Below are 144,179 nucleotides of genomic sequence, written 5' to 3'. Positions count from 1 at the left end.
TTCTGAATGTTGAGCTTTAAGCCAACTTTTTCACTCTCCTCTTTCACTTTCATCAAATCTCTTTAATTCCTCTTCACTTTTTGCTATAAGGGTAGTGTCATCTGCACATCTGTGGTTATTGATATTTCTCCCAGAAATCTTGATTCCAGCTTTTACTTCATCCAGCCTGGCATTTCACATGATGTACTCTGCATACAAGTTAAATAAAAAAGATAACAATATTCAGCCTTGACGTACTCCTTTCCTGATTTGGAACTATTCTGTTGTTCCATGTCCAGTTCTAACTTGCTTCTTGACCTGCACACAGGTTTCTCAGGAGGCAGGTAAGATGGTCTGGTATTCCCATCTCTTTAAGAATTTTCCAGTTGATTGTGATTGACACAGCCAAAGAGTTTAGCATAGTCAATGAAGCAGAAGTAGATGTTTTAAAGGAACTGTCTTGCTTTTTCTATGATCCAATTTATGTTGGCAATTTGATCTCTGGTTCCTCTGTCTTTTCTAAATCCAGCTTGAACATCTGGAAGTTCATGGTTCACATACTGTTGAAGCCTGGCTTGGAGATTTTGAGCATTACTTTGCAGGTGTGTGAGATGAGTTCAATTGTGCAGTAGTCTGAACATTCTTTGGCACTGCCTTTCTTTGGGATTGGGATGAAAATTGACATTTTCCAGTCCTGTGGGCTCTGCTGAGTTTTCCAAATTTGCTGGCATATTGAGTGAAGCATTTTCACAGCATCATCTTTTAGGATTTGAAACACTTCAGCTGGAATCCCATCACCTCCACTGGGTTTGTTTGGAATGATGCTTCCTAAATCCCAGTTGACTTCACTTTCCAGGATGTCTGGCTCTAGATGAGTGATCACCATCATGATTATCCAGGTAATTAAAATATTTTCTGTATAGTTCTGTGTACTCTTGCCACCCCTTCTTAATATCTTATGCTTCTATTAGGTCCATGCCATTTCTGTCTTTTACTGTGCCCATCTTTGCATGAAACATTCCCTTGGTATCTCTAATTTTCATGAAGATATCTCTAGTCTTTCCCATCCTATTGTTTTCCTATATTTCTTTTCATTGATCACTTAGGAAGGCTTTCTTATCTCTCCTTGCTATTCTTTGGATCTCTGCATTCAAATGGGTATATCTTTTCTTTTCTCCTTTGCCTTTAGCTTCTCTTCTCAGCTATTTGTAAGGCATCCTCAGACAACCATTTTGCCTTTTTGCATTTCTTTTTCTTGGGGATGTTCATAATCACTGCCTCCTGTACAATGTTACAAACCTCCATCTATAGTTCTTCAGGCACTCTATCAGATCTAATGCCTTGAATCTATTTTTCACTTCCACTGTATAATCGTAAGGGATCTGGTTTAGGTCATACCTGAATGGTCTAGTGGTTTTCCCTACTTTCTTCAATTTAAGCCTGAATTTGGCAATAAGGAGTTCATGATCTGAGCCACAGTCAGCGCCCCATCTCGTTTTTCTAACTGTGTAGAGCTTCTCCATCTTTGGCTGCAAAGAATATAATCAACCTGATTTCAGTATTGACCATCTGGTGATGTCTGTGTGTAGAGTCATCTCTTTTGTTGTTGGAAGAGAGTGTTTGCTATGACCAGTTCTCTTGACAAAATTCTGTTAGCTTTTGCCTTGCTTCATTTTGTACTACAAGGCCAAACTTGCCTGTTACTCCAGGTATCTCTAGACTTCCTACTTTTGCATTCCAGTCCCCTAAGATGAAAAGGACATCCTTTTTGCATGTTAGTTCTAGAAGGTCTTGTAGGTCTTCATAGAGCTGTTCAAATTCAGCTCTTTGGTATTAGTGGTTGTGGCATAGACTTGGATTACTGTGATACTGAATGGTTTACTTTAGAACAGAGATCATTCTGTCATTTTTGAGATTGCACCCAAATATTCCCTTAGAAGTTCTATAATATTAGAACTGTACCTCACAGCTAGTACCACGAAGAATCTTGATCTCATAGTTTTGGATTCAGGGAACATAAAGGGATGGAATGTCTAGAGCAGTTTTGTCCACTAGAATTGTTTGTGAAGATGAACATTTTTAAATGCTATGCTGTGGAATATAGTAGTCACTGGTCATGTATGACTTCTAAGTACTTGAAATATGACTAGTTTGCCTGAAAATTGCAATTTTATTTAATTTTATGTATTCTAAATTTAAAGAGCACATATTGGACAACACAGCTCTAGACAAACTACGTGGGGTCACATCTCTGTGGTTCACAATCATATTCTTAGGCAGTAAAGTTTCTGGAGAGAGCCAAGAACCTAACATCTTTTGTTGTTGCTGACATGTATTCAGTACCTCATATAAGCCAGGCACTCTGCTAAGCTTCTTTAAGAACTTTATACAAATATCTTTTCAAAGATTCCTCACATCTAACTTAATAATACAGGAAATATCTTAGAAGTCCAGAATGTTGTGGTAGACAGTGAAAGACTCCAGCCCATAATAATGTATGACTTGAATAGGTTCAATTCAACAGTATAATCTGCTAACAGCATATACATGTATATCATCATCACTTTGTTTTTTATAAACTTTATGGAGGTATGACTGGTTGCATCTTTCTATCTGTAAACTGGGGTGAACAGCTGTGCTCACCACATAGTATTATGAGGATCAAACTCAATATGTATAATATACTGAGAACAGCTTCCAGGAGATAGTGTTTAATAAATATTCAACATTATAATAATTATTAATGTTATCAACATGGCCGCTATAGAATGTTTCTCCACCTAGTTATATCTAGGACATTTCATGATGTGACAGAAACCGTATGCTCCAATTAACTCTGGAGTACACTCAAGCACCACTGGATCCCTCAAACTCCAGAGCAGAAGACTATAAGGTCTACCTGCCACTATCTTGTTAGTATTCTCTCATCAACTCTCCAGATTTGAGAATTCCTATTTGTTAATTCCTCAGATTAACTTTTCTTGGGCTCCAAAGTCACTGTGGACAGTGAACGCAGCCACAAAATTAATAACACACTTGCTCCTTGGAAGAAAACTATGACAAACCTAGAAAGCATATTAAAAAGCAGAGACATCACTTTGCTGACAAAGATCTGTATGGTCAAGTTATGGTTTTTCTAGCAGTCATGTACAGATGTGACATTTGGACCATAAAGAAGGCTGAGCACCAAAGAACTGATGCTTTTGAACTACAGAGCTGGAAAAGACTCTTGAGAGTGCCTTGGACAACAAAGAGATAAAATCAGTCAATCCTAAAGGAAATCAACTCTGAATATTCATTGGAAGGACTGATGCTGAAGCAAAAACTTCAAATAATTTGGCCACCTGATGTGAAGAGCCAACTCAATGGAAAAGACCCTGATGCTGGGAAAGTTGAGGGCAGGAGAAGGGGCAACAGAGGATGAGGTGGTTGGATGTCATCACCAACTCAATGGACATGAGTTGGAACAAACTCTAGGAGACAGGGAAGGAGAGGGTAGCCTGGCATTCTGCAGTTCATGGGGTTGCAAAGAGTCGGACATGACTTAGTGACTGAACAGCAGAGATTATCTTTAATAATAATAGTCTTTCAAGAGTGACTATATCTCCCATTTTCTAAGAAAGTTCATATTCCATGACTTCCATTAGAAAATCATATCAAGATATTCAAAAACTCTGATAATTAGAAACATAAAACCCAATTCAGAAGATTTCTGAAAAAGTTTTTAAATTTTACGAAGTAGCTATACGTTCACTGCTCCTTTAATCTGATCTTCACAACAGCTTGTAATAGAAGTATCAGCAAACATATTACAAAATTAAAAATACTAAAAATCAAAGACACAGAAAAATAGAGATGAGAGTGGCATCATGACTAGGAAAAGGGGGTTCCATTCTTGAACCCAGGTCTTAGAAGTCCAAATCCAGAGATATTTTTCTTTTGTTTCTAAACTTCAGACATTCTAAAATGAGTTTTAAGTGGTCAGGGTACTTTGTGGATAAAACAAGACATGAGAGGGAGAAGTGCTTAGTTTACATCTCTTTAATCAGGAAAGGGGTACGTCCAGGCTGTATCCTGTACCCTGCTTATTTAACCTATATGCAGAGTACGTCATGAGAAATGCCGGGCTTGATGAAGCACAAGCTGGAATCAAGATTGCCGGGAGAAATATCAATAACCTCAGATATGCAGATGACACCACCCTTATGGCAGAAAATGAAGAAGGACTAAAGCCTCTTGATGAAAGTGAATGACGAGAGTGAAAAAGTTGGCTTAAAGCTCAAAATTCAGAAAACTAAGATCATGGCATCCAGTCCCATCGCTTCATGGAAAATAGACAGGGAAACAATGGAAAAAGTGACAGACTTTATACCGGGGGGCTCCAAAATCATTGCAGATGGTGATTGCAGCCATGACATTAAAAGACACCTGCTCCTTGGAAGAAAAGCTATGATCAATCTAGACAGAATATTAAAAAGCAGAGACATTACTTTGCCAACAAAGGTCCATCTGGTCAAAGCTATGGTTTTTCCAGTAGTCATGTATGGATGTGAGTTAGACTATAAAGAAAGCTGAGCGCCGAAGAATTCATGCTTTTGTTCTGTGGTGTTGGAGAAGACTTTTGAGAGTCCCTTGGACTGCAAGGAGATCCAACCAGTCCATTCTAAAGGAAATTAGTCCTGAATATTCATTGGAAAGACTAATGCTGAAGCTGAAATTTCAATACTTTGGTCATCTGATGCAAAGAACTGACTCATTGGAAAAGACCCTGATGCTGGGCAAGATTGAAGGCGTAAGTAGAAGGGGATGACAGAGGATGAGATGGTTGGATGTCATCACTGACACGATGGACATGAGTTTGAGTAGGCTCTGGGAGTTGGTGATGGATAGGGAAGCCTGGCGTGCTGCAGTCCTTGGGATCACAGTCAGACATGACTGAGCAACTGAACAGAACTGTAGGATTCAAGGTTGTTTATTTTTTTTTTTTTTTAAAGAATCGAACTGTATATTTGGCTGTTGTTCTTGAGTCACTAAGGTGTGTCCAACTCTGCAACCCCAGAGACTGTAGCCCACCAGGCTCCTTTGCCCATGGCATTTACCAGGCAAGAATACTCAAGTAGGTTGCCATTTCCTTCTCCAGGGCATCCTCTCAACCCTGGTACTGAAGCTGTGTCTCCTGCATTGGCAGGTGGATTCTTTACCACTGAGCCACCTGAGAAGCCATTGGATTATTTTGCTGTATCTCAAAAAATAAACTTCATAAACTTTTCAGAAAGAAAAAAATAACAAGGAGGTCACTGTTCTACTAAAAACAGGCAGTTTTAACTTCAGTCTACTTTACATAAAGACAGTAAGGGAAAATGATCATTAATTATATTTTACTTTTTACTCAAATATCTGGGTTCTACACTATACTGCAAGGGGTCACAGAAGAGTCAGACATGTCTTAGCAACTAAACAACAACTTGTTTATGCTACATGTCTGCTGCCTAAATAGATACAGTGTTGCTATTGAAACAGATGTTTATGTGCTTACTTCTGTATCAAATATTGTTTTCTCTCTGGGAATAATTAATTCTCATCATTGTTCTTTCATATATATATTGTTTTCTCAGTTTCTTCTTCAATCTCAAAACTTTTACTTTAAAGAGGAAAATAAAAGGCACAAAGAGGTTTGATGTCAAAGCAAAGTACCTGACTGAAAAATGTTCGAGTGCATTCTATATCTGTTATCTTAAAATAAAAACTTCAAAGAAAATGATGAAAGATTTTCAAGCTCCTGACTCTGTATATATATAAAAAAAATTAAATGATGAAAAGCCATGAAGATGAATAGGTCTTTCTAATTGCACATGTGGATGCCTACTGGACTCATTCTAGCTTTTCATTTATTTCTGGCTTTTCTTTTGGTGGAAGGAGATTATCCTTCTCTAATAGAGGAGCACTCTGAATGATTTTAGTACAACAGTTAAATATACTACATAAAAGGGTTTATTTAATCGAGGGCTACGATTTCTTGATACCATTTCTGACCCACAGTATAAGAACTGGCTTTTAATGCATAAAGATATCTGGTTATCATGACTATAATTACCATAATTTTACACCTATTAATTTTGTCTGTAGAATTAATTTCCATAACTTATGACTTGAAACAAAAACATCAGCCTTGTTCCATAGTTTCCAAGAGCAGAATTATGATAAACCTCATAAATGCCAAATGGTATTATTATTTTTTCATTTTTGTTCTCTCTGAATCCTCCAAACTGGTTCCCTCTTATTAAAATTCAAACAGCTGTGAAATGGCCAGGCGATTTGAAGATGAAAGTAAATGTGAAGTGACCTTCATCCATGCTGAACAAATAGAATATTATAAACATACTTTCCAGTTGAAGTTACACAAAGCAAATTAAGAAATACCTAGGGCCATAATTTACTATAAAAATGTTTCTTAAATTTCTGACAGTTTCATTTAACTGACTAATTAAATTTGCTTGTAGGCATTTTAGAGATGGAGGCTAATAACCACACTGTCATTTGGGAAGAAAATGAAAATTACTTTTTTGTGTGTGAGATACATTTGTAATGGTCCAGGTCTCATACTAAACATTTGACAAATATCTGTAAGTACTTATGCCTAGCTGTATTAGATAATAATGCCAATTCTATTAAAAGATGATTAAAAGAAAATCTCACATATAATAGCTTGGAACTGTAAATTTGTATTTTCTAAAGGTGCTGCCAAGGAAAGAAGTTAAAACATATTTCTATAATAAGAACAATATACACTTATTGTATATTTAGTTTACTCACTTCATGAGAAATTAGCATGAGAGGATAACCCATTTTATTATTCCCCGCGTTTGACAGGGTGCTACTTCTTCCCCTCAATGATCTGGATAAATCCCATCCCCATGAGATTGCATTTCTAGATGCCAGCCAGACACTGTTGTGGAGGACTTGGAATTCAGTTTCCAAGTATATAAGCTTATATGTTCAGAAAGCTAATAGATTTTTTATTTTCTTCTAAAGAAAACCCAAAATACAAACTCTTTTTTGAGGCATTGTGTAAGGCTGTAAGGGAAAACATTCAAATAGAGTTTTGCAACCAGTGTCTTCTGGTGAATCTTAGAATAAAATACCCTACAATCTTCTATAATTATACCCTCAAATTGTGGATAACGGTCAAAACACTAATTTTCTCTTTAGAAACAATCCAGGATCTTGGCATGTAAAATACAAAACACCTGATGACGTTTAATAATTATCTCCTTTCATTATGTGTAATTGTGTTATTCATTTCATGAAAATGGCATTTAAGAGAAAAAAGTGAAAGCTACAATTATATAATTATTTTGCCAAAGCTCTGTGAAAATCAGACTATCTCAGGGTTTAAAATTTCATTGAATTTATGTGCAAAATTATTCACATTTATTTTAGTTCCTCTCTTACCTCCTATTAACCTGTGAACTCTCTGAAGCTGTAAAGTGGTATCTGCTCTTGGTGGAATATCCTTCAGCCACTTCCCTGGTGGTTCATACAGTAAAGAATCTGCCTGCAATGCGGGAGATCCAGGTTCAGTTCCTGGGTTGGGAAGATTCCTTGAAGAAGGAAATGGCTACCCATTCCAGTATTCTTGCCTGGAGAATGCCATGGACAAAGGAGCTTGGCAGGCTACAGTCCACGGGGTTCCAAAGAGTCAAACATGACTGAGCAACTAACCCTTTCAACACTAGTATAGTACCAGACATACAGAAGTCATTCAGTATGCATTTGCTGAATTGAACTGATTGAAATGTTTAAAATTAAAATAAATTAATAGGGTATGGCATTCAGGGAAGGGGAAAGTTAGAAAGATTAAATCTCTATGGCCTTTATTATTCTTGCCCCTCTAGAGATTTCATGATTTTTTTCCCCCTAATTAAAAAAAAAAAAAAAAGAATCAATGCTCAAATTTGTAGCAAAGGTGAGAAAATACTTCCATTATGGCAAACTTGATACTAATTTTGGTATTAATTAGAGAAACCTAGGAGGATTTCTACACTTCAAATTTCTCTTGCTGCATAGAAAATTTAACTCAACACCGCTGGAGTTCCTCCTATTAATACCATCCCAACTTCATTTTTAATAAGGAACCAAATCATAACCTTAGCTTATAATTTCAGACTACACTCTAAATTAAACTTTACACAAACAATTTAGATGGTTCATTTTTGTCATAATCCCAATAACAAAGTCAACTGATCAAAGACAACTAGAAACCTGGAATCATACAGTTTAGGTTTATTTAGCCTTCTGCAGTGACTGAGCGCATGTACCAGAGGAACCATAGGAATCTCAGCACCAGGGAGTTTGAAGGGGTATATTACAGTGTTTGTCCTTATTCTGGCTAATTTTAAGGCAAATGTAGGGAACGTGAAGTCGCTCTGTCGTGTCCGACTCTTTGTGACCCCATGGACCGTAACCTACCACGCTCCTCTGTCCATGGGATTTTCCAGGCAAGAGCACTGGAGTGGGTTGCCATTTCCTTCTCCAGGAGATCCTCCCAACCCAGTGATCAAACCTGGGTCTCCTGCATTGCAGGCAGACGCTTTACCGTTTGAGGCACTAGGGAAACCTAATGTAGGGAAGCAGGTGTCAACTTAGATTGAGAGCCATTAGGAAGTAAAGACAGTGTGCATCCTGGTTATCTCAGTAATTTTTTGTCTAAGAAGCCTGAAAATTAAAGGAGAAGTATAGTTGCCAAGGGTAGAGAAATAATAACCACTGAAATTTAGCCTGAAGAAGGAGGCTTACTAGTGCTATTACTATTCAAGTTCTGGTTGCTTAGGGTACGTGTCCCTGTCTTGTTCCATCATGGTTACAGAGTGACTTTTTTGAGTGTCGTTTATACTCCATAAATATCAGTTAGAAACACAACATCCTTTTTGAGAACTCCTACCTGCCAGTTTCTAAGGTCAATCAGTCAGTTCAGTCGTTCAGTCATTGTCTGATTCTTTGAGGCCCCATGGACTGCAACATGCCAGGCTTCCCTGCCATCACCAACTCATGAAGCTTGCTCAAACTCATATCCATCGAATCAGTGATGCCATCCAACCACCTCATCCTCTCCTGTCCACTTCTCCTCCTGCCTTCAATCTTGCCCAGTATCAGGGTCTTTTCCAATGAATCAGTTCTTCGCATCAGGTAGCCAAAATATAGGAGTTTCAGCTTCAACATCAGTCCTCCCAGTGAATATTCAGAACTGATTTCCTTTAGGATTGACTGGTTGGATCTCCTTGTAGTCCAAAGGACTCTCAAGAGTCTTCTCCAACACCACAGTTCAAAAGCATCAATTCTTCAGTGCTCAGCTTTATTTATACTTCTAAGGTAATTTTCCCCTTTCTTATGAAACATTCTAATTATTTATAACTATTATTTTTTTTAAATCCTGTGATAAAACTTTTTTTTTTTACAGCTCCATTTTTATTCATAAGATAGCAGGAGAATCCAAGACTCGAAGATAAGAGAGTGGAGGAGTGCGTGGAGAGGGAGAAAGAGAGAGAGAGAGAGAGAGAAACAGAGAGAGAGAGATAGAGAGAGAGCACGCGCGCACATACACACGGGAGAGTCCGAGAGAAAGCGCTTTGGCTCCTCCTTTTATATGTTTTTCCTCCACCTGGGCCTGCCCTAAAGGCAATCACTTTTTATGGAAGAATGGGGTTTTGGAAATCCCTGCTCCATCTTTCTGCTTCTTACCCACTACATCATTTTCAGAATTTCCTTTATATTAAAATAACTGCAATTGTTACAGGTGTAGAAACAATCTATGATAAACCTATTTTTCTTCATGTCAAATATTATTTGCTTCATGATTTGAAAATAATTAAGACAAAATAAAGTGATTTACCTATATTCAATAGGAGGCATAAAAGGAAAGTAAATAGGAAAAACTGCATGAATAACTTTAAAATCTTTTTTGCCAAAACAGCAACAACAACAACTAGACCAGTCATGAGGAGTTTGTGACTGCTTCATCTAACAAACCTACTCATTATGAAGGCAAGCTTATTCTTTCTAACTCAGATCTTTCAGTTCAGTTGGTCAGGACAACCCCTAGAGACAGGAAAAAAAAAAAAAAAAAAGATCTAAGATCCTGTTTCTCTGGCATAAGCAAAAGCAGAATGCTTGGTAACAGAAGTCTAGGGTTCAAATTGAAAATCTCCTATTCATCTTGGGAATTACTCTTTCAGGTAGGATTTCTTAAATACTTATGATACTACAGTTCAATCTAGATGTAATAATTACTCATGTAATGCACTGTATAACTCTTAGTACAATAAATCCCTTATCTTATGTAAAAGTAGGCTGAGGTAGTTGTTTTTATTTTCTAGAACTCAAAATATAGGAAATTAACTGGTACCAATCAGGAAAAAGAAGGATTGCTCATATCAAACTTGCCTCATTGAGAACAGGCACTGGGATTCAACAGCCAGTGCTAAAAAATGGTGAACCAAGCATGACTTAAATACCTGAGGATGTGAAAAGGAACTAGGCACTTTTGACCAAAGGATCCTGAATTGCATTTGTAGTGTGTTGTGTGTTCCTTTATGGCACACAAAGTGTGCCCTAAAAGGAAGTAGAGATGGGGATGTGATGGAGAATATGTGTGGGTCCAATATTACTGGAAGTAACTGGAAAAATAAATGATATTTTTCCATGAATATCAACTTCTCTGATTCAAGACATACTTACACACTGATTTAAATCCCACAAAAAATATAAAAATTTCTAAGAGAAATAGAGAGCTTCAACAATATTGAGTAGGAAACTAATTATTTAGGGCACTTTTCTATCTTAGACAGTGGTGTTCACCTGGCATTTTGCTTGTATTTCTCATCATTCCACTAAAGTAGAATATAAAACTTTTTGATCCTTGATTTTGATCAAGAATTTTATTTTACCAGAAAGCAAGTTCAAGAATGAGCTATGGAAACTAACATTCAAGGTCAGTCCTACCAATGAATATTCAGGGTTGATTTTCTTTAGGATTGAGTGATTTGATCTCCTTGCTGTCCAATGGACTCCTAAGAGTCTTCTCCAACACCACAGTTCAAAAGACTCAATTCTTTAGCACTCAGCTTTATTTATGGTTCAACTCTCACATCCATACACGACTGTGGAAAAACCATAGCTTTGACTAGATGGACCTTTGCTGGCAAAGCAGTTTCTCTGCTTTTGAATATGCTGTCTAGGTTTGTCATAGCTTTTCTTCCAAGGAGCAAGCATCTTTTAATTTCATGGCTGCAGTCACCTTCTGAAGTGATTTTTGGAGCCCAAGAAAATTAAGTCTGCCACTGTTTCCGTTGTTTTGCCATCTATTTGCCATGAAGTGATGGGACCGTATGCCATGATCTTCATTTTTTGAATGTTGAGTTTTAAGTCAATTTTTTTCACTATCCTCTTTTAATATACAATTAAGATTTTAGAAAGCCCTGGACCTAACAATCATAATTGTGGATATATTAATTAAGACTTGTTTTAGTGATGAGTTATAGAAACTCGCACTAAGAAGGGGAAGCAAAAAGGAATGTAGTACTTCACGTGACTAGGACATTTGGAGATTAATCTTGAAGAACAGCTGGGTCTAAGGACTCAAATAATATTCCACCTTGGTTTCTCTGTGTATCTCCTTTATCCACTTTTTTCTGCTTCTAATTTTCTCTGTTTCATCCTTAACCTTGGTTAGGTTCACTACACACTGAAGTCCTATAGTCACCAGTTACCCAAGAGTCTCTTCCTTCCAGTTTACCAATGTATTGGATGCTTTTGGTGCTCTGCCAATTGTCCCTTGGCACTTGTAGTTCCTATGCATGCTAGTGGCTTCTTATCCCAAGCATCTGCAATCTCTCTACCTGGGGGCCTTCTGTGGCTGCTGGAGCAAGGGCAACCTGGAAGTGTGGAGCAGTTAACAGCCCTGGAGCAACCTTAACTTCAAGGTTTGTTCTATACTGTTGCCAAGAAGTTCTCAATGGGATTGAGCTTCCATTTCCCAAAGCAATCACCTGCTCATTCGCACACCCTCAAATGATTCTTTTTCCTTTCATGATCATTCCCTGTGCCCCACCAGTGTTTCTGTGGATAGCCTCTCAAATAAATTAATTTCTTTTAAATCTATGCGTCAGGGTCTGTTCTTGTAGAAACCCAACACAAGCAGGCTCAAAAGACAAATTTTCTTCTGTTATATATACCAGAGAAAGATGTTAAGTCTGGGGTCCTTTGAGGGCTGGGTCTAAGTCACACGACCACCCTTTTGCTAAGGAAATAACCAATGTGTGTGTATGTTTGTTACATAAATGAATGTGTCTCTTATCCAAGAAATAATACATACAGGACAAGGAAAATACAGTCTTTTCACAAGTGTTTGGCACACCTCATGAGTGAAAAACAATTGTATGAAGCAGAGGATAAGAAATATCTATTTCTGGCCTACAGGAGACATCAACCAAATTATTAATTAACTACGCACAATCTCCACAACTGTTTAGAATAACATTCTAAAGTAAAATAGCCCAGTATTAATTATAACCTATTTTAGTTATTAATTTGATACATGAATCCTGATATTCAATTACATTCCTATTGTAACATGAATATTAAAAATAATCATGTGTAATACTATAAATTCCTATAGGCTATGGGAAATATATTTTTATTATTATTTTTGTTTTAAAAATATGTGAGATTCTGATGAAAATCAGAAATAAGGGAAAGAATACTGGTAATAGGATGTACAGATTCTGATAGATTTGTAGAAAAGCTACACTGAACTAACTTTTTTAACATCAACTCTAGTGGAAAGCACTACCAGTCTGCTACCTGTATTGTTGCCCTTGATGGAAATACAAAAACACTAGAATTTTCTTTCTTGTTTTCTTTGGTTTTTTTTTTTTTTTTTTTTTTTTTTTTTTGCTTTTGAAGTCTAGTCAAACAGTACACTCTGAAACTTGTCTCCATTGAAAAGGCACTAAATCCTGGTGTGTGATCCACCTGTGGGGTTCATTCTGGAGTCAGACACAGGAGTAGAAGGATATAATTACGAAAGTCACTTCTCACTGAAAATTTTACTTTGTATTGGAGGGGACAGAGAGTCAGATAAGTACTCTAAGATGTGTATGTATCGAAATGAATCCACCACAGGTATACATGTGTTCCCATATTTGGCAAAACTAATACAATATTTTAAAGTTTAAAAATAAAATAAAATTAAAAAATAATAATAAAAGAAAAAAAAAAAAAAAGATGTGTATGTATCAGAAAGAAGCTACTCAGTATTGAAATCAAAACCTACAAAAGAAAATAGCCATAAGTGAATAACGATGATTATTGGGGACTTTCCTGATGATGCAGTGGATAGGAATCCATCTGCCAATACAAGGGACATGGGTTCGATCCCTGGTCCAGAAATCCTACATGCCACAGAGAAACTAAGCCCATGTGCCACAAGTACTGAGCCCGTGCTCTGGAGCCCAGGAACCGCAACCACTGAAGCCCTCATGTCTAGAGTCCATGCAGTGAGAAGCCCAGGAGCCACTAGAAAGTAGCCCACTCTCCACCACTGAAGAAAGTGCATGCACAGCAACAAAGACCCAGCACAGCCAAATAATAATAATGACTATCATTCAAAGCCAAAAATTTATCCTTACTATCAATACATTTGCTAGCTAATAAAGCAATGGGAAGCCACAGTCATTGGATATCACTTGGAGAAGCTCAGTATATTCAAGTTCATCTCTGAAAGCTTGAGAGCTATTTTGTTAAAGAATCCTTGTGATGATACAGTCAGTGCAATTCATACTCAGCACTAGGATAATGAATTCGCTCCTCTGATACTAATTGTCCTATCTGGAAAGAATCCCAGCTCCCAAGGGTAGACATATGAAGAATTTCTGGAACAAAATTTTGCACCATGTGCTTCTCATCTACAATGTCATGGCATCCCAGGCACAGGTTACTGAACAGAGTACAGATTTAACAGAGTAGAAGAACTATCATTATTTCACTTCTAAGACAAAACAAACAACATAAACAAAAAAACTCCAAGTTTTGGAAGAAACAGTATAATCCTTTTGGATACCACAGGGTGAGTAACTCTTTTCTGAGTACCATTAAAGGGGAAGTGAATGATCATCTTATACATATGAAAAGAAAGTGGAAATTATGCAAAAGGTAATCAGATTTACCTTTCCTACTTGAATTTCTTTCAGTTTATAGCTATTGTTTTCACAGCCCTCAGTAGGGAAGGGAAGATCCCTTAGGAAGATTCCTTAGAGAAGGAAATGGCAACCCACTCCACTATTCTTGCCTGGAAAATTCCACAGGCGAAGGAGTCTGACGGGCTACAGCCTATGGGATCACAGAGTCAGACACAACTGAAGTGACTTAGCATGAACAGTACACACTTGCTATTTCAGTTTCTGTAACATTCTATGTCTTACTGTCACTTAGGGGTAAGAGACGCTGTTTATGATCAGCTTGACAGTTGAGGGACAGTGAAGATATCAAAAGTTGGGAATATATTACGCTTGAAGAAGGATTAACAACACTGCATTTGTTAAATTAAAACAAAACAAATGTTTTTAATCTGAGAGATAAGCCATTATTTCCCCACAGACCTTCAGGAAGAGGATCAGATGGGCTCCCAGGACAGATGTGATCAAGAGGTAATTTTGAGGAATTTCAAGTTCTTTGGTGACTTTCCAAATATTCTCTAGATTACTAATTGAGGAGATATTTATATAAAGACTAATAGAGAAAATGAGAGGAACAAGCCAAAGAATGAGAGGAAAAAAAGAATGACAGCTGCATGGAGAAGCACACTCCTCTTTACTCCTCTGAAAGGCTGAGAAGAGCGAAGACATAATGCTCTGTATGACTGAAAGTGCTCTAAAATAAATACCCAAGGTGTGAGCTTTAACAAGTAATATCACCAGACCGATCCAATGTATGAATCTGAGAGTTCAATAAGGAGGTCTTCAATGTTCCTTTCAGCCTTAATCTCTGTTAATTCCTTTTCTTTTGTAGGCTACAAGGAATTTAAAATAAAATGAACATATTTCATGAAGCTGCTGAGTCAAATAAGCCATTTTGGAAAAAATGTTCTTGATGCTTTATACCTTCTAAAGAAATGAAGAGTATCTTCACTTTGCTTTAGCATAGTTTTACAGGGAGTTGATGTAGATATGCAGCCAAAGACGCATACTCCTTGGAAGGAAAGTTATGACCAACCTAGATAGCATATTCAAAAGCAGAGACATTACTTTGCCAACAAAGGTCCATCTAGTCAAGGCTATGGTTTTTCCAGTAGTCATATATGGATGTGAGAGTTGAACTATAAAGAAAGTTGATCACCAAAGAATTGATGCTTTTGAATTGTGGTGTTGGAGAAGACTCTTGAGAGTCCCTTGGACTGCAAGGAGATCCAACCAGTTCATCTTAAAGGAGATCAGTCCTGAGTGTTCATTAGTAGGACTGATGTTGAAGCTGAAACTCCAATACTTGGGCCACCTGATGCAAAGAGCTGACTCATTTGAAAAGACCCTGATGCCGGGAAAGATTGAGGGCAGGAGGAGAAGGGGAAGACAGAGGATGAGATGGTTGGATGGCATCAATGACTCAATGGACATGGGTTTGGGTAAACTCTGGGAGTTGGTGATGAACAGGGAGGCCTGGCGTGCTGTGGTCCATAGGATTGTAAAGAGTTGGACGCGACAGCGATTGAACTGAACTGAACTGAGGCAGATATGATTAAACATCACATCACCATGCAGTGTGCCTTCTAGCCTCCCTTCCAACAATGCTGAACTTCAGAAATAGCTAGAAAAAGAAAGCATTTTCCTTGTGTTCAAGGTAATAATACTGAAACTCAGAATGTCAGGATCTTTTTTGAGGTTTGTCATTGATTTGAAATGTAGCATAAAATAAATTAGTCATCGGTTTATGTCAGTGATTTACTCACATGCAAACTTCGAAGTTAGTCCTTATCTGCTTCTGTTTTTGGCAGACCTACGAAGGAGATTGGAAAGACAGTCTGTGAAAGGCCTTGAGCTGCAGCAAGGCAGAGGTACACAAACATAAGGCCGTTTGTAATCATTGTTATGCTGCTGTTTATTTTTGCTAAGTGACTCCATTTGACTCATAAACTCAACATTCCAGCAGTAAAAGCAAATGTGCTTTCTCCTTGGAAATTCACTTCATGTGTTTTTAGGGAAGGCAAGATTGCCCTCTGGACAAAATTTCAGAAGGTGCAATTTCACATGAGTTCTCATGGTTTTTAGCTGAAGAAGCTATTTAAAGTTTTGTTTTCTAATTTTTTTTTTTATTTATGACATTCAAATCTTATTTCAATTAAATCTTAAAACAGTATCAAGCATACTTTTATCTGCAGGTTTCAGATGTGAAAGATAAAAGGGAGAAAGAAAAATAATGATCAGCAGAAAATTGTGTATCATCAACAGAGAATGAAAAAAAAATGTTTCTAAATTGCATCATAAAATACTTATGAATAAACTTGACCAAGGAAGTGAAAGACTTATATACTGAGAACTATGAATCATTAATAAAGAAAATTGAAAATTATTCAAAGAAATGGAACAATAACCCATGCTCTTAAACTGGGAATAATATAAAAGGGCCACACTACCCAAAACAATCTACAGTTTTATTGAGATCCCTCAGTCAAATTACCTGTTTCACAGAACTAGAACAAATAATCCTCAAATTTATATGCAACCATAAAAGAACCAGAATTGGCAAAGCAATCCTGAGGAAAAGGAACAAAACTGAAAGCATAATCTTCCCAGACTTCAGAAAATACTGCAAAGCGACAGTAAACAAAACAGCATGGTACTGGCCCAAAAACAGACATATGGATCAATGGAAGAGAATACAGAGTCTAGAAATAGGCCCACACACCTAGAGTCAATTAATCTTTGACAAAAGAGGAAAGAATATATAATGGACATAAAGACAGTCTCTTCAGCAAATGATGTTGGGAGAGTTAGACAGCAGTATGTGAATCAAAAAAGTTAGAACATACTCTCACACCATACTCAAAAATAAATTCAAAACAGCTTAAAGACTTAAGCAGAAAATTATACTGTAAAACTCCAAGAAGAGGATACAGGCAAAACATTCTGACGTAAATTGTACCAGTGTTTTCTTAGGTCAATCTCCCAAGGCAATAGAAATAAAAGAAAAATAAATAAACAAATAGGGCCTTACTAAATAAAAGCTTTTGCAAAGCTAAAGAAATCATAAACAAAATGAAAAAGAAAACCCACAGAATGGGAGAAAATATTTGCCAATGATGTGACCAACAAGGGACTAATCTCCAAAATATATTTACAGCTCATGCAGCTCAACAGCAACAATAAAAAAACAACCCAATCGAAAAATGGATAGAAGACATAAGTAGACATTTCTTCAAAGAAGACATACAGATGGCTAAGAGGCACATGAAAAGATGGTCAACATTGCTAATTATTAGATAAATGCAAAACAAAAATACTATGAGGTATCACATCATACCAGTCAGAATGGCCACCATCAAAAAAAAAAAAATCTATGAACAAAAATGCTGGACAGGGTGTGGAGAAAACAGAACCCTCTTACACTGTTGGTGAGAATGTAAACTGATGTAGCCACTACAGAAAACAGTATGGAGGTTTCTCAAAATACTAGAAATACCTTTAGACTGTGACATTTTTTCACTTTGTTTTATGTCCGTGGATATGTTCCAGTGTCTCCAAATTTATAATCCATGGAAAGTTGAATCGAATTTGTACTCTACTGTTGTGTGAAAATTATATAAATCTTAATTATGTTGTAACAGTGTTTTTCAGGTCTACTATATTCTTCTACTTCTCTGTATATTCATTCTATTAATTTGTGCAAGTTTGATATTGAAACTCCAAATAAAAAATCTTATTTTATCTACTTAAAAAATTGCAATATATAATGGAACTATATGTAACCTGATTCTGTTTTCCAAGTCTCCTATAAATGTGTTATCATACTTTCATAATTAAAAAAAATTATTTTTTGCCCACTCCCGGACAAAATTCTTATTCAGATACATACTCTCCTATGGTCACAGCAGCACTATTCACAGTAGCCAAGACACAGACAAAACTTAAATGAACTTTGACAGATGAATGGATAAAGATGATGTGGCACATATACACAGTGGAATACAACTCAGTCATAAAAATGAATGAAATAATGCCATTTGAAGCAACATGGATGGACCTAGAGATTATCATACAGAGTGAAATAGTCAGAGAGACAAATACCATATAACACTTACATGTGGAATCTAAAATATGACACAAATGAACTTATCTATGAAACAGACTCACAAAAACAGAGAATAGACTTGTGGTTATGAGGGGTTGAGGGGAGGAGAGGGGTATATTGGGAGTTTGGGATTGCAAAGTACTATATATAAATGCAAAGTACTATATATAGAATGGATAAATGATGATGTCCTACTATATAGCACAGGGAACTCTATTGAATATTCTGTGATAAACCATAATGGAAAATAATACGAGCTCTACTGTCAGCTTCCAATGGGCAGGATGTCTCACAGGAAGTTCTCTGCTCCCAGGCACAGGTCCCTGGGCTTCCTGCCTCAGAAGCATAGCAGCCAGCACTGTGGCAAGGTGAGGAGCTTCCCCAAGGATGGTTCTTCCAAGCCCCTGCACCTCATCGCCTTCCTCGCTACAAGGCTGGCATGACCCACATTGAGAGGGAGGTCGATAGGCCAGGGTCCAAGGTGAACAAGAAGGAAGTTGTGGAGCCTGTGACTATGGTGGAGACTACACCATGTTGACTGGGGCATCGTGGGCTATGTGGAAACACCCCGAGGCCTCTGGACCCATAAGACCATCTTTGCTGAGCATATCAGCAATGAGTGCAAAAGGAGCTTCTATGAGAATTGGCATAAATCTAAGAAGAAGGCCTTCACCAAGTACTGCAAGAAGTGGCAGGACGTAGATGGCAAGAAGCAACTTGAAAGGGACTTCAGTAGCATGAAGTACTGCCAGGTCATCCATGTCATCGCCTTCACCCAGATGCTCCTGCTTCCTCTGCACCAGAAGAAGGCCCACCTCATGGAGATTCAGGTGAATGGAGGCACTGTGGCTGAAAAACTGGATTGAGCCCATGAAAAGCTAGAGTAGCAGGTCCCTGTGAACCAAGTGTTTGGCCAGGATGAAATGACTGAGGTCATTGGGGCGACCAAGGGCAAAGACTACAAAGGGGTCACCAGCCATTGGCACACTACGAAGCTGCCCCATAAGACCCACCGAGGGTTGTGCAAGGGTGCCTGTACTGGGGCATGGCATACTACCTGGGTGGCCTTCTCTGAGGCTTGGGCTGGTCAGAAAGGATACTACCACTGCACTGAGATCAACAAGAAGATCTACAAGATTGGCCAGGGCTACCTCATCAAGGATGGCAAACTGATCAAGAAAAATGCCTCTACTGATTATGATCTGTCTGACAAGAGCATCAACCCTCTAGGTGGCATCGCCCACTATGATGAAGTGACCAATGACTTTGTCATGCGCAAAAGCTGTGTGGTGGGAACCAAGAAGCAAATGCTCACTCTGAGCAAGTCCTGTAGATAGAACTCAAGTTTATTGACACCACCTCCAAATTTGGCGATGGCTGCTTCCAGACTGTGGAGGAAAAGAAAGCCTTCATGGGACCACTTGAGAAGGACTGAATTGCAAAGGAAGAAGGGGTCTAATAAAACAGATTGTACAGCTGGTGGAATCTCAATAAAATAATTTTCCAGTGGGGGAAAAAAAGAAAATAATATGAAAAATATACATGTCAGTCAGTCAGTTCAGTCGCTCAGTTGTGTCCTACTCTTTGTGACCCCATGAACCGCGGCACGCAAGTCCTCCCTGTCTATCACCAACTCCTGGAGTTTACTCAAATCCATGTCCATTGAGTCAGTGATGCCATCCAGCCATCTCATCCTCTGTCGTCCCCTTCTCCTCTTGTCCCCAATCTTTCCCAGTATCAGGAACTTTTCAAATGAGTCAGCTCTTCACATCAGGTGGCCAAAGTATTGGAGTTTCAGCTTCAACATCAGTTGTACCAATGAAAACCCAGGACTAATCTCCTTTAGGATGGACTGGTTGCATCTCCTTGCAGTCCAAGGGACTCTCAAGAGTCTTCTCCAACACCACAGTTCAAAAGCATCAAATCTTTGGCGCGTGTGTGTGTGTGTGTGTGTGTGTGTGTATATCAGATCAGTCGCTCAGTCATGTCTGACTCTTTGCGACCCCATGAATCACAGCACGCCAGGCCTCCCTGGCCATCACCAACTCCCGGAGTTCACTCAGACTCATGTCCATCAAGTCAATGATGCCATCCAGCCATCTCATCCTCTGTCGTCCCCTTCTCCTCCTGCCCCCAATCCCTCCCAGCATCAGAGTCTTTTCCAATGAGTCAAGTCTTCGCATGAGGTGGCCAAAGTACTGGAGTTTCAGCTTTAGCATCAGTCCTTCCAAAGAAATCCCAGGGCTGATCTCCTTCAGAAGGGACTGGTTGGATCTCCTTGCAGTCCAAGGGACTCTCAAGAGTCTTCTCCAGCACCACAGTTCAAAAGCATCAATTCTTCGACACTCAGCCTTCTTCACAGTCCAACTCTCACATCCATACATGACCACAGGAAAAACCATAGCCTTGACTAGACGGACCTTTGTTGGCAAAGTAATGTCTCTGCTTTTGAATATGCTATCTAGGTTGGTCATAACTTTCCTTCCAAGGAATAAGCATCTTTTAATTTCATGGCTGCAGTCACTATATATATATATATACATATATATATAACTAAATCACTTGTCTATGTAACAGAAATCGCTCAGTCATGTCCACCTCTGTGACCCTATGGACTGTAGCCCATCAGGCTCCTCTGTCCCTGGGATATCCAGGCAAGAATACTGGAGTGGGTAGACATTTCCTTCTCCAGAATACCTCCTGACACAGGGATCAAACCCAGCTCTCCTGCATTGCAGGCAGATTCTTTACCATCTGAGCCACCAGAGAAGCCCATAGCAAAAATTAACACATTGTAAATCAACTATACTTCAAAAAAGAAACTTTAAAAGATTGCACAGCATGTTCGAATATCAATTCTTAACACAGAGTCAGTTAATATAATATACGACTAAGGTTATTCCTCCTTTAGTATTAAATCTTGCAACTCAATATTTTGCCTCACAGAAAATTTTGAAAAACAAAAACATTTTAAATTCTATTTTATATCTATAATGTTTGATCAAAGCTTTAATTTTGTCACTGTGTATGTGAAACTGGATGGCTATAACAACAACAGTAGCTGTTTATTTGTCGGACACCATTTTAATAGAGACACTTCCCTGGTGGCTCAGACGGTAAAGCATCTGTCTACAATCTGGGAGACCTGGGTTCGATCCCTGGGTCAGGATGATCCCCTGGAGAAGGAAATGGCAATCTACTCCAGTACTATTGCCTGGAAAATCCCATGGACAGAGGAGCCTGGTAGGCTACAGTCCATGGAGTCGATAAGAGTTGGACACGACTGAGCGACTTCACTTCACTTCTATTATTATTTGCCAGGCAGTTGCCTGAAATCTTTATGTAAAACTCTTGAATCAGTGCTATTATTATTTCATTTTAAATTTTAGGAAACTAAACCACAGGAAGATTGAGGAATAAACTATTGAAGTCTTATAGTGACTGAAGGCACAACTGAGATTTGAATGTAGGCAGGCTGGCTCCAGAGTCCCATACATTTATTACAATTCTACAAACAGTCCCTCTTTCAAGGGACTCTACTGATTTTGGGGGGACCTGGTCCTGTACATAAATAGTGATTGTATCACCATCATTTACTGTATGTTCACATGAAGTATCAGTTAACTCTGAATTAGGGTGGGGAGCTGGAATATGACACTTGGAGGACAGCTAGAAGACAAAATTTTAGTTCTGGCACTTGTCTTGACTTACTGTTTGATCTAGAAGTAGTCATTAAACCTCCCTGGGCTAAAATTTCTCAAGGGTAAATTAATTAAATTGTTGGGACATGAGATTGATAAAGCTTTTTTCCAAATGATTACATGGAGATTTTATAATAATAAAGAGTTTATTTAAAAATAATTGATGTGACCTTATCCAATTTAGTAATGAAACCAATTCTACTGTTATAAGTAAGAAATGTGGAAGAAAATGTACATGGACTTGATTTGAATTTTTAATAAAAGGCCAGGCTGGTTCATGAGAAAAAAACAAAACATCAGGATTTCCATCATAAGAGAGCATATAAGTAATAACAAAAAAGCAATTGTTCACATTTATATTTTGGGTTAGTGTATTTTTTTCATTAAAAAAATACCTCTACAGGAAAAATAAAAAATGCTACAATGATATAATAAATGAATTCTCATAAAATTATAACTTAAGACAGGGAAGGGGCTTTTTCCTTGATTTGTTAAAGCTATAATCACTTGGAAGAAACTTATAAGTATTATGCTGATTTAATCAATAGGATTGACTACGTAGTATGATTCAGTCTCAAAACACTAGGTGTGGCCAGAGCAGAGGTTGAAAATTACTAAATGCTCTGATACTCTGGCCCATCACTGTTGGGCGAATAAGCACCAACTAACAAAAGTAATGTAACTAGGAACCATTGGATGTTAGATGCATTATCAATATCCAGATTTTATATGTTTCTGTACTATTTTTAGTACTGGTAATATGTGTAGGTGAACTAGAAGACAAAAGAAAACATGTGATCGTGATCAACAGGGATAAAGGAGCACTGTCTTGGGATTCTCTGTACTCTGGCATATCTTCTTCTGTGATCAATTTAAGTAATATTATCTCATATATAGCAAAAAAAAAAAAAAAAAAGAGGTTATTGGAGTCCCCAGGCATGTACAAGGAATTCATTTTTAGTTTATATCAACAACAACAAATTTTATCAAAGCTTTCAAGCTTTCCAGTGACACCATCATACCTATAGGACAAAGTCCTGGAATATACAATATTTTTAAAAAGGGGCCTGATTATCATTATGTTCTTTGAGGCATAACCAGCAAATGACATTTAGAAAAGAATCATGCCTTCCTAAAACCCCCACAAATCGCAAAATGCTTTCATAGACTTTATGGACTAGGAAACAACCAAGCGAAACAGATAACAGTATCCTGGGTTTTTCGAAGGCGAAACAAAGGTTCAAATACACTGTAAATTGTACATTATTTAACTTTACAGTAGAGCTTTCAACCAAAGTATTTTGTTTCTAAATTAAAATATGTAAATATTTTCTTCAATTTTCACTATAAAAGTAAAAATCTGTGACTCCTACAAAACTTTCTGATGATACTAAAATATCTGAGGAATAGGCCCAGTAAATTCATTTATTTGTTAGGAAATTTATTAGGGATTTATTTGGAAAACAAATAGCTTCAGATGTGATAATAAAACAATTATCTAGAATATACAAAATTTTCCCTTAAAGTATAAAAATATCTAGCTCACAAATCTAATGCAAGATAGACATCTTAAAGACCAAACGTCTGTGTCTATCATCGAAGTCTTTAACTTTGCAAGGAGATGTGATCTACTATAATTGTATCTCTCTCTGTACAACTGTACACTACAAATACATTGTTGCTTTGGTTGAAAGATAAAGATTCAGTTGCTAGAAAAAACTTCCAGACTTGTTAAAAATGGTTCATTTTAATTGATGATATTTCTTCTTTGCTGTAGGCCATATGTTACAACAGAAAGAATTTTTATTTGAGACAAAAAGATCTGGAATTGACTTTCTACTCATGCATCTACCATCTGTATGATATTAATCAAGCCACTGTGATGGACTTCTCTATGGTCAATCAGCAATGTCATAGACCTCCTTCATCGCTGCCCTTTGCCAGATTCCTCTGAGCTCTGCCTGCCTGCCAAGATCTCTCATCTTCTTTGCTTGATCCATCACCAATTTTCTCCTCTGAACATGTGCTTGTGTATAATCCTGAGTTATGGACATTCCCAACCAGACTGATACCAATTAATTTTCAAGTGACCTTGCTGCAGGGGTAGAAAATCTAGACCCTGGTCATCAGTCTGAGTACCTTGACCATTATTCTGCCAATTATTTCTGCCTGACTTGAACATTATTCCTCTTCTAGGTCCTCATTATGACTCTTCTTCTCCCCTCTTTCCCTCAGTGAAGATGGAGTACAGACAGACTCAAGTTTCATCAGGGCTCTTGGCTCTCGGTCTTGGCATCTCCTGTGCTGTTCTGTTACATCATAATCAGGCAATGGCTCAAAAATCACACTTCAGAACCCTTATCTATTTTTGATAAGGAGATCTTCTACAGATTCAATCCTTTCTCTTTGAAATTTTCAAATTTCTGTTCAAAGGAAATAACTTTACAGCCTTCTCATTGAACAAAATATAGATTTCAAGAATATATAAATGAGTTTGCTTTAATATCTACACTATTAATCTCTCTCACACAAATGTTCTGAATATTCTGTTTGGACTCTTAGGTATATTTTCCACAATCCTCCACCTTATGCCTTGCCCCAGAAGACTGAATTCATCATCAGGCTACCTGGCTCTCTAGCTTTCATTTTGGCTTGAGCAAAGGAAGGCTATACTGGCAGGAAACCAGTGTGAGATGGTAGAGAGAGGCTGAGCTATTTGTGCCCCAATCCCCACAATGCAGAGGGTAGACAGAGGCTGCGTCCTCTAGTTGGGAAGCCCCTTTCTTACAACAGCAGCTCTAAGTAGGTCATGTAAACCTCTCTGTCTCCTTTCCCCTCCTCACTGTTACCAGCCCGTTCCCCTCTTCCTTAGTTCTACCTACACACACACATTAATAAATAGCATAATCATAAAATCCTTCTTACTCCTTTTGTATGTCACCTGCTTTTAATAGAATCTTGACTGATACGGTTTCCCCCCACCAAGTTTAACAGAGTTGTATCTGCTGCAAGTGCTTAGCTCCCTTTTTAGAAATAATTGGTCCCTGAACGTAAAGGGAAGAAGGAACTGGCAGAAATAGTTTACAACCCTTCCATCAGGATTTTAAAATGTAATTTCTCAGTCATACTCTATAGATATTGAAAAGCAGTCAAATTTAATAGAACATTTTATATTCTTTAATAATGTTTAAGGTTTAATTCTATAAAGGAATATTTGAGGTGGAAAAAAGAAATTAGTGATATTTATCCTTTCTTATTCAGTTTATTTCATACTCAGATTTTTAAAAATCTTTTTTAAGTCTGGAAAATTCCCTGCTTAAAAATCAGGTCTATAATTATGATCTTGAGAGTCTAATGATTTTAGTTTTCCCTTTCCCTCTAGCCCCTTTTGAAGCTGCATCATTTAATGATCATTTGCACATTTTTTTTTTTCTTATACAACTGATGAATAGTACACGGAAATTCTGAATAATCAGTCAAGCAGTCATGTTAGGTTTTCAGAAAAGATATTCTGGCTTTTGCTTAGGTAATTGCAAAAGAAGACAATCCCCCCCCCCCCACACCCCGGATACTTCAGTGATCATCTAGTGAATTGTTCCTACTATCCAGTCCCACATTTCAGCTTCAGATGTGTTTCTGTTCCGCTTTATCATATAACTTGTAAGATCAGTAGCATTTGCTTTAGTAATTATATATCAGCAAACATTTTGAGCTTTCTCAAAAGGTATTCTGATAGACTTCCAAGCCATGATAATTCAAGATACTGCTGCATGACTGTTGTATCAGAGGCAATGGCATTTCTCTACCACTAGCTTTCTCTTCTGAGTGCATCACTAGCCCACATTTTTCAGGTTCTTATGCTCAGTTCAGTTCTGTCGCTCAGTTGTGTCCGACTCTTTGCGACCCCATGAATCGCAGCAAGCCAGGCCTCCCTGTCCATCACCAACTCCCGGAGTTTCTCAGACTCACGTCCATCGAGTCAATGATGCCATCCAGCCATCTCATCCTCTGTCATCCCCTTCTCCTCCTGCCCCCAATCCCTCCCAGCATCAGAGTCTTTTCCAATGAGTCAACTCGTCGCATGAGGTGGCCAAAGTACTGGAGTTTCAGCTTTAGCATCATTCCTTCCAAAGAAATCCCAGGGCTGATCTCCTTCAGAATGGACTGGTTGGATCTCCTTGCAGTCCAAGGGACTCTCAGGAGTCTTCTCCAACACCACAGTTCAAAAGCATCAATTCTTCAGCACTCAGCCTTCTTCACAGTTGAACTCTCACATCCATACATGACCACTGGAAAAACCATAGCCTTGACTAGACGGACCTTTGTTGGCAAAGTAATGTCTCTGCTTTTGAATATGCTATCTAGGTTGGTCATAACTTTCCTTCCAAGGAGTAAGCATCTTTTAATTTCATGGCTGCAGTCACCATCTGCAGTGATTTTGGAACCCAGAAAAATAAAGTCTGACACTGTTTCCACTGTTTCCCCATCTATTTCCCATGAAGTGATGGGACCGGATGCCATGATCTTCGTTTTCTGAATGTTGAGCTTGAAGCCAACTTTTTCACTCTCCACTTTCACTTTCATCAAGAGGCTTTTGAGTTCCTCTTCACTTTCTGCCATAAGGGTGGTATCATCTGCATATCTGAGCTCAGTTACAGTAATTTGACAAGATTCTAGCTCACACTGAGAAAAAAAATGATGGGTGCCATTCTTAAACCTGCTCTAAGAAAAACTCAAACCATAAAGTCATTACATTTTTTCCTTCTTTTGGCTGAATAATATGGAGATAACAAACAAGAGTGACCATGAAAATCATGTGTCATAGAAAATAGACACATATCAGTACAGGTTGCTGAACTGTGTGGAACAGCATCCTTGCCTGCCTGTCTTTTAGAATTTACCTTTTATTGTAACTGAGCAAGAAATACACTTCTCTTTTGTTTGAGCCAATATACATTTTAGGTGTAATTTTTTTTACAAAGAATGACTTACCCAACACTAACAATGTGACCAAATAATTCTTTCTCAGGATGATTGAAAATAGTTTTACTTGTCTAGTGAATTTTTTGGATACTACATTTTCCTCTAGATGCTACCAGTGTCTTTCCTTTTACATGGAAACTTTCAAAAAATGTTTCAAAAAACACATTTAAAAACCACTTGAGAGCACAATTAGATTCATCCATTCTAGTTGATTCTTAGCCTGAACAAAAACAGATATATTCTGTCACTCAGATCTTGTAAAGTGGATTGATATTAATCAAATAATTGCAGGAAAAAAATATTTACAAATATAACTATTTTGAAGGAAAGAGTAATATGAAACACCTGGCTTGGTATGGTAGCAGGACAATCTTTGATAAAGTAAATGAAATCAGTACAAGGAGTAGGATTACACCAGGTAAACAAAAGCAGAGATTGCATCCCAAACAGTAGAAATAGTATGTACACAGAATATGTGGATGGAGGGAGGAAACAGCACAATGTCTTGGTAAAAAGCCACTGTTCCTGGAGCACACAGCCAGCTATGGGGTTTGAGATAAGCCCAGAGAAATTGATGACAGCCAGAGTATGCAAGACTTCATTGGTCATATTCTTCTTTCCCATTCACTTTGTAAGTCACTGCAACCTGGCTTCCACATATTTGGAAAAATGACTTTGTCACTGTACCTATCAGTTATCACTACTGATTTTCAGTATTACCAAACACTCCCTCTATTATTGAACACTGCTTCCTCTTCTGTTGGAAACATCAGTGCCCCACTCTCTTTATTCATCTCTGAAATTATGGTAGATTGTAATTTCCAGACCTTGCCTCTACAATAATTCCAGTCCATGCTGTTTTAGAACCCTGCCACTACCATACCAAGCAATGAGCCTATTTCTTCTTTACTTGAAATGAGGTGAGCTGTTTGGCTACCTCAACATGCAAAATGTAGAAAAGGAATGCTACTTCACTTCCAAGGTTAGTTCATAGAAAGCAGACAATTTCCATCTGGTTCTCTCTCTTGAGATGATCACCTTGCATCCAGCCATTATGTTGTTAGGAAGCCAAGTTCACATGAAGAAACCACATTTAGGTATTCCAGCTAAAACTGAAGCTACAATTTCAGCCAGCAGTCATCACCAGCCACCAGATATGAGTGAGCAAGCCTATAGATGATTCCAGCCGTTAGATTTCATGTTGCTGTAGTTGATGAGTGAAACAAAGACAAGCTGTCCTTGCTGAGCCCTGTCCAAATTTCCAATTTATGAGCTAAAGAAATGTAGTCATTGTTTTATTTTTACAATCTTTGGAGAAGTTTGCCACACAACAATAGGTAATCAGAGCAAATATTTTGATTCCTTCCATTTTTCTTTATTAAGTCCTTTTCTTTAGTGTAATAGTTTAGTAAACCATGTTCTGCAAATTAGCCTTCCTTGGTCCAAATCATCACTCTATCACATTCTACCTATGCAAGAGTACAAATTACTATACCTCATTTTAGTCATCTGCAAAGTTGGTAAAACCATGGCAAATATCCCATGGTGTTATAGCAGAAATTAAATAATATAATTCATGTAGAGCATTTATTATAGTACCTGGCACATAATAAGTGCTCAATTAAAGTGTTATTTTTACTTCAACTCTGAAACTTTGCAGTTTCCCAGCATTTTAGCCTTAATTCTACTATCTTATTTGATGTGTTCTTCCCAAATTCTTAACCATTCCCACTGCTTCCATTATCAAAGTGACATTTTCCTTTTTTGGACTTAAGTAGGTTTTCAGGGCACATTAAAACCAATTGCATTTTATAATTTTTCAAAGTTGTCTAATATGCTACAATATTTACTCTCCTTCTTCAGTATATGTTATTAATATAGAATTAAGAAAAAGAACCAGATGTGCTGAGAATTTAAAATAAAAAGTATGAGTCACCTTACAGCTAGATGGCTTCTTAGAACCCAAGAAACCTGGAAGTAAGGGAGAATAACACTGTTTGCTTAGGGAAAAAAATCTTGTTTCAAGCAAAGCAAATCTTGGAGAAGTATAAAGACAAAAATATAATTACCTCTATTTGGAATGGTTAAAAAAGTCTTTTTTTTTTAAATTTTATTTTATTTTTAAACTTTACAATATTGTATTAGTTTTGCCAAATATCAAAATAAATTTGCCACAGGTATACATGTGTTCCCCATCCTGAACCCTCCTCTCTCCTCCCTCCCCATACCATCCCTCTGGGTCGTCCCAGTGCACCAGCCCCAAGCATCCAGTATCGTGCATCGAACCTGGACTGGCAACTCGTTTCATACATGATATTATACATGTTTCAATGCCATTCTCCCAAATATTCCCACCCTCTCCCTCTCCCACAGAGTCCATAAAATTGTTCTATACATCAGTGTCTATTTTGCTGTCTCGTATACAGGGTTATTGTTACCATCTTTCTAAATTCCATATATATGCGTTAGTATATTGTATTGGTGTTTTTCTTTCTGGCTTACTTCACTCTGTATAATAGGCTCCAGTTTCATTTTAAGTTCTGCTTGTTTTTAAATTTTCATTGATTGTGGTATTTGCTTCTGGTTTTACCCACTAAACACCTTGTATATTTGTCTGAAAATAAACATTTCTCATTAATAATTTGAAATTATGTTTTAAAACCAACACAATTGTAAATCAATTATTCTCCAATTAAAAATAAGTTAATAAAAAATAAAAGTAAATGTTTTTTTTTGTTTGTTTTTTCTTAAATGCATCCTTTAAATCAGTGTTCTTAGCAGAAGTAACATACTAGTGACCATCAGTGACCTGACAGGGTTGGCATGCCGAAAGTGATTATTAACAGCAAAGTGAATGTTCCAGAAGAGTAATCCAATAAGAATTATTTCTAACATTTCCCATACTTCACCTTGTCAAATGTGTTTTGTGCATATCTTTCTGGTTCAAGGCTAATGATGGGTAGCATATAACACTCACTACGTGTCAGAAAGTGTTCTAAGCTATATAGCAGATTTAACTGCCATGAATTTCAAAACAACACATTGGTACCATTATCATCTCCATTTTTTAGATAAATCAGGAAGGTTTAAGCCTACCTAAATTCTTGGCAGCTACCTAAGTAAGTACTTGTTGGGGTGGGGCTTTGAACAACCACTGTCTACCTCCAGAACCCTACTGGAAGTCACTGTACAATTTAATGAATTGTACACTGAGGCCTATAGTATACAGTCCAATCTCTACAGCACAGCCATCAAAATCTTCCCTGATCTGTTCCCAGTTCTTGCCCACCTATCCCTCCCCCCACTTATCTGTATACCAACTAGCTCCAACTAAACTAGAAGAATGACCATTACTCAAGAACACTTTGCATTTTTCTATCCCATTGTCTCTTTAAAAACTCCTACATTTGGTATGCTTTTCTTCTTCCTGTGTCAAATTCCTGACAATTATCATCAGTTCAGTTAAGTCTCCTCCATGGAGACTGACCTGAGGTAGCCTTATTTGTGACACAGAAACAAGTCCTATCTTTTTCTTTCCTCAGGAAATATTCTTGTTACCTCTCATGTATTCATTTAACATGTTATATCCTACACACGCTAGTAAAGTAATGCTCAAAATTCTCCAAGCCAGGCTTCAGCAATATGTGAACCATGAACTTCCTGATGTTCAAGCTGGCTTTAGAAAAGGCAGAGGAACCAGAGATCAAATTGCCAACATCCGCTGGATCATGGAAAAAGCAAGAGAGTTCCAGAAAAACATCTATTTCTGCTTTATTGACTATGCCAAAGCCTTTGACTGTGTGGATCACAGTAAACTGTGGAAAATTCTGAAAGAGATGGGAATACCAGACTACCTGATCTGCCTCTTGAGAAATCTGTATGCAGGTCAGGAAGCAACAGTTAGAACTGGACATGGAACAACAGACTGGTTCCAAATAGGAAAAGGAGTTCATCAAGGCTGTATATTGTCACCCTGTTTATTTAACTTATATGCAGAGTACATCATGAGAAACGCTGGGCTGGAAGAAACACAAGCTGGAATCAAGATTGCTGGGAGAAATATCAATCACCTCAGATATGCAGATGACACCACCCTTATGGCAGAAAGTGAAGAGGAACTCAAAAGCCTCTTGATGAAAGTGAAAGTGGAAAGTGAAAAAGTTGGCTTCAAGCTCAACATTCAGAAAACGAACATCATGGCATCCGGTCCCATCACTTCATGGGAAATAGATGGGGAAACAGTGGAAACAGTGTCAGACTTTATTTTTCTGGGCTCCAAAATCACCTCAGTAGTGACTGCAGCCATGAAATTAAAAGACGCTTACTCCTTGGAAGGAAAGTTATGACCAACCTAGATAGCATATTCAAAAGCAGAGACATTACTTTCCCACAAAGATTCGTCTAGTCAAGGCTATGGTTTTTCCTGTGGTCATGTATGGATGTAAGAGTTCGACTGTGAAGAAGGCTGAGCGCTGAAGAATTGGTACTTTTGAACTGTGGTTTTGGAGAAGACTCTTGAGAGTCCCTTGGACTGCAAGGAGATCCAACCAGTGCATTCTGAAGGAGATCACCCCTGGGATTTCTTTGCAAGGACTGATGTTAAAGCTGAAACTCCAGTACTTTGGCCACCTCATGCGAAGACTTGACTCATTGGAAAAGACTCTGATGCTGGGAGGGATTGGGGGCAGGAGGAGAAGGGGACGACAGAGGATGAGATGGCTGGATGGCATCACTGACTCGATGGACATGAATCTGAGTGAACTCCAGGAGTTGGTGATGGATAGGGAGGCCTGGCGTGCTGAGATTCATGGGGTCGCAAAGAGTCAGACACGACTGAGCGACTGATCTGATCTGATCTGATCCTAAACATTCTGAGAGTAGAAACTTTTGTGCCTTCTTTGTTCCCCCAAAATTACTGGCATAAAGCCTTGAATAAAATCAGTTTTCCAAAACTGTTTGATTTGATTTAGGTTCATCATTCCATGTCACTCTACAACATAGCTAGCATTCTAAGAAATTGTGAAGAATCACTGTTCATAAAAACCTGATGAATAATCTTTTCTGTTAACATGGTTTGGTATTCTGGCATCTAGTATATATGTAAGATATGTGAAATACCCAGACTCTACAATTATTTTTATTTTATGATTAAATATGAATGACAAAACGTTTCCAGTTATTCAAATATATCATCAAAGATGACTCAAAGGTCAAGTTGACATATTCAAGAAGCTGAAGATTACTATGTTATTTGATTAATTTAAAGCACTCTTGACATTCAGCCATGGTAATCCAATCAAAACAAGATTATGTGCTTTGTACCTTGGGATTATTCAGTTATTTTTCTCCATTCTTCATAATTAACAACATGCAAGCAAGTGTATTTTTTTTTCAAAATAGAGATGTCACAATATGTTTCAAAAAATAACACAATATATGTTCATCTTCTTCATGATATATTTGTATTTTATGTACTCTATACTGCAGACTAATTCATCTCTGTATTAAATGTTTCAAAACAACAATGATATTTTCCTACCTTCATATCTGAATTCTCCTAACAACATTTATTCTATAGAGGTACAAAATTTCCCTTAGTGGTCATAAGTCTTATATATATTTTTTTTCTTTTTTGGTGTGTAGGGAATTTAACCAGATCATCCTGTTTAATCTTTCCAATGTATTCAGTTCTCTCTCTCTTCTGCTATCTCAAAATTAATAAACTTTCACAACTTAAATGTTCATCCATAACATAAACGTTCATCCATCTTAACTATTTTTTTTTAGTTTGTTTAATACATAGTAGGCAAGAAAGTGCCTAATCAAAAGGTACCAAAAACGTCTCCTGCTGTATTGATACAAAGCCACTGGAGTAACACAGAAACCAATTGCTGTGGTTGGTTGTAAAGCAACCAGAGAAACATTCCCAAGGGCAAAATAATATTGTGGCTCAACCCTCTACGAGTGGGAGTGTTTGATTATGTACACTCTCAGGGAGTTTATAAACCAGGTAGAACAATCAGGGAGTGCTTAAACTTAAGCACCACTACAAGGAGGATATTGACTAAATGAATTTTCTCTACTATAGAATTACCCTGCTGTGTATAACCACAGATTTCAATCACTTTGATGTATTAGCCAATCAGTTCAAGCAAGTTTAGTTTTCTTAATGGAGCTTAATCAGACTTTTACAGAAAATATTTTTATGTAAAATAATTCACCAACATAATGATTTATTTTTCTCTTTCCTGGCATGTGTTAGAAATCTGGTCTCTTTAGCCAGACTTCTGTACACTGAGACACTAAGATTTAATACCTTTGGCTTTGTAAGATGCATGAAGGGAAGCCTGTCAGAACACAATTGTGTAACTGCCAAAAGAGAGTCAGCACATACATTTCACAGAGCAGAATATCCCCAGCAAGGCTCAAGACTTGTAACCTTTTCTTAAAACCCCATTTTCTTTTTAAAGCTTCTTCCCACTTTGGTTCTCATCTAAGCCATCCATTGTGACTCTTATCCTGTTTTACCATAACTTTGTTCTTATCTGGATAACTGCATCTGACTGTGCTTTTTCTCCCAAAGCTGCCCTTGACATTTTAAGGGGCTATATACTTCTCCTGAGTTCTTACCTCTTTTGACTGCAGACCCAATTGCTGCTGTTTTGGTATCAAATTACCTCTAAAATCTTTGTTTAAATAAGGATGAAGCTCATAGTCAAGCTCATAGTCAAGTTCAACTTACAATGTTTTGATTTATCTTCCTGGAAAGATGTTTAAGGCAATTATAATAGCTGATGGAAATATGTCATTTGCCTGAAAGTTAAGCAACAGACTCAGGCTTGCATTAACCAATCAAGGTAAAAGGATGACCACTTTGGTCTGGATGTGTAATTCCTATGATGTACATGTGTACACAGGCACACACACTGAAGTTAACAGTGAAGACTGTACATCCATAAATTAACTAGATTTCTTTCTTTACAGATTATCAACAAAATGATGTTGGGCTCTATCAGGGGATCAGTTTAGGACAAACATTAAAATAAGCAGTACTTCGAAAACATACCTTAAGTGCGGTTTAGAGGCATCCATGTGAATTCCTGGCATCTGGTCCCATCACTTTATGGCAAATAGATGGGGAAACAATGGAAACAGTGGCAGACTTTATTTTCTTGGGCTCCAAAATTACTGCAGATGGTGGCTGCAGCTATGAAATTAAAAGATGCTTGCTCCTTGGAAGAAAAGCTATGACCAATCTAGAAAGCATATTAAAAAACAGAGACATTACTTTGCCATCAAAGGTCCATCTAGTCAAAGCTATAGTTTTTCCAGTAGTCATGTATGGATGTGAGAGTTGGACTATAAAGAAAGCTGAACACTGAAGAATTGATGCATTTGAACTGTGGTGTTAGAGAAGACTCTTGAGAGTCCCTTGGATTGCAAGGAGATCCAACCAGTCCATTCTGAAGGAAATCAGTCCTGAATGTTGTTTGGAAGGACTGATGCTGAAACTGAAACTCCAATACTCTGGCAACCTGATGCAAAGAACTGACTCATTGGAAAAGACCCTGATGCTGGGAAAGATCAAAGGCAGGAGGAGAAGGGGACGACAGAGGATGATATGATTGGATGGCATCACTGACTTGATGGACATGAGTTTTAGCAAGCTCCAGGAGTTGGTGATGGACAGGGAAGACTGGTGTGCTCTAGTCTATGGGGTCACAAAGAGTTGGACATGACTGAGCAACTGAACTGAACTAATGTGACTTCCTGATTAACTTAAGTGCTGCTCCTATTCAATATAAATATGCTTGTGGCTATGTACATTTCATACATCATTTGCACTATTCAATAACATCTGAAGAATATTAATCAGGCTAAAATAAGAGATGGGAAGCTAAAGAAATTCAATATAAACATGTAGCAGGGTGAACTTTCTGACCTCTCTTTGTAGAACAGAGTTAAATCTATTACATAGAATTAGGCAACAAATACACAGAAAGGATTTGCCACAGGGTTATCAGATTTCATAATAATCAGCAACAGTGATGCGACCTTCCTGTGAATTTGAGAACTATGGAGTTTAAATTAAAATGAAATGCCCTAGATTAGGCATTAGATAAAGTTACCCATTATATTATTAATTTTAATTAGATTCTTTGCAGCTTATGTTCTTTGATCTGAGCTAAGCAATTAAGCCTATTTTACTTTCTAATTGGATTATAGTGTATGTCTTGCTAAATCCAAAGATAAGTGAATGTATAGGCCCTATATACGCATACTGCTTTGGGGTGAGTATCCTGTTTATGGAAATGTGCATGCATGTAGGAACACATTCAAAATTTTATTTGACAATAGCAGTCATGGTGATATTTCCAGAGATATTGTAAACCATAATTTTTTACATTTATGAAATGTGTCCTGTTGAGTTCCTAGTATTTAAAGCAGAGGATTTTGAAATACAGAAGGAAGACATTTCCTAGTGGGAAGAATCTGAAGGATGCCAGTATATAAGGAGGGATCCAGGAGTCCAGAAGAAAAAATATAGACCACTCAAAAAGGGAGATGTCTCTATGTCTTTAAGCCAGACATATGATTTGATGGTGTAGCTTTATCTTGAACCAACTTTCAGGCTGTTGAAAACTTTCAATTATGTTAAAGATGACTTTTGAAGTTAAAAATAATGATAACTGCAACATGTGACTGAGCAGTTACTATATTCCAGACATGGTAATAAGCACTTTACATAAATCATCTCATTTAACCTAGCATCGACCCACTGAAGTAAATTTTTTGTTAAGTCCACTTTCCAGAAAACATGAAGGAAACTGAAAATGTCAAGACTAGAGGCTCAATTTGACTTGACCCTACTGCTTTGTGTCAGAAGAGTGCCTTGAACCCATGTCTGTATGACTCCAAAGCTTACACATGTTTCAACCACTGCCTTTCTCTATAGCAATTCTCATTCAATCAAGAGTTTTAAGAACCTCTCTCAGACTCCATTTTCCACTTGTAAAGTGGAGCCTGAAAAGCCTACAACTCTTAGTAATATTGTATAAACTAAATCATTCCTATTTTTAAACATAATTAGTGTGATATCATCAGGGAACACAATAGACTAGTCAATACATTTCTTCTTTTCTAGATTTTGTTTTTTTCTGGCCCTGCCACATGGCATGGAAGATATTAGTTCCCCAGCCAGTGATGGAATCTGTACCCCCTGCATTGAGAATTGTGGAGTTTTAACCACTAGACCACCAGGGAAGTCCCTATTTCTTTTTTGAAACCCCAGCTACCAGCTACATGTAGGAATCATCTAGTGCTTGAATACAACAGCATTTATTTAACACACTCACTTCTGAACTGGTCTTCTTGCTTCCCCTCCAATTCTCTCTCCTACGGCTTATTTCCACCGATTAGAACGATCCAAATAAAATGTAAGTCATGCAGCACTTTGTCAACTGACAATGGTTTCCCATTTCACACAAAAGCTTTTTTCATAATTCACAAGGTCACCATGATCTGACTGCACAACTGTGTGACTTGGTCTCATGTCTGTCACCTGCTCACTGCACTAATTCCACCAGATAGACGCCTGCTATTTCCTCATATACTGGCAAACACTCAGCCCAGGGCCTTTGTGCTTATTATCCTTCCTTCTACCTGCATACATAAGTTTTGCTCCTTTTTTAAACATAAGTCTCAGCTCAAATGTGGCCTTCTCTGAGATGCACCCCAACTGCTTGACCAAAGCATTATGAAATAGCACAAATACTCCACCAACATTACTCTCTTCACTGTTTACCCCTTAGTCTCGGTTTTTTTTCATAACATGTATTGTACTACTCTCTATTTACTTATGTATCTATAATTTTTATAATTATCTTACTGAAACATAGATTCCATGAGAGAAAAGGAAAAGAATGGCTTTTTTTTTTCCACTGTAGCTTCTCCAGAGCAGAAAAGTGCCTGACACATTACATTAATTCAATTTGAAAAATGATGAGTGAATGAATGAGCAGATATATATTGATGCTCATTACCTTAAAGGTACTATTTTAGGTATTATGAAATTAACATGGTATTATACACTTCATTTCCAAGGATCTTTTTCAATCTTCTCATATGACACAAACTCTTATATAACACTGAGCTATTACACTTGAGAAGAAGGACATGTTCCTATTGGGGAGGCTCCAAGAACAGAAATGCTGGAGTAAATTATCTGATTATGTCTAATACCTGCACGTCTCTAAATGTGCCTAGAGCCAGGCACATTTAGAAATCTACTCTAGGTTAATCCCATTTTATATTTTAAGGGTAACCCTCTTTGTATATAATGTGACTTACACTAGTAAATTTAAAGCTGACTCATATCTTGCCTGATTTTCCAGAGTCTGAATAACGTACAGGAACAGAGTTCAACTTCTCCCCTACACTACCTTTTGGTATTTCTACTCCTCTCTCTCGCTCTCTCTCTCTCTCTGCTAACTGCTCCTATTGCCTGCTGGATATATTCTAGTCTTTGCTGTTGGAACTTCTACCCTTTGCTTAACCATATGATGTAGTATCTAATCTCCCCTCTAACCTCTCATTCCACTGTTTTCATTATGATATCACTTTAAGGTCACAATTTTGAAGAATGTTTTAATTTAACAAACACAAATCATCGTGACTAAATCTACTGATCAAAGAAATAAATCACTATATTTAAAGTCAACAGCTACACATACTATCACTTAATATCTACTGGTACTTATTTTCATTACTCATTAGGTGTGCATATCCTCCCAAAATGTATATGGACTATTTCATCATTTTTACATTATTACAATATGCTGTGGTAAGTTACCTGTATATAAGAAATGGGGTTTCAATGAAGCTATAAATAGAATAACAGACTCTGTGTTGGAATAAGACATTCTTGTTCTAACAAGAATGCAACAAGACATTCTACCGTGGCTCACTGTAAGAGTTTTCTATTAATTTTTAATGAGACAATAGTATATAAAAAGCACTTTGAAAATTTTCAAGTGATTTAATATATAAACTACAATTTATAGAACTGTATAGGATATAATTCAAAGTATACATGATTTTTCAGATTTAAAATATTCTTATCACTTTGCCACATGACTCATTAAGTATGTGTTATAAATGAAAAGAATATTTTTCATCTGATACATAATAAAGATTTTACAAAGATGAATATGAAAATAACATATATGACATACTGAGAAAACTGGATGAGTTTGAACTATATTTTTAAATAATAAATTCTATTTAAATTAAAAATAAGAGGTTTGCTATATTATGAAGTAAAAATAATTTGTACTTTACAGAACACCTGTGTGTTTACTTTATAATTTTTTAAAATGTTAATGTAAATAATATTTCTTTTGAGCCAGACAAGAACATTAAAAATTAATTAAAATGATATTCCCAGGAAAAATATTTAATGTGCTTAACATTTAACATATTATTGAAGGTGTTAATTATTAACATATTCTATCATATCTAAATGAATATCTGTGAGGGTCAAGTCAGGATGCCTATACCTTCAGACCAAAAAAATCATTAGAGCATCTTGAGTTTGGTTAGCTATTCAAACTTCTCTGCCTATTCAGCACTCTCATTTTCTATTACGAACATTCATTGTCTCAGGTTGGCTGTTTTTGAAATATTTTTCTAAGGCCTATGGCCTTAGAGTTTATATTTATTTATTTATTGTTGTTTGCTGCTGCTGTTTAGTTGCTAAGTTGTGTCTTACTCTTTTGAGACTCCATGGACTGTAGCCTGCCAGACTCCTCTGTCCATGGGATTTCACAGGCAAGAATACCGGAGTGGGTTGCCATTTTCTTCTTCAAGGAATCTTCACCACCAAGGGATTAAACCTGCATCTTCTTCACTGCAGGGGGATTCTTGACCGCTGAGCCACTGGGGAAGCCCCATCTGTTTAGTAGCAGAAATGTTTTATTATGTAAGACTTAGGGAGTGTGGGAAAAAAAACTCTCCTTGCAAAGTATACTACCCTGGGCAACTTACATGAGTTTCACTTTCAATAACCCACCTTATAACTGTGAGGATGACATCATAAAAATGAATAAAGCACATGATACATATTTAATAGTCAATTTTTACTTCCTTTTCTCTTAATTTCCTATTATGAGTAAAAGCCAACATTGCTCAATCCTTAACTAGTATAGCCATTACCTTTTCAAACTTGATTCTTACTAATTTACATGTCCTACTTTTATATTCAATGTATCCTTTAATCAAACTTAATGTCTTAAACATGCTCCTCCTAATACATGATCATTTCTTCTATTCATACAGTTTCCTATAATAAAATAATCTCCCATAAACTTTAACTAATCTATCACAATTTTACCCAAATCTCACCATTCAAGCAACATGTACCACTGAAAGAATCTTCTATTTCCATATCAGTATGAGCCCTTTTTCTATGCTTTAATAAAACTGGATTTTTATTTCTTTGCACATTTTTTTTTTCATGGCAGGAGAAGTAGTTTATCTTGAAATCTTTCACAGTAGATACCTCAGTAATATTAAAAAAAAAAAAAGGTGTTTTGGGCAACTGTCTGTGAAATAAAACTACAAAACTGTTCTGCATTCCATCTAAAATTTGTAATACAAACAGATTCTCATAAAGCTCTAGAGTGTGAAGAATTTGAAAGCCAATATTCTTTTCTACTTAAATAAGAAAATACGGTGTTTGGGGGCTATTTTGTCATTTGTTAGAAAAATTCCAGTATAAAAATTCTAAGAACAAGCTTTTGCTAAACTCATTTTTTCAACTTCCTTATTTGATTGCTTTTTAAATTGAAAGAATTTCTTTCTACCTTCTCTATCCTGTTTTGAAAAATTCACACACACACACACAAATGTACTTGCATGTCCTTGAAGCTGCTCATAACTTGACTGATAAAAGTTTTACTGTTGTCATTTTTGACAATTGAATTTAATTAAAATTATCATATTGTATTGTCTTCTTTAATTGCTATTCAAATTTTAGGTGCTACATGGAGAATAACTAAAAACTTGGGTTTTTTCAATGCAATCTTTTTCTAAGTCACTTCTCAAAAGTATATGTCAATAGGTTCTGTTTCTTTTTGCAATGAAAATGATTTCATATCTGAATTTCTCATTATAGTCACACATTTCTTACTACCATTTCTGTTGTTAACATGTTCGCTCTGACTTTGCTAGCAGGACTGATCTTGTTGATTTTCTATTGAACTGGGTAGACAATTAGCCCTGTATTATCTCCATAGATAGTTGGGCCTTCCTAAGTCATTTATCAAATCTTATTACCATGAATGTGGGAGTAATTGAAATTCTGTGTTACAGTCACCTGCCATTGAATGTGACTTGAATTCTCTGTGATACCTTCCTGGCTCTTCTCATTATACAACTTCTGGTAATTTATGCACTCCATGAACATTCCAATTCAGTTGTGTGAGAAATGAGATGTACAGATGTTCTGCAATACTGCCACAAAATATTTCATAGAAAATAAAGGAAGTTTAATGTATGACAACCATATAATAATGTACTAGATGTGCTCTAATGTGGAATATGTGGGATTACAGAGAAATTACAGAGAGAAGCTTCATGTTTATCTTTTCTTTAATAATAGAAAAATGCCTCTAGCTAAACTTATTAAAATATGTCCCCATATGGTATTGCATTTTCTTCCACATGATAGGTAATTTAGGACTGCCAAAGCCTTATGACTCAGTGAGAAATCAAAAACAGAAGTGTGTAACCCTAGCTCAGAAGAAATCTCCTCTAAATGGTAGATTCTTAAATTCATTTGAGATTGTTAAAATTTTTTAATTCATGGAATTAAATTACTGTAGTTTATGTAAACCTCCATGAAAAACAGGAGAAAGTTGCATCTATTCATTGATAACTTTCAGCTCAAGAGTGTCCTTTGCACTACTTGTCTGTTGATTTAGCATCTGAGTGAATGCAAAGTTAAACCGCATGCGATCCACTGTTTACCCCAAGTTGCGTGTAAACTATAAGCATAGCCTATCCTATTTTTTCAGTCAGGAAAAAATTTTATTCCAAAATAAGTCTTTTTCTTGAGTTTACTTATTAAACTCTGTGACTAAATATTTCTAGAATCTCCCTTTTCTTTTCCAAATATTAACAATGACTTAGTCCAAGTACTTTCTCTCCTAGATGATTACTAACAATCCTTTTTTTCATTTGACACTGCTCCAGATAGATTTTTTGTTAAAGGAAATTCCAGTACTTTGATTTTCACATTTAATGTCCTGAAATGATTTCCCATTAACCACAAAAAAAGTATATGTACCATACATACCAGACCCTTCTTAATCAAAATAATCTTTCCTGTTCCCTTTCTTAATATTACTCACTTGGAAAGTAACTATAGTTCCCAACACTCAAGATGCTCACTCATATCTTTGCTTTTTTTTAATACCTGAAATCTTCTTAAACTCTCCTCCCCATCAACATATGGTCAACTTTCTACTTAGAAATCAGATCCTGATAGAGTTACCTAATTACCCTGCAATTCCACTTCTGGGCAGATATTCAGAGAAAATTCTAATTTGAAAAGATAGATGCACCCCAATATTCATTGTAGCAGTATTTACAGTAGCCAAGACACAGACACAACTTAAATGTCCATCAACAGAAGAATGGATTAAAAAGATGTGGAATACAGATATGATGTTTTATATACACACACATACATAATGGAGCATTATTTAGCCATAAAAAGTAAAAAAATGCCATTTGCAGCAATATGGATAGATCTAGAGAGTATCATATTAAGAGAAAGACAAATATATGATATTACTTACATGTGGAATCTATATTATACAAATGAATTTATTTACAAAACAAAAACAGACATGGAAAACAAACTGTGGTTACCTAAAGGAAGAGAGGGAGGAGGAAGTATAAATTAGAAGTTTGGGATTAGCAGATATGAATGACTATATACTAAATAGATATAAACTATAAGGTCCTACTGTGTAGCCCAGGAAACTATATTTAATATTCTGTAACAAACCATACTGGAAAAGAATATATATATATATATATTTATATACATATAACTTTGCTGTACACTAGAAATAAATACATTGTAAATCAACTATACTTCAATTAAAACAGGTCCTGTGATTCTGCAATGCCTTAGATAGCTCAATTAATTCTCACTATACTAAAATTATTCATCCTATTATTACTGTACTGTTTATTGTTTAATGTTTTAAACATGCTTTTTAAAAACAGGTGATCTAAGCCATCTTTGCATCTCAAGTCTTGCAAAATATCGTACTCATGACATTGGCGTTGCATTTTTATTGGAACTTAACTTGATTTAATTTAGCATATTTTTTATCATTCATTTCCTGTTGAATATTTTTTTCTATGACTATATGATATATATAAAAGGGTATAGTACTTCTATACAAAGTGGATTAGAAATTCAACTATGTATACAAATGGTGACATATAATTTGCACAAATGTATTCATTTCTCCTTCTTTATTGAAAAACCCACAGTTCTAAGAGTTGCTCTTACTCAGAAAATGTTGCTTACGCCCTAGAATCTTTACCAGCAAAATTTCTCCAAATCTCATCTCATTTTTACCCTTCACAGCTATTCTTCTGCATCCCTTGTTGAAACTTTTTTTGTCAAAGATCCTTGCAATTTCCTACTACTGAACTCCTGCTTTTATACTTTGCTATTGCTAGACATTTAATTAGGAAAAATAATCTCTAAATGTATTGTTACATTCCTGGAAAAAGATCATTTTGAGTTCTAAATAAGTGACTTACATACAGACTGGTAATATAAAAGAATGTGTTTTTTAATTAAAACAGTGAGGATCAAAAACTTTAATGCAAATAGAAATACACTCATAAAACATGAGATGCTGAAGATTTCCTAAAGACCATATGTTTCCACCTATTAAGTTTTAAAATGAGGAAAAAACAACTAAGACAGAGGTTAGTTAAAATGCTTGTCTCAAATCACATGTACAGGTAGCAAAGTATCCAGAAGGAAAGCTCTACTTTCACAGAATCCCATCTTAAGGCAACACCCAGTATTGCAAAGCCTTTCTAAGAAAAAAAAAAAAAAAAAAAAAAAAAAACGGCTACCAGGATGCCTGGTCACAGATCTGATCTGCACTACAGCTACAAGAGAACGGAATATCTAGACATTTTTGGCTCCTACCTGAAATACGGAAAAAGTGTCTTTGTCCCAATTTCTTACATCTGGAGTATGCCTTGGAAGTTGAGGTCAAGTTTGCTTTTGGTTGTTCTGAGAAAGTGTCTATTCATATCTGTGCTTGTACAGCCCTCGAATATTGAGGAAACTAGATATTATCTTTCTGAGAATAAGTGTAGCTTGAAAAATGCAAAGCATGGTATTGACTTACCCTGATGCAAACTTGCTTCATGTGAATTGTGCAACTGCTCCTGGCAACTATCTGCGGCTGAATTTATATGCTCTGTTAAACATCCAATCAACAAGTCAGCTACTGGTACCCCTGCCATCAGAAAACTATCTTTCCCTCTCCTTGCATTTAGTAAGTGCTTTAAATCCTGACATTTATTCAAGCTTACTCAGGCCAAGTTTTTTATTTCCTCTTAGTGCTGTGCTGATTATTCACCCATGTAACTACACTGGGAATTAGCATCAAAATGGAGATATGAGGACCAACTATAAAAAAGATGTTATGAATTCTCAAATCTTCAGATCTGAAAGTTTCTGCTTTAAGAGTCTAGAGCATAAATGTCAGAGAAAAACACTAATATTTGGATTTATGAAGACAACTCTGATGCCATCCAGTGGACAGTTAAGGAAATATCTCAAGTTTTCCTTTTACTGCTGCTGCTAAGTCACGTCAGTCGTGTCCGACTCTATGCGACCCCATAGAAGGGAGCCCACCAGGCTCCCGTCCCTAGGATTCTCCAGGCAAGAACACTGGAGTGGGTTGCCATTTCCTTCTCCAATGCATGAAAGTGAAAAGTGAAAGTGAAGTCGCTCAGTCGTGTCTGACTCTTCGCAACCCCATGGACTGCAGCCTACCAGACTCCTGCACCCATGGGATTTTCCAGGCAAGAGTACTGGAGTGGGGTTGCCAGTGCCTTCTCGTAGACCAGCTGTATTTAATGGCATGGAGAGCAAAAAGACAGGCTTCCCTGTCCATCACCAGCTCCTGGAGCTTGCTCAAACTCATATCCATCAGTTTAGTAATGCAATCCAATCACCTTATCCTCTGTGTCCCCTTCTCCTCCTGCCTTCAGTCTTTCCCAGCATCAGGGTCTTTTCCAATGAATCAGTTCTTCACATCAGATGGCTAGAGTACTGGAGTTTCAGCTTCAGCATCATTCCTTCCAATGAACAATCAGGACTGACTTCCTTTAGGATCGACTGGTTTGACCTTGCAGTCTAAGGGACTCTCGAGGGTTTTCTCCCACACCACACTTCAAAAGCATCAATTCTTTAGTGCTCAGCTTTCTTTATAGTCCAACTCTCATATCCATACATGACTACTGGAAAAACCATAACTTTGACTAGATGGACATTTGTTGGCAAAGTAATGTCTCTGCTTTTTAATATGCTGTCTAGGTTGGTCATAGATTTCTTTCAAGGAGCAAGTGTCTTTTAATTTCATGGCTGTAGTCACCATCTGCAGTGATTTTGGAGATCCGGGCTTCCCTGATAGCTCAGTTGGTAAAGAATCTGCCTGCAGTGTAGCAGACCCCAGTTTGATTCCTGGGTCGGGAAGAACCTCTGGAGAAGGGATAGGCTACCTACTTCAGTGTTCTTGGGCTTCCCTTGTGGCTCAGCTGGTAAAGAATCCGCCTGAAATGTATGACTCTTGAGTTCGATCCCTGAGTTGGGAAGATCCCCTGGAGAAGGGAATGGCTACCCACTCCAGTATTCTGGCCTGGAGAATTCCATGGACTGGATAGTCCATGGAGTTGCAAAGAGTCGGACACGACTTAGCAAATTTCTCTTTCACTTTCAGATCAAAAAGAGGATGGCATATAAAAAATTTTAAGTGCATCTTCTCTGACACAACATGTAGTCAAAATAATATATATTTCATATAATAATCATTATTATGGTAACACACACACACACACACACAGTACATAGATAAAAGAATAAAGCCCAAATGGTAACAGTGATTATAGAATAATGTTAATGATTTATTTTTTGTAATTGAGGGAAAAATCATTTCTAATTTGCACAAAAGTTTTAACACAAGAAGCAATTCAAAAACACAATATATTTTATTTTTTATATTTTGAGATAGAAGACAAATTCAGTGTGTAATATTTCACAGACTTCTCTAGTTAAGTAACACATATTCAGAAAGAAAGATTTCCTATAGAATATGAGCACAAGAGACTGGACAGATACTTCTGTGCTATAAATTGTTAAAGGAGTTATTGTCATCTTATTTAATTATCTGGCAAACCTTTACTAGGATCCAACAACATGCTCAGTACTAGCAACCAGGCAATGGAAGATGCTCCCTGCCTTTCAGAGCATCACCATGTAGTGAACAGATATGCAGGGTAATGGTAAGTGACTCTGTGGAGCTCTGTACTGGATGCTGAGGCACTACAGGTAGGACATCCAACTCATAAAATGGAGGAGCCAAGGTAGCAATTCAAGTGGTCCAAAAAATGTAATTCCTCATCTAAGCTGAATGTTCAAGATGTAACTATAGATTTAGCCATTAAGAGAGACAGGGGAAAAGGTCAGAGTTTCTTTAGGCAGAGAAAATAGATACTTCGTCTCTGAAAGCCTCCAACATAGGAAGTACAGGCTCAGTCATCCTCACAAGATAATAAACTTATAGCAAAAATAAGAAACTTTCTAAAAATTGACTCTGAATTACAGGATAATTTTAAAGATAACAAAGCAGTTTGAATCACAAAACCTTAAAACCTTTTTAAAGTTCCTGGTGTCATGACTCCTGAAATGAGTTTGGGGATGGTCATGTACGTCCTGGATAAACATTGAGATAAGCTTGTGATAAAAAGCTTCCTTCATATTACAGTCCCCTTTCAGTTTCAACAGTCTGAACCCCAAACCATACTTCAAATGTGACAGGAGCTGGATTTTGAAATCAGCCTCCCTAGTGATCTAGCACTTCATTCAGAATTTTTCTCCCAATTTTGTTGAGATGTAATTAATATACAGCACTGTATAAGTTTAAACTGTATAGCATAATAATTTGAGTAACCTACATCATGAAGTGGTTATCACCATATGTTTAGTGGACATCCATCATCTCTTAAAGATATAAAAGAAAATGTTTACCTTGTGATCAGAACTCGAGATTTACTCTTAACTTTCATATATAACAACATGTAAATAATTAGTGTAACTGGAAGTTTGTACCTTGTAACCATTTTCATCCAATTCCTCTTCCTTATAGCTCCCATCTCTGGTAGCCAAATATCTGATCTAATTTTTTCTATGAGTTTCTTTATTTCCATGTCTGTTTGTTGAAGTAAAATTGACCTACACATTGTGTTAGTTTCTGGAACACAACACAGTAATCCTATATTTCTGTATATTACAAAATGATCACCAGGATAAGTCTAGTTACCATCTGTCACCACATAAAGATATTTCATTACCATGAAAATTTTCCACATTATACATTTCATCCCAATGACTCATTTATTTGGTAACTGGAAGTGTGTACCTCAGTCTCTCTCACCTATTTTGCTCATACTCCCAAGCTTTCCTCTCTGGCAGCCACATGATTGTTCTATTTAAATAAAGATCTTTGCATGCATGCTAAGATGCTTCAGTCATGTCCAACTCTTTGTGACCCTATGGAAGTAGCCCACCAGGCTCCTCTGTCCATGAGACTCTCCAGGCAAGAATACTGGAGTGGGTTGCCATTCCCTCCTCCAGGGATCTTTCCCACCCAGGAATCGAATCCGCAATCTCTCATATCTCCTTCATTGGCAGACAGGGTCTTTACCACTAGCTTCATCTGGGAAGCCCAACTCCAGGGGTGGGGTGAACTAATAACTAATTAAATCACCTAGGTCATTACACACACACACACAATTAGGAATATATTTTTTTATTTTCACCAAAGAAAATACAGATTCTTGATTTAAATAGTAGACAAAAATGGTATGAAAATTCTTGAACTTTTCAGGCTAGCAGTATGAATTAGTCAAAAAATTTTACCCAAGGGACACATAAGAGGAAATTTTGATTGATTGACTCTTTTAATTCAACCAAGATAAATAGCTCACTTGGTAAAAAGCAGACATGCAGGTCAACCTTAGAGACTCAGGGAATGAGCATCTTCAGTGTTGTTAGGACCCTCCACATCTCTCCACTCTTTGTTTTTTTATTCATTGCAAACCTGATTTTTCATACAAAGTGAGAAACAATGAACACCAGTGTGCTCATGAGCCTCATAAAGAAAGAAACAACCAATTGACAAGGACTGACTTTCTCACTTTTAATTTTGAAAACCACAGGCATATATAATGTACCCAGCCTTGGTCCACTGGTGGTTAGATTTTTTTAAACTTAGGACTTTGGATTAGAGTAGATGTTTTCAAACCCTGATGGCAATATGAGAGTTATCTTAGCTGATTTACTTAATTGTTCTCGTCTCTGATTCCTCATCTATTAAGCAGAAACCTCTGCTTTATATACTGATAGCAAAAGATTATGAAGATCTTATGAAGATTAAAAAGCACTATGGAAATGGATAGCATTGTTACCAGTGTTAAACATGAAAGAGACAAGAATTAGTAAAGTCTTAGCCATCATCCTTCCTTGAGTTTCAAGGGAGTCATCTAGAAAATCTGTCCTGGCCCAAAGTTGTGGAAATTTTAGACAATAAGAAATCTTGGCCTTTTAGTACTTTTATTTGTCTAGAGGAAATTTCTTATATCCCTGTCCGAAAACCTGTCTTGGATATGGTTTGTGAAGCAAAGTTTATACACCTCACTCATACAGAAGCCAAATTATTTAGAATATTGGACTTTTAACTGAAAAAAAGTCTAAAAGTCAAAGTGAAGACATGTTATGAACCTCTTAGGTAACATTTATATTCAGGTATTACTTAATCAACTGATTCTTAAAGCTATTTTCAACAATAGCAATTTAGTAATTCTTTAAAAGCATCTTTGGAAATATGAAAATAATCAAGAATCAAAAATGATATGCCTCAGCAAAGGAAATAATAAATAAAATGAAACAACAATCCACAGATTGGGAAAAAATATTTATAAATAATGTGACTGACAAAGGATTAGTCTCCAAAATTTACAAATAGCTCATGCATCAAAACAAGCAACCCAATCAACAAATGGGCAGAAGACCTAAATAGACATTTCTTCAAACAAGACATACAGATAGCCAACAGGCACATGAAAAGATGTTCAACATCACTAATTATTAGATAAATGCAAATCAAAACTGTAATAGGATATCAACTCACACGAGTCAAAATGGTTATCATCAAAAAATCCACAAACAGTAAATGCTGGAGAGGGTGTGGAAAGAAGTGAATCCTCCTACACTGTTGGTGGGAATGTAAATTGGTACAGCCACTGTGGAGAACAGTATGGAGATTCCTTAAAAAACTAAAGCTATATGCTAACATATAACCCTGCAATCCCATTCCTGGGCATGTATGCAGTGAGAAATGTGATCCAAAAGGATACATGCACCCCAATGTTCATTGCAACACTACTTTCAATAGCCAAGACATGGAAGCAACCTAAATGTCCATCAGCGGAGGAATGGATAAAGAAGATGTGGTACATATATATGTAATGGAATATATACTCAGCCACTAAAAAGAATGAAATAAAGCCATTTACAGCAGCATGGATAGACTTAGAGAGTACCATTATGAGTGAAGCAAGTCAGACAGAGTAAGAGAAATATCATATGACCACCCTTATATGTGGAATCTAAAAAGAAACTATATGAATGAAATTACAAAACAGAAAGAGACTCACAGACTTTGAGAACAAGCTTATGGTTGCCAGGGAGAAGTATGGGGGAAAGGGACAGTTAGAGAATTTGGAATTGACACGTACACACTGCGATATCTAAAATGGATAACCATCAAGGACCTACTGTATAGCATGTGGAACTCTGCTCAGTGTTATGAGGCAGCCTCGCAGCAGGAGAGTTAGGGGGATAATGGATACATCTCTATGTATGGCTGAATTCTTTCACTGTCTACCTGAAACAATCAAAAAATTGTTTGTTAACCAGCTATACCCCAATACAAAATGAAAAGTTTAAAAACAAATGATATGTCCAGAGTGTCATTGGGTTTCATTCTATTTGTGAATATGTATACATATAATGTAGACACTAAAATCAGATTTAAAAATCACTGTAAATTAGATAAAGAATCTGTCAAGGAAACTTATGGGTCTGTTGTGCATTCAGTCATAAACCAGTCATGGATTACATGTAGACAGAAAAGAAGATGACCTACAAGGCCACTGAGCCAAAATCCAGAGCCCACCATGGAACCAGATGACTAGCACTGAATAATTGGCCGGGGTTGTCCCAAGGACAGTTTGTACCCACCATCATAATCTCAATGGCCAGGAATAGGACAACATAAGCATCAACATGAGAGTGAGGATAAATTAAAATGTTCCAGTATCTTGAAGCTGTACTCCATTTAACTTCTGGAGTACTAAGTGATTTTAATTGGTACATCTGGAGATTCTTATTTATCTATTTCTATTTTAATATGTCACTGTGCATATGACTAATCTTACTTTTCAAAATCATTGTTTATAATTAGAGAGTATCTATTAAGCTAACATGAGATATTAATATTGTGGGGAACAAAACTTAAGAGTTGCTACCTACCATACTTGGATGAAGATAAGGTTACACATTTGTAATACTTTTCTCATGTCTGAATTTTTGAGATACAATGGGATAAGTGGGATAAAAGGAAAGATAAGTGCAGGGCAAATGGTAGCTGCAATAGTCATAATAAACTAAGGAAACTGAGGCAGGAGAAATGAAAAAGTTAACTGGCTACTTGACAGTTTTTCTAACCAGAAATAATATAATAATTTCAAGTATTTGAAATGGGATTTTTGAATTATTGGCAAAGAAATAGAGGAAAACAATAAAATGGGAAAGACTAGAGAGCTCTTCAAGAAAATTAGAGATACCAAGGGAATATTTCATGCAAAGATGGGCTTAATAAAGGACAGAGAAGGTATGGACCTAACAGAAGCAGAAGATATTAAGAAGAGGTAGAAAGAATACACAGAAGAACTGAACAAAAAAGATCAAGACCCAGATAATCATGATGGTATGATCACTCATACTCACAGAGCCAGACATTCTGGAATGTGAAGTCAAGTGATGCTTAGAAAGCATCACTATGAACAAAGCTAGTGGAGGTGATGAAATTCCAGTTGACCTATTTCAAATCCTGAAAGATGATGCTGTGAAAGTGCTGCACTCAATATGCCAGCAAATTTGGAAAACTCAGCAGTGGCCACAGGACTGGAAAAGGTCAGTTTTCATTCAAATCCCAAAGAAAGGTAATGCCAAAGAATGCTCAAACTACCGCACAATTGCACTCATCTCACATGCTAGTAAAGTAATGCTCAAAATTCTCCAACCAAGCCAGGCTTCAGCAATATGTGAACCGTGAACTTCCAGATGTTCAAGCTGGTTTTAGAAAAGGCAGAGGAACAAGAGATCAAATTGCCAACATCTGCTGGATCATGGAAAAAGCAAGAGAGTTCCAGAAAAACATCTCTTTCTGCTTTATTGACTATGCCAAAGCCTTTGACTGTGGATCACAATAAACTGTGGAAAATTCTGAAAGAGATGGGAATACCAGACCACTTGACTTGCCTCTTGAGAAACCTGTATGCAGGTCAGGAAGCAACAGTTAGAACTGGACATAGCACAACAGACTGGTTCCAAATAGGAAAAGGAGTATGGCAAGGCTATAGAATGTCACCCTGCTTATTGAATTTATATGCAGAGTATATCATGAGACATGCTGCTCTGGAGGAAGCACAAGCTGGAATCAAGATTGCTGGGAGAAATAACAATAACCTCAGATATGCAGATGACACCACCCTTATGGCAAAAAGTGAAGAGGAACTAAACAGCCTCTTGAAGAAAGTGAAAGAGGAGAGTGAAAAAGTTGGCTTAAAGCTCAACATTCAGAAGACGAAGATCATGGCATCTGGTCCCACCACTTCATGGCAAATAGATGGAGAGACAGTGGGAACGGTGGCTGACTTTATTTTTCTAGGCTCCAAAATCACTGCAGATCGTGATTCCAGCCATGAAATTAAAAGACGTTTAATCCTTGGAAGGAAAGTTATCACCAACCTAGACAGCATATTAAAAGCAGAGACATTACTTTGCCAATAAAGGTCCGTCTAGTCAAGGCTATGGTTTTTCCAGTAGTCATGTATGGATGTGAGAGTTGGACTATAAAGAAAGTTGAGCACCGAAGAATTGATGCTTTTGAACTGTGGTGTTGGAGAAGACTCTGAGAGTCCCTTGGACTGCAAGGATATCTAATCACTCCATCCTAAAGGAGATCAGTCCTGAATATTCATTGGAAGGACTGATGTTGAAGCTGAAACTCCAATACTTTGGCCACCTGATGCAAAGAGCTGAGTAATCTAAAAAGACCGTGATGCTGGGAAAGATTGAAGGCAGCAGGAGAAGGGGACGACAGAGGATGAGATGGTTGGATGGCATCACCGACTCAATGGACATGGGTTTGGGTGGACTCTGGGATGGTGATGGACAGGGAGGCCTGGCATGCTGCGGTTCATGGGATAGCGAAGAGTCGGACACTAATGAGCGACTGAACTGGAACTGGAACTGGATTGGCAATCATTTGAAGGAGACTATGAGCAACTGAGAAGAACAAAGGTGTTGGGTATCTAATGGATGCATATAAAGGTGGAGCAGAATAGAACAAGGAACATCTGAACTGTTAAGTGGGATTCATTTGAAGTTTTGTTTAACAATATTCCTAGTGGTAAGATGCCCTAGTCTGCCCTTGGAGAGGGGCGGGGTGCTGTGCAGAATGACCTGTTTGCTTTAGCTCACATTGTTTGACTGTCAATGGATAATAACAATCATGCTCTGCAAAGACACAGATGGAGCACTGTTTACACTCCATAAAACTTCACAGATGATTTGATAACTAAAAACCATGAATACTTTATAGCAAGGTCCTCCACATTGGAAATGAATTAAATTTCAGCTTCTCACAAGCTTTACTAACATCCAGACTACCTGTCACTCCTTTCCAGTGAGTTTTCTATAAATAAACATAATTTATATTAAAAATATATATATAACTTAATTATATATTTTATAAAAATAACATAATTATCTCTATATGCATGTGTGTATGTGCAAGCATGTTAGGCTGGGTCAATAGGTGAATGAAGCTTAGTCACTGGAATATCAATAGGCACTTCCAAATGTAAATTGGCCGACTGATTCTCAAGCTATAAGGTCCAATGGATGAGGGTAAACTGATATCAGAAAGATGCTCTCTTTCTCTCTTTTTCTCCCTTTCTATCACCAGTATCCCTCAATACATTCTCCTTGTCTGTAAATGTCTGAACCCAACCACTGTCACAAAGGTCCAATTCTTTTGGGGGTTTTTGTTGTTGCCAGAAATGACCATGTTAGGTGATACTTTTATTAAAATAGGACCCTGAAAGTTCAATGTGTTATTCTGATTTGTCTTTAAACATGTGATTAATAATTTTCTTACCCTTTTTGCCCTTTTATTCTGAAAATTTTCAAACTTACAGAAAAGTTGCAGGAATCATTCATTCTGAATGAACATCTGAAAAATGTTTACTTATGTGTGACAATTGTTTAAGCCTTTTCTAGCCACTGGTTAAATCAATGGATTTATAGAGATCAATTATTATGTTATACACCATAACACTATAAAATGCTATGTTTATTCTATCTGAATAAAAGTGAGGGGAAAACAAACAAAAAATGGATTCAAACAGATACTTGGAACAGAGGAATCATCCACCCATTAGCATCAGGTTGACTGTGCTCCTCTTCTAGTCCCCAAACCCTGTAGCTCTCTGTTAATACAACCATACATATGTCTCTATGTAATTAGTTATCTAGGTAAAGTGAAAGCTGGACAGCATCCTATAAGTTCCAGGTGTCTTTTCCTGATCCAATTTCTCTCTCCCAAAGAGAGCTAACTGTTACTTTCCTTTGCAGTTATACAACCTAGGTATGTATTTTTTGTTTGCTTGTTCATTTTTTAATTAATTTATTTAAATTGGAGACTAATTATTTTACAATATTGTGGTGGTTTTGCCATACATTGACATGAATCAGCCATGGGTGTACATGTGTCCCCCCATCCCAAACCACCCCCCCTCCCTACCCCATCCCTCTGGGTTGTCCCAGTGCACCAGCTTTGAGTGTCCTGTTTCATGCATCAAACTTGGACTGGTCATCTATTTGACATATACATATTTGAATGCTATTCTCTCAAATTATCCTACCTTTGCCTTCTCCCACAGAGTCCAAAAGTCTGTTCTTTATATTTTTTAAGTATTACATTTTTTTTCATGTGAACCTAATAAAAATTGGTGTCTTTGTTATTTTTGGTTTTTGTCTTGGTATTTTTTTCCCATATTTTGTTTTTGTGATCCAACCATGTTAGTACACGCATAAAAATTAGGAAGACTAATTAGTTAATATATGTCATTTCTTGGTAGAATAACTTTGTAAATAAAAGCTAAGTATAGAAAAAAGACTGGTTGCCCCAGGCAACTGGATGAGAAGATGTGTGTGTTGGTCTTTTTTCACTTTACATTAATCTTTCAAACCACAATATAGTCGACTTCCACTTATTAGCTGGCTTGCACAAATGTCTTTTTGCTATCTTTGAGAATAAGGACCCATATTCAAGGGCTTATACTATCAGCTGGGCTTTGGTACAACTCTCTGGCAAGAGTGAAGATCATGGAACATAGCCTAGAAACAGACAATAAAGCAGGTCTACTTATCTGAAGGGCAAATATCAAAGCTGGTTTGGTAAGGAACTGCCAAAATACAATATTTCACTAAAGTTCCCACATAAATGTGAGTTTCTATTCTACTTGATGTTGAATAACTTCTGACTTGGCCTGAGAGAACATAAGAAATGTTGCAATAAACATTATCAGTATAAAACTACTTTAACGTTTGTAAAAAGTAAAAGCAGGTTTCATATTTTCTCCCTCATAATAAGGCTCTAGAGGTTTTCATTGAAGTTTTGATACAATAAGCAGATGGTCTTTGAGTTCAGTAAACTAAAATGTTTTATACTATTAAGAAATATATACTATTAATATTTCTGGACCAATAACACACATATAAGATATATTGTGAGATATAAGATTAGATACAAGATATATTGTGAGATCATCAACTTGATTTAAGATATATTCTGAGATTGTCTCACTATAGTAAGATATTGTCTCACTATTCTGAGATAGTCAACTTGATTTACTTTGCAAATAAATATGTACATTAGGTATGTGTAAGTAGGTATAAAAATTAGGGAGATAAGCCAATCTTCCATTTGCCCTAAATTATTGTTTTTCTGACTTCTAAATTGTTTTCTTTTCTGTCTCTATATTTCTCATTTCAAAAGGAGCAATTGTTAAAAGTAATCTTGTTCTCCACAGACATATAGTAAGTCTTTTGTCATTTTTGGCTAATTTTTGGCTAATTTTGGCTAATTTGCCATGACTAAATAAAATAGGAAAAAGAGCTAATCTACTGAGGGATTGAGTAAAACAGGCAAATGATTAAAATAACATCACTGAGAAATATATATATTTTGAATTTGTAGTCTTAAGGAGAAACACATTATTAACCTTGAAATTATAATTTAGGTCAAGATGACTTTAGGTCAAGATGGCAGAGTAGAAAACATGTACTCATCTTCTCCTGTGAGAACTCCAAAATTATAATTCACTGCTAAACAGCCATCAACAGGAGAATGTTGGAGCCAACCAGAAAAAGATACCACACATCCAAGGGCAAAGGAGAAGATCCAGCAAGGCAGTAGGAGGGGCAAAATCACCTTTAAAACCAAACCTCATGCCTGCCAGAGACACTTGGAGGGCTCAAACAAGCCTTGTGCATACCAGGACCCAGACACGCCACAAAGCCTGAGCTAGAATTGTGTTTGACTATCTCCTGCGGAGGTATGGGTCAGCAGCGGACTGCAGCAGCAGTTCTGGGTAGACTTGGGTATGGCATAAGCCCTCTTGAAGGAGGTTGCCATTAACCCCACCATAGAGCCACCAGAACTTACAAAGGACTGGGGAAACAGACTCTTGAAGGGGACAAACAAAATCTTGTGCACACCAAGACCAAGGAGAAAGGAGCAGTGACCCCACAAGAGACTGACTCAGACTCGCCTGAGTGTTCAGGAGTCTCTGACAGAGGTGTGGGTCACTGGTGGCCTGCTGCAGGGTTGGGGGTACTGAGTGCAAGAGTGTGTGCATGGAACCTTTTGAAGCAGGTCGCCACGATCTTCATTACCTCTACCATAGTTTGGTTTCTGGTCAAACAACAGGGAGGAAACACAGCCCCACCCATCAACAGAAAATTGGATTCAAGATTTGCTAAGTATGGCCCAGCCCATCAGAAAAAGACCCAGTTTCCCCCTCAGTCTCTCCGATCAATAAGCTTCCATAAGCCTCTTATCCTTCTCCATCAGACAGCAGACAGAAAGAAAACCACAGTCACAGAAAACTAACCAATCAGATCACATGGATCATAGCCTTGTCGAACTCAAGGAAACTATGAGCCATGCCTTGTAGGGCCACCCAAGACAGATGGGTCATGGTGGAGATTTCTGACAAAACATGGTCCAACAGAGAAGGGAATGGCAAACACTTAAGTATTCTTGGCTTGAGAACCCCATAAACAGTATGAACAGGCAAAAAGATATGAAAGATGAACTCCCCAGGTTGGTAGGTGCCCAATATGCTACTGGAGATCAGTGAAGAAATAACTCCAGAAAGAATGACGAGACAGAGCCAAAGCAAAAGCAACACCCAGTTGTGGATTTGACTGGTGATGGAAGTAAAGTCCAATGATATAAAGAGTAATATTGTATAAGGAAGCTGGAATGTTAGGTCCATGAATCAAGGAAAATTGGAAGTGGTCGAACAGGAGATGGCAAGAATGAACATCAACATTTTAGGAATCAGTAAACTAAAATGGACCGGAATGGGTGAATTTAACTCAGATGATCATCATATTTACTACTGTGGGCAAGAATCCCTTGAAGAAATGGAGTAGCCATCATACTCAACAAAGAAGTCTGAAATTCAGTACTTGGATGCATTCTCAAAAATGACAGAATGATCTCTGTTGGTTTCCAAGGAAAACCATTCAAAATCACAGTAACCCAAGTCTATGCCCTGACCAGAAGCTGAACGGTTCTATGAATACCTAAAAGACCTTCTAGAACTAACACCCAAAAAAGATGTGCTTTACATTATAGGGGACTGGATTGCAAAAGGAGGAAGTCAAGAGATAGCTGGAGTAATAGGCAAATCTGACCTTGGAGTACACATTGAAGTAGGTCAAAGAATAACAGAGTTTTGCCAAAAGAATGCACTGGTCATAGCAAACACCCACTTCCAACAACACAAGAGAAGACTCTACACATGGACATCACCAGATGGTCAATACCAAAATCAGATTGATTATATTCTTTGCAACCAAAGATGGAGAAGCTCTATAGAGTCAACAAAAACAAAACCAGAAGCTGACTGTGGCTCAGATCATGAACTCCTTATTGCCAAATTCAGACTTAAATTGAAGAAAGTAGGGAAAACCACTAGACCATTCAGCTATGACCTAAATCAAATCCCTTAGGATTATACAGTGGAAGTGACAAATAGATTTAAGGGATTAGAACTGACAGAGTGCTTGAAGAACTATGGATGGAGGTTTGTGATACAGAACAGGAGGCAGTGATCAAGGCCATCCCCAAGAAAAAGAAATGCAAAAAGGCAAAATGTTGATCTGAGGAGGCCTTACACATAGCTGTGGAAAAAAAAAAAAAAAGGACTTGAAAGGCAAAGGAGAAAAGGAAAGATACCCGTTTGAATGCAGATTTCCAAAAAATAGCAAGGAGAGATAAGAAAGCCTTTCTCAATGATCAATGGAAAGAAATAGAGGAAAATAATAGAATGGGAAAGACTAGAGAGCTCTTCAGGTAAATTAGAGATACCAAGGGAACGTTTCATGCAAAAATGGGTACCATAAAGGACAGAAATTCTATGGACCTAATAGAAGCAGAAGATATTAAGAACAGGTAGCAGGATTACAAAAAAGAACTAAACAAATAAGATCTTAATGATGATGTGATAACATGAATAATCATGATGGTATGATCACTCACCTAGAGTAAGACATGCTGGAATGTGAAGTCAAGTGGGCCTTAGGAAAGATCACTACGAAAAAAGCTAGTGGAGGTGATGGAATTCCAGTTGAACTGTTTCAAATCCTAAAAGATAATGCTGTGAAAGTGCTGCACTCAATATGCCAGTAAATTTGGAAAACTCAGTAATGGCCACAGCACTGGAGAAGGTTAGTTTTCATTCCAATCCCAAAGAAAGGCAATACCAAAGAATGCTCAAACTACCACACAATTGCACTCATCTCACACACTATTAAAATAATGCTTAAAATTCTCTAAGCCAGGCTTCAGCAATACGTGAACTATGAAATTCCAGATGTTCAAGCTGGTTTTAGAAAAGGCAGAGGAACCAGAGATCAAATTGCCAAAATCTTCTGGATCATCAAAAAAGAAAGAGTTCCAGCAAAACATCTTTGTCTGCTTTATTGACTATGCCATAGCCTTTGACTGTGTGGATCATAACAGAAATATAGATCAATGGAATAAAATAGAAAGCCCAGAGATAAATCCACACACATATGGACACCTTCTCTTTGACAAAGGAGGCAAGAATATACAAGGGATTAAAGACAATCTCTTTAACAAGTGGTGCTGGGAAAACTGGTCAACCACTTGTAAAGAATGAAACTAGAGCACTTTCTAACACCATACACAAAAATAAACTCAAAATGGATTAAAGATCTAAACGTAAGACCAGAAACTATAAAACTCCTAGAGGAGAACATAGGCAAAACACTCTCTGACATACATCAGAGCAGGATCCTCTATGACTCACCTCCCAGAATATTAGAAATAAAAGCAAAAATAAACAAATGGGATCTAATTAAACTAAAAAATTCTGCACAACAAAGGAAACTATAAGCAAGGTGAAAAGACAGCCTTCAGAATGGGAGAAAATAATAGCAAATGAAGCAACTGACAACTAATCTCAAAAATATACAAGCAACTCCTACAGCTCAATTCCAGAAAAATAAATGACCCAATCAAAAAATGGGCCAAAGAACTAAATAGACATTTCTCCAAAGAAGACATACAGATGGCTAACAAACACATGAAAAGATGCTCATCATCACTTATTATCAGAGAAATGCAAATCAAAACCACTATGAGGTACCATTTCACGCCAGTCAGAATGGCTGTGATCCAAAAGTCTACAAGCAATAAATGTTGGAGAGGGTGTGGAGAAATGGGAACTCTCTTACACTGTTGGTGGGAATGCAAACTAGTACAGCCACTATGGAGAACAGTGTGGAGATTCCTTAAAAAACTGGAAATAGAACTGCCTTATGATCCAGCAATCCCACTGCTGGGCATACACACTGAGGAAACCAGAAGGGAAAGAGACACGTGTACCCCAATGTTCATCACAGCACTGTTTATAATAGCCAGGACATGGAAGCAACCTAGATGTCCATCAGCAGATGAATGGATAAGAAAGCGGTGGTACATATACACAATGGAGTATTACTCAGCCATTAAAAATAATACATTTGAATCAGTTCTAATGAGGTGGATGAAACTGGAGCCTATTATACAGAGTGAAGTAAGCCAGAACGAAAAACACCAATACAGTATACTAACGCATATATATGGAATTTAGAAAGATGGTAACAATAAACCCTGTATACGAGACAGCAAAAGAGACACTGATGTATAGAACAGTCTTTTGGACTCTGTGGGAGAGGGAGAGGGTGGGATGATTTGGGAGAATGACATTGAAATATATATAAAATCATATATGAAATGAGCCGCCAGTCCAGGTTCGATGCACGATACTGGATGCTTGGGGCTAGTGCAATGGGACGACCCAGAGGGATGGTATGGGGAGGGGAAAGGGAGGAGGGTTCGGGATGGGGAATTCATGTATGCCTGTGGCGGATTCATTTCAATATATGGCAAAACCAATACAATATTGTAAAGTTAAAAAATAAAATAAAATAAAAAACTGTGGAAAATTCTGAAAGGGATGGGAATACCAACCACCTGATTCGCCTCTTGAGAAATCTGTATGAAGGTCAGGAGCAACAGTTAGAACTGGACATGGAACAACAGACTGGTTCCAAATAGGAAAAGGAGAACGTCAAGGTTGTATATTGTCACCCTGCTTATTGAACTTATATGCAGAGTACATCATGAGAAATGCTGGGCTGGAAGAAGCACAAGCTGGAATCAAGATTGCTGGGAGAAATATCAATAACCTCAGATATGCAGATGACACCACCCTTATGGCAGAAAGCGAAGATGAACTAAAAAGCCTCTTGATGAAAGTGAAAAGAGGAGAGTGAAAAAGTTGGCTTAAAACTCAACATTCAGAAAACTAAGATCATGGTATGTGGTCCATCACTCCATGGCAAATAGATGGGGAAACAGTGGAAACAGTGGCTGACTTTATTTTGGGGGGCTTCAAAATCACTGCAGATGGTGATTGCAGCCATGAAACTAAACGATGCTTACTCCTTGGAAGGAACGTTATGACCAACCTAGATAGCATATCTGAGATGACCCAGAGGGATGGTACGGGGAGGGAGGAAGGAGGGGGGTTCAGGATGGGGAACATGTGTATACCTGTGGCAGATTCATGTTAATGTATGGCAAAACCAATACAATATTGTAAAGTAATTAACCTCCAATTAAAATTAATAAATTTATATTTTAAAAAAAGGAAAAAAATAAATAAAAATTAACAATCATTCCTCAATATAAAAAGCAGAGACATTACTTTGCCAACAAAGGTTCGTCTAGTCAAGGCTATGGTTTTTCCAGTGGTCATGTATGGATATGAGAGTTGGACTATAAAGAAAGCTGAGCACTGAAGAATTGATGCTTTTGAACTGTGGTGTTGGAGAAGACTCTTGAGAGTCTCTTGGACTGCAAGGAGATCCAACCAGTCCATCCTAAAGAGTTCAGCCCTGGGTGTTCATTGGAAGGACTGATGTTGAAGCTGAAACTACAATACTTTGGCCACCTGATGCAAAGAGCTGCTCATTTGAAAAGACCCTGATGCTTGGAAAGATTGAGGGCAAGAGGAGAAGGGGAGCACAGAGGATGAGATGGTTGGATGGCATCACCGACTCAATGGACATGGGTTTGGGTGGGCTCCGGGAGTTGGTGATGGACAGGGAGGCCTGTTGTGCTGTGGTCCATGGGGTTGCAAAGAGTCGGACACGACAGACTGAAGTGAATTATGCAGAACTGACTCATTTGAAAAGACCCTGGTGCTGGGAAAGTTTGAAGGCAGGAGGAGAAGGGGATGCCAGAGGATGATATGGTTGGATGGCATCACCAACTCGATGGAGATAAGTTTGAGGAGCCTGCAGAATTTGGTGATGGACAGGGATCCCTGGTGTGCTGCAGACTATGGGCTTGCAAAGAGTTGGACATGACTATGTAACTAACTGAACTGAAATTATAATATACTTCTAAACCTTGAAATATATCCTTTCACTTTTACATTCGGGTTTTACATAAATTTCTACTGTATTTCCTTGAAACATCAACACTACTTAGTCTTCTGTCCCTACCCATGTACATAATAAGGTTATCAAGCTATCATTTATTTACTGTTTAGAAAGCTTCCCTATACATATTGCTTTTGATCTCCCAGACAACAAACACTCTTAGACAGATTTAGTTAACAAATATTTACTGGATATCATCCAGCTGTACATTTCACACTGTAGCAAAGAAAAGGTATAGTATATGAGCAAATATAATATCATACTCTCAAAAAGTCTGTCCTTTGGTGGTGAAACCCAAGGACAAATTACTTCAATTAATTATAAATGCCTGGATAATTATTAGTATCAAATGTTGTGAAGGAGAAGCAAAGACTGCTATCATGGTGAAAGAAGCAAAAAGAACTTTTACCAAGTATTGAAAGAATCTTGTCTGTTTTCTTCCTTCCTGTTTTCATCCTCTTTCTTGCTATTTTTAGGTACATACTATACTTTCTCTTCTCTCAAAAGATTTATCGCCGTTTTCCAAGACAATTTTATAGTTTTTCTAGGAACAAGTGAGCTTTTTTCACTTGATATAGACTGTTCACATATAACTGAAACCTGCAGAAGCCAACAGAATATTGTGAAACAAATATACCCCAATTAAAAATAAATTTAAAAAAAGAAAAATAATTGAAACCTTCCAAGAGACTGGCATATGGTTTTCTCAGATGTGTCTTCAATGTCTATATGATGATATCACTTTGTTTGTGTTATCAGTGATGTCATCATCGTTGTTCTTGCTATCTCCCCCATCCTCTGCCAATAGGGAAAGAAACATTCCTAGTAATTCTAGTCTCTTGAGGGGGATTTAGAAAGTAATCTTACTTATTTATCTCCTGTGGCATTTATCCCACAGATTTAGTTACCTTTTATTTTAAGCAGAATAAACTTGTAAATAAAGGCTTCTCCAATTTTAAGGAAAAAGAGGAACAAGTTTCTGCATAAAAACTAGCAATTACTAACCAAGCCTAATAGCCTGAGTTGAACCTTCTCTTGAGGAAATATCCTCAGAAGAGAAAACTGAAACTTGAGTACATCTTACAGGGTTAATAGAAAGTTACAAGAATAACAATTTTCACATAAAATATTATCTGATCATCATCTAGATTTTATATGAAAAAATTATGATTCACACCCTGCAATGAATGATTATCTGAGGCTCTATTTATGTGGTTTGTTCAGGGACAGTGAAAAAAATAATAATTCAAAGAGGCATACAAGCAAAGCAAAAGATATTTGGAGCATTTTAGATTTCAAGATTATCTTCCTACCAAATGCAAAACCAAACATCAAGACAGCAAGGAATCTCATACTGAAATATACAGATACCCTTGATGTTTTAACTCGATCAAGAAAATTCCCTTTATGAACTTTGAAACAGGAAAAAAGGAAACTCACTTTTATATTCATGCCTTACTTCCTTGAGGTAGCAAAGCTTCTTGGTTGATCCAGTTGATGGAAAATGTTGTCAGGATCTCCAGGAATCTTCAGAGCAGCACTACTTCTTAAGAGAAAAATCTGCAACAGTACAGAAAAGATAGTGTGGCCTGTTGGCATAAAAAGGTCACAGCATACCATCATCCATCCCATAGATACAAATGCCAGGAAAGGGAGACCTCTTAGGACTAAATCTATGGCTGTGGTTTGGAACAATAAAGTAGAGATCTGAGAGGTCAAAATCATAAGAGAAAATATCTTTATATTACAGAAGTGAAGAATTCCATTTATATCCACGATAGCTAATACTATCTAGAGACTTCTCAGGCAAGCAAAGAAGAAAAACAAAAAAAAATCGAGCTGGCCCCAGAAGTCCAGAATATGCACCTTCATTTATTGTGCAGTCACACAAGAGAAATGACCTCTCCAGAGGGTGCACTATGAATGATTTAAGCTCCCTTTAACACTCCAAACTACTTCCAAAGCTCAGTGGGAACTCTGTGTTGCATTACTGGAAGGAAAAAAATGAGTAAATATAAATACTCCACTTTTCCTCTTTAGATCTCATCTTTGACTTCTTCCTAAATACTCTTTCCAATATAGGAATCACTATTTCTTTCTTCTCCTAAACATTATAGATGTCATAGCTACATACTTTAGAAGAATGAATGCTTGGATATAATCATATAAAAGAATTTCCCTTATTCTAAATATAGCATGTGTGAGTTTTCTTATCTTAAATGGTTAAAATGCTTTATTTGTTACATTAGATATATCTTCGGCTAAATGAATCCAACTAGCTTTTCCTGTATTGGCACCCATACTAAATTTAAGAACTGCTCACAATGATGAACTTTAAAGAATATATATGAGAGCTGGAGAGTTAGTCTGTTTTCTATGAAATGAATAATCAGAAAAAGATTTCAACCAGGTAACTGAAAGTAAATGAATAACATGGGAACTGACTGAAAGTTTTCAGAAGAGAAGTAAACCCTATATTGGGGATTACATATATCAGGAAATAAAATAATGATATCTGGAAGTAAGGACAAGGAATTTAAAACATAAAAAAAATTGGAGCATCTATAAATATAAAGACACACTATACCAAGCATAGAGTTTTTCTCAATTAAAGCAAGGGCCTTTATCAAAATGTTTTTTGCATATTAATTCCTAATCAAAGTAGACACTCAAATAATTGTGGAAAGGAAGGAGGAGAATAGGGGGAAAGAGAGTGAGAAAGACAAAATGAAGCAAAAGCCAATGGTGAGCATACCAGAATTTTCCTATGCCCTCTCGACACAGAATCACCCCTCCTGACACAGAATCACATCCTTATCTGTCATTTCTCCTCATCTTTTCCTGCCTCACATGAGAGAGAACCAATTTTGCATTCTATCTGCATCTTCTTTCACATATATCTCACTGTCTTGTTGTAAAGCACACTAAGTTGGAAAATTCACTCAAGAATCCATTCTTGTCTGCCTCTGACCAGATCCAAGGCAGAAGCCATTGATAGACTTTACCACCCTCCCGCTCCACAAAGAAAGAGATAAAAGCTGTATTTCTAGGTAATTTAACCAGATTTTATAATGCGTAGAGGCAGTGTCCTTTGTCAATGGAAGAAATGAACTAAGACCACAAGAACTGATTTCCAAAGATGTTTGCTATTGTTGTTCTTTGGTTGTTTTTTTTTAGTCATCAAATTGTAACTCCTAATCAATAAACAGCCAGACTCCTTTATGTGGGTAAAATTCCAGAAACAAATCCAATTGCATATTCCACTGCAGTCAATGAATCAAGTGAGACAGAAGTATAAGAAACCATGTTGGTGTCCTTTTCATAGAGTAAATATTTTTCCCCACCCCCCAGGAAAGAGCTTACATGCTAAAATTTGCTTTCATGAGGATGAACAGATTATCATGATTTAGAAATATTAGCCACTCAGTAAGAGCCATAATTACTTTGCCAACAAAGGTCCATCTAGTCAAGGCTATGGTTTTTCCAGTGGTCAGTATGGATGTGAGAGTTGGACTGTGAAGAAGGCTGAGCGCCAAAGAATTGATGCTTTTGAACTGTGGTGTTGGAGAAGACTCTTGAGAGTCCCTTGGGCTGCAAGGAGATCCAACCAGTCCATCCTGAAGGAGATCAATTCTGGGTGTTCTTTGGAAGAAATGATGCTAAAGCTGAAACGCCAGTACTTTGGCCACCTCATGCGAAGAGTTGACTAATTAGAAAAGACTGATGCTGGGAGGGATTGGGGGCAGGAGGAGAAGGGGACGACAGAGGATGAGATGGCTGGATGGCATCACCGACTCGATGGATGTGAGTTTGGGTGAACTCCGGGAGTTGGTGATGGACAGGGAGGCCTGGCGTGCTGCAATTCATGGGGTCGCAAAGAGTCGGACATGACTGAGCGACTGAACTGAACTGAACTGAACTGAAGAGCCATAATGCTCACAGGAACCACATATAGGATTAAGCATGGAAGTCTTACAGTTTTATGATCCAGTGTGTGATTTATACATAATTCAGGTTCCAGAACTGGTAGTTATATCCTAACCAGTTGCATTTGTAATAGTTTCACTTTCCATACTCTGTGGCTCAAATGGTAAAGAATCTGCCTGCAATGCAGGAGACCCAGGTTCAATCCCTGGGTTGGGAAGATTTCTTGGAGAAGGGAATGGCTACCCACTCCATTATTCTTGCCTGGAGAATTCCATGGACAGAGGAGCCTGGCAGACCACAGTCCATGGAGTCACAGTCAGACATGACTGAATGATTAACACACACACACACACGCTTCTATATTCCAGCTAAGCAATGGTTGAGGATGGTAACTAATGTTCTCTAAGATAGCACCTTAAGAAAAAGTGACCTGAGTACATTAGCTAGCCACAGCTTAGCTTGCATTTAGGCATCATTTAAAGAAAACAGAACTTGCTATGTGCCTACTGACTTCCCCATCTTTTTATGGCCACAGACAGAAACCATGTGCCGCTGATCTATATTACCCCTTGTCTCCTTTGTCATCATGGAGCTCACTTTTTTTTTTTATGTAATATAAGTATATTTGTGTATTGCCTACAAATATTGAAGAAGTGTTTTAGAAATGGAAGTCTAAAGAGTGAAAAATAAACAGTAAAGTTTAGATGAAGCACAAAAAACCAGAAATTTCACAACATATAGTGATTATCCATATGATTGGTGCTAAGCTGTAGTCACAAAACTCCAAGAAAAAAGAAGAGGAAAATATGTTACTTATTTTTTAGGTCAATGCAAATTTTCCTTAGTTTCAGCAGTTTGAAGATTCATGTTTTGCTTTGTAAAAAGTAACGTGAATGTCTCTAGCTTCACCCATTTTGGGGTACAAACAATACCGACATTCAAACCTCATTAGTTTGTTAGCATGGTTCTATAGAATATCTAAACTCAACCTCCATCTCGTACTGTATCCTCAGTAATTTCTGGGATTTCAGAAAGGTTTTCTCATGTACATACATGTATTTGTATTTTCTAGTTAAAACAACCGTCTTCACTATGTAGAGAGAAACTCGCAGGAGTTCAATACTGATATCTTTCAGTGTGCTGTGTTGCTTCATTCATGTCTGCTTCATTCTTCAATATTTGTCTGACTCTTTGAAACCCTATGAACCATAGCCCAACAGGTTCTACTGTCCATGGGATTCTCCAGGCAAGAATACTGGAGTGGGCTGCTGTGTCCTCCTCCAGGGGAAATTCCCAAGCCAGGGATCAAACCTACATCTCTTATACCTTCTGCATTGGCAGGCAGGTTCTTACCACTAGCACCACCTAGGAAGCCCAATCTCTTTAGAGGCAATGACAAATGTCATACTAGTCTCTATTTTAATGTATCCTTTCTTCATTTTGAGCATCTGCATACATATGTTCTCCATCCTCCACAAAATTGGTTTCCCTAATCCTTTCCCACTTAAAACAAATTATCAAAACCCTTACATATATCAACTCACCAATGAATGACTGGAAGCAAGCTTTATCACCCAATAATACTCTCAATCTCCCAAATGGAATCTAACTTTCCATAAGATTGAGACAGTTGCTGAATTTGTCTAGGCAACATGTTTTTCATTTTTAAAATGGTAGATTTTTAAATATCTGTGGCTTTTTTTCATTAAATATAACTTTTAAGATTGCAAAATGTTATGGGTTTTTTTGGAAGTAAATAATCACGTATTTTACAGGATCTTTTTTTAGTTTTGAAAATCTTTTTAAGATGTCAGAATGTATTTATACCTATAATTTCTCTATACAATTCTTCCAGAGTGTTTCACATGGACATTTAATGTGTAGGCTTAGGTATTTGGGTTAATAGTATCCTATTATGAGATGTCCTTTTAGAATAATGTGGGTAGAAGCAACATTCTGAAAAATAAAGCATATGTATATCAAGTCTATAAATTTAAAGAAAGCAAATTCCTCTTCACACAATTATGGGTTCCTCTTTCTCCCAAAGAAAGATTGCTAGTACTTGTTCATAGTAAGAAAATAACTAGAATATTTGCTTAAAAATTAATCTGGTACTGATACAAATGGAACTGTGAGTGCTGGGAATGAAAGAGTATTTATATAAATAAAACATAAAGTGAACAAAAAACACAAAGAACTACTAATCCTCCTCACACTTAAATCACACACATGATACAAGTATAAATATTGGCCTATAAAAATAATTACGGAAGTTCTGAGTGACTTTTAAAGTTTTACTTAAGGACGAATTCTGTAACCTGATTGAAAGGAAACACTGCAGTCATGTGTCTCCTTATATGTGTATAACCCTAGATTACAGTAACTGCACAAAAAAGTCATCAGAAATACCGGGAAGCATTCTTTGATACAAGTCAGGTTTCACAAAATTAAACGAGATTAACTGTTCAGTTTGTCCTAGATTACTTATTTCTAAGAAGCTACAGCCATTTTTGTGGTTTCATGCAAAGTTTCTCACTCATGGATCCTTAGAAATACAAAGCAGAAATCTACTTCTCTCTACTATGCAATAGACTTAACCATGTTATTCTTAGATCAAATCTCATAACACATCTATATTTTATTGAAACTTTAAAGCAGTAAGAAAGGGTAAAAAACACAAATGGAACTAGAATCATTTAATTCAGTCATGGTTATAATTTATGACTTCCAGTCATTATTTAAACAAACAAAAAAGCCTATATTTTTTTAAGTTTAGTTTTTATTTTATCCATTTACTCTTATCAGTTTAATAAAACTCCAGTGGAATGGTAAGCTATAAACAAACACAATTTCAGGTTTTTCCCTCCTTCAATACTGTATTGTTTTATTGCTGTTTTAATAAAAGGAGGCACAATATATTTAACATTTTTACTCTAAGTTACAAATAATTTTCAAGCTAAATTTAGGAAAATTATAGTTAATTTACTATTATGAAAGTGAAAAAGTGTTACAGATAGCAAAATGCCTTATCTTTGTAAATATTCACACAAAGAAATCAGATGCAACTGAATGAAATATAATAGGTCATATTACTGTCTAGAGCTTTAAGAAATGACATGTTTTCTTCTTCTACCTTTGCCATTACTTCTTATTACCAATAGGAAATCAGTTTATCCATGTGTATCATGGAGAGACGTGAAATGAGGAATAAAAAAGATGATAGCATCTATGCTTATTTGAAGAGTCAATGCACATGAAATACTCTTAGGGGCTCTTATACAACATAACACCATAACATAATATGGTCATTATTATTACCAAGTCGTTATTCTGTGTATGAGTATCTGGCTGTCAGAGCCAACTTTAGAGTGAGACTCAGTTAAATGGAGCAGCTTTTGCAGAAAGAAATACCCCAGGAGTATACTGTCACACCTCATACCAACACTCCACTGGTTTATCCTCACTCTACGACTAGAGACATGCCCAAAACCTACTAGAGAAAAGAATGACCCAGAATTGTTACAGAACTTTTCAAATTATCTTTTCCTATAAATATGTTGGTCATAGAAAGTGAAAGCGTCAGTAGCTCAGTTGTGTCCGACTCTTTGCGACCCTATGGACTGTAGCCCGCCAGGCTCCTCTGTCCATGGAATTATTCAGGCAAGGATATTGGATTGGGTTGCAAATTCCTACTCCAGGGGATCTTCCCAACCCAGGGATCGAACCCAGATCTCCCTCATTGCAGGCAGATTCTTTACCCTCTGAGCCACCAGGGAAGCCTGGTCAAATGCCCTATTAAAAAAAAAAAAAGCAGCTCCCAATTTTTGATACAATTTATGTATTTCTTATTATTTTTTTGCTCTACCACTTGCAAGAATATGGATGACAACTTTAACTGATGAAGATACAGGAAAAGTAATTAGCATTTGTGTTGTGTTGTAAATATTAAGTACTATATATGGAAACATTATGTGATATAGTACAAAGTGTTTAGAGATGACTAATTAAACTAACTAAAAGTTAGTTTAACTTTTGTTTTAGTGAAATTAAATAATTTGTATTCAAATTTCAAAATGAGATTTGCTGATCTACTGTATTGTCAACATGATTTTCTTAATAGTTTATCTGATAGTTAAACATGACTTTTCTCTTTAAATATATTAAATAATAAACTAAATGAAAATATTTTTTAATTTTGCATTACCCTTGCATTTCCAAAATAATATCCATTCATTTAAAACTTTATCATTATTTTAATCTCCTTCTGCATACTGATATATTATCTAACATCTTCATTTTAATATTCATAAGTAAAATATAGTCCTAATTTTCGTGAAAACATCATGTTTGCCTTGATTTTTATCCTCACATAATAGAATTAGGAATTTTACTTCTTTTTTGAAAGAAAAAAAGTTTCAAAATTGTAGGAAGTATCTGCTCCTTAAATGTTGGTCAGTTCAGTTCAGTCACTCAGTTGTGTCCGACCCTTTGCGACCCCATGAATTGCAGCACGCCAGGCCTCGACCCTTTGCGACCCCATGAATTGCAGCACGCCAGGCCTCCATGTCCATCACCAACTTCCGGAGTTCACCCAGACTCACGTCCATCAAGTCAGTGATGCCATCCTGCCATCTCATCCTCTGTCGTCCCCTTCTCCTCCTGCCCCCAATCCCTCCCAGCATCAGAGTCTTTTCCAATGAGTCAACTCTTCGCATGAGGTGGCCAAAGTACTAGAGTTTCAGCTTTAGCATCATTCCTTCCAAAGAATCGGAATGGACTGGTTGGATCTCCTTGCAGTCCAAGGTACTCTCAAGAGTCTTCTCCAACACCACACTTCAAAAGCATCAATTTGGCAAATCTAATACAGTTATGTAAAGTTTAAAAATAAAATAAAATTAAAAAAAAAAAAAAAAAAAAAAGCATCAATTCTTCGGTGCTCAGCCTTCTTCACAGTCCAACTCTCACATCCATACATGACCACAGGAAAAACCATAGCCTTGACTAGACGAACCTTTGTTGGCAAAGTAATGTCTCTGCTTTTGAAAATGCTATCTAGGTTGGTCATAACTTTCCTTCCAAGGAGTAAGCGTCTTTTAATTTCATGGCTGCAGTACCATCTGCAGTGATTTTGGAGCCCAAAAAAATAAAGTCTGACACTGTTTCCACTGTTTCCCCATCTATTTCCCATGAAGTGATGGGACCGGATGCCATGATCTTCGTTTTCTGAATGTTGAGCTTTAAGCCAACTTTTTCACTCTCCACTTTGACTTTCATCAAGAGGCTTTTTAGTTCCTCTTCACTTTCTGCCATAAGGGTGGTGTCATCTGCATATCTGAGGTTATTGTTGGTACAATGTCTCTATTTACACTTTCAGTATGTTCTGCTTTTGTGAGACAAAGATACAGTTCTAAAACTTTCTTTTTTGAAATTGTTCAATTTGAATGTTTCTTTTCATCTAGTATCAGTTTTGGAGAAGGCAATGGCGACCCGCTCCAGTACTCTTTCCTGGAAAATCCCATGGACGGAGGAGCCTGGTAGGCTGCAGTCGATGGGGTCGCGAAGAGTCGGACACAACTGAACGACTTTACTTTCACTTTTTACTTTCATGCATTGGAGAAGGAAATGGCAACCCACTCCAGTGTTCTTGCCTGGAGAATCCCAGGGCCAGGGGAGCCTGGTGGGCTGCCATCTATGGGGTCGCACAGAGTCGGACACGACTGAAGTGACTTAGCAGCAGCAGCAGCAGTATCAGTTTATTAAACGTATTAATGTATATTCCTAAGAAAGTATCTTTTTTGCTTCTTTGTTTTGTTTTGTTTTCATGGCCACATTGTGCAGCATGAAGGATCCTATTGAACCTGTGTCCCCTGCAATGGAAGCGCTGAGTCTTAATCCTTGGACCAGGGAAGTTCTAGGAACTATCCTTGTTCAAGAATTTTCAGATTTATTTACCTAGAGATGATTAAGAAAAGCCCCATTATTTTCCTAACTTGCTAGCCTATGTCTTAGTTTTTACTATGCTGGATCAATTTGCCTGTTTTGTTTTGTTTTTGAAAAAATGTAGCTTCAAATCTTCTGGTTCAGAAAAGTTGCACTGAATCCTATTACTTTATTTTTGCTTTATAAGACTATTATGGGGTTTTCCTTTGAGATTAATTATGCTTGTATTTAACTTTGTGTTTGCTGTAGTGTGCTATCCTCAGGAGGGTCTGTGGTTGATAAATGTCAGCAGTCAGGCCTCTGGGAACTTGCTCAGCTGAAGAGATCTCCTTTACTTAAGATTCATCCCAGTGTTGCCTACCTCCAATTACTAGCACTTGCAGGTACCTATGACTTGACCTTTGGCTCAAATTGTTGATAACTTTGATGGCTATCCTAGTTCCAGCATTCTCTACTGGTTCCTGTGAAGTTTTCTTATGATTGTACCTCAGGAAAAACTTTCTTTTTGTCACCCTTTTTTTTTCTCCTTCTCTCCACAAGTAGATATTCTGACTGTTGTTATTCAGCCACTAGGTTGCATCCAACTCTGTGACCCCAAAGACTGTAGCACGCCAGGCTTCCCTGTCCTTCACTGTCTCCCAGGGTTTGCTCAAACTCATGTCCATTGAGTTGATCATGCCATCCAATCATCTTATCCTCTTTCACCCCCTTCTCCTCCTGCCTTCAATCTTTCCCAGCATTAGGGTCTTTTCCAGTGAGTTGGCTCTTTGCATCCGGTGGCCAAAGTACTGGAGCTACAGCTTCAGCATCAGTTCTTCCAATGAATATTCAGGGATGATTTCCTTCAGAATCAAATGATTTGATATCTTTGCTGTCTGAGGGATTCTCAAGAGTCTTCTCTACCACTACAGTTCAAAAGCATCAATTCTTCAGCACTTAGCCTTCTTTATGGTCCAACTCTCACATCCAAACATGACTACTGGAAAAACCATAGCTTTGAAATATGAACCTTAGTCAGCAAAGTGATGTCTCTGATATCCTGATAGCTCTCTTAAATAAACTTCCTGCATTCTCACTTCCATAAAAGGCTTGGTTTAGGAGTAACCAAAATATAGCAGACACTAAAATTGTACTATGGTGATGGGTGACTGTATTAGTTATCAATTGCTGGGTAACAGCTACTCAAAATTTGCCAGTTTGTAACATTTATCATTTCAACCAAATTCTGAGTGTTAGGCATCCAGAATCACCTCAGCAATGTGGTTCTGCATTAGGGTCTCCCAGGAGGTGGCAATCAAGCTGTCAGGCAGGACTTCATTCATCTCAGGCTCCACTGAGGCTGAAGGGTCTGCTTCCAAGCTTTCTCAAGCAGCTGTCAGCAAACCTCAATTCCTCATTGGCCACTGGGTGAAGATTCCAGCCTCTTACCACATAGGCCTTTCCAAGGGGATGCCTCAATACATGGCATCTGGCTTACCACAAAACAAATATCCAAGGGAGACAGTGAGAGCTCAAGACCAAAGCCACATTTTTTTATGAGTCTCATCTCAAAAGTGACATACTTAACATGTCTGCTGTATATTATGGTCTTGGAGAGCAATCCTGGTATAGTGTAGGACAGAGCTACACAGAGTATGAATAAAAGAATGCAGGAATCATCTGGGGCCATCTTGTAGGCTGCCTACAATTCCTCATGAAAAGGCTGATGTATTAGTTACTTGTTGCTGTGCAACTGAATCTCTTGAGAGTCCCTTGGACAGCAAGGAGATCAAGCCAGCCAATCCTAAAGGAAATAAACCCTGAGTATTTGTTGGAAAGACTATTGCTGAAGATGAAGCTCTGATACTTTGGCCACCTGATGTGAAGAGTCAATTCATTGGAAAAGACCTTGATTCTGTGAACAACTGAAGGCAGGAGGAGAAGGGGATGACAGAGGATGAGATGGTTGGATGGATCACCAACTTAATGGACATGAATTTGAGCAGGCTCTGAGAGCTGGTGATGAACAGGGAAGCCTGGTGTGCTGCAGTCCATGGGGTTGCAGAGTCAGACATGACTTAGCAAATGAACAACAACAAGTGCAACTAATTACCCCCAAATTTAGTGCCTTAAACAACATTTATCACTTCACCAAGATAAGATGCGTCAAGAGGTTGGACAAAGGTTAGCCAGATCTTCAGTTTCTGAGCCTCGTACAAGTCTGAAGTCATCTCAAAGCTTGACTGGAAAGGATTTTCTTTCTAGTTCACTCACATGGTTGTTGGCAGGAGTCATTCCTCATGGACTACTGAAGTAAGATCTCATTTCCTCATAAATTGTTGGCTGGAATCCTTTATCAGTTCTGTGCCATGGTGAACCACTCCATAGAATAACTCATGACACACAGTGGAATCAGACCAAAGAAGAAAAAAGATAGGAGAGGAGTGAAAGTGAAAAGTCAGCAAGTGAAAAGTCATAGTTCTCTGTAACCAAATCATGGATGGGACATCCCATCATCCTGTCATATTCTGTTTGCTAGAAACAATCAGTAGGTTTATCTAACATGCAAGAGGAGAGGGTTATACAAGTGTGAAGATCTTTGCGAGTCACACTACAGCTGGAAACGTGTACCCTATCAGAGTTTGTAGGTAAAGTTAGCTGCAGACACTAGGTGGCTATGTAATTAAATATAAAAGTTACATAGCTGATGAACTAGAAGTTATACTTGTAGGAGGAACTATACTAGAAATCTACAAATCTACAAAATTTGAAAAATATGGAAGACATAGTAATAATAACCATAATGGAAAAGAATGATTGTCATTGGATACAACTGATGTTTTAGAGAGAGACAATGTAGGGCTGAAAATGATTAACTATCAATTAAAGGCTAAATATGGGAGCCAGTGGGCCTGCCCGGCTACATATAAATCATATTTCTTGCAGTTGGATGGCAAAGAAAACTGAGGAACAGGCTCATTACTTAGAGCAGTGACAGTGCTCCAAAGATGATCAAATTCTCAACCTAGACATGCTTATTATGCCAATAAACATGGGATAGGAATACCTGTGTTAAAGAATATTTAGTGATGACTGTTTAAGCAAGAGATGTTCAAAGCATGGGTGTAATTCAAGGGATTTCTGAGCAGTGTCACCTACAGAGCAGCAATCCCATGGCCGGCCATTCCAACAGTGAGTCTTTAATACTATCAGTAACACGTTGTCTTTCCAAGTGCAGTGGTGTGCCATCTTAAGTCCTCATAAGCAAGCATCAAATACTAAAAACTTAGGAGTGATTGACATGTCCCCCGCTGAAAACAAGACAATATTATCAAGAAGGAAAATGGAGCAGAAATTCAAGAAGGAGGAAAATGATGTCACACTAAAGGCAAACCATGTCAACCTACTTCCCAATCTTGTCAGCCATTACTGACGACTGAGGGCTGAGCAGCATCCAATGCCGATTTCAAAAATCAGCCCAAAATGTCACCACTGCCAAATAACTGTATTTTTCTGGATTTGGCAACCTTGTCAATGAATCAGAATAATATTATTTTCACCATGAATATTCTACAGAGGTTTAGAAAGCCATTTATTTAGTACTAAAGTTATAGTCTTAGTATAGAAACAAAGAAACTATTTCTCAAATGTTCACTCACAGCAACGGGAGGCATGTGTCAGAGAAAAAGCTCAGTATCTGAAACAAGTTTTGCAGACTGTTAAAACAAAAGCAAGCCAAGGTTACAGAAAACTGAAAATAGGAATACTCTGAAGACCATCAGTGTTAACCTTTACCCCCTGCTCACTCAGAGGATGTGTTCATGTTTAAGAAACTTATTTGTGCTGCCTTCCTACTCTGCTATAAAAGACTGAAAACATGCAGAGAAATGTAAGCTCCAAATAATCACTAGCTGCCAACCCCTAGAAGCAGGCCCCGAAGCAATGCTCCAGCCCTATCCGTTGATCTGGGCAATGAGTCCCCATGACACTCATCTGTTTACTCTCGCCCGGTCAGAAAGTCTTTACCTCACCAGAGAGCCTTGCCCCCAGGCCTCTCCTCAAGTTTCCTGGTCCAGGCATCTAAGACGTTAAACCTCAGGTCACCCTGCGTCTGCTCTTCCCTATCTCACCGGACTGCACAGTTATTACCCAACTTGTTTTCCTCTCTAAGTTATATGCTGTTAACTGTTTCCTTCAAAGTCAATCTAGTTGCAAAAAAACACATTTGACTGTAGAAGGTAGTGAAGTACTGAAGTGAAAGTCACTCAGTCATGTCCGACTCTTTGCAACCCCATAAGACTGTACAGTCCATGGAATTCTCCAGGCCAGAATACTGGAGTGCATCATGTTTCCCTTCTCCAGGGGATCTTCCCAACACAGGGATTGAACCCAGGTCTCCCATATTGCAGGCGGATCCTTTACCAACTGAGCTATTTAACTGTAGAGCAACAGTTTAAAAAGAAAATGTAGTAGCTGGATATAAATCATTCAGAACTGTATTAACTATTTTCATCCTAACTATTAATTATGATTAAGTAGATTCTTTCAGCACTGATTCTAAGCTTAGAAAACCACAACTGTGGCCTCCCTAGACTGTCCCCTAGGCAGCACATCTTTAACTCCATTATCTGGAGGACAAGCAAACATCTCTTTTCACAGCTTCTATGGAAAAGAAAAGACATGTTTTTCCAAGATGCCCAAGACATTGTCTCCTCACGTCTCATTGGCTCAAATATGATCATGTTCCTGTCTATCAATGGGATGGCCTAGCTGTTTTTAAGTATTCTGATCTAAACCATATAACTAAAAACAGAGACCATATTTTCCAAATAACATATCTCAGAACAGAAGAGAGGCTTTCAAAATAAAGCTGACATCAGTATGGGTAAATTTGGATACTAGGTATGCAAACTTTAAAACCATCAATTTATAGTAAGTATCACTGTCCTCATTTAATAAATGAAGAAAATCAAATGCAGAGAGATTAAGCTATACTTATATCAAGATACCATAACTAGAAAGTGACAAAACATTAGAAAAACCAGTTTGGGCACTACGACAGATCTTCAATACAAAATCATATTCCTACAGAGAGGTTTAGAAGATTGAAGTTACTTTGCCAGGTAGTGTGATCTTAGATCAATAACAATTCATCTGTTTTCATTTTTTAAAAAATCACTTGTAAGACAAAGCATCTACTTACATATATTCTAAAGCTATTGAACAATTAATTCTTGATTATTATAGGGTAGTAACAGTGCCCAAAATATTTATTGCCAGACTATTCAGAAGCATTGCAATCAGACACCATCAGCCACATATCCATTTCTGGCTGTATGCAATGTGTTACTGGTAACCAAGAATTTTAATAACATAATAATGCAGTTCCACATAGGTTAAAATCCTTAAAAAATGGCCATTATTGAAATCTAGGTGCATCTTTGGAAAACACAATTGTGCTAAGAGAATATATACATTTAATGCAATGGCATCTTCTGTTCATTTCATTAACATTACTACCCTTACAAGTTCTAAGTCATCCAGTTCCATCCAAATTATTCTACTAAAAGTTTCTACTGTAAGCACTACCTCATCTCTTCAGAACTTACAACATGAAAATGCCACATTGCCTCTGGAAACCTTCTGAAACTCCAGGAGACTGAGAGGAGAGATTCTTAGAAATGCAGATGAGAAGTTTACCTTGTGTCAAATTTTTAAACTGGTAAAGTGACATGAAATGGAAAGCACATTTTTTTAAGATATCAATTAATTACAATCTGTCTCCCCTTCGTGTTCAGAAGCAACTGAGCAAGTGACATAGGAAGTACATGGAAGGGAAAATAACTTTGTGATTAATAATAGAAGAATATAGCTTAAAACCAAGATTATGATGGGGCCTCCTCTGACCAACATCCTTCTTAATAATCAAATTACAGATTAAAATCAAGTGAAAAGGAGCATGATGCTAAGATTCTTGCCCCTCATGTCCTCAGGCTGCCTTTTGTCTGTGAAAAAACTTTAGCCAAAGAGTAAGCTTATTCAGAGAAGTGAGAAAATGCAAAAACAAAGGAAAACAATCCAACAAGAGTAATTAATAATAGTTTAATCATTAAGCATGGCCAAGGGCCTTTAGTTACTCTTCAAGGGATAGAGATAATATTCTGACACATGTCCTGTGCACTGTCTTATAGAGGCTAAACCCCTATTTAGATGGAAGAAGTTAACTACATGAGAACCAACTGGACTGTAACCATGACATTAAGCTGCCATAATTCAGAAGGCTGGCCTCAAAGAAACAGGAAAAAATTGATCCTGGAACTAAAGATGAACTGTAGTTTAAACAATCAAGATGACACTGATCAGACCATTGCATAACCAATTTTAAGATGACTGTCACAGCTGACTGTACTGTTTCTGTAAATAGGCCCCCTCCCTCCATCTGTAAAAGTTCTTGCCCACTGGTTGCCAGTCAGGGGGAGTTGACCTTTGGATAGAAGTCCACCCGCCCCCACTGGTTGCTGACCTCCAAAATAAACCAAACTTTCCTTTCCACAAGCCTTGCCTCATTATTGGCTTTAAAGCAGCAGTCAGACTCCACTTGGGAAACACAGCCAGTTGCAGAAAAGCTTGAAGATTCCTATCCAGGAGAAGTAAGCCATAACTCATTTTCATAAAACATGGAGGAAATCTCCAAGAGGAACCTCTTGGTTCTTTTCATCTCCACATATCAGGAAAAAGAGCAGAGGACAAATAAATATTGACTTGCACCCAGATCTTATGAATCAACAAGAGAGAAAAAGCTTTCTTTTAACAGATTGGCTTTGAGGAGTGGAGGAAGAAAAAATACCTTCCTCTTTAAAAATGATGTGACCTCCCAATCTGGTACTGTATCAGATCAATGAGATTTAATCTTCTTGTAAAAGTTTTTCTACGCAGCATGCTCCTTCTCTCTTTTTCCCCCTTGGAGGTAATAGAGTGTGGTGCTGAGAGACCAGATATAGAGTCAAACGGCTCAGGTCTGTGTCTTGTCTGTCAGTTCTCAGCTGCCCCACATTGAGGAAGAAATCTGTCTAATCCTCAGTTCTCTCACTTGCAAAAAAATGCATAATCGCAATACCTAACTTATAGGCTTGTTGGAGCATTAAATGATGTAGTTCATGTAAGGTACATAGGACATCACCTATTACAGAGTAAGCTCTCCAGAAATGTTAGCTGTTTTGTTAATTAATTACTTCTATGGGCTCTATCAAAGAAAAACAAGTCAGGACTTAATAAGTAGAGACTTTTATTCAGAATGATTATCGCAAGGGAGAGAAAGGGACTACTGCAACAGGAAAAATACCGTGACTATTAATGTCTGCAAGTGTCTCAAATAAAAGAGAAAACTTTTTTTATTTAATAGCATTTTAATAGAAACAAAAAAGACCTCAAGTAGCCAAAGAAATGTTGAGAAAGAAAAAAGGAGTTGGAGGAATCAGACTATACTATAAAGCTATAAAGTAATCAAGACAATATAGTTTTGATTACTGTAAAGACAGAAATATAGATAAATGGCACAGAATAGAAAGCCCAGAAATAAACCCATGCAGCTACGATCAATTAATCTACAACAAAGGAGGCAAGAATATGCAATGGAAAAAAGATAGTCTCTTCAATAAGTGCTGCTAAGGAAACCGGACAGCTACATGTTAAAAGAATGAAATTAGAATATTCTTTAACACCGCACGCAAAAATTAATTCACAATGGGTTAAATACCTAAACAAAAAACTGGATACAATAAAACTTTTAGAGGAAAATATAGGCAGAACACTGACATAAATCACAGTAATATCTTTTAGATCCATCTTCTAGAGTAATGGGAAACAAAAACAAACAAATGGGACCTAATTAAACTTAAAATCTTTTGCACAGCAAAGGAAATCATAAATACGACAAGAAGGCAACCCAAAGAATGGGAGAAAATATTTGTAAATGATGCCACTGACAAGGTATTAAAGTCCAAAATATAAAAACAGCTCATGCAGCTTAAAATCAAAAAAACAACCCAATCAAAAAAATGGTGTCTCCTTTGCTGTCTTGCATACAGGGTTATTGTCATCATCTTGAGGGATGGTATGGGGAGGGAGCTGGGAGGGGGGATCAGGATTGGGAATACGTGTACACCCGTGGCGGATTCATATTGATGTAAGGCAAAACCAATACAATATTGTAAAGTAAGTAGCCTCTAATTAAAATAAATAAATTTAAATTAAAAATAAATAAATAAAATATACTTTCAAAAAAAATGGTGGAATATCTAAATAGACATTTCTCCAAAGAAATACTGATGGTCAAAAACCATATGAAAAGATGCTCAACATCACTAATTATTAGAGAAATGCAAATCAAAACTACAATGGGGTATCACCTTGCAGCAGTCAGAATGGCCATTATTAGAAAGTTTACAAACAGTAAATGCTGAGAAGAGTGTACAGAAAAGGGAACCTTGCTACACTGTTGGTGATAATGTAAATTAGTACGCCACTACAGAGAACAGTATGGAGATTCCTTAACAAACTAAAAAAAAAAAAAAAGCTATCAAAGGACCCCACTCCTGGTCATATATCTGGAGAAAAACATGATTCAAAGGATGCATGCATCCCAATGTTCATTGCAGCAATATTTACAATAGCCAAGACATGAAAGCAACATAAATGTGTATCAATGGATGAATAAGTAAAGAATATATGGTGTGCACACACACACACACACACACACTAGAATATTACTCAGTCATAAAAAAATGAAATAATGCTATTTGAAGCAACATGGATAGACTTAGAGATTTTCATGCTTAGTAAAGTAAGTCAGACAAAGACAAATCATGATAACACATATGTGAAATCAAAGAAATAATACAAATGAACTTGTTTATAAAGCAGAAATAGACTCATGGATTTATAAAACAAAGTTATGGTTATCAAAGGGGAAAAGTGAGGGTGGGAGGTATAAATTGGGAGGTTGGGATTAACATATACACACTGCTGCTGCTGCTGCTGCTAAGTCGCTTCAGTTGTGTCCGACTCTGTGCGACCCCATAGACGGCAAGCCCACCAGGCTCCCCTGTCCCTGGGATTCTCCAGGCAAGAATTCTGGAGTGGGTTGCCATTTCCTTCTCCAATGCATGAAAGTGAAAAGTGAAAGGGAAGTTGCTCAGTCATGTCCGACTTGTAGCGACTCCATGGACTGCAGCCCACCAGGTTCCTCTGTCCATGGGATTTTCCAGGCAAGAGTACTGGAGTGGGGTGCCATTGCCTTCTCCGAACATATACACACTGCTCTTCATGTTGTTTCTTTAGATTGCAAAGCAGAGACTGAGAGTCCTGTGTCTTCTTATAAGGGCACGAATCCCATTCACCAGGATTTCTTCCTTGTGAACTAATTATTTCTCAAAGGCCTCACCTCCTGAGATCACCACATTTGGGTCTAGGATTTCAGTATATGAATTGGGTGGGAGAGGGAAGAGATACAAATATTCAGTCCATAACAGGTGCCTCCCTCTTTTTTTGTGTGTGTGCCTGCTCAAGCCTAAAGGTAAGTAGGGTTCAAAGGGGGACTGTAGGAAATAGAAGCCTGACTGAAGTTTGGTCAAGATAAAGCAGCAAGTAAGAAGTCAGTCATTGTAAACACTTTAGTTCCAAGTGACTGTCTTGTGGCTTTTATATTGTTCAGTCTGGGTTGCTTGTTGTTTAGTCTATCTTTGTTATATTGCAGATGCTTTGTGCTTATGTCTGGGAGTGAGTGCTGGGAACGATTATCCAGTGGTTTCTGGCAGCCAGACCTGTTGAAAACCCTCTCTACCAGATTTCCCACTGGACTGGGAAGAATCCCACTCACATATGCCCTGCAAGTCATTATCTGTCTTTACCATCCCACTGAAACTGTATTCCTATACTTGTTTGAAAGTTATGATATTCCCTAAAAGTCTTCCTATTTCATTTCTTGCTTGAAAAGTGAAGAAGTAACCCTGACCTTTCATACTCCAATTCAGCATTGCAATAGTCTGGATTCTCCTTAATTTTATCCAAGTAGATCCTCAATGTTACATTGTTGCTGCATCTCATCTGGGATCCTCTAGCATTTTCTATAGGACAAGTGGAAGAAAAGGAATACACCTATATAATACACACTTTCTCTTTTCCAGATTCAATGCTGGAATCTCCTACATTCAGTAATATCAGTGTTCTTGTGAAACACTGAATATACAGACAATGGGCAGGCCATAAAGTACTAGAGAAGGCTGACCCACAGTCTCTGTAGCAAATAGTCCAGAAAGCCAGTTGACACTTCTTTAGCAATAGGCAAAAGGTAAGAGTTTGGTCAATGACTGTCATCTTCTCTAGTTTTTGTTCCTGCTTCCAACTCAAGACCAAATATTATAGAAAAACCCAAATATACTCTCCAATCAGTCACATAGACTACTAGTTTCTAGTTAGACTGCTTCCAACTTCCTCATTCTGTCAAAGAAAATTACAGCAGAATTTTCTGGTGTAAAAATTATTCAAAACTATTTCTATAGAGGTCAAGACCATTGAAAGAAGACAGAGAAACTGAATTAAACTCTCTAAAACCAAACGCAGAAGGATTTTTAAATGCTGGGAAGAATTAATATAAAAACTTTGGTGGATGTTGACTGGGAGGTATGTCAATGTGGTTTAGCCCCCTGTGTTTACTAGTTGTTCTTATCAAAGTTAAACTCCTAACCCCCCAGAGACTGGGAGAGAGGGGCTCTTTCTTTTTGATGAATGCCCCTGGCTTCCCTTGTGGCTCAGCTGGTAAAGAATCTGCCTGCAATGAGGGGGATCTGGGTTTGATCCCTGGGCTAGGAAGATCCCCTGGAGAAGGGAAAGGCTACCCACTCCAGTTTTCTGGCCTGGAGAATTCCAAGGACTGTATAGTCGATGGGGGTCACAAAGAGTCAGACATGACTGAGCAGCCTTCACTTTCACTTTTCAAAAGGATGACTCCCAGGTCCTTGAGAAAAACAGTCCTGTGACATGGAGAAGAGAATTTACAATTCCAAGTTTTCATGAGAAAGCAAAGGGAGGTTAAGAGCTTGTAGTCAGGAACTAGGGAGTTTACACAAGCTGTGTGGGGCATTATGGACACCACGATCAATGCCAATAACCTCCAATCAAAGCAAACCTAAAACCTTCCCTAGTTTTCCATTAACAAAGCTTTCTCACTGCCCTGTCTGCCCTTCAGTGTCTGCCAAAAACAGTTAATAGTTACTGGCTTTTTTACTATCAGTTCAGTTCAGTCGCTCAGTTGTGTCCCACTCTTTGTGACCTCATGAATTGCAGCACGCCAGGCCTCCCTGTCCACCACCAACTCCTGGAGTTCACTCAAACTCACGTCCATCGAGTCAGTGATGCCATCCAGCCATCTCATCCTCTGTCATCCCCTCTCCTCCTGGCCCCAATCCCTCCCAGCATCAGAGTCTTTTCCAATGAGTCAACTCGTCACATGAGGTGGCCAAAGTACTGGAGTTTCAGCTTTAGCATCATTGCTTCCAAAGAACACCCAGGGCTGATCTCCTTCAGAATGGACTGGTTGGATTTCCTTGCAGTCCAAGGGACTCTCAAGAGTCTTCTCCAACACCACAGTTCAAAAGCATCAATTCTTCGGCATTCAGCCTTCTTCACAGTCCAACTCTCACATCCTTACATGCCCACTGGAAAAACCATAGCCTTGACTATAGCAAGCTCCAAATAAGAGCCTGTGTTCATTCTCATTTAGGTTCTCTTATTTCCACACTTGAAAATATGAGATTCTCCTATAAAGGAGATCTTGATCCCGCAGACAAAGAATGTTTTCTGCCATTCCAGTAAACAATACATGTTGTCTGCCATCAAGCCTTCAGCTACTACAGCCCCCCACCTCCACAGATGGTGCATCCTGAGGGGCATTCAGGACGGAGAAAAAAAAAAAGGAGGCATTCCGTGCCCTGAATACTAACCCTAGATAGTAAAGATGCACCTCTAAGGAATAATTTCAACAAACCCTGATTCTTGTGTCTTCTCATACATAGAAAAACACTAAAATCATTACCTTGAGATGTCAGCTTTTTGTGATTAGCAATACTCTTTGATATATGACTACATTATTCATTTATACTCCTATGTACTTTTTTGTACTCCTATGTAAAATATTTCTATATATCCTGCCTTCTCATTTACCTCTTTGGAGTAGTTCCTAGGATCTATCTGAGAGGCTGCCTCCCAGGCTATATTCCTCAGTAAGGTCCCCAAACAAAACTTAACTCACAACTTTTAGGTTGTGCATTTTTCTTTTTCTTTTTTCAGCTGGCAATCTTTAGACATATCCAAACATTTTTCTATAGAGTGACTGTTGAATTTTAAAAATAAGTTAGGTCTAAAAACAAGGATATCTTTTCATATTTAAACTTAATAAAGAAAGCATTCTACTGATATAAACTTAGGAGTATTATTTATATCTATTTTAATTGGCTGTGAGTGCTTACCCTTATCTCCATCTTGGCATACCAAAAATGTCTCGCAAAATATAAAGGATATGAGTTAATATATGCTATGAGTTAATAAATACAAAATTACAGACAGCAGGAGAAGAATGATCCAGAGGGACACAAGGGTGAGAGTATAATTTAAAATAGGATATGCAGAGTAGGTTTCATTGAGAAGGTAAAAGGTAAACAAAGACTTAAAAAATTTTAGTCTTGCAGCTATCTGGGGGTAATATTATCCCAACCTTACAATTGTAGTTTGTGCTTTGGGAGTACTGAAAAGAGTTCAGCATGGTTGGAACAGGGTGCTTTCAATGCTTTTGGTGGGGATGGAGGGATGGGGATAAGATGAGAGGTAATGGAATGAGCAGATGCCAGATGGCATAGGATCATAAGATCCATTAAGGCAAATGGAAACACTGGCTTCCCCTCTGAAGCCATTTCCCCTCTGAAATGGAGAATTTGGGGGGCAAATCGAGCATTCTAATAACTCCACATAATAAATAGGATACTACCCTGCAGTAGAAATCAGTACTGAACCTCTCTTGAATGCCAGTTCTGCCGCAAACATGGAAGAAGTCCTTTCACTGGACACTACTGCCGTTTCTTTACTGGTCAAGGTTGGGCCAGGCAATCTTACAAGCTCTGTTTGCTGTTATGGTTTGGCCACTCCCTACTTGAAAGCCAATACTCTAGAGATAAGTGTTGGTTTAAAAGAAAAGAGTGCTTTATTCATGAGGTCCTCAACCTGGGGAGAAGATAAATTCATGTCCAGAAACCAACTCTGAAGATTCTGCTTGACCATGAAAGCTTTTAAAGGGAGAGTTATGTGGGAAGGGCATCAGAAACATTTGTTGTTTAGCCTTTCAGTCGTGTCCAGCTCTTTACGACCCATGGAAGCATGCCAAGCTTTCATGCCTTTCATTTTCTCCTTTCGTTTGCTCAGACTCATGTCCATTGAGTCAATGATGCCATCCAACCATCCCATTCTCTGTCACCCCCTTTTCCTCCTGCCCTCAATCTTTTCCAGAATCAGGGTTTTTCCAATGAATTGGCTTTTTGCATCAGGTGGCCAAAGTATTGGAGTTTCAGCTTCAGCCTCAATCCTTCCAAGGAATATTCAGGACTGATTTCCTTTAGGATGGACTGGTTGGATTTCCTTGCTGTCCAAGGGACTCAAGTCTTCCCCAGCACCACAGTACAAAAGCATCAATTCTTCAGTGCTCAGCCTTCTTTATGGACCAGCTCTCACATCCATACATGACTACTGGAAAAACCATAGTTTTAACATATGGAACTTTGTCAGCAAAGTGATGTCTCTGCTTTTTAATATGCTATCTAGGTTTGTCATAGCTTTTCTTCCTAGGAGCAAGTGTCTTTTAATTTTGTGGCTGCAGTTGAGAGGGTAACAGGCAGGAAGGCTAGGGGCGCCCAAACGGAGGAAATAGGCTGCAAGTGTAAGACGTTTTTTCTCTCTCTCTTAATTGGTAGGAGGAAACAAACTACAAGTGTCAAATTTTTTTCCCCTTCTCTATACAATATAGACTTAGACTCAATTCTGAGTCAATTTGAGTTGTTTTCTCCTACCAGTTAAGAGAGAGAGGAAAAACATCTTACACTTGCAGCCTATTTCCTCCATTTGGGCGCCCCTAGCCTTCCTGCCTGTTACCCTCTCAACTGCAGCCACAAAATTAAAAGACACTTGCTCCTAGGAAGAAAAGCTATGACAAACCTAGATAGCATATTAAAAAGCAGAGACATCACTTTGCTGACAAAGTTCCATATGTTAAAACTATGGTTTTTCCAGTAGTCATGTATGGATGTGAGAGCTGGTCCAAAGAAAGGCAATGCCAAACAATGCTCAAACTACCACACAATTGCACTCATCTCACACGCTAGTAAAGTAATGCTCAAATTCTGCAAGCCAGGCTTCAGCAATACCTGAACCATGAACTTCCAGATGTTCAAGCTGGTTTTACAAAAGGCAGAGGAACCAGAGATCAAAATGCCAACATCTGCTGGATCAGTGAAAAAGCAAGAGAGTTCCAGAAAAACATCTATTTCTGCTTTATTGACTATGCCAAAGCCTTTGACTGTGTGGATCACAATAAACTATGGAAAATTCTGAAAGAGATGGGAATACCAGACCACCTGATCTGCCTCTTGAGAAATTTGTATGCAGGTCAGGAAGCAACAGTTAGAACTGGACATGGAACAACAGACTGGTTCCAAATAGGAAAAGGAGCCTTAAAAAAGGCTGTATATTGTCACCCTGCTTATTTAACTTATATGCAGAGTATGCAGAGTACATCATGAGAAACGCTGGGCTGGAGGAAGCACAAGCTGGAATCAAGATTGCCACAAGAAATATCAATAATCTCAGATATGCAGATGACACCACCCTTATGGCAGAAAGTGAAGAGGAACTAAAAAGCCTCTTGATGAAAGTTAAAGAGGAGAGTGAAAAAGTTGGCTAAAAGCTCAACATTCAGAAAACGAAGATCATGGCATCCGGTCCCATCACTTCATGGGAAATAGATAGGAAACAGTGGAAACAGTGTCAGACTTTATTTTGGGGGGCTCCAAAATCACTGTAGATGGTGACTGCAGCCATGAAATTAAAAGACGCTTACCCCTTGGAAGGAAAGTTATGACCAACCTAGATAGCATATTAAATAGCAGAGATATTACTTTGCCAACAAAGGTCCATCTAGTCAAGGCTATGGTTTTTCCAGTGGTCATGTATGGATGTGAGAGTTGGACTGTGAACAAAGCTGAGTGCCGAAGAATTGATGCTTTTGAACTGTGGTGTTGGAGAAAACTCTTGAGAGTCCCTTGGACTCCAAGGAGATCCAAGCAGTCCATCCTAAAGGAGATCAGTCCTGGATGTTCTTTGGAAGGACTAATGCTGAAGGACTGTTTTTTTTTTTGTTTTTTTTTTGTTTTTTTTTAATTTTATTTTATTTTTTCAACTTTACATAATTGTATTAGTTTTGCCAAATATCAAAATGAATCTGCCACAGGTATACATGTGTTCCCCATCCTGAACCCTCCTCCCTCCTCCCTCCCCATTCCATCCCTCTGGGTCATCCCAGTGCACCAGCCCCAAGCATCCAGTATCGTGCATCGAACCTGGACTGGCGACTCATTTCATACATGATATTTTACATGTTTCAATGCCATTCTCCCAAATCTTCCCACCCTCTCCCTCTCCCACAGAGTCCATAAGACTGTTCTATACATCAGTGTCTCTTTTGCTGTCTCGTACACAGGGTTATTGTTACCATCTTTCTAAATTCCATATATATGCGTTAGTATACTGTATTGGTGTTTTTCTTTCTGGCTTACTTCACTCTGTATAATAGGCTCCAGTTTCATCCACCTCATTAGAACGGATTCAAATGTATTCTTTTTAATGGCTGAGTAATACTCCATTGTGTATATGTACCACAGCTTTCTTATCCATTCATCTGCTGATGGACATCTAGGTTGCTTCCATGTCCTGGCTATTATAAACAGTGCTGCGATGGACATTGGGGTACACGTGTCTCTTTCCCTTCTGGTTTCCTCAGTGTGTATGCCCAGCAGTGGGATTGCTGGATCATAAGGCAGACCCTAAAGACTCCACCAGAAAATTACTAGAACTAATCAATGAATATAGTAAAGTTGCAGGATATAAAATCAACACACAGAAATCACTTGCATTCCTATACACTAATAATGAGAAAACAGAAAGAGAAATAAAGGAAACAATTCCATTCACCATTGCAACGGAAAGAATAAAATACTTAGGAATATATCTACCTAAAGAAACTAAAGACCTATATATAGAAAACTATAAAACACTGGTGAAAGAATCAAAGAGGACACTAACAGATGGAGAAATATATCATGTTCATGGATTGGAAGAATCAATATAGTGAAAATGAGTACACTACCCAAAGCAATCTATAGATTCAATGCAATCCCTATCAAGCTACCAACAGTATTCTTCACAGAGCTAGAACAAATAATTTCACAATTTGTATGGAAATACAAAAAACCTCGAATAGCCAAAGCTATCTTGAGAAAGAAGAATGGAACTGGAGGAATCAACCTACCTGACATCAGGCTCTACTACAAAGCCACAGTTATCAAGACAGTATGGTACTGGCACAAAGACAGAAATATAGATCAATGGAACAAAATAGAAAGCCCAGAGATTAATCCATGCACATATGGACACCTTATCTTTGACAAAGGAGGCAAGAATATACAATGGATTAAAGACAATCTCTTTAACAAGTGGTGCTGGGAAAACTGGTCAACCACTTGTAAAAGAATGAAACTAGAACACTTTCTAACACCATACACAAAAATAAACTCAAAATGGATTAAAGATCTAAACATAAGACCAGAAACTATAAAACTCCTAGAGGAGAACATAGGCAAAACACTCTCTGACATACATCACAGCAGGATCCTCTATGACCCACCTCCCAGAATATTGGAAATAAAAGCAAAAATAAACAAATGGGACCTAATTAACCTTAAAAGCTTCTGCACATCAAAGGAAACTATTAGCAAGGTGAAAAGACAGCCTTCAGAATGGGAGAAGATAATAGCAAATGAAGCAACTGACAAACAACTAATCTCGAGAATATACAAGCAACTCCTACAGCTCAACTACAGAAAAATAAATGACCCAATCAAAAAATGGGCCAAAGAACTAAATAGACATTTCTCCAAAGAAGACATACAGATGGCTAACAAACACATGAAAAGATGCTCAACATCACTCATTATCAGAGAAATGCAAATCAAAACCACTATGAGGTACCATTTCACGCCAGTCAGAATGGCTGCGATCCAAAAGTCTACAAGTAATAAATGCTGGAGAGGGTGTGGAGAAAAGGGAACCCTCTTACACTGTTGGTGGGAATGCAAACTAGTACAGCCACTATGGAGAACAGTGTGGAGATTCCTTAAAAAACTGGAAATAGAACTGCCTTATGAAGGACTGTTGCTGAAGCTGAAACTCCAATACTTTGGTCACCTAATGCGAAGAGTTGACTCACTGGAAAAGACCCTAATGCTGGGAGGGACTGGGGGCAGGAGGAGAAGGGGACAACAGGGGATGAGATGGCTGGATGGCATTACTGACTCGATGGACATGAGTTTGAGTGAACTCCGGGAGTTGGTAATGGACAGGGAGGCCTGGAGTGCTGTGATTCATGGGGTCGCAACTGTGTCGGACACAACTGAGAGTGAACTGAACTGAAGTGATACAAAATTTAAAGGAGGTTTCTTTTAAAATTCTGTGTCGCCATGAGGGCACCTGGTTGCACCTGAACTTAACTTTTCTCAAACCTTGAGCTAACCAATGGGTTTTTCTTATGCAAATATTTTTCTTAAGCTATGTTAATGAACTATGTGTTTATCCAAGACTCTGTCTTTCTTCAAGTCAGTTATGCCTAAGGCTCAGAACTGATAATGTCTCAACAAATCAATATGTTTTACTCATAAAATTGTTCTCCTAATCTATGTTAATGAGACTATGTGTTTGCTTGGAAACCTGCCTTTCTTCCAGATTCACCTCAATCATTCTATGGCCCAGGATGACTCACCTTGTGCCAATGTTATCCTAAAACGCATGTTGTGGGTGAGGGGCCTGGTGCCATTCTCTGAGGTTTGAGATATTTCTTTTCTCTCATTAGCAACCTGCTAGTAGGTATATAACTTCCTGTTAAAGACTAGCAGGGGGACACTCTTTCTGCCCGCTTCTGATGTCTATGTCAGAATCTTTCTCTATCTCTTTCATACTTTAATAAAACTTTATCACACAAAAGCTCTCAGTGATCAAGCCTCATCACTGGGCCCAGTTTGAACTCCTCTCCTCTGGTGGCCTAGATCCCCGGCATTGTTCTCAGCTCAGCAACAACCTTTCCACAGTCACTATATGCAGTGATTTTGGAGCCTAAGAAAATAAAATCTGTCACTGTTTCCACTTTTACCCCAGCTATTTGCCATGAAGTGATGGGACCAGGTGCCATGATCTTAGTTTTTTTTATGTTGAGTTTTTAAGTTAGCTTTTTCTCTCCTCTTTCACTTTCATCAAGAGGTTCTTTAGTTCCTCTTTGCTTTCTGATTAGGGTGGTATCACCTGTATATCTGAGGTTATTGAAATTTCTCCTGGCAATCTTGATTCCAGTTGTGCTTCATCCAGCCTGTCATTTCACAAAATGTATTCTGCATGTAAGTTAGATAAGAAGCATGACCATATATAGCCTTGTCATACTCCTTTCCCAATTTTGTATCAGTCTCTTATTCCATGTCTGGTTCTAATTGCTGCTTCTTAACCTGCATATAGGTTTCTCAGGAGGCAGGTAAGGTAGTCTGTTATCCCCATCTCTTAAAGAATTTTCCAGTTTGTTGTAAAACACACAGTCAATGGCTTTAGCATAGTCAATGAAGCAGAGGTAGAAGTTCTTCTGGAATTTCCTTGCCTTTTGTATGATCCAACAGATGTTAGCAATTTGATCTTCTCTTCTCTGCCATTTCTAAATCCAGCTTGTTCTTGGTTCAGATTATCTTCTACTACTTTATGCACTTTTTCTTTTGGTTGGTTGGTGGTGAGGTAACAAGGCAATGTTCTAGGATTCCTGTGTTCAGTCTGAAGAAGCCATGTCTCCTGAATTGGCAGGTGGATTCTATGGCCACCTGGGAAGCCCTTAGATCCTAAAGGAGAACTAAAAGGTATTGTTATGAGTATTCCTTGATGAGGTAGAAGGACCAGGGCTTCTCTCTTGTTTCTTGACTGGTCCTCTCTTGTTTCTGCATTCCCTTCCTTTCCTGATAAGCTACTGCTTGCATCTACCCTTTAGAATTCAGGAAAGGTCAAGACAGCGGAATGAAATCAATTTTCTACAAACAATATGGACAAGATATACCCCCGCAGGGTTCTGTTCTGTTTCATTATTACTTAAAAACAAACAAACAACCAACAACAAAAAAAAAAAAAACACTGCAATGTGGAAAATATATATTGAGTTGCAGGAGATCCAGTTCCTCAAATAAATAGAAGATTGACTAATGTAAAAATCTTAATGTTATAGCAGTTGAGTAAAAAGAAAAAGGTTCAATGCCTTCTCTTCTGTTTCCTTAATCTTGCTCAATTTTCAACAAGCTTTTAAATCAAATTTTTTCAACTTTGATTCTGATTAAAGTTTCAATGCATCAGGAAAGGGTTGCCAAGAGACAAACTGTCTGTTCTAAAAGAAAATACTTTTTGGTGGCTTATGTGGGAATATTTCCAAAAAGTAATATAGACTCCTCCTGAAGAGATAGGACAAAACTCTCGTAGTCTGGGTGCTAAGACCATTATCACAATCTAGGTGCTACTATTAGTATAACAAAGTCAACCAAAGCACTTTGGTCAATAATCCTCTCAACTAATAACGGGAAAATTCAAGTTTCTAAATGAATTTCTTGAGCTAGATAAGGGGCTCATTATAATGAGAAGAACAATTTGCATTTTAGCCAGGGGAAATAGGGTTTCTTTTTTCTTTCTTTCTTTTTTTTTTTTTTTTTGAGCAACACATCTCTTCACTCTCACATTCAGACTGATTTTTTGTAAAGGATGTGATTATTGCCTTTGTCCTGTGAATTTCATTTAATATGTTTTGTATTTTCCCACCACTTTTCACTAAAAGGCAAAAATAAAGAATAAAAACTGCAAAAGTTTCCTTCAATTTAAAATTTTGTCAGTCTTCTACACTATACATTACAGGGATATGTGTTTCTCTCATTATTGTTGATGGTGGGGAACCCCTGTTTAAACTTAGTGTCTCAGAGGTGGTTGATAAATTCCTGGGAGTTGGCGGGGAGTGGGGGGAAGCAACTGCTGTAAGGGCTTAAGGCCCACTTGCAAAGCTTTTGTTAAAATGAAGAGACAGGGTATGGAGAATGTTCTTTATAGCATGCCATATCTCTCCCAAGTAAAAATTAGTTATAATCAATTCAGAGTGAAAGAGAGGAGAGAGGAGGAGAAAAAAAAGAAAAAAGAAAAAAAAAAAAAACAAAGAAGCAGCAATGGCTAATGCTCTTATAATATGGAGCCTAATTTCATGCTATTATCTGTTTGACAGTTTAAGCAAAATAAAGTGACAAAGATGTTGAAATGTGAGAATGAGGCAGAACAAGAGACTGTTTGTAAGAGGAATAATTTCAGACACCCGTGGGGCTTCACATAAAACTAATTTGCACATAGACAGGGCTCTCTTATAGATGATGGATAAATGTAATTCCTAGTTACTAGTGTATTTCTTCTTATACTAATAAGACAGAAGAATGAAACCCAGGCTAAAATCATTTTGAAAATTAGAGCAATTTCTAAATGAATTGGATTTCTAAATAACTAGACAGTGACTTTTTGGACAGTTCCCTCAGGTCACTAATGCAGATCCTCTTTAGCAGTTATTCCTGTGATATTCAATATTCTTTAACAATATTGCTCAATGAAGGAAAAGAAAGGAAAAGGAAAAGAAAAAAAGTGAAAATGGGCTATGAGTTTTAATCAATACATGAAAGCCTTCAACTAAGTTTTACATGAGAGAAAACATATATGGACTTTAATCTTTCAAGCAAAATCTTCCTGAAAAAGAGAGATGTAGGGGAAATTTTTAAAGAAAAAAAAAGAAATCAAAGCTGATTACAAATGTACGAGTGCCATCTGGTGTTAGAAATAAAAACAATCACAGCCTTTAGCAGGGAAATGAACTCCCCTTTCGTGGGTTCATCTCAGTACATTGTGGTTATGGGGTACTCAAATGGTAATTCTTGAACTGGAATTCACTTTGTGTCTAATACTCAAATGCAACTAGTTATCATTTGGTTTAAAACTCAATGAATCTAGGGAAGTGAGGTTGGTAGAAGCAGTGAGTTTGCCAGTACTCATGTCTTCCAATATTCCAGGGAAAAATGCGTAACTCAAGAATTTATATATTTGCCACAGTTTTATACTCTAACATACTTAAATGTTCCCTGATATGTGAAAAGTGTATCTATACTTTCAGAAGCAATGCATCTTTAGAGATACAGGAAAAACAGATGGGTAGCATATTTTTAAGGAAGAGATTTTAAGGCTTATAATGCTAATGTGCTAAGATAAATTTAGCAATATATTTTTTCAAAAAGGAAATATAAGTAGTGGTATTTGACTGTCTTGAAAATTTATGCATTTATCTATTAATAGAACCTGAAAACTATACTGCACTCCATCTCACCCTGCAACTGATTTTTACTACATCTGTACATTTAAAATCCAATAACTCACCCTGTTCTCTTATGTTCCTAGTATACTCTGAGCTACAGAGGTTTTCTGACAATTTCAAAGACCCACAGAATATTTCACAAACGAGAATACTTACTACTCAAGAACGGTCAGCCCTCTGATATCAAGCAGTCTTTAGACATGTTCTCTGTAGTTTGGTTGTATTAATGAGTGAAATATATGAATGATCCTTTCTTTGAATAATGCATTAGGCAAGATTTTAGCTATGCTCTTTTCCTACAGATATCTAAGTAACAGGCAGCACAAAATACAGCCATAAAAAAGCATGAAAGTAGAAGTTATATATCTTTTGTCACACAGAATAAGAGATTTGAGTAGTTATAATCTATGTTTCTTTGTTATAAAAGCTTGACTTCTATTAAAAGACAAAAACTAGATGTTGGCATCTAATTTTGAAGCAACAGTGAGAGGTTTTGTATGTTTTCCAAGGGATAATTGCCTTCCAGAAAGGCCCAGATCAAGAAACATTAGGGGGGCTGGCCACACATGTCTTCCTCATGTCCTATGACAAATGACGAATGTGGCAAAGGAGAAGACAAACTGCTGCGACTGGGAAGTCTTAGCACCCTGAGACCAGCTCTGACTTCAGGGCTGTGGGTGGCTTGGCAAGGAGCAGGATGCGGCTTGAATAAGATATAAGCATCCAAAATGTTGGATCCACTGGAGGAGGGAATGGCAAACCACTCCAGTATTCTTGCCATGAGAACCCCATGAACTGTATAAAAGATATGACACTAAAAGATGAGCCTCCCAGGTCAGAAGGTGTCTAACACGCCACTGGGGAAGAGTGGAGGACTACTACTAATAGCTGCAGAAAGAATGAAGTGGCTGGCCAAAGCAAAAGTGACGCTCAGTTGTGGATGTGTCTGGCGGTGAAAGTAAAATCCAGTGCTGTAAAGAACAGTATTGCATGAATCAAGGTAAACTGGACGTGGTCAAGCAGGAGATGACAATAGTGAACGTTGACATCTTAGGAATCAGTGAACTAAAATGGACAGGAATGGATGAACTTAATTCAGATGACCATTATACTACTGTGGGCTAGAATCGCACAGAAGAAATGGAGTAGCCCTCATTGTCAACAAGAGTATGAAATGCACTATTTGGGCACAACCTCAAAAACAACAGAATGATCTTGGGTCATTTCCAAGGCAAGCCATTTAAATCACAGTAATTCAAGTCTATGCTCCAACAACCAATGCCGAAGAAGCTGATCAATTCTATGAAGACCTATAAGACCTCCTAGAACTAACACCAAAAAAAAAAATGTCCTATTAATCACAGGGGATTGAAATGCAAAAATAGGAATTCAAGAGATACCTGGAGTAACAGGCAAGTTTGGCCTTGGAGTATAAAATGAAGCAAGGCAAAGGCTAACAGAATTCTGCCAAGAGAACACACTGGTCATAGCAAACACCCTTTTTAAACAACACAAGAGACAACTTTACACATGGACATCACCAAATGGTCAATATCAAAATCAGACTGATCACATTCTTTGTGGCTGAAGATGGAGAAGCTGTATACAGCCAGTTAAAACAAGACCTGGAGCTGACTGTGGCTTGGATTATCAGCTCCTTATAGCAAAATTCAGGCTTAAACTAAAGAAAGTGGGGAAAACCTTTAGGCAAGCCAGGTACAACCTAAATCAGATCCCCTATGATATACAGTGGATGTGATGAATAGATTCAAGGGATTAGGTCTAGTAAACAGAGTACCTGAAGAACTATGGACATAGGTTCATAATATTGTACAGAGGGCAATGAACAAAATCATCCCAAAGAAAAAGAAATGCAAGAAGGCAAAATGGTTGACTGAGGAGGCTTTACAAACAGTGAGAAAAGAAAAGATATGAAAAGCAAGGGAGAAAAGGAAAAGAAAACTCTGCAAACCAACTGAATACAGAGTTCCAGAGAATAGCAGAGAGACAGGAAGGCCTTCTTCAATGAATGATGCAAAGAAATAGAAACATACAGAAGGGGAAAGACTAGAGATCTCTTCAAGAAAATTGGAGATGTCAAAGGAATATTTCATCCAAATATGGGCACAATAAAGGACTTAATAGCAGAAGAGATGACAAGAAGGCACAGAAGAACTGTACAAAAAAATATCTTAATGACATGGAAAATCATGATGGTATGGTCACTCACCCAGAGCCAGACATTCTGGAGTGTGAAGTCAAGTGGGCCTTAGGAAGCCCTGCTGTCAATAAAGCTAGTGGAGGTGATGGAATTCCAGCAGAGCTATTTAAAAGACTATGCTATTAAAGTGCTGGACTCAGTATATCAGTAAATTTGGGAAATCCAGCAGTGGCCACAGGACTGGCAAAGATCAGTCCTCATCCCAGTTCCCAAGAAGGGCAGTACGAGAGAATATTCAAACTATCGGACAATTGTATTCATCTCCCATGCTATTAAGTTTATGCTCAAAATCCTTCAAGTGAGGCTTCAGCAGTACATGAGCTGAGAACTGTTCAATCTGGGTTTTGACAAGGTAGAGGAACCAGAGATCAAATTGCCAACACTCAGTGGATCATAGAGAAAGCAAGGAAATTTCAGAAAAATATCTACCTCCGTTTCACTGACTATGCTAAAGCCTTTGACTATGTGGATCACAACAAACTGGAAAGTTCTTAAAGAGATGGGAACACCAGACCGCCTTACCTGCTTCCTGCGAAACCTGGGAGAGAGGGACAACAGAGGATGAGATGGCTGAATGGGATTACCAATTCAATGGACATGAACTTGGGCACAGTCTGAGATTTGGTGAAGGACAGGGAGGCCTGTCGTTCTGCAGCCCGTTGGCTCTCAAAGAGTTGGAGACGACTTGGAGACTGAACAACAACCTCCAAAATGTTTCCTGAGAAATGATAATATTCATACCAGGTTACAAAGTTCAGAAGGTGCTCATAGAGATCTGAAGTTTTGACTTAAAACAAGATCAAAATTCAGTATTAAATTTTTCTTTCCTGGAATTTAATACTAATTAGATTAGCTATATTACACTAAATGTCTACTGTGTTCTGGAAATTAAAAAGGCATGGGAAAAGTTACACTATTTACATAAAATCAAAACTCAATTCAAGACTTATTCCCTCATAGTAATCAATATATAAGTAAGGGAAATATGTTCCTAGAATACATAAATTTGCAGGAAATTGATGAGTCAGATCAGTCGCTCAGTTGCGTCCGACTATTTGCGACCCCATGAATCGCAGCGCACCAGGCCTCCCTGGCTATCACCAACTCCCGAAGTTCACTCAGACTCACGTCCATCGAGTCAGCGATGCCATCCAGCCATCTCATCCTCTGTCGTCCCCTTCTCCTCCTGCCCCCAATCCCTCCCAGCATCAGAGTCTTTTCCAATGAGTCAACTCTTCGCATGAGGTGGCCAAAGTACTGGAGTTTCAGCTTTAGCATCAGTCCTGCCAAAGAAATCCCAGGGCTGATCTCCTTCAGAATGGACTGGTTGGATCTCCTTGCAGTCCAAGGGACTCTCAAGAGTCTTCTCCAACACCACACTTCAAAAGCATCAATTCTTCGGCGCTCAGCCTTCTTCACAGTCCAACTCTCACATCCATACATGACCACAGGAAAAACCATAGCCTTGACTAGATGAACCTTTGTTGGCAAAGTAATGTCTCTGCTTTTGAATATGCTATCTAGGTTGGTCATAACTTTCCTTCCAAGGAGTAAGCGTCTTTTAATTTCATGGCTGCAGTCACCATCTGCAGTGATTTTGGAGCCCAGAAAAGTAAAGTCTGACACTGCTTCCACTGTTTCCCCATCTATTTCCCATGAAGTGGTGGGACTGGATGCCATGATCTTCATTTTCTAAATGTTGAGCTTTAAGCCAACTCTCCACTTTCACTTTCATCAAGAGGCTTTTGAGTTTCTCTTCACTTTCTGCCATAAAGGTGGTGTCATCTGCATATCTGAGGTTATTGATATTTCTCCCGGCAATCTTGATTCCAGTTTGTGTTTCTTCCAGTCCAGCATTTCTCATGATGTACTTGCATATAAGTTAAATAAACAGGGTGACAATATACAGCCTTGACGAACTCCTTTTCCTATTTGGAACCAGTCTGTTGTTCCATGTCCAGTTCTAACTGTTGCTTCCTGACCTGCATACAAATTTCTCAAGAGGCAGATCAGGTGGTCTGGTATTCCCATCTCTTTCAGAATTTCCCACAGTTTATTGTGATCGACAGTCAAAGGCTTTGGCATAGTCAATAAAGCAGAAATAGATGTTTTTCTGGGACTCTCTTGTTTTTTCGATGATCCAGTGGATGTTGGCAATTTGATCTCTGGTTCCTCTGCCTTTTGTAAAACCAGCTTGAACATCAGGAAGTTCACGGTTCACATATTGCTGAAACTTGGCTTGGAGAATTTTGAGCATGACTTTACTAGCATGTGAGATGAGTGCAATTGTGCAGTAGTTTGAGCATTCTTTGGAACTGCCTTTCTTTGGGATGAGTACATTTTTCCTTTTTATTTTTTTTCAATTATCAAGAGCTTTGTGCCCTAACACAAAAAATAAGATTGCTGAGTAGTACATTATGGCAGCATCAATTTTGCATATTGCAAATATTCAATTTTCCCATGATTTATATTTTAATATAGGTTGATTTTTGCAAACTTAAAACTACAAAATAACTTTTGACTTTTCAAAAGTTTTATAACATTATCTTTAACATTTAGAAATATATGTTCCACGATACTGGATGCTTGGGGCTGGTGCACTGGGACGACCCAGAGGGATGGTATGGGGAGGGAGAAGGAAGTGGGGTTCAGGATGGGGAACATGTGTATACCTGTGGCAGATTTATGTTGATATATGGCAAAACCAATACAATAATGTAAAGTTAAAAAATAAAATTAAATTAAATTAAAAAAAGAAATATGTGTCCTAAATTAACATTTTTCTTGTGGTTTGGCCTTATTGTTTTTTCTCTAAATTCTGATCAATTTTTGTTAATACCAAATTTACTTATTTTAGATGTTTTTGGTCAGCATTGATGATATACCATTAATTATGAATATCTGGGTGGAATTATTACATAATATAAATAAGCTTTTACATTATAAGGGTAATATTTACAAAAATATTTTGAGAAACTACTATTGTACATCTCAATAGTAAGGTTACAGGATACTAACAAAGAATAGTAGATATTACTTTCTACCAGTTAAAATTATGTTAAAATTTATGTTAAAATTATGTTCAGTTCAGTTCAGTTGCTCAGTCGTGTCCGACTCTTTGCGACCCCATGAATCACAGCACGCCAGGCCTCCTTGTCTATCACCAACTCCCGGAGTTCACTCAGACTCACGTCCATCGAGTTGGTGATGCCATCCAGCCATCTCATCCTCTGTCGCCCCCTTCTCCTCCTGCCCCCAATCCCTCCCAGCATCAGAGTCTTTTCCAATGAGTCAACTCTTCGCATGAGGTGGCCAAAGTACTGGAGTTTCAGCTTTAGCATCATTCCTTCCAAAGAACACCCAGGGCTAATCTCCTTTACAATGGACTGGTTGGATCTCCTTGCAGTCCAAGGGACTCTCAAGAGTCTTCATTTTGATATTTGGCAAAACTAATACAGTTATGTAAAGTTTAAAAATAAAATAAAAAAAAAAAAAAAAGTCTTCTCCAACACTACAGTTCAAAAGCGTCAATTCTTTGGCGCTCAGCTTTCTTCACAGTCCAACTCTCACATCCTTACATGACCACTGGAAAAACCATAGCCTTGACTAGACGGACCTTTGTTGGCAAAGTAATGTCTCTGCTTTTCAATATACTATCTAGATACAAAAGCAACCACCAACAATACAACACCCATAAAAAAGATTCTCAGCACTTCAAATTTTATGCACAAAATGGGACTATTAATGTATCTATATCTGAACAGTTTGAAGTTCACAAGATCCAAGTTAGATAAATATGGCTTCCTTGGTAGCTACAGTCAGTAAAGAATCTGCCTGCAGTGCAGGAGACCCGGTTCAATCTCCAGTTCGGGAAGATCCTCTGGAGAAGGAAATGGGCAACCTACTTCAGTATTCTTGCCTGGAAAATACTAGGGACATAGGAGCCTTGCGGGGTATAGTCCATGGGATCACAAGAGTTGGAAATGACTTTGCGACTAAACCACCATCACATAGCGCTCAACATTTTATAAACATTAATTCAGTTAAAGTGACAAAGGCTCTCATGAAGTAAACGACATTATGTCTATTGATGGATGTAGAAACTAAAACTCATAGAGTTTAAATGAAATATACAATTTGAAACAGTTAAATTCTGACAAATCTGTGATTTAAACCTACTTCTCTTTGCTCATCCCACTGCTGAACACTGTTTTAAAACTTGGTCCTTACTCCTGGTATACTTCAACACTGAGCTGTATATTTCCAAAGATATAGGAGAAACAAACTCAGAGAAATTTTTCAGGAAGCTTATAATCTTTGAGAGATTACATACACACACACACACACATAATAATACACAAGTTTAGTAAGCTGGTGTGTACAGTTGACTGTTAATATTATAATACAGAGGAGTTGGAGTTAATCAGCTGAAGGGATCCCTAATGTCAGTCTCATGGGAGATGAACACAAGCTAGTATAAAATTATAATGCATAGTAATGAGGAATTTGATCAAGTTTTATGTAGAACCTTATAAAAGCACACACAAAAAAAGAGCAATTAATGTAGTCTTAGGTTTGGGGTGCATTTTTAAAAACATCCCCCAGAGTAATATACTTGAGAAAAATTTTGAAGGTCAATTAGGAATTATAAAAGTGAAGAGAATAGAGATTTAAAGGCATTACAGACAGAAGATACCATGTGAAAAGTCTCAGCAGGGGGTGAACAGGAGGTAGCTGGTGAAATTACAATTTAGTTCCTAACAGCAGATCTATATGATATGTATTAGAATGGCAAGAGATAAAACCAGGCATGGAAGAAGGGACAAGTTAGGAAGGACCTTACATATTTAAGATGATTTGACATCACAGAATATTTTAAGCCAGTAACTAATGGATCGAATTGACAATATAGAAACACATTACAGGGTCTTGTCATGAGAAGCAGAAAAAAGGGATATTGATTCTTTTTTTTTTAATTAGCTGGTCAAGAAAATGATGAGCCTTGAATGATGGATTAACACAAATAAATGTTGAATATATATGACACACAGAGATATAAAATGATCCAATAATTATAAGTAAAACATATTGACATATACTTATTTTTCATGTTTATTATTTTATAATAAAAATATTAAATATATAAATATCACCTATAATAAATGAAATGGTAATATAGTATTCATCAAATTGTGATAAAATATTATCAACAAATGCAACAATATGAAAACATGTTAGTTGAGGTACACTGGGCAATTTCTAAAATCTATTACAACTATAATTTTCTACATTGTGAACACCTTATGTGAAGAGTTGACTCATTGGAAAAGACTCTGATGCTGGGAGGGATTGGGGGCAGGAGGAGAAGAGGACGACAGAGGATGAGATGGCTGGATGGCATCATTGACTCGATGGACGTGAGTTTGAGTGAACTCCAGGAGTTGGTGATGGACAGGAAGGCCTGGTGTGCTGCAATTCATAGGGTTGCAAAGAGTCAGACATGACTGAGTGACTGAACTGAACTGAACCTCTTATAATTCTATGAGGAAGAGGCATAGACTCGAAATAGTTTTGTTTTTTTTTTTTTGTTTTTGTTTTTTTTTTAATTTTATTTTATTTTTAAACTTTACATAACTGTATTAGATTTGCCAAATATCAAAATGAATCCGCCACAGGTATACATGTGTTCCCCATCCTGAACCCTCCTCCCTCCTCCCTCCCCATTCCATTCTTCTGGGTCGTCCCAGTGCACCAGCCCCAAGCATCCAGTATCGTGCATCGAACCTGGACTGGCAACTCATTTCATACATGATATTTTACATGTTTCAATGCCATTCTCCCAAATCTTCCCACCCTCTCCCTCTCCCACAGAGTCCATAAGACTGTTCTATACATCGGTGTCTCTTTTGCTGTCTCGTACACAGGGTTATTGTTACCATCTTTCTAAATTCCATATATATGCGTTAGTATACTGTATTGGTGTTTTTCTTTCTGGCTTACTTCACTCTGGATAATAGGCTCCAGTTTCATCCACCTCATTAGAACTGATTCAAATGTATTCTTTTTAATGGCTGAATAATACTCCATTGTGTATATGTACCACAGCTTTCTTATCCATTCATCTGCTGATGGACATCTAGGTTGCTTCCATGTCCTGGCTATTATAAACAGTGCTGCGATGAACATTGGGGTACTCGTGTCTCTTTCCCTTCTGGTTTTCTCAGTGTGTATGCCCAGCAGTGGGATTGCTGGATCATAAGGCATGTCTATTTCCAGTTTTTTAAGGAATCTCCACACTGTTCTCCATAGTGTCTGTATTAGTTTGCATTCCCACCAACAGTGTAAGAGGGTTCCCTTTTCTCCACACCCTCTCCAGCATTTATTACTTGTAGACTTTTGGATAGCAGCCATTCTGACTGGTGTGAAATGGTATCTCATAGTGGTTTTGATTTGCATTTCTCTGATAATGAGTGATGTTGAGCATCTTTTCATGTGTTTGTTAGCCATCTGTATGTCTTCTTTGGAGAAATGTCTGTTTAGTTCTTTGGCCCATTTTTTGATTGGGTCATTTATTTTTCTGGAGTTGAGCTGGAGGAGTTGCTTGTATATTCTCGAGATTAGTTGTTTGTCAGTTGCTTCATTTGCTATTATCTTCTCCCATTCTGAAGGCTGTCTTTTCACCTTGCTAATAGTTTCCTTTGATGTGCAGAAGCTTTTAAGGTTAATTAGGTCCCATTTGTTTATTTTTGCTTTTATTTCCAATATTCTGGGAGGTGGGTCATAGAGGATCCTGCTGTGATGTATGTCAGAGAGTGTTTTGCCTATGTTCTCCTCTAGGAGTTTTATAGTTTCTGGTCTTACATTTAGATCTTTAATCCATTTTGAGTTTATTTTTGTGTATGGTGTTAGAAAGTGTTCTAGTTTCATTCTTTTACAAGTGGTTGACCAGAGATGCCACAAAAAAAGAAAACTACAGGCCAATATCACTGATGAACATAGATGCAAAAATCCTTAACAAAATTCTAGCAATCAGAATCCAACAACACATTAAAAAGATCATACACCATGACCAAGTGGGCTTTATCCCAGGGATGCAAGGATTCTTCAATATCCGCAAATCAATCAATGTAATACACCACATTAACAAATTGAAAAATAAAAACCATATGATTATCTCAATAGATGCAGAGAAAGCCTTTGACAAAATTCAACATCCATTTATGATCAAAACTCTCCAGAAAGCAGGAATAGAAGGAACATACCTCAACATAATCAAAGCTATATATGACAAACCCACAGCAAACATTATCCTCAATGGTGAAAAATTGAAAGCATTTCCTCTAAAGTCAGGAACAAGACAAGGGTGCCCACTTTCACCATTACTATTCAACATAGTTTTGGAAGTTTTGGCCACAGCAATCAGAACAGAAAAAGAAATAAAAGGAATACAAATTGGAAAAGAAGAAGTAAAGCTCTCACTGTTTGCAGATGACATGATCCTCTACATAGAAAACCCTAAAGACTCCACCAGAAAATTACTAGAACTAATCAATGACTATAGTAAAGTTGCAGGATATAAAATCAACACACAGAAATCCCTTGCATTCCTATACACTAATAATGAGAAAACAGAAAGAGAAATTAAGGAAACAATTCCATTCACCATTGCAACGGAAAGAATAAAATACTTAGGAATATATCTACCTAAAGAATCTAAAGACCTATATATAGAAAACTATAAAACACTGGTGAAAGAAATCAAAGAGGACACTAACAGATGGAGAAATATACCATGTTCATGGATTGGAAGAATCAATGTAGTGAAAATGAGTATATTACCCAAAGCAATCTATAGATTCAATGCAATCCCTATCAAGCTACCAACAGCATTCTTCACAGAGCTAGAACAAATAATCTCACAATTTGTATGGAAAAACAAAAAACCTCGAATAGCCAAAGCGATCTTGAGAAAGAAGAATGGAACTGGAGGAATCAACCTACCTGACTTCAGGCTCTACTACAAAGCCACAGTTATCAAGACAGTATGGTACTGGCACAAAGACAGAAATATAGATCAATGGAACAAAATAGAAAGCCCAGAGATAAATCCACGCACATATGGACACCTTATCTTCGACAAAGGAGGCAAGAATATACAATGGATTAAAGACAATCTCTTTAACAAGTGGTGCTTGGAACTCTGGTCGAAATAGTTTTTAAATGATATAATTAACAAAGAACATGTGGGAAGGAAAGAGAAAATTTCATGTCTCTAAAATAAACAAGATTCTATTTAGGAATGAAGTCTACTAAAATGTTCTCCTACTAATCAACTAAAGGAAGAATGATGCATAAGTAAACCATTTTTATGCTTAATGAGTCCACAATCTTCTGGATTTTATTTTTAAAAATTACCTTTTTAAAAAATATATTTTGATGTGTTTTATACCTGTCCTTATGAAAACATTTATTTAACATATCAACTCTTTTTCTACAGTTACAGGTTATTAAAAACATCACCAGATACATAAATAAAGTTCCAGTGCATTGCATTGTTTAATGCAAGAGCATTAAACAGTTGTTAGCATTAATATTTTGGGAAGTAATATTATGTTTTATACTACTAAATTGTGATAAGTCTGACTGTGTACTAAGAAGTCAAAATTTAAAAGCCCAATGCAAGAATTAAAAACTTTTTATTACCACTTAGTATGTGACTTAGATGCAGAAGGCATGAAATTGCATAGACTCTGGGAAAAGGTGTCACAAAAATGTGAATTCTCTACATTGTGTGGAAGAGGGGGAAACTTCAAAATCACTATATTCATATTAATGATGGAGATAAAAAACATGTTTGTCTAAACCTTTTTTTAGTTTTTTTTTTTCTTTTTTTAGTTTTAAGGAAACAGGTATAGAAATATAGAATGATAGCACTGGAGGAGTGTGTAAGAAAAAACAGAAGCTATAGAATGTTCAAGAACCCTGAGTCTTCAAGAAACTTTTTTGGCTTTACACAGTACAACTTATACCAGTCTTTAACTCTATGAGGCAATGTTGCTGCTTCTATGCTCAGTCATGTCTAACTCTTTGTGACCCCATGGACTGTAGCCAGGCTCTTCTATCCATGGAATTTTAAAGGCAAAACTATCGGAGTGGGTTGCCATTTCCTCCTCCAGCATGTCTTCCTGACCTAGGGATTGAACCTGTGTCTCCTGCTTGGCAGGTTGATTCTCTGCCACTGAGCCACCTGGGAAGCCCCATATGAAGCAATAAGTGGTGATACATAATTAAATATTTGATGCTGTTTAGTCACTAAGCTGTGTCTGACTCTTTTGGAACCCCATGGACTATAGCCCACCAGGCTCCTCTGTCAATGAGATCTCCCAGGCAAGCATACTGGTATGGGTTGTCATTTCCTTCTCCAGGGGATCTTCTGACCCAGGGACTGAACCCACGTCTCCTGCATTTCAGGTGGATTCTTTACAGCTGAGCCACCAGGGAAGCCCAAATAATTAAATATAAATAGCTGCATATTCAGCTTTAACATGGTAAAGAATCTGCCTGCATTGCCAGAGACTCGGGTTCAATCCCTGGGTCAGGAGGATTCCCTGGAGAAGGGAATGGCAATCCACTCCAGTATTCTTGCCTGGAGAATTCCATGGACAGAGGAGCCTGGTGAACTACAAGTCCATGGGGTTGGAGAGTCAGACACGACTGAGAGATTAACACTTTCAACTTTCATGTAGCTATTGGATATATAACTACTTGAACAATGACTAATAGATTTGGAACTTTTACAGTAAATATATGTAAGAATTATATATAAGATACATCTATAAGAATTATATACAAACTTCTACAGGAGCACAGTAGAATGGAATTGTTTTCATTCTGGGAGGGTTGCAAAGGCTTATTTGTGATACATTTTGAAGGAAAAGTTTGAGTTTAATGATAGAAGATGTAGGGTGTTAGATATATTCTCTAAAAATAAATAAATTTACTTAAAATAAAAACTCTTGTCTTTTTTTACCAATAAAATAAACTTTTTTTTTTAATCTTCTTTGTTGCTATACACTACCAGAATGTAAAAGTATAGAAAAAGAATGAGACTTCTTTAATAAGGCACAGGGACTAAAACTCCAAAAGAATGATCCCTAAAGGTGAAAATATTCAAATGCCAAGAACAACTCAAAGATGACCATAAATATACAACTTTATAGCAGTATGCTAAATGTTCTAGTTAATACAATACAGAAGCAAAAAGCTAAAAACATACTCAGAAGAATACATGCAAAATTAAAAAATCAACAGCTCCCTAAATAACAGTAATGCCCAATTAAAGGTAATGGAAAATTATAATATCAATTTAAGCTTTAAAATATATAGGAATAAACATAAAATCAGTAGGGACATTTAATAAAAAGAAATTCATGTGAGAAAAGGGATTCTATAAGGGAACCCTACATTCTACATGGAAAGACTCAATATTTTTACAATGACAGTTCTTTTAATAAATCAAAAGTAATTGAAAGAATAAGTAATATGATTTATGCATCTTGACCTCCAGATTACAAAGTTCTTCTGGAAGGGAGAGACTAGTGGGGAGAAAAGCATACATTTTAAAAGAAGAATAATGAGGAAAGACTAGTCACATCAGGGTAAAAAGTAAAAGTCAAGAGAAATTGAAAGAATAAAATATGGCATAGGAATAAAAAAAAAAAAATAACTGTCTTAGTCACTCTGAGGTGCTACAGCAATTTACCATAGACTTAGGTGGTTTAAACAACAAATATTCATTTCTCACTGTTCTGAAAACTGGAACTCTAAGATCAGAGAGCCTGCATGGTTAGGTTCTGCTGAGGACTCTTTTCAGGTCTGCACCCTGCCTCACTTCAGTCAGTTCAGTCTCTCAGTTGTGTCCAACTCTTTGCGACCCCATGGACTGCAGCACGCCAGGCCTCCCTGTACATCACCAACTCCCGGAGTTTAGTCAAACTCATGTCCTTTGAGTCGGTAATGCCATCCAACCATCTCATCCTCTGTCATCCCCTTTTCTTCCTGCCTTCAATCTTTCCCAACATCAGGGTCTTTTCTAATGAGTCAGCTTTTCGCATCAGGTAGCCAAAGGATTGGAGTTTCACCTTTAGCATCAGTCCTTCCAATGAACACTCAGGACTGATCTCCTTCAGGATGGACTGGTTGGATCTCCTTGCAGTCCAAGGGACTCTCAAGAATCTTCTCCAACACCACACCTCCTACCTCCACTTATATCCTGACATGGCAGAAAGAAGGTTAGCTAGATGTCTAGCCTCTTCTAAGGCCAGTAATGTCATTCATGGGGACTCCACCCTCATGACCTAATTACTTCCCACAGGCCCTTCCTCCAAATAATATCAGAGTAGTATTAAAGTTTAAACATATAAATGGAGAGGACTGGATGAAGATCCAATCAGTCCATTGCAAGAACTGATTCAAACTAATTAATAATCCAAAGACAAAACCATGGCTATATAGGAATGCATTATATGATAAAGATTGCATTAAAAATAAAAATGGGAAAGATAGGCTTTTCAATTTATAACATTAGAATATTTTTTTACCCATACAAAAGTAAGAATTTTAAAAGTAGGTGAGAGGTTTACATGAAAATATTAAATTTTAGGTGGTTAAAAGCTAAATGTCAAATGAATAAAAGAACATTAAAAGAAAAATAGAAGAAAATTGCAATTTTGGTATGAGGACACTATTTCCTAAACCACATATAGCCAAGATGTCATAGAGAAAAAGAATGACAAGTTTAACTGCAGAAAAAATGAAAATCTTCTTTAACTATAAATTATGAGACTTCTGATGTATTAAAGAGTTAAGAATTTATGCTATAATTGGCGGAAATGTTTGCAAATGGCATAATATGTAATGGATTAATATCCAAAATATATAAACAGCTCCAACTAATAAATGATTAAAAATGTAAACCTAAAAGAAGCTAAGAAATTCATTAGAGTATTGCAAAATGGATGAGTTTTCAGACTGCAATTATCTATTCTATGATTTCTTTTGTTTGAGTCAAATATGAGAGAAATCAAAAGTGAAAGTTACAATAAGTTAATTTTATGCTCTAAATCAGTGCTGCCCAATATGAGAGCCACATAAAACTTTAGTACATACATTTAAAAAGGTAAAAATAAACAGATAAATTTTGCTTTAATTTTAATGAATTTATAATTAATTTTAATGTTTCATTTAACAAAAATACTATCATTTCAACTTTTAGTCAACATAAAAATCACTACTTAAATGTTTACATTGTTTTTCTTACTGTGTCTTCAAAATCTGACATGAAATTTACAAATACAGCACGTTCCAATTAGTATCAGCCATGTTTCAAGTTCTCAGTAACCACACGTGTGACGTGTTTCTACTATATTGGACAGTAGATACCTACACTGCATTTGGTCAGACATGATATTCACCAGTGCTTTCTTAAGGTTAAAGCTCTGCACACAGGCCTGTGGAGCATGCCTATAGCACAGAATCCTCTGTTACAGCCTCCACAGTTACCACTAAAGATTAGCACCCAAACCATCTGCTATGCTCTCATTAATGCACAGTTAATACAAAGACCTAAGGGACACCAATATTACAAACTTGCTTTGGTGAACAAAAGGCAGCATGGAATCCCGGAAAAAGAATTAACATTTGTGATCAATAAATATCTGTTGAATGAATGTTGAATGAAAGGGAATGGGTTTAAAGAACCATAGCCTAGTTAGGCAGTGAGAAGCTGTGTGATCTTGACCAAAACATTTTGTTTCTTTTAACCCCAGGATTCACAAAAACCTACCTAGCAAGGCAGTAAAGTTGTTGGTGGAATCAGTGGGATGCTTTTCTAAATTTCCTTATTTATGCCACCTTCTCCCAAAATGAATTAATCAGTGAAAAACTTGAAGACATATATAGAATTTGAACAATAAAAGTAGAGTTTTTTTTAATTAAAAAAATGGCAAGTGAAAATTAAGATAGGAAAATGAAAATGATAGCAAGATTGGAATCAGAGCTGTGTGCTACCATACAGTTCTTTATCATTATGTGAATTTTCCCCCCAATGTAGGTTTTTTTTTGTTTATTTTTTTAACCAGTCAGAGCAGTGAAAACAAAATCATAGTTTGATTAACAAAGCTCTATATGTAGGGCTTGTAGCTATGACTCAGTTCAGGCTGTTTCAGAAGGAATTCCAGGCATACCACATTGTGGGTTTGTAATACTGGGCCTACCTGCCCCTCAGTTTCTTCACGAAAAAGAAAGATAATACTAGTATTTACCTTAAAATATTTAACCCCGTAAGGATTAAATAAGACATGATATATAAAGTTCTTGGATGTTTGTCTGTGATATTGTGTGATATAAATGTTAGGTGCAATTATTTTCTTACCAATGAAATTAAAAATACAGAGATGACACATGTGTTCAGTGCAGCTTAGTTGCTCAGTTGTGTCCGAGTCTTTGTGACCCTATGGGCTGCAGTGCTCCAGGCTTCCCTGTCCATCACCAACTCCCCGAGTTTACTCAAACTCATGCCTATTGAGTCAGTGATGCCACTCAACCATATTATTCTCTGTTGTCCCCTTCTCCTCCCACCTTCAATCTTTCCCAGCATCAGGGTCTTTTCAAATGAGTCAGCTCTTCACATCAGGTGGCCAAATTACTGGAGTTTTGGCTTCAGCATCAGTCCTTCCAATAGATATTCAGGACTGATGTCCTTTAGGATGGACTGGTCTGATCTCCTTGCAGTCCAAGGGACTCTCAAGAGTTTTCTTCAATACCACGGTTCAAAAGCATCGATTCTTCAGTGCTCAGCTTTCTTTATAGTCCACCTCTCACATCCATACATGACTACTGGAAAAACCGTAGCCTTGACTAGACAGACCTTTGTTGGCAAAAGTAATGTCTCTGCTTTTTAATATGCTCTCTAGGTTGGTCATAACTTTTCTTCCAAGGAGTAAGCATCTTTTAATTTCATGGCTGCAGTCACCATCTACAGCGATTTTGGAGCCACCCTACCCCCCACAAAAGAAAAAGTCTGCCATTGTTTCCACTGTTTCCCATCTATTTGCCATGAAGGGATGGGACTGGATGCCATGATCTTTGTTTTCTGAATGTTGAGCTTTAAGCCAACTTTTTCACTCTCCTCTTTCACTTTCATCAAGAGGCTCTTTAGTTCTTCTTCACTTTCTGCCACAAGGGTGGTGTCATCCGCACATCTGAGGTTATTGATATTTCTCCTGTCAGTCTTGACATTTGTGTAGGACACGGCAAAAGGCCTGGCATATAATAGTTATTTAATGAAGATGTTATTTAATATATGTATATATATATATTTTTTTTAAATCTTAAACTTGTATTTAGCACATTATATTAAATACTAAAAGATCATTGCCAGAATAGAGCATATAAAAGAAGTCTCTTTAAGAGAGATAAGCTCATCTGTTTCTAAGAGGTCTGGATTGCCATATCTGCCTATTCTGCTGATGTTGCAGCCATTACCCCTTTGGAAATGAGCACATAAAGAAAAATCTCAATGAGTAGTAGCTAACGAGAGCTCTGAAATGGAATGCAGAAATGGATTGGCGATTTGAACAGATACAGTCCTATCAGTAAGTGACCACTGTAAAATACAGTGCCATATTGTCCAGGTAATTATTCTTAAAGTCCTTCTCTGTTATGCTACATAAAATTCTATCCTACATCACTCCCCTCCTCTATAATCTAACTACCAAGTCAGTTGTGCTATCAAGTTAGAGACACTCCATAAAGCACTGTTGATTCAACTGAATTTACACATGCAGATTGTCAAATTCCTTTATGATTTACCACCTAAAGTAAAATAGAAACATATGTGGTAATTGTTCTAAGTTTACATTGTGAAGTGAAAGTGTTAGTTGCTCAGTCATGTCCGACTTTTTGCCAGCCCACAGACTGTAGCGCGCCAGGCTCCTCTGTCCATGGGATTCTCCAGGCAAGCATACAGGAGTGGGTTGCCATTTCCTTTTCCAGGGAATCTTACTAACCCAGGGACTGAACCCAGGTCTACCTGCAGGGCAGGTAGATTCTTAACTATCTGATCCACCTGCAATGCTGGTAGATTCTTAACCATCTGAACCACCAGGGATTGTAACTATTAGCAAAATTAACTTTTCTGTCCCTTCCAAAGGATAAATTGCTCCTGTATGAAAATTTAATTAATACATATCTATGAACAATTCAGACAGTAAGGACCTTGGATTTAAAGTTTATATATGACAGGATTGCAGGTCACCTATACATGTTTGCACATAAAAATATGTGATTTAGAAAATGAGTATAAGTTCTCTTGTTTATACCAATTCCCATGTAAGTATAACTTATAGGAAACATCTTGGATAGAATTATGTGCTCTTTTCAGTTCCTCAGTTCATTAAAAACTTCCATCTTTAGTATAATTCCCCTCAAGATTTTACTGGGCGCTCACTGCAATTTGCAGACACATATGGACTGTACTGTGTTGGAATCCTTTTATAGTTTCTGTTTTTATACTAACTGCTCTTACCGTGCAAAAGGAAAAGTGAGGCTGATTGATTTGTCTTCAAGAGCATAGGGACTACCCCTAATTAGAGAAATAGCTTTGTATTTTCCAGAAACATCCCCTAACCATTTTTATTCCTCAATTTCAAGCTTGAATTCTATATTCTTTAAATTTTAGGAAATTTTATTTTTCATTTAAAAAATCTTTTAAAATTAATTCCTGTCTTACATTTGTTATTCACTAATTATTTTTATTTACTATTTTTTCCACTGTGCACTTTCAGTATGTTAATGGGGACATCCACACACTACAGGCGGAAGGAGTAACTGCACAAGTTTTCTGGATGGAAATTTGAGAATGGGTGTTAAAGTCTAAGAGCCACCCATAGGCCTGTAATTCACCGATTCTACTTTTGGTGCCCCTAATCACTTATTACAGGGAGGTTTATGTAATAATGCCACAAATGTATCTAAGGTTGCTTGTGTATGTGGAAATTAGTCAAATAATTTTTTGTAGTTGCTTCAAGTGAGAAACCAAATATACATATGAAAAACAAGAATTGATTTAATCATGGTCTATACACCTACTGAGAAATATATAGGTGTTTAGAAATATTATAGAAGGATGTATACTCAAACAGAAATAACTTCCTAAAATTTGCAAGATACACATTATACAAATATAATCCTGAATATACATAAAAAGAGACAAATATGACTATGCATGCAAAATTTCAGTAATGGCTATCCCTGACTTTTTTAACAGATTTTTATTCCATTTGTGATTTTTTTTTTTGTATTTTCTGAATGTTCTATCATAAAGAAGCTTTTCTCTGAGGTCATAAAAAATTACCACTATCCGGAGGGTAGAAATGATGCAGTAAAGGAATCTGCTTCCAATATTGTAGTAAGCAACAGCTTCTTGCACACAGAAAAAAGCAAATGCGTTCACAAAATCCAAGGCATATTATTTATTTCCCTTGTACTGTGACTGTAACCTAGTTCAAATCCAGTAACTTTAGGCAAAGCCAGAAGGCAGAATCGTCCTCTATAATCTCAATGTCGCTTTACAGTGATGAGGATCCCCGGACTCTCCTGTCCGTCCTTGCATTTACACACTCAGCATTTCTGTGTGTCCTAGTTACACTCTACTTTTATAGCTTCAAAATGATGAAACATAGCAATCAGGCATCCCCACCTGCCCTGGATTTTAACAAAGGAGGATAAAATAAATCACGGTAATTTTGCATGCTGTTGAAAATTAATATTCATTGCCCAATTAATAAAGAAAAGGTCTGATAATATCATGTAAGTCATTAGGTCTGTGGGTGTCACTTCTGTACTATCTAAATTATAATATTCATCATTTCTTGGTCCTGTGTGGCTCTTATAACAGAGACTACAAACAATATTTTAGAGCTACCCAGAAGCTGGGTAGATGCTAAGAACCATATTAAAGGATTCAAAAAGTCCTTGATACTTAATATCATCAAGGGCAAGGGAGTATTTGGGAGACAGTGCAGCAGAATAAAGACAAGTTGGCAGGCTTTCTGCCATCTAAAAGTTATAAGGCAGAAGAAAACCAAATTTCTGCATTCCCTAAAGAGACTGAATGAGCACAGCAAAGCAAACTATAATCGTCTTTCCCTAAAAAGCCATCTTACTGTTCACTCTTCTTGAAATGTAAACATCAAGCATGTGATTAACTTGTTTTCTAGTATGTCAAGTTTAATTGTCACACACATTTAAGGTAAGCTTTGCTTTAAGCTAGTTTCTTTGAGACTGAAATACTCAACTTACACCACACCTGAAATAAGACGAATAAGAAGGAATTTCTTAGTATCTTGCTAGAAATTGGGATTCAATATCATGATTTTGCTAGAAAAAAATAACTGCAAATACTCTAAGCTGATTCTCAATTTTACCTTCTTTGAAAAGAACTTTGAGAGAGGAAACAAATTTTCCCACTTTTTCTAGACCTAACGCCTTTTCCATGTTTGAGCAAATACCATTCCTCTTTAAACATTTTCAGTTGTTAATAATTACTTACTCTGGCTAATTCTGGGCTTGCCTTCTCTCCTTTTGTCATCTCACCATCTAACATAATTGCTAACATGCAATGCGAAAGCTGGAAGTTAGGTAACAGGAAGTCAGAGAAGCAATTCATATTTTTTAAAAAAGGTCTTTTGAAGAAAGGTGACAATCAATATGGGAAGAAGGGTTCAACATAACACATGGATACTTAGATAGGTACTTTTATATGAACTACTTCATATATGATAAAAACCAGGAAAATAATAGCTATGTACTACTTCTCATTTCAGGAGCTGAATTGACTGCTTTATGTAATTGTGTCAATACAGTAATTATAATACTGCATATATAAATATGTATGCATAAGTGCCATACCTACAAGTTTGTGTGTTGATTATTCATAAAGCAACTTAAATCACATACCTATATGTATATTCAGTTCAGTTCAGTCGTTCAGGTGTGTCCGACTCTTTGTGATCCCATGAATCACAGCACGCCAGGCCTCCCTGTCCATCACCAACTCCCGGAGTTTACTCAAACTCATGTCCATCAAGTCGGTGATGCCATCCAGCCATCTCATCCTCTGTTGTCCCCTTCTCCTGCCCCAAATCCCTCCCAGCATCAGGGTCTTTTCCAATTAGTCAGCAGTTAGCATGAGGTGGCCAAAGTATAGGAGTTTCAGCTTCAGCATCAGTCCTTCCAAAGAAATCCCAGGGCTGATCTCCTTTAGGAGGGACTGGTTGGATCTCCTTGCAGTCCATGGGACTCTCAAGAGTCTTCTCCAATACCACAATTCAAAAGCATCAATTCTTCGGTGCTCAGCCTTCTTCACAGTCCAACTCTCACATCCATACATGACTACTGGAAAAACCATAGCCTTGACTAGACGGATCTTTATTGGCAAAGTAATGTCTCTGCTTTTGAATATGCTATCTAGGTTGGTCATAACTTTCCTTCCCAGGAGTAAGCATCTTTTAATTTCATGGCTGAAGTCACCATCTGCAGTGATTTTGGAGCCCAAAAAAATAAAGTCTGCCACTGTTTCCACTGCTTCCCCATCTATTTCTCATGAAGTGATGGGACCAGATGCCATGATCTTCATTTTCTGAATGTTGAGCTTTAAGCCAACTTGTTCACTCTCCACTTTCACTTTCATCAAGAGGCTTTTTAGTTCCTCTTCACTTTCTGCCATAAGGGTGGTATCATCTGCATATCTGAGGTTATTGATATTTCTTGCGGCAATCTTGATTCCAGCTTGTGCTTCTTCCAGTCCAGCATTTCTCATGATGTACTCTGCAAATAAGTTAAATAAGCAGGGTGATAATATACAGCTTTGACGTACTCCTTTTCCTATTTGGAACCAGTCTGTTGTTCCATGTCCAGTTCGAACTGTTGCTTTCTGACCTGCATATAGGTTTCTCAAGAGGCAGGTCAGGTGGTCTGGTATTCCTATCTCTTTCAGAATTTTCCAGTTTATTGTGACCCACAGTCAAAGGCTTTGGCATAGTCAATAAAGCAGAAATAGATGTTTTTCTGGAACTCTCTTGGTTTTTCCATGATCCAGTGGATATTGGCAATTTGATCTCTGGTTCCTCTGCCTTTTCTAAAACCAGCTTGAACATCTGGAAGTTCATGGTTCAGGTATTGCCAAAGCCTGGCTTGGAGAATTTTGAGCATTTCTTTACTAGCGTGTGAGACGAGTGCAAGTGTGTGATAGTTTGAGCATTCTTTGGCATTGCCTTTCTTTGGGATTGGAATGAAAACTGGCCTTTTCCAGTCCTGTGGCCACTGCTGAGTTTTCCAAATTTGCTGGCATATTGAGTGCAGCACTTTCACAGCATCATCTTTCAGGATTTGAAATAGCTCACCCGAAATTCTATCACCTCCACTAGCTTTGTTCATAGTGATGCTTTCTAAGGCCCCCTGGACTTCACATTCCAGGATGTCTGGCTCTAGGTGAGTGATTACACCATCATGATTACCTTGGTCATGAAGATCTTTTTTGTACAGTTCTTCTGTGTATTCTTGCCACTTCTTCTTAATATATTCTGCTTTTGTTAGGTCCATACCATTTCTGTCCTTCATTGAGCCCATCTTTGCATGAAATGTTCCCTCGGTATCTCTAATTTTTTTTAAAGAGATCTCTAGTCTTTTCCATTCTATTGTTTTCCTCTATTTCTTTGCATTGATCACTGAGGAAGGCTTTCTTTTGGAACTCTGCATTCAGATGCTTTATGTTTCCTTTTCTTCTTTGCTTTTCACTTCTCTTCTTTTCTCAGCTATTTGTAAGGCCTCCCCAGACAGCCATTTTGCTTTTTTCCATTTCTTTTCCATGGGGATGGTCTTGATCCCTGTCTCCTGTACAATGTCAGGAACCTCCGTCCATAGTTCATCAGGCACTTTATCAGGTCTAGTCCCTTAAATCTATTTCTCACTTTCACTGTATAATCATAAGGGATTTGATTTAGGTCATACCTGAATTAGGAAATACTAAAATATCCTATGAAAATGAGACATTATTATGAATTTACCAATGACAAAAATTGAGGTTCCAGAGGCTTTAAATTACTCTGCAGTACTCTTGCCTGGAAAATCCCATGGACGGAGGAGCCTAGTAGGCTGCAGTCTATGGGGTTGCTGAGTCAGACACAACTGAGTGACTTCAGTTTCATATTCACTTTCATGCATTGGAGAAGGAAATGGCAAGTCACTCCAGTGTCCTTGCCTGGGGAATCCCAGGGACGGAGGAGCCTGGTGGGTTGCCCTCTATGGGGTCACGCTTAGTCGGACATGACTGAAGCAACTTAGCAGCAGCAGCAGCAGAAAAATAATGGGTAGAACTGTGTGAGTATTTGAAATTAGTTCTATCTTACATCAGTTTTCTGTTTACAATGCCATGAAGCCCCTGTGTATTTGAAAACTAAAGAAAATATATTAATAATATTAAGTGACTTCAGAAGTAAGAACTTGACTCCATTGGCTTGGTTTACCAAGTTGTTTCTGGGGAAATGAACTACAAAACCAGATTGATGGAAGATCTGGAAGTGGATTTGAATACACACATGCACAATTAGAAACAATTACACAAGTTCCATAATTAGAAACAGACTGATGAAGAAAGAGAAAAAACAAGTTAAAAAAGTTGAGGAGAGGATAACCCAGGTACCTTCAGAAGAGGAATAATGAGAGATGACACTAATCCAAATGTAGCAAGTAGAGAGCTACTCATATTTATCAGCATTCAAGACTACATTCTAGGAGAGATATTAAGGATGTAAAGGAAAAATAAAATGTGATTTAGAAGAGAAAGCTAAAATTTTGAATTTGAAAAGGAGCACTATTTTTGAGTCCTAGGAAGCTTAAAGAAGAGGGGAAATTTTTAAAAAGAAGCATTTAAACAGCTGTATAAATCAGCTCTGTTGATTTCAACAGAGAAATCAACAATAATGACAAAATGACACGCAAGTCTTTCTCTTATTCCTTTCTTTTATGGTACCTGTCTTCCTAGTATTTGTTTGTTTGTTTGTTTGTTTTTAGTTAGTTTTTTTTTTTAAACCTGATACACTGTATTAGTTATGCCAAACATCAAAACGAATCCGCCACAGGTATACATGTGCTCCCCATCCTGAACCCTCCTCCCTCCCCACACCATCCCTCTGGGTTGTCCCAGTGCACCAGCCCCAAGCATCCAGTATCGTGCATTGAACCTGGACTGGCAACTCGTTTCATACATGATATTACACATGTTTCAGTGCCATTCTCCCAAATCTTCCCACCCTGTCCCTCTCCAACAGAGTCCATAAGACTGTTCTATACATCAGTGTCTCTTTTGCTGTCTCATACAGGGTTATTGTTATCATCTTTCTAAATTCCATATATATGCGTTAGTATACTGTATTGGTGTTTTTCTTTCTGGCTTACTTCACTCTGTATAATAGGCTCCAGTTTCATCCACCTCATTAGAACTGATTCAAATGGATTCTTTTTAATGGCTGAGTAATACTCCATTGTGTATATGTACCATGGAATTCTTATCCATTCATCTGCTGATGGACATCTAGGTTGCTTCCATGTCCTGGCTATTATAAACAGTGCTGCGATGAACACTGGGGTACACGTGTCTCTTTCCCTTCTGGTTTCCTCAGTGTGTATGCCCAGCAGGGGGATTGCTGGATCATAAGGCAGTTCTATTTCCAGTTTTTTAAGGAATCTCCACACTGTTCTCCATAGTGGCTGTACTAGTTTGCATTCCCACCAACAGTGTAAGAGGGTTCCTTTTACTCCGCACCCTCTCCAGCATTTATTGCTTGTAGACTTTTGGATCGCAGCCATTCTGACTGGTGTGAAATGGTACCTCATAGTGGTTTTGATTTGCATTTACCTGATAATGAGTGATGTTGAGCATCTTTTCATGTGTTTGTTAGCCATCTGTATGTCTTCTTTGGAGAAATGTCTATTTAGTTCTTTGGCCCATTTTTTGATTGGGTCATTTATTGGGTATGCCTGTGGTGTGTGTTACATGCATGTTAAAATTTTCAAGTCTTAGGTCTTAAGATGTTTCCCCTATCTATTCCTACAGTTTTCTACTGGGATGATTATTCTTGAAGTCTCTCTCACTTTTTGTTTTGCCACATAATCATTCAATGTCTTCATTTAACTCTCAGCTACAGGCCTTGTACTATACTAAGGATTTCAGATAGATAAAAATACATATGTATACGTACATACATATACAAACATTCTATATACATACATATGCACATGATAGCACATGATATATGCATACACATATCTACATATAATATATATGTCAAAGTTATTGTAATCAAACTTATATCATTTTCTACTTCAAAAGCATACTCTGCATTCTTTTGTACACTGCAGCTTCAATCATATGTTTGCTTAACTTGCTTCATCATATTAGAATAAAAACTGTTTTATCGGTAGCCTGTCAACTAGAAATCTCTATTTATGGGTGCTCTTGCTCATTTGCAGTCCTCAGTCACTCCTGGTTATGAAATAAGAATATCTCATATATACAAATAACCATTTGCACAGTTCTTACCCCTCTTCTCACTCATTCAAGATTTTTCCATCACAGTTATTACTCATATAGTGTCTTAACATGAAAACAATACTGGGGTATCTATTTCCTTGACTTGTGACATCAGTTTGAAAAATGTCAATCCCTGAGCACATGTTATACGTTAAGGGTCTATATTTGGTATAGGGCTACCAAGGTGGCTCAGTGCTATAGAAACTGCTTGCCAATACAGGAGACGCCAGAGACATTCAGGTTCAATCTGTAGGTCGGGAAGATCCCCTGGAGTACGAAATGGCAAACCACTCCAGCATTCTTGCCTGGAGAATCCCATGGACAGAGGAGGTTAACTGGGCTTTGGTCCCTGGGGTCACAAAGAGTCAGACACAACTGAGCAACTGAACATACACCATGCGTGTGGTATACTGCAAGCATTACTGCTTTCAAAACTCTTAGGAACATACAAGGTAAAGGTTTTCACCTACATTTGTCAGTGAAGAGAAGCAGATATCAGAGAAGTAATGCAATCTGTACAAGGTCATATACCTCTAGGTGTGTGAGTGATATTATGCCTGGTGATTGTTTTACTGAAGATATTTTGATCTATCAGGCTCTGCAAATTGAAAAACCCTAATACAGGGCATGAAAAGCTAATAGCAAGACCTCTGTTGATTCACACTCTTTTTCTTTAAATGCAAATGGCTTATTTTAATGAATTGGAACATTTTAATGAGATGCCCAGAAATGTAAATCTCCTATTTACTTGAAAGAATTCAAAATAATTTCACTACATATGGTTTTCTATAATGATTCTACTGTTTCCGTTTCTCTTTTTTTCCAAGAACATAAAAAAGGTCACCTGGTATTCCTTTATTTCAGCTGTTTTATAAACGTTCATTTCAATTCAAGTAAGCATGCACTTTAATTGTTCATAATTTCATCAGATCAGATCAGTGTAAATGGATTTCTATTCAAAAACAAACCCTTCTGCAGTGATCCTGGTTTATTTTTACTCTGTTGTCACTGAAATCACATTATCCTAGTCTGCTCATTGGTCTTCCTTACATATGTCAGAAATATATAAGAAAAATATTTTAAAAGGTTTTAAATTAAGGTGAAACCTCTGATACTTTATTAAAAATATTGAAACATATCTTTTTCTCAAAGAAATATGAATAAGATAAATTAAGTAAACAAATAAGCATCCTTTATTTATAGGGCTTTGAGGTGTTTTCCATCAAACAAATGAATGTCATGATTTATTCATATAAGATTTTCTTTTGCAAAGTATATTTACAAATAGCAGCCAGCAATCCTAAAGATGCAAATGCAGAAATAGAGAAAAATCTACTGAAATAGGCAGTGAAACATAAAGGCAAAAAAAGTTCCTGGGAAAAAATAAGGGCTACTTTTGGAGGAAACAGTTTTTACCTCCTTATTTCTTCAAAAATAGTGTCAAATTTGAGTTTCGATTTGGAGGAAAGTTGATGGCCTAGAATCTTCTCCCTTTGACTATCTAAACATTTCTCTTAAGAGTTTATCTATCTTAAGATAAATAGATGTTGGCAGTTTCCTTTAGGACCTTTGAGTGCTATGATGAAACCAGCATATTGCATGGCTTCATGAGTTTGCCATTTGGGAAGGAACACAGATAAATTGGGCTTTCCTGGTGGTTCAGACAGTAAAGAATCTGCCTGCAATGCAGGAGACCTGGGTTTGGTCCTGGGTCTGAAAGTCCCCTGGAGAAGGAAATGGCAAACCACTCCAGCATTCTTGCCTGGAGAATTCCATTCCATGGACAGAGGAGCCTGACAGGCTACAGCCCATGGGGTCATAAAGAGTCAAACTTGACTTAAGACTTTAATTTCACAGATAAATGACAATTATAATCAACCATGATGAGTGCTGAAAATACAGAGAAAAACAAAGACAGTGAATTTAATCTTGAAAACTCAGTGAAGTCTTCCTGAAATATATGGCTTCTGGACAGTTGAAACATGAGTGGGCGTTACCTAGGTGACTAGATGATAAGAATGAAAGAAAGTATAGGAATCTTCCAGAACAAGATTATAGGAAAGTAAAAGAACCTTCAAAAAGAAAATGCATGATATTTCCAAGAAATTGTTCATCGATCAGTAAGGCAGAGTAGTGGTCCTGAAAGTTGTTTTTGTTTTATTTGATCAGTCTTTAAGCCATGACACTCTTTCCTTAAAGAACCATGCATATGGAGAACCAATATATACCCTCTCCCTGTTCCCCACCTATATAGCTACTGATTGAACATGAGGTTTCCAAGCAGTCTTGGAGTGAGGTTCTGCCCCAGTTGCTCCTGCATACTTCAAGACAAACTCACAACACAGACACACACACACACACACACACACACACAACCAATAGTCTCTGAAAGTACTTTGTAAAAGCCTAACATTCTTTGGGACATGGTTTTTAAGCCCCTAAGCTAGATGCTCAAGCGTGATGGAAATGACAGGAAGAAAGGGAAACAAAGTGATAAATGGACTGTGAAGGACTTTGTAAATTATTATTGAAGTTCACATGTGAGTAGACCTTTGAAGTTACATGTGCATTTAAAACTCACATTGAGGGCAGTGATGAGATAACTTTCAGTGGGCAAGGGTGGGCAATCCCCTTATGCTTTAAAAAATTATTTTCACCATCATGGTAGGGAGCTATAAGATATGAGGCCCTAAGATAAAGGCAGCTGAGAAATGACAGGCCTGAACCAAGGTAATGATGAGGAGAATGAGTGAAAAGAAGTAAGTAGACATGGAAGTTGTTGAGGAAAACTGTCAGATGTATTGATAATTGTCTGACAGTAGCTTACCAGCCAGAGAAGGCAATGGCAACCCACTCCAGTACTCATGCCTAGAAAATCCCATGGGCGGGAGGAGCCTGGTATGCTGCAGTCCATGGGGTCGCTAAGAGTCGGACACGACTGAGCGACTTCACTTTCACTTTTCACTTTCATGCACTGGAGAAGGAAATGGCAATCCACTCCAGTGTTCTTGCCTGGAGAATCCCAGGGACAGGGGAGAATCCCAGGTGGGCTGCCGTCTACGGGGTTGCACAAATTCGGACATGACTGAAGCGACTTAGCAGCAGCAGCAGCTTATCAGCTTAAGTGTTTTGTCTCCCCCAAAATTCTGATGTTGAAGTCCTAATCCCCAATATGATGGTGTTAAAGGGTGAGGCTTTGGGGATATAATTAGGTTGTGAGGGGGAGCCCTCAAGAATGGGATTAGTGCCCTTATCAAAGAGACCCCCAAGGAGTTTTCTCTGTTCTGTGAGGTAACAGTGAGAAAACAGCCATCTGCCGACTGGAAAGTAGGTTCCCACCAGATCTCACACTTCTAGCCTCCAGAACTTCAGAGAAATTGATTTATGTTGTTTATAAGTCACTCAATCAATGGTACTTTGTTACAACAGCCAGAATTAACTAAGAGAGTAATCAAAGAGAAAAATATCTCTTACCTATCCACCAAATGGACAGCATCACAACTTACTGAAATATGGAACATGGAAGGAAGACTAGAGAAAGGTAATGAATACATTTAATTGAGGATATGTTGAGTCTGTGTTTGTATGAAACTCATATAATTGGGTTTATCTTATAACTTAGATTTAATGGCATTCATTGAGATAATATATTTGGTAAACATGAATAATAACTTTACTCTCCAAGCACCCCAACCTCCACTCATTTCTTTACATTAATGAAGAAGGAAGATAGAGAATCTAAATTTTCTGATTAATAGTTTCCCAGTTATGCCTCATTTTTCTGTCAGCTTCAATATTTTTTTAAACTTACTTCCTGGTTCAAGTCTTAGTCCACTCTGAATAATCAAAACTCCACTGACCCAGGGCTTCCCTGGTGGCTTAGTGGTAAAGACTCCACCTGTCAATGTTGGAGACGTGGGTTCAATCCCTGGATCAGGAAGATCCCCTAGAGAAGAAATGGCAATTCACTCCAGTATTCTTGCCTGGAGAATTCCATGGACATAGGAGCCTGGCACGTTACAGTCCATGGGGTTGCAGGGAGTCAGACATGACTTAGTGACTAAACAACAAACAACAACTCCTGACTCAGCTCAGTCTATATGTATGAGGTTACTTGCAAAAAATCAAGTTATTTCTTCTATTTCTACCATCATTCTTATTGCCATAGAGGCTGCAGCTGTGGGGAGATTTTCTTAAATGGATAAAGAGCCATGGGTAGGTGTGGAGAGCTGTATTACTGTTTGTGGTTATGGCCCTGCTGACTCTGGTTGCTGGGGACATTAGTGAGTCTGACCTTCTACTTTTTACAGTGGCTATTTCTCTGCTCTATTTTAGAGCTCATTTTCTGATCACTGAAGACCTAGCAGACGTTAACCATAGGCTAAACAACAAATAATACAGGAGAAATATGAGTGCTTCCCTTAACCAATGCCAGACAATTGCATTCCATACAATGTTGATCTGTCTTTGTTCTCCTGGACAGTCCCTAATGGGGGTGGGGTGGTAGACAGCCCACACTGCCTTCAGCTCCTTTTCTCAACTTACTCAAACCCACAGAATACACATGGATCTGGCTCCTCAGCTAACTCTGGTAAGCAATATTTGCCCTTTCCCAAATTGTTAGTTCATTCTGCCCTCTTCCTAAATTGTCTATGTTCTGATAGGACCAAGGTGACTCAGCGAACAACCGGCCAGGAATAAGATGCAGATGTGTCCAATTTCACACTGTCTTATCTTGAAGCACTCATAAATGTGAAGTGAGCTCAGTAAGTGTATTCCATTCTATGGCTACAAGTTGAAGGATGAGGGGAGGAGAAAGAAATCGTCTATGATTTTATGAACTCATTTCTCCTTTACAAAGCCTACCCTCACCTTTTAGCCCTCATTCTATTCGTAGAAACTAGAGGGCAAGGAGTCTGCTATACAAGTTTGGCAGGAATGCTACCTTTTCCTAAATCTGGAGGTGATTTATCTACCTCAAAGAAAAGGCTATTTCTTTGACCTCAGAATATAAAATACATAGACAGTCACTGTCAGCTATGATCTATCTCCATGTAAACCTTACAAAGTTTAGTAAGCCTGGATATTAGAAAGAGTATTAGTTCTTACTAAAATTTCTAAAAATAAGACTGCTATAGATATGTAGATAAGGAGTTCTATCAACTCCAACTCTGTTAAACTACTCAGCTGCTTCTGAAGGGACATGCTTCTGATAATGGCTACTGCTCCATTCCTGTCTATTTTTTAATTACCTATTTCCAACATTCCTCTGATGACATTTAGACCCACAAACATTGGTGACATTAATGGATGTTTGTGTAAATATGTGTGTCTGTGTCTTTGTAAAGCTTAAATAAATATTTTCCCTTTGGAGAAGCTAAGAAGCAGAGTTCTTGAGGGAAACAAATATTTTTTCCCAATCAGTATGGGAATTCAACTTCCAAATAAAATCAAAGATAATCATTGTATGCAAACCATAGTAAAAGCTGGAAACATATTCCTTCATTGTTCTTGCAGCCATCTTCTGCAGCTCCAGGAAAGTAAACCCTGACTTAGAGTCTTTACACACAACAATTTAGAAATTTGGAGACACTCATCCTCCATCCACACGCAAGCTGAAGGAAACTGGGACTTGAGAAATGACGGAGTTGGTCAAAAAAGTCAAGTCTGGGGTACCTTGTTGCTGTGCTACATCTACCACATAGCCATCCACCTTGCTCAGGCAGCCATCCTTTTAAACATTTATTGGTGATGTTGTGTTGTGCTCAGTTGTGTCTGACTCTCTGTGATCCCATGGACCAAAGTCAGTCAGGCTCCTCTGTCTATGGGATTTCCCAGGCAAGAATTCTGGAGTAGGTTGCCATTTCCTTCTCCAGGGGATCTTCCTGATCCAGGGATCGAACCTGCGTCTCTTTCATCTCCTGCATTGGGAGCCAGATTCTTTATCAGCTGCACCACCTGGAAAACCCCCACATGCCAATCCAATCATGTTTCTCTCATTTGCTTATCCTGTGTACCGAAGAAAATGCTAGCTGCTAGTATCCTTCCATTTATCCTTTTTCCACTTCTCACTAAAGCAAAGCACCTGCAAAGAAGGAATCAGAACCTTGGGGGGAACATAGCCAGAAGTCTGCCAGTGGGACACACGCGCACACACACAAATGTAAATGCAGTGCATCATAACCGTACTGCTCAAATCTAACCAGATCCTTTGTAATAATGATTCATGGCTATGTAACACTTTTTAAAAGCGCATATAGATATAATTCTGTCTGGTTTTAAGCAACCGCATAAGCAAGTCAGAACCACTATGTTTTCCCTGTTTTAAAGATGGAGAGGAAATGCCAATGCATAATCAAGACAAACTTACCTGTGTATAAATTCATTTCTTTGTGCTGAAACTAGTGCTTTTTTCCTCTAAAGTTTTCTTGAGGTAAAATTGGCACAAAATTAAAACCATATTTATTTAAATAAGACAATTTGATAACTTTTGCCATGTGTATACAAAAAAAAAAAACACAACATAGTGAAAACAAAATAATGGGCTTCTACATGACCCACAAGAGTTTCTTTATACTCCTTGGTAATCCCTTCCTAAATCTCTGTTCTTCTCTTCATATCCAGGCAACAACTGATGAGCTCTCTCTCATCATAGGTTGCTTTTTTTTTCCCTCAGAGTTTTATATACATGGAATCATGTAATATTGATAATAACATTCTCTCATCTGCATTCATTCACTCACTCAAAAAAATATTTTCAGATTCACGTTAGTTTAGTTAGTGAAAATTGCTCAGTCACATCTGACTCTTTGCAAACCCATGGACTGGAACTGGCCAGGCTCCCCATCCATGTAATTCTCCAGGCCAGAATACTGGAGTGAATAGCTGTTCCCTTTTTCAGGGGATCTTCTAAACCCAGGGATCGAACCCAGGTTTCCCACATTACAGGAGGATTCTTTACTATCTGAGCCACCAGTGAAGCCCAGATTCATGCTACTGTCAATTCTCTATTACTTTTAAATGTTGAATGGTATTCCATTGTTTGGGTACTATAAATATACTACAGTTTATTTACCCATTCACCTGATAGACATTTGGATTTTCCCCAACTTATGGGCATTACATTTGTCTTTGTGTATATCTTTGCACATAACATTTTTATCTTGGGTAAATATCTAGGAGTAGAATGTCTGTGTCATACAGTAACTAAATTCTTAACTTTGTAAGAATTGTCAAAATATTTTTCAAGGTGGTTGTACCACTTTTTCACATACCAACCAACAGTACATGAAAGTTTCACTTGCTCCTCATGTTCTCCAGCATTTTGAATGGCCAACCTTTTATCTATACCATTAAGTGTTTAGCAGATTCTTATTGTGGTTTTCATTTGCATTTATCTAATAATTAATGGTGCTGATCCTCTTTTCATGTGCTTATTTGATGTCTATCTATGAGGGCCTGGAGTTTTATTCATGGGATTTTTTTCAGTTAAGAATGGATTTCATTAGTAGATGTATGATTCTTATTGAAATACTCAGGTATTTGTGTATTTCAGTGATTTAATGACCCAAAGTTCTTAAACAAATTAAACCTAAAGTAAGTAGTATGTATACTTAGTCACTCGGTCATATCCAACCCCATGGACTGTATCCCACCAGGCTCCTCAATTTATGGGATTTTCCAGGCAAGAATACTGAAGAGAGTAGCCATTCCCTTCTCCAGGGAATTTTCATTCCAGGCCAATTCTTTACTGTCTAAGCCACCAGGGAAGCCCCAAGCAGTATATAGGAAATAAGAATAAAAGTAGCAGTTAATGAAATGGAAAAGAGTGATAATAGTGATAAATAGTGATAATAAATACAAAAAGCCCAAGCAATCTTGAAAAAGAAAAAAGAGCTGGAGTAAATAGGCTTTCAAACTTCAGACTACACTACAAAGCTATAGTAATCAAGACAGTATGGTACTGGCAGAAAAACAGAAATAAAGATCAGTGGAACAAGCTAGAAAGCTCAGAGATAAACCCACACACCTATGGTCACCTTATCTGAAAGTGACAGTCACTCAGTCATGTCTGACTCTTTGCAACCTCATAAACTATACAGCCCATGGTATTCTCTAGGCCAGAATACCAGAATGGGTAGCCTTTCCCTTTTCCAGGGTATCTTCCCAACCCAGGGATCAGACGCAGGTCTCCCGCATTGCAGACAGATTCTTTACCAGCTGAGCCACAAGGGAAACCCAAGAATACTGGCATGGGTAGCCTATCCCTTCTCTAGCGTATCTTCCCATCCCAGGAATCCAACTAGGGTCTCCTGCATTGCAGGTAGATTCTTTATCAACTAAGCTATCAGGGAAGCCCTGTCTTTGACAAAGGAGGCAAAAATATACAATGGAGAAAATACAGCATTTTCAATAAGCAGTGCTGGGAAAACTGGACAGCTGCATGTTAAAAAATGAAATTAGAATACTTCCTAATACCATATACAATAAACTCAGAATCGATTAAATACCTAAATGTAAGGCCAGACCCTATAAAACTCTTAGAGGAAAACATAGGCAGAACAGTCTGTGACATAAATCACAGCAAGATCCTCTGACCCACTTTCTAAGGTAATGAAAATAGAAAAAATAAAATAAAGAAATGGGAACTAATTAAACATAAAATCCTTTTCACAGCAAAGGAAACTATAAACAAGATGAAAAGACAACCACCAGAATGACAAAAACTAATTGCAAACAAAGCAAGTGACCAAGGATTAATCTTCAAAATATACAAGTGGCTCATGCACTTCAATATCATAAAAACAACCCAATCAAAAAATTGGCTGAAGAACTAAACAGACATTTCCCCAAAGAAGATATACAGATTGCCAACAAACACGTGAAAAGATGTTCAATTTTGCTTATTATTGGAGATATGTAAATCAAAACTACAATGAGGTATCACTTCATACCAATTAGAATGGCCATCATCAAAAAAAGCTAAAAACAAAAATGCTGGAGAGGATGTGTAGCAAAGGGAACTCTCTTACTCTGTTGGGAATGTAAATTGATATAGCCACTATGGAGAATAGTATGGAGATTCCTTAAGAAACTAAAATTAAAACTAACCTATGACCCAGCAGTCCTGCTACTGGGCATACACCCAAAGAAAAACATAATTCAAAAATACACATATTCATTGCAGCAATATTTACAGTAGCCAGTACATGGCAGCAACCTAAATGTCCATCAGCAAATGAATGGATAAAGAAGTGTTGGTACATATATACAATAGAATATTACTCAGCTATAGAAATGAATGAAACTGTGTCATTGTTATGATTTAAATGAACCTAGAGTAGGTCATAAATAGTAAGTCAAAAAGAGAAAAAACAAATATATACTAACACATATATATGGAATCTAGAAAAATGGCACTCATGAATCTATATTTTCAGGGCAGAAATAGAAACACAGATGTAGAGAATGGACTTGTGGACACTGTACGGAAAGGAGAAGGTGGGACAGATTCAGAGAGTAGCACTGACATATACATACTGCCATGTGTAAAATAGACAGCTACTGAAGCTGCTAAACAGCACCACTCAGCCTGGTGCTCTCTGATGATGTCAAGGGGTGGGATGGGAGGGAGGCTTAAGAGAAGGGGATATATGTATACCTCTAGTTGTTTCGTGTTGTTCTACAGCAGAAACTAAAACAAGGAAAACAATATACTTCTATTAAAATAGATAAATATTTTAAAGATACAATAAGTAAGTAAGAGCTAATTTTTTTTAAGAGATCTCTACTTTTGACATTTCAAAGTACTTTACTGAAATGATGAGAAAAACAGAAAAGAGGCTCAAGGTACAGGAAAAATATCACTAATGAAACAGAATATTAAAGAAATATTATAGCAATTGTTTTTACAAGTTAAATGATGTTCTTTTAACACATGATATACTAAATCTTAATCATGAAGAACTTCATAATATTTATAACATCATAGGTATCTAAAAAATTATTTTCATAGTTAAATATCTTCCCATGAAGCAAACTCCAAACTGACCAAGAGGATAAAGAAAACATAATGTCAGTTCTGCATAAGCCCTTCCAGAGAATAGGAGGGAAGAAAAAACTTCACAACTCATTTTATGATGCCGCTATTACACTAATACCAAAACCAGAAAATTATTACAATTAAAAAAACAAAAATCCCACAGACCACAATGTCCCACAAAAAAAGACACAAAACTCTTAAATAAATACTATCAAATTAGATTTAAAATATGTTAAAAGAATACTGCATCATACCAAATTAGGGAAGTTTTACCACAGTTCAGTTCAGTTGCTCAGTCGTGTCCGACTCTTCGCAACCCCATGAATCACAGCACGCCAGGCCTCCCTGTCCATCACCAACTCCCAAAGTTTACCCAAACTCATGTCCATCAAGTCAGTGATGCCATCCAGCCATCTCATCCTCTGTCGTCCCCTTCTCCTCCTGCCCCCAATCCCTCCCAGCAGCAGTCTTTTCCAATGAGTCAACTCTTTGCATGAGTTTTACCACAAAGCATGGCTTAACATTTGAAAATTAAGCTAAATAATTTATCACATTAAGAAACTAGAAAAGAAAATCCATGCTAATATCAAGAGACATCAAAAAGTTTTTTTGCAATGGTTAAGCTAATATTTGCCATGATTAGAGAGAAAAAATTAAAATATACAGTAAAGGAAGACTGCTTTATAAGATATAATAAATTTCTAAAATTAAACAACACAATGAGGATCTTAAACCACAGACTGTCTTGCTGGAGACATAATTATTGAACTAAAATGTTGATCTAGAGAAATAATCTTCATTTTAGAGCTAGAAAGATAATAATTTTTTAAAATAGAGAAAAGGCATAATATAGAAATTTAACGTAACTATGAAGAGCTACAAAAGGAGAGCATAAAGAAAATGAGTTTAAAGGAAATTCTCAAAGAGCAATGACTATAATTTCTTATAGAATTCAGGAAAAACACACACACAAAACATGATTATCACACCAAAATGTCAGATTGATTCCCAAGCAGTATAGCTAATAAGGAATTCGCACCTATACATATTATAGACAAAATGAAGAATACCAAATACAAAGAGAAATAAAAAATAAGATGATAACAGACATATTTTATACAAAAGAATTATCATCAATTAAAATCAAGTGAAAAGGTGATTTTAAACTGGGAAAGCAATGTAACTTCTGATTTAATTTAAAGCCAACAGTAAATCATTCTAAAGTTTATGTGTCAAATCATTCTAATGTCTGTCATGTCAAGTCCATGAGATAATAAGGTATAGGTATTTCAATTAAATTATACATCATATAATATGATCCTACCTATTAAAACAATAAAATGGAATTACAACCAAGCTAATAGAAAACCTTGATCAATTCAGAAAAATGAAGATGGTAAATAGTGGATCTAAGAAAAAATTGTTGAGTGGAAACCACTAATATATTAGGAAAAGCTCAAGCTATCAATACTTACAATAAATATAACAGAATATGTAAATACAAAAGAGTCTCAGATTGAATAATAACACAAGAATTCATATTTAAAAGATGTTTCTAAAAAATAAAGAAAGCTCGCATTTGGAATTGTGGAGGACCCTTGGTCCCAAGGAAGCTAGAACTGGGCTTCATCCTTTTCCATTTACATATTAGGCAACTTGAGTCTCTGGGGCCATGAGTCTTTTCAATTCACATATGGAAACATATAATAAACTATAATATATTTATTTAACATCAGATCAGATCAGTCGCTCAGTTGTGTCTGACTCTTTGCGACCCCATGAATCACAGCACGCCAGGCCTCCCTGTCCATCATCAACTCCCGGAGTTCACTGAGACTCACGTCCATCCAGTCAGTGATGCCATTCAGCCATCTCATCCTCTGTCGTCCCCTTCTCCTCCTGCCCCCAGTCCCTCCCGGCATCAGACTCTTTTCCAATGAATCAACTATTCGCATGAGGTGGCCAAAGTACTGCAGTTTCAGCCTTAGCATCATTCCTTCCAAAGAAATCCCAGGGCTGATCTTCTTCAGAATGGACTGGTTGGATCTCCTTGCAGTCCAAGGGACTCCCAAGAGTCTTCTCCAACACCACAGTTCAAAAGCATCAATCCTTCGGTGCTCAGGACTCTTTACAATCCAACTCTCATATCCATACATGACCACAAGAAAAACCATAGCCTTGACTAGACGAACCTTTGTTGGCAAAGTAATGTCTCTGCTCTTGAATATGCTATCTAGGTTGGTCATAACTTTCCTTCCAAGGAGCAAGCGTCTTTTAATTTCATGGCTGCAGTCACCATCTGTAGTGATTTTGGAGCCCAGAAAAAGAAAGTCTGACACTGTTTCCACTGTTTCCCCATCTATTTCCCATGAAATGGTGGGACCGGATGCCATGATCTTCATTTTCTGAATGTTTGCTTTAAGCCAACTTTTTCACTCTCCTCTTTCACTTTCATCAAGAGGCTTTTTAGTTCCTCTTCACTTTCTGCCATAAGGGTGGTGTCATCTGCATATCTGAGGTTATTGATATTTCTCCTGGCAATCTTGATTCCAGCTTGTGTTTCTTCCAGTCCAGCGTTTCTCATAAAGTACTCTGCATATAAGTTAAATAAACAAGGTGACAATATACGGCCTTTTTTAAGGCTCCTTTTCCTATTTGGAACCAGTCTGTTGGTCCATGTCCAGTTCTAACTGTTGCTTCCTGACCTGCATACAAATTTCTCAAGAGGCAGATCAGGTAGTCTGGTATTCCCATCTCTTTCAGAATTTTCCACAGTTTGTTGTGATCCACACAGTCAAAGGCTTTGGCATAGTGTCAATAAAGCAGAAATAGATGTTTTTCTGGAACTCTCTTGCTTTTTCTATGATCCAGCAGATGTTGGCAATTTGATCTCTGGTTCCTCTGCCTTTTCTAAAACCAGCTTGAACATCAGGAAGTTCACGGTTCACATATTGCTGAAGCCTGGTTTGGAGAGTTTTGAGCATTACTTTACTAGTGTGTGAGATGAGTGCAATTGTGCGGTAGTTTGAGCATTCTTTGGCATTGCCTTTCTTTGGGACTGGAATGAAAACTGACCTTTTCCAGTCCTGTGGCCACCGCCGAGTTTTCCGAATTTGCTGGCATATTGAGTGCAGCACTTTCATAGCATCATCTTTCAGGATTTGGAAGAGCTCAACTGGAATTCCATCACCTCTACTAGCTTTGTTAGTATTGATGCTTTCTAAGGTCCACTTGACTTCACATTCCAGGATGTCTGGCTGTAGGTCAGTGATCACACCATCGTGATTATCTGGGTCGTGAAGATCTTTTTTGTATAGTTCTTCTGTGTATTCTTGCCATCTCTTCTTAATATCGTCTGCTTCTGTTAGGTCCATACCATTTCTGTCCTTTATCGAGCTTATCTTTGCATGAAATGTTCCTTTGGTATCTCTGATTTTCTTGAAGAGATCCCTAGTCTTTCCCATTCTGTTGTTTTCCTCTATTTCTTTGCATTGATCGCTGAAGAAGGCTTACTTATCTCTTCTTGCTATTCTTTGGAACTCTGCATTCAGATGTTTATATCTTTCCTTTTCTCCTTTGCTTTTCACTTCTCTTCTTTTCACAGCTATTTGTAAGACCTCCCCAGACAGCCATTTTGCTTTTTTGCATTTCTTTTCCATGGGAATGGTCTTGATCCCTGTCTCCTGTACAATTCACGAACCTCATTCCATAGTTCCTCAGGCACTCTATCTATCAGATCTAGGCCCTTAAATCTATTTCTCACTTCCACTGTATGTTGTGTTATTTAACATAAATATATATAAATGTATATTTTATAGCATAAATATATTTAACATAAATATATAAACATATTTCTAAATGAATGAGATCATATAAATAATAGAATTAAATTATTAAGCAAACAAAGCAAGAGGCAATATGATACAAACAGTATGGTGTGTGTGTGCACATGCGCATGTTGCATGTATCTCTTTATATAATAGTTGCCTCTGATAAAAGTAAGGAACTGAATATGAGGAGTAGATATATACTTTAATTCTTTATATATATGGCATAAATACTATGAAATATTACAATTAATAAATTCTGCTTATGTAAATTGGTATACAGCTTGTTATCTGTAAATTCGTCTATGTTTATATAAAATTAACAGTTTCAAGTAAGGAAAAAAGAACACAACAAAGATGAAGATAATATATATATCCATTTGCTAAAATTCAAACTATCTTATTTAACCTTGTTTTAATAAAAAACAACAAGAAAGAACTTAGAAGTTTGAAGTTTTCAATCATCATGTTGTTACTCCTGAAATGGGTTTGCAAATGGAAATAAACTGTTTAAATTCAAAGATAAAAATTATGAGAAGATAAAAAATAGCTTTGTACATAATCTAAAAGGTCATCAGAAAATCTACTCAAAATTTATCAGTATATATTGCCTTTTCTCCACACCCTCTCTAGCATTTATTACTTGTAGACTTTTGCATCGCAGCCATTCTGACTGGTGTGAAATGCCAAATGCTCAGAAACTGTTATGTTTATTCTTTTATTTATTTGGAACAGTTTTTACTATTTCATTTGTGTATTTATTTAATACTATACAAACTTTAACTAAATACCTCAGTTTATATCAGCAAAAGATGAGAAGTCATGAAAGGGATTTAATCAAATTACAATTAAAAGACACTTGCTCCTTGGAAGAAAAGCTATGACCAACCTAGACAGAATATTAAAAAGCAGAGACATCACTTTGTCAACAAAGGTACATCTAGTCAAAGCTATGGTTTTTCCAATAGTCATGTATGGATGTGAGAGTTGGACTATAAACAAAGCTGAGCACTGAAGAATTGATGCTTTTGAACTGTGGTGTTTGAGAAGACTCTCGAGGGTCTCTTGGACTGCAAGGAGATCCAACCTGCCAATCCTAAAGGAAATCAGTCCTGAATATTCATTGGAAGGACTGATGCTGAAGGTGAAACACCAATACTTTGGCCACCTGATGTGAAGAACTGATTCATTGGAAAGGACACTGATGTTGCAAAAGATTGAAGGTGGGAGAAGGGGATGACAGGGGATGAGATGGTTGGATGGCATCACCAAAGCGATGGATGTGAATTTGAGTAGGCTCTGGGAATTGGTGATGGACAGGGAAGCCTGGCATGCTGCAGTCCATGGGGTCGCAAAGAGTCAGACACAACTGAGGGACTGAATTGAACTGAACAATCTCTCTGAGATCCCGAGAACTATTACCATTGAGAGTGGGTTTTGTTAATGTGGTTACTGAAATAAAATTGTCAAAATGCTGCTCAAAAACCTATTTTTTAAAGGATAAAGTTAAAGCTTTGTTGAAACACTGGAGAAAATTCTTCTTAGGAACTGACATTATTGTGGGTGTTAAAAAAATAATAGCTTTTGAAGGTGTGCTTAAGAAGGTAACCCAGCAATAAGAAGGTAACCCAGCAATAAGAAACAGCAATCTCAGTCTCCATGGATGAAGGCTGATCTTGCTTTGAAAGTCCTGTCTTCATCCCACTCCATAAACAGAGGTCTGTCTTCTCTTAGAATCTGCGGGTCAGGGTCCAGACAGCCACTGGCACTCGTCTTCTTAAAGCCTGACCAGATATTTGACCTCAGAGTACAGGCAGAGAATGAAATACTTAGAGCCAAACTTCTTCCTATGGAAATAGCACAGATGTTATCCCACAGTGACTAGATATTTAAAATGAAAAGATCTGAAGACATTTTATATGGTGATGGAGGTGAACCTCTGAGGTAGTTCACCATTATTGGGAAACATGCAAGGGAGAGACATGCAGAGTCTGCCAAAACTGTGGTAGATGAAAAAAAAAAATGTTTTTTTTTTTTTTTGAAGTATGCTTCCTTATCCAGCCCACAGTCATTCTAACTGAACTGGAATTAAAACTATAGCTACAAATGGTTATTTGATGGGATAATGTAGTCTCAAGTGAAAAGGGAAGGATCATTAGCTTTTGGGATGGGTTGTAATGCAGAGCTCCTGATTTATTACATTTTAGAAAGAATCAGGCATGAAAGACATTGAGAAAAAAATAGCTGATTTGCTTCAGTGGCTATAAAAGATACTCACTGAGGAGTGCAATGTGATGGGCCTACCAATATCAGGGCTGGCTTATGTTCATACACACATTGTATGTATATATAATGCACACATGTTCAGTCACTCAGTCATGTCTGACTCTTCACAGCCCCATGGACTGCAGCCCACCAGGCTCCTCTGTCCATGGAAATTTCCTGGCAAGCACACTGGAGTGGGTTGCCATTTCCTCTTCCAGGGGATCTTCCTGACCCAGGGATTGAACCTGTGTATCCTGTATCTCCTGCATTGCAGGTGAATTCTTTATTGCTGAGTCATCTGGGAAGCCCATGCACGTATAGTACTATTTCAAAAATTGTTATTAACTAAACATATGCAAATTACATCAGTTTGCTAGAAGCTCAGATAAGATTATTTTTACAATGTTTATAAGTTTACTCACAAACAAAGTTTATAAGTTTACTTATAAACTTATTTATAAGTTTAAAATACACTGAAGTTCTCCAACTCCCATTTTCAGGTAGATTTTAATATTTATTTTTATATGTTGACATTAAATGCACAGAATTTCATGCTAAACTCTTATCATTTGTCCCCATTCTCCTCAAATACTTTGAAAGAAATTTTGACTATTTTCATATCTCCCTAGGTAGGGGGAAATAAAAGCATGGGGGTGGAGCAACAGTTAGGATTAATGTCATTTATCTGAAGAAAAAATAAAAAACTCATTTGTCTGTAGACATATAGAGCAAAATTACTCTGCAGCATAACTGGTCCAACAACCAGCCCAGCCCATTCCCTGAAAGGCAGGGGTTAAATACAGACATCACTTCAAGATTTGGGATTCTAAATAACCAAGCACATGACAAGATAAATCCTTCTGCATATATCTTGAGACTGCCATTAATAGTCCAAATATGGGCAGATCTCTGACACAGGCATTTTTCTAAATCTCTAGGGTGATATCCCAGGAAATAGCCATCTTCTGGAAAGTGCTATGTCAGTTCAAGGTACATCACAAAAAACCTGCATTGTACGAGAGTGAACATATTCTTAAAAAACAAACAAAAAACCCCAGCAAATGTATTTTTTCTGGGAAAAATCAGCACAAGTGTTTTACTTTTGAGTGGAATTTTCTAGTGAGAAGTGGAGGAAAACTCAAAATAAAGATGCCTATATCAGCAGTTTCTAGAGAAAGCAAGAAATCTCACACGTGATTTTTTTATAATGCATCTTGAATTAATTTGACATTAATTATTCACTTGATAGTCCAAATTATACATTTTCTTTGCATAAAAACCAGGTGTGCTCCAAAAACCCAAAGCATCTGTTACCTTTTGCACACAAGTCAAGGGGGGATAGCATTATAAAATAAAAGCATAGCACAAGGATGGTTCTAGTCTTACTTTCAGTGGTATAAAAAAAGGCACTGAATTAAAAATCCATTTTCTTTTGTTCTTTGAAATAGAATGCGTATTTTGGTGCTGAAGCAAATCATACAAAATTTAATGAGGATACATACATTAACCTCAAACCGCAAGAATATTTTGCTTTCATTTAGACACAGACAAATCCAAACAATGTCAGACTTAACATCCTATTAACAGCCTATTTTTTACCATGGGCTATTAAAAGTGGCATGTTCATAATCATGCTATCCTAAGGAGGATTACTGTCCTCTTGGAAAGAATTACACATTTATAATTGTTTTGAGACATGAGCCCTTGAGATGAGCTAAACTTGAATGATTAATCCGTGAAGTTACTCAAAATGTCAGTTTTGCAGTAGAAAGCTTTATGTTTTCAAAGCCCAAAGTCTAGGAAAACGCTTAGATGAGAGGAACCTTCATAAAAAGCATGGAGGAAGCAATAGAAAGCTGGCCTGTGCCTGTGTTTGCAACAAAGACTGTTGAATCTGTTCATGTAAGCAAACGGCGACACAGTATTTGGTAAGGTATGACTGGTGAGGTAATTCCACAGAATAAAGTATGTTGAAGAGTACCCAGAGCAGGCTTTTCCTCAGTACTGTAATTAGGCTCTTTTACACTTTCTGTTAAGATCTACGTTTAATAAAAGAAAATAATATATTCATTCATCAATAAATCATATGATTTTAATTCAGGTAAGAAATAAGCAAAACCATTGCTTTCTCTTTCTAAAATGAGAAGGGGCATATCTTCCTGACCCCCTTTCCCCCAAAATTCAAGCAACTTATATATCTGCCTGATCAAGGAACTGCTTAAAATAACTGGTACATAAACCATTTCTTTAGAATTCTATGGTGGATTAGGTTTCAACACAGGTATCTTTTTACAATCATGATACTATCCTATATATATTTTTCCCTCTCTTATTTGCCAGCTTTCAGCCCAAAGGAAGAGTTGATAAAGACTATCTCTAAACAAATTTTGGGGGGACAAAAAAACTTAGAATTCACAATGCTTTGTTATTTAAAATTTATCACAAAATTAGTCACTGTAAGCAAAAAGTATAGACATCAAATATGGGGAGCAGTCATTTTTATGTGGGATTTACAGAAAACAATAAGAATCCCTAGTGCTCTCAATATCCTGGTCTCAACCAAGTCTAAAGATAATTCTGTTTAAGGAATATGTTTTTCTTTTAAAAGTTCACCTTTGTCCGAGTTTGACAGTGATGGGAAAAGTAAAATCATTATCAACATCTTAGTGAAGTGATTTACTAAGAAACAGTTCACATCTCGTTTCTAATTTACTTCACTCACTGTCAAACTTTGAAAAAAAAACTCAGCCTATTTGTTAACAAAGATTATATTTCTCTATTACCAATGCAACCAATGGTGAACTAAGGAATTTAGCAAAATAATATTTCAGGTTTTCACATATATACAAATAAGAGGATATAATTATTTTTATACTCAACAAAATCTCATTTAACTGACAAAGCTACTTATACTTGATTTTACATAATTTTGACATAATTCCTCAAATTACACAGTAATACAATATGCCAGGCATTGCTATAGTCATTAAACATAATGGTGAGGTGAACACTGCCCAGACATATAAGCATTTTAATACAACATTAATCATGACAATAAATAGCTAATCATGACAATAAATACATAATTGATAAAGTCTATTATAAGTGAAGGCAAATATCGACCATTTGAGTAGTGTTCTTGAAGAAGAACATATTCTGTTACAATAGTCCACCATATTTTGGTATAACTTCTTATTTTCAAGTATTCAGCTCTTGAATTCAGAATTTTTATATAAAGTTTTACTGCATCAGCTTACACTTAATAAGGTATATTCAAAAGCAAAATTCAAATTGGAGAATAATTATATCATGGATGTGTCACCTGACTATTTTGTATATACAAAAACATGAAAACTTCATAGGTATTTATAGAAAGCAATTTGATATATCAGAACTAATGCATAATCAAAAGACTATATTAATTTCTGTAGAACAAGGAGACAAGTAGGTCAAATTGCCAACATTTGTTGCATCATTGAAAAAGCAAGAGAATTTCAGAAAAACATCTACTTCTGCTTCATTGACTACAACAAAGCCTTTGACTGTGTGAATCAAAACAAACTGTGGAAAATTCTCAAAGAGATGGGGATACCAGACCACCTTACCTGCCTCCTGAGAAACCTGTATGCAGCTTAAGAGACAAGAGTTAGAACAGGACATGGAACATTGAAAACTGGTTCAATATTGGGAAAGGAGTATGTCAAAGCTGTATATGGTCACTTTGCTTATTTAACGTATATACACAGTACATCATGTGAAATGCCAGGCTGGATGATGCACAAGCTGGAATCAAGATTGCTGGAATAAAGATCGATACCCTCAGATATGCAGATGACACCACCCTTATGGCAGAAAGTGAAAAGGAACTAAAAAGCCTCTTGATGAAGGTGAATGAGGAGAGTGAAAAAGCTGGCTTAAAACTCAATATTCAAAAATGAAGATCTTGGTATCTGGCCCCATCACGTCATGGCAAATAGATGGGGAAACAAAGGAAACGGGGACAGATTTTACTTTCTTGGGCTCCAAAATCACCGTGGATGGTGACTGCAGCCATGAAATTAAAAGATGCTTCCTCCTTCGAAGAAAAGCTATGACCAACCTAGACAGCATGTTAAAAAGTAGAGACATCAATTTGCCAACAACGGTCTGTATAGTCAAAGCTATGGTTTTTCCAGTAGTCAGGTACAGCTGTGAGAGTTGGACCATAAAAAAGCCTGAGAGCCGAAGAATTGATGCCTTCAAACTATGGTACTGAAAAAGAATCTTGAAAGTCCCTTGGACAAGATCAAATCAGTCAATCCTAAAGGAAATCAACTCTGAATATTCATTGGTAGGACTGATCCTGAAGCTGAGGCTCCAATACTTTGACCACCTAATGTGAAGAACTGACTCATTGGAAAAGACCCTGATGCCAGGAAAGATTGAAGGCAGGAGGAGAAGGGGGCAACAGAGGATGAGATGGTTGGATGGCATCATCCACTCAATGAACAGGACTTTTAGCAAACTCCAGTAAATAGTGAAGGACAGGGAACCCTGATGTGCTGCAGTCCATGGGGGTCACAAAGAGTCGGACACAACTTGAAATGGAACAAAAACAAATGTGAATCTTAAGGAATGGATCAAATAGAGTAGGTAAAATGGTTAAATTTATAAAGCATTTTACACTGCCCACTGTATTCTACTATTATGTCTTTAGTTCACTGAGGGTAATTGTGTTCCTTTGCCAATTTAAATCTAGAGCTAAAAGAGAACATGCTGCTGCTAAGTCGCTTCAGTTGTGTCCGACTCTGTGCGACCCCATAGACAGCAGCCCACCAGGCTCCCCCGTCCCTGGGATTCTCCAGGCAAGAACACTGGAGTGGGTTGCCATTTCCTTCTCCAATGCATGAAAGTGAAGAGTGAAAGTGAAGTCGCTCAGTCGCTCGTGTCCGACTCTAGGGACCCCATGGACTGCAGCTTACCAGGCTCCTCCATCCGTGGGATTTTCCAGGCAAAAGTACTGGAGTGGGGTGCCATTGCCTTCTCCAAAAGAGAACGTACAAGATACTTAAAAGGAATAATGCAGGGACTTTTCTGGCAGTCCAGTCTCTAAGACACCAAGTTCCCAGTGCAGGGGATCCAGATTCAACCAATGCCAGGGTATTAGATCCCACATGCCGCAACTAAGACCAGGAGCAGGCAAATAAATTAGCAAATTTTAAAAAATATTTAATTAAAAACAAAAGGAATAACTGCAGAAAAGTATTTTTATATCATGTAAATATGACTATAACACATGACTACTTTTTATCTACTAGAAACATATTGAAATTGTGTCTTTATAGTTTTCCAAGACATAAAATACCATTAATTTAATATTTATGTTTTTGGGTTTTTTCCTCCCACACAAAATTCTATTTCCAACTTTTTAAACTTTAAGTTAGGAACTCATCGTAAAATAGAAGGGAATTATCAATTTGTTTTTAAGTGAAAAATCAAGGTACAGAGCATCAAAAAGCTTGAGGAAGAACACATAACTGTACTCCCATTCCGATCTTCTTCCCACTTAGATACCTAATATTTCCCCCTCTGTTGGTAGACCCTCTGTGACGGCGTTTACTCCACTGTAGCATATCATTCAGCCTGGTGTGCTGCAGTCCACGGGGTCACAAAGACTTGGAGACGACTTGGCAACTGAGCAACCACCGTAACATACCCAGAAGGGTAATATAGGATCTACCTGAGAGGAGGGAGTCATGTCTTATATAAAATAAGACTGCTTAGCAGCCTTGAGTTTATAATGCTTAGAGAGTCACTCAACAAATATTAAAGCAATTAAATTGGCAGCACTTGAATTTTTTAATAGCTTAGTAGTTAACCTTAGTATAAAGAGGGATGAGTGCACAGCCTGCACACTTCTCATGTGTAAAATAAGGAAATTGTTGATCATCAGCACTCCTTAAATCTTGCCTATGAAGGGAAACAATGCCAGGAATTGCTTCCTTGGAACCATGGTATGCCCAACAATGATGTCTCAGTGCCAGAAATGCTAATTTACCAGGGCTCAATCATCAATTGTTGAAGCACTTCTCTTAGGAGTAATGTCACTGCATGGCAAGTTGGCAATTATTTGAGGAGTTATTTCAATAACTGCACAGCTCTTTGTCTGATTAATGAAACTGCCAATGGATTTACAACTCCTGTTATGGAAATGTATCACTGGAGATTTGCTGAATGTTGTGCCATAAATTCCAGACACCTGAGAAATTACGACAGAATTTGATTAGAATGGCTACTTTCATCTTCCTTTTTTCACTAAATTCACTTCTCATTAACTACTGCTACCATTGTCTGGACTAAGAGAGGTCTATTTATGACAAAATATTCTGTTTGCTAAAGCCATTATTTCTTTCCCTGTCCACGCTATCTAAATTTCCTTGTGGATCATATTTAAACATGCCAATGCAGATTCAGTGCATTGAATAGGGATAATGTCAAGTAGGGATAATGTCAAAGAAGAAAGTTTCCTTGGAGTCTCTAATATTTCTGGTGATTGGAGGTGGATAGTAAAAATACGCAGAAACAAAGCAGTAACACTTAGCAGAACATAAGTTATGGCCAAATACTTTACGCATTTTTTAGGAGGGAGGCCTCAGGCTGAATGTCATTAGATGCACAGGGCATGAATTACTATTCTATAACTCAAACCTCAAGATATCCAGATGAACTTAAAAGTAAAAATATTTTTTTAATTTTATTTTATTTTTAAACTTTACATAACTGTATTAGTTTTGCCAAATATCAAAATGAATCCGCATGTTTCTTTTAAAGTATTATATTTTAAAGGTAAGTTTGAAAAGCACTACTTTAATACAAACTAATTTCAAACTTTTATTTCCATTAATATGATGAAATAAACTATATCAAAACACCCATAAATTAGCAAAAGTTGTCATCAATTCTACATAATCTGTAAAAATGTATATTATCACAAGTTAATAAAAAGAAGTTAAGATATGTCTCTGGAGAAGGCAATGGCACCCCACTCCAGTACTCTTGCCTGGAAAATCCCATGGATGGAGGAGCCTGGTAGGCTGCAGTCCATGGGGTCGCTAAGAGTCGGACACCACTGAATGACTTCACTTTCACTCTTCACTTTTATACATTGGAGAAGGAAATGGCAACCCACTCCAGTGTTTTTGCCTTGAGAATCCCAGGGATGGGGGAGCCTAGTGGGCTGCTGTCTATGGGGTCGCACAGAGTCGGACACGACTGAAGCAACTTAGCAGCAGCAGCAACACAGGTCTCAAAGGTTATCAATTTGAAATAATCTTTTTCCACGAACATAAAAATGTATTTTGGACTAATTAGGGAGTTAAGATTATTAATCACCAATGAATGGTTTGTACAAACAAAATAAAACAATATTAAGAATGCAATGATGATCAGCCTTTACAATGTGGTCTCTTTGGTACAAACCAAATAAAACGAAACCTATCTTAAAAGCTGAACAAGTATAAAGAAAACAAACATAGAATAAACCCCAGTACAAAGCAATGAAAGCAGCAATAAAATTATATAAGGACTGTAATCTGCTTTATCATATTTAGAAATAGTCAAGAAGTATATTGCAGAGATGAACTGATTTCCCTTGTTTCAACTGAAACCATGTAATATGCCTCCAAGCATTATAATGCACACTAGAATGTACATTTTAGTGAGCATCAGATATTTTCCTAAAGTAAACAGGAGAGAAATATAGCCAGGGAGTAATGACTCATTTGCAATAGAGGATACCTGCCTAAGACTTCCCAACTCCTGCATTAGTAGCCACATTCTAGGTACTTGTCAATCCACTTTACATATATCAGTTTGTCTCTTGTCCATAAAGATTCTATGAGTCAAGTGCCAACAGTATCCTTGTGTTGTAATTGAGTAAACAGACACAAAGATTACAGAACTGACACTTCTTGGAGCAGCAACTTAGTCTGTCATCCTAGTTGGAGAGCCCATGCTCGTTTCCACTCTGCTACACAGACTTTAACAACACCATTCTCCAGAGGAGCCTGTACAAAAACCAGTCAATAACACGTTCTTAGTTAAATTTCCTCCAGTATGCATTTCATTCATCACAGTGATAGGAACTGACATCTCCTTGTTGTTGTAGATCATTTTTCTCTAATTTCCATTTCTCCACCGCCTATTCTTTTCCTTTCTCCACATTCTCATACTCAGTTTTTCAAAATGTTGCTTTTTTAACTTGCAAGAATAAAGCCCTGATAATTTCAGAAGTATTTCAAGTAAAAAGAAATTACTCATCGTTGGTACTTATGTGGTTTAGCTGGGACAAATGGAACCATATTCTTTAGCTGGAATAGGCAATAGTTACTTAGGAAATCAGCTATTTATCTTTCATTTTAATATGCTGTGAACTAGAAAAGGAATACTTTGAATTCAAAAAAGTGTTGGTGATTTTTATGGCATTACACAATCACCACTAAACATACACTGAAAATTCAAGGCAGCAACACATGAAATTTATCTTTCTCTTTCTATGAACAAATCTTCTGAGCACTGTATGGAGAAATCACCACCAGTCAAAATGGGGAAATCCCATCAGCAAAACAAATTTGCTATTAATTTTTTAATAAAAATATAATTAATAGTCCCTTTATGCTCAGTCACTCAGTCATGTTCAATTCTTTGCAGTCCTATGGCATGTAACCCACTGGGCTTCTCTGTCCATGAGATTTCCCAGACAAGAATACAGGAGTGGGTTGCCATTTCCTATTCCAGGAAAATAGTCCCTTTATAGGACTTAAAAAAAAAATAGTCCCTTTATAGGGCTAATAAAGCAAGCAATATAGTCATATTATAAAATCTGAGAGAACTTCCAGCTAAAAAAAAAATTGAAATTCTAGTTCAAAGAACAGATTTCTCTTCCTCAATTTCTGAAGCCTAAAGAGAAAGTTTAAAAAGCAGGGGAGAAATGATATATGTTTTTGTGTTGTAAGTGTGATGGATCCTCTATAATGAGACACTTGGTGTAAACAGAACACCCTGAACTCCTTTATTCAGAAGTGGGATTAGAGAAAACACAAAGATCCTCCAGAAAGCCTCAAAACTCTCAGAAACAAAACTCATGGCATTTCTAAACTTCATGAGCATGGAATTATTCTCAGCAGGGACACCGGTTCAGAATTAGAGAATGGAAATAAAGCAACTAAAAGAAAAATAAAGCAAACCAGGCAAATTTACCCAATAGACCTCAGCAGTCATTGAATAAAATGAAGGCTTTTTAGAAACGCCAAACAAGGGTACTAAAATTCCCCATATAAATTTCACTGGAGCCCCACTACCTTGTAAGCAAAAGAGCTCATTTTCATAGTTCTTAACACACAAAGTAAAAAAAAAAAAAAAGTATACACGCATTTCACTGGGCTCAGAGCTTCCATGAAGGGTACCATGTTAAATAAAGTTTTACTCACCCCTGCTGGGATGGTCAAGAAAATGCACCTTTCACCGGTACTGTGAGAAACAAATTTGTTCTGGGAGCCCCAATGTCCCTGAAGAGCCCCAAGATTCTCTCTACAGCCCAAATCTTACTTGGGAAACTTAAATACAAGGGGAGTAATTAGATCCCGGTGTAGAAGGGGCCAGGTGCAGGCACTCTACTGCCAAAGGCAGTGTACCTGATTACCTTAATGAGCAGAGTTAAAGCAGCAATCAGTATTATCTGACTCAGGCAGGCCTGCAGTATTGACTAGTTGCTCATGGTGTTGCTAGAAGTAACATACAGTTCAGTTCAGTTCAGTCGTTCAGTCGTGTCCAACTCTTTGCGACCCCATGAATTGCAGCAGGCCAGGCCTCCCTGTCCATCACCAACTTCAGGAGTTCACGCAAACTCATGTCCATCGAGTCGGTGATGCCATCCAGCCATCTCATCCTCTGTCATCCCCTTCTCCTCCTGCCCCCAATCCCTCCCAGCATCAGAGTCTTTTCCAATGAGTCAACTTCGCATGAGGTGTCCAAAGTACTGGAGTTTCAGCTTTAGCATCATTCCTTCCAAAGAACACCCAGGACTGATCTCCTTTAGAATGGACTGGTTGGATCTCCTTGCAGTCCAAGGGACTCTCAAGAATCTTCTCCAACACCACAGTTCAAAAGCATCAGGAGGCCTACTAAATTCTTCCTTGATCTCCATGAGCAAAAAAATTCATGGTTGAATGAATAAAAGTCTAACTTGAATCATAAAATTAGAGCCTCACAGTATGTTATTCAATTCCCAGAACTTAGTGCTTAATAGACCCAGAACCGCTTCCATGAGGAGGAGGCTGGGTCTCTTTAAAGAAAGATCCTGAGGTACCACCAAAAATTTACTCTGTTAAACTTTCACCCAACCTTTTGGAAAGCACCAAAAGCCTCTGCTAGGTAAACTGTGTACTGGGAAAAAAAGAAATAATCAGGTCTTCCAAGGACTAGGGGAAACTGCCCCTGAACTGACAATGATTCCAAGAGCCCCCCAAACATCACTGTGCCCCATCAATCACATTAGGGGCTTATGGGGTTCAGATTGAGGGAGTTAA

At 37.5% G+C, this 144,179-nt stretch overlaps 2 long non-coding RNA genes and 1 pseudogene across 3 annotated transcripts; 1 reads left to right on the top strand and 2 right to left on the bottom strand.

Moving 5' to 3' along the window:
* Positions 1-18,062: 18,062 nt before the first annotated feature.
* Positions 18,063-19,774, top strand: LOC129650932 (60S ribosomal protein L3-like; annotated as a pseudogene).
* Positions 19,775-29,473: 9,699 nt separating this feature from the next.
* LOC129650010 (uncharacterized) lies at positions 29,474-143,191 on the bottom strand. 2 transcript variants are annotated; one of them, XR_008713526.1, is made up of 5 exons: positions 143,082-143,191; positions 62,428-62,547; positions 38,770-38,951; positions 34,066-34,255; positions 29,474-29,613 (listed from the first exon to the last, which is right to left on the bottom strand). It is a non-coding gene; the product is annotated as an uncharacterized LOC129650010 (long non-coding RNA). The 2 variants fall into 2 exon arrangements; XR_008713525.1 differs by lacking the exons at positions 29,474-29,613; positions 34,066-34,255 and having other exon boundaries at positions 35,325-38,951.
* LOC129650013 (uncharacterized) lies at positions 48,289-49,273 on the bottom strand. The gene is made up of 2 exons (XR_008713529.1): positions 49,165-49,273; positions 48,289-48,629 (listed from the first exon to the last, which is right to left on the bottom strand). It is a non-coding gene; the product is annotated as an uncharacterized LOC129650013 (long non-coding RNA).
* Positions 143,192-144,179: the final 988 nt, after the last annotated feature.

Source organism: Bubalus kerabau, chromosome 4 (genome assembly GCF_029407905.1).
Source record: "Bubalus kerabau isolate K-KA32 ecotype Philippines breed swamp buffalo chromosome 4, PCC_UOA_SB_1v2, whole genome shotgun sequence".
In the NCBI taxonomy this organism is placed as follows: Eukaryota; Metazoa; Chordata; class Mammalia; order Artiodactyla; family Bovidae; genus Bubalus; species Bubalus kerabau.
This window is presented reverse-complemented; position numbering and strand designations above follow the sequence as displayed.